The 125890-nt window shown below is 42.1% G+C and overlaps 3 protein-coding genes across 6 annotated transcripts; 2 read left to right on the top strand and 1 right to left on the bottom strand.

The window, feature by feature from the left end:
• The first annotated feature begins 2856 nt into the window (after positions 1-2856).
• Positions 2857-25258, top strand: LOC130158738 (cysteine-rich hydrophobic domain-containing protein 2-like). 2 transcript variants are annotated; one of them, XM_056359699.1, is made up of 6 exons: positions 2857-3047; positions 10192-10246; positions 16940-17095; positions 19864-19920; positions 20168-20227; positions 21051-25258. In XM_056359699.1, the coding sequence occupies exons 1-6, from the start codon at positions 2884-2886 to the stop codon at positions 21099-21101; spliced, it is 543 nt and encodes a 180-aa protein (XP_056215674.1). In that variant the 5' UTR covers positions 2857-2883; the 3' UTR covers positions 21102-25258. The 2 variants fall into 2 exon arrangements, with proteins under 2 accessions (XP_056215674.1, XP_056215675.1); XM_056359700.1 differs by lacking the exon at positions 19864-19920.
• A 4021-nt stretch (positions 25259-29279) lies between these two features.
• Positions 29280-57231, top strand: LOC130158734 (pre-mRNA 3'-end-processing factor FIP1-like). Of its 3 annotated transcripts, none has more exons than XM_056359689.1 (16): positions 29280-29764; positions 30423-30462; positions 33456-33540; positions 34803-34909; positions 35981-36039; positions 37127-37237; positions 39707-39837; positions 40559-40683; positions 42765-42870; positions 44269-44467; positions 46400-46426; positions 48875-48932; positions 49487-49542; positions 50855-51053; positions 52957-53115; positions 55887-57231. In XM_056359689.1, exons 1-16 carry the CDS (start codon positions 29671-29673, stop codon positions 56017-56019), a joined length of 1689 nt encoding a protein of 562 aa, XP_056215664.1. In that variant the 5' UTR covers positions 29280-29670; the 3' UTR covers positions 56020-57231. The 3 variants fall into 3 exon arrangements, with proteins under 3 accessions (XP_056215664.1, XP_056215663.1, XP_056215665.1); XM_056359688.1 differs by having other exon boundaries at positions 33456-33561; XM_056359690.1 differs by lacking the exon at positions 46400-46426 and having other exon boundaries at positions 33456-33561.
• Positions 57232-61368: 4137 nt separating this feature from the next.
• LOC130158733 (ligand of Numb protein X 2-like) lies at positions 61369-91298 on the bottom strand. The gene is made up of 10 exons (XM_056359687.1): positions 91093-91298; positions 77902-78363; positions 75065-75291; positions 73439-73635; positions 71754-72122; positions 69256-69438; positions 68008-68182; positions 67589-67799; positions 62922-63080; positions 61369-61777 (listed from the first exon to the last, which is right to left on the bottom strand). Exons 2-10 carry the CDS (start codon positions 78300-78302, stop codon positions 61642-61644), a joined length of 2058 nt encoding a protein of 685 aa, XP_056215662.1. The 5' UTR covers positions 78303-78363; positions 91093-91298; the 3' UTR covers positions 61369-61641.
• Positions 91299-125890: the final 34592 nt, after the last annotated feature.

Raw genomic sequence — 125890 nt, 5'->3', positions numbered from 1 at the left:
ACCATTTATAAATTATGTTGAACAGCACTTAGCACCTTTAGGATTTCATTAACAATCTTTCCCTGGTTTGAGGGCTGTCTTTATCACGATCTTTTGTTTTCTCTCATTTAACTGGCCATTAAGCTATCCTTCATCTCCAGCCAACTTAGTTCCAGCAGTGAGACATTTTTATGGAAAACTATTCCGAAATCCAAACACTTTATATCAATGGAATCACCACCAGTGTCATTTTAATTTGATAAAACCACAGATCCCTTAGCACACAGGGACAGGGACATCTCAATTCATAAGGTTACAGAAATGTTGTTACAAGTGGTCAAGAAATATTTACTATTCCTTTCAATGTCAAGAAATCCTTGCTTCTGATGTACTCACAATTCCATTAGTGGGAGTATTGCAAAGCCAGAGTCCCGAAGAAATAACAATGATAATCAAGAAGTACAGACACCAATAGTTAAAACACAGAAAAAGACAACAAATATCTTTAAACATGCCTTAATCTAATCATTTAAGACAATGCATTTCACATATATCAGGGTAAGAGTTAGAAACCCTAACCTGTGGCCCTCTATTCAAATTATTCCTTTGAGTATGGAAGCACCTGTAAAAACTCTTCAGCTTAAAATGTTCTAAGATATAGAAATAGACCAGCAAGGTTGATAAAAACCAGTGGTCATACCAAGCTTCTAGAAAACAAGAAGTGTTGTGGCATTGTGAAGAAGACAAAGTAATTAAGTTTTCATTAGTTTATTTAGCATTCCACCTGGACAGCGCTGGAAAATGCTTCTGTAATAAACTAAGAACAGCATTTTTAACTGTTTCATGGACTGCTCTGAAATACTAGAGCTGCCTGACTACTGCTCAACAACAACACACAGCCTTGAACCCAAAAGCTTGTGTTTAGCTCTCTCCCGTAGGAAATGCTGGCTGAAAGCACATCGTATCATGTACCCTGCAGTTACATTTTAAATGTAACTACTATTCTCACAGGCAGTTCACCAAAGCTGCCAAGAGCTAAGATAATCTTATCTAATCATTAAAGCCTGTAATATAAATGTACAGCATCAGTCCTATAATTTCTTGAAGTGTTCTCAGTTATGATTATAAATTTTAACTTTTCTACTTTCACATCAGTTAAAGCGGACATCTTGAATCTAAAAGTATAATATATAATAAAGACCAACACCTTATTAGTAACCCCGTATGTAACTTTTTCAGTGGTTTCCAGACTTTCTTTCTACAGGTTATGAATAGAAATCACGTATATACAAATGAAAATGAGTGGAAAAAAAATTAGATCCTTAACTAAGGAATTATTTTCACTTTTTTGACATGTTTCTAAATAGGACATCTTTTTAATATTTGGCCAATGACAATTAGATATATTCCACCCCACACGTATTTTCGCCACCATTTATCAAAAATATTCATCACTAAACAAGAAAAAAATTCAACAAAAATGTGAGAACATAGAACATGTATTTTAATTTCATTTTATGACAACATCTTGTCCCTTAGTTATGATATTTTTCTCAAGTCATTAGAGTATAATTTGCCTACAGTAAGAGTATATGGCACTGACAAAACCGTAGCACAGTTTTGCTTTTGGAAGCAGCAAAAATTATCACAACCAATTCATCTGCATTTTGCTGCAGTCTAGAAAGTCCTGAAAAACAGCAAAGATGATTTATGAGAGAAGCCTTTTCCTAAAAACAGCAGACAGAGATGGAGACCCATTCTTCCTCTTTTAGGAGGAGGTGAGCTCCCTTCTGTACAGTAGCTGTGGGTCAGGAATTCATTTTTGGTCACACAGCGGACCCAAAATGTCACTTTATGGTAGCTACACTAATACTAAAAATATATTAAAAACAAAACAAAAAACCAAAACCAAATAAAAAAACCCCACACCCAAAACCCCCACCACAAACAAAAAAACAAACCACACAACCCACCAGCCCTCTGCGAATTTTATTTGATTCCTATACTGCAATTACACCAACACCACTTTTTGGGCTTACTTTCCATTTGCAGTAGGCCACTAACAAAGTGCTTAAACATACCTCACTAACGGTTTACACCTGTGTGCCCAGAGGGGGCAGGGGGGCATTCCTCTGCTCTCAACTATTCTGAAAGATTTTTCTTCCTCAGTTTTGGTACTACTATGTGGATTGTCTTCCTTCTTCCCACCTTATTACCCTGCACGTAACTCAAATCTCCAACCCGACCGAGAAACCCGGTTAACCATCTCAAAGCTTCGGGAAAATGCAACAGCCACCAGCCTCACCGGGAAAATCACTCCCGCCCCCCCCCCCCTCACCTCAGTCGCCCCGGCGAGTAGCGGGAGCCAAAGCTAAGGTAGCAAACGATGAAAAATGAGAGGGGAAGAGAAGGAAATATCTAGTCGGCAGTTTTTACTAAAAACGCCACTGAAAAACACCTGAAAAAGGGGCGCAACCGAAAGGAGCACCACCTGCCGCGCCACAGGCGGGCTGGATACCCCCTCGTTCCCTCAGCAGCCGCGGCGCGGGGAGGGGGAGGACCCCCGCCGTGCGGCGGGAAAAGCCGCGCGCACCTGAGGCGGGCACTGCCTCCCCAGAGACCTCAGCAGCGGTGTGCGAGACCCGCGGTCCCTCAGCGGGCACCTCCCGCTGCGGGCAGCCCGGCGCTGACCCTCAGCCCCACCAGGCGACACTGGGGCAGCATCCCGCCACCCGGCGGAACACGCTCCCCTCAGCAGCCTCAGAAACCCCCCCACATGGGCGCGTACGGCGCGGCCTCCACTGCGCCTGCGCGCCGTCCTGCCGCCGCAGGGGGCGCACCGGGCCCCGCCCCAGCGCGCAGTGCGCAAGCGCGCGGGCAGGCGGCGCGGGGGGAGGGCTTGAGATGAGTGTACTACTCCCCAATATGGCGGACTTCGACACTATCTATGAGCTGGAGGAGGAGGAGGAGGAGGAGGAGTCCGAGCCTGTGGTGCGGAGTCAGGAGCTGCCCCGGCCCCGCGATGCGCCGGATCCCGTAGCGGTACGGGGCGCCGGGCACATCACTGTGTAAGGAGTTGGGGGGCAGGCGGCGAGCACGGGGCAGCGTGACAGGCCGGTGCGGCGTGGCGGGGCGGCCGAGGGGGGGCCGGGCGGGAGCGCCGAGCTGCCGGCGGCACCGTGCTGCCCGGGGCACGGCTTGCCGGTGCCGGGAGGGGTCAGGGGGACAGGAGGGTTGCGCCCCATCTTTTTTTTGTCCCGACAGGACGCGACCTGTCCACGGTACCGGCATCCGCAGCCCTGCTCCCCCTCTGCCCCCACCCCCACCCCCGTTACCGCTTTTGTGACAGGATTTTTCTTTTTAACGTGTTCGAACGGGAAGCTTCGTCTTTTCTACTCGTTCGAGGCAACCCACCGTCACGAACGAGCAGCTGAAGTTCGGCGGCTGGGCGCAGAGGCAGCAGCTAGCCACCCTGACAGCCCCGGGGCTCCTGCTGCCCCCCCAGAGCCCGTGAGCCAGCCCGCGGCGGCGCGGGGGTGGGCAGCCTGGGCCGGCGGGCCCACTGTGACCCTCTCCGGGCTCAGCGGAGCCCTGGAGCCCCCCACTGCACTGCAGAGGAGGCACATGGCAGTGCTGTGGTCTAGCTGCTCCAAACTTAGTTGGGAGTTTGGCATAGGTTGTGTTTATATCATTAGGACGCAACATGGCCCAGAATGTTTGCAACTCTTTTAAACAGTTGGAACAGAAGATGAGCAAGCTGCCTGACCTGACGTGTAAGTTACTCGTAGGGACTTTCCCAGTGTTCTTACTCCTGCCAGTGGAGGAATTAATATAACAAAGTACATCCGTAACAAGTTGTTGGTTGTTACATTCATTTTAATGGCAAGGAGGCAGGTATTGAATTTTTTGCATTGCGGAGGTCCACCAAGCTTGTGTTGCTTTGGGTCTGTCTTTGGATTACATAAAAGAATGCACATTTCTCTCTGTAAATAGGTGCAGTGTGATCTAGCTGTCTGCAGCAAAAACTCTGGGTGGGGAAGGCTCTCTCATCCTAAGAGAACTAATGTTGGATTTGATACTTGTCCGTCATGTAAGTCTAATTCAGGTTTGCGTTGAGCTAGTGCCAGTGGGTAGTTGCTCTGCTGCACGGCAGTGTACTTGCTTGTGTTGATGGAATTTCTTTGTCCTGTCCCCAAATAGCATGTGGCCTGCCTAAAGGAGGGGTGTAACACAAGCAAAACCATCAGGATACCTTATGCCCATCTTCTTAGTTACCTGGTTTTAAGCACTAAACTGGAAAAAAATGTTACACACTTGCTTTGTCTGCTGTTACGCTTTTGTATTAGTGATGTTCCTTAAAGTTCCTTCTTGGCTCCAGCATCTTTTAGGGATGGGAAGGAGTGTCTCCAAGAAATCTGTCAACTGGTGATGTCTACATCAAAAGAAAGCAATACTTGTAAGTGATGTGGAAATCATGAGCTAGCATATGTGCCCTTGTAACTACCTGAAGTGAATTCCCATCCACCTTATTCTCCCTTTCTTCCACTCTTCCCAGCTTTCTTCTTGTGACAAGTATACCTACCTGAATAGTAGAAGGCAACTTTCATCAGTTCATCACGTATTTGTAAATATCCTTAAGTTAATAAAACCAGTGAGTGGATGTTATCAGTAAAATACAAATAAACCCTGGACACTATAATATGTAAGCCCAACTTCCTTATTAAATGGGAAATGTTTTGCTTCCTGAACAGTTTCTGGTTAGTATGTATCGGCTCTGAAATTCTGTCACTTTTTGATAACACAGAAGCTGCTGCTTTTGAAATTACTTGGCTTCAGAAGCAGCCTGCTCTAGTTACTGAAATGAGATACATCATCGAGTAAAACTTGTGTTTGTTTTCTGAACCTCTCTACAATATTGCTGGTAAAAATTTCAGTCCTGACAAGGCAGATGCTCTATTAAAAAAAAAAAAAACCAAAACAAACAAAACCCAGTTACTTTTAAAAAGCCACTGTTTTCCTTGGATTTTTGTTTCAGGTGTCTTCTATTCGTCATCTGCTACTGGCCTTCTTGGATACTTTTGGTATATAGAGAAGGGATAAATCTCTAATTCCAGGGTCATCTTCTGGTCCCGCTTTTCATGTACAGTCCTCTTATAAAACTCCCAAGTTAGTAAATTCAAACTATGTGTAGTTTCTTGCATGAGAGTTTTTATTCTTATGACCTTGTCAGTGAGCTGCTGACCCTAACAAGAATTCTACTGCAGTATCCAGCAGTACTAAATACAAATTCCAAGAATCTTCTGAGGGTTTTTAGCAGGATCTTGCTTTTTTACTGTTTTGCTAACCCTTTTACCCCTGTGCATGGTAAGAGTGATCATGTAAAGTGTATTTGTTTTATTTTGCTTAAAGAGAGAGGGAGTGTATGTGAAAGTGGTTAACAAAATTTATGTTCATCTTGTTCAATGTTCTTTCGCTCTAGAAGAGCCTTCCTTTGAAAAAATTAACTATCAGTCATATTTATTGTTTTCAAAAAGCTTTTGAATTTTAGCACAGAGAAATTACTAGGACCTAGTAAGTACCTTTGCTTCTAAAATTCCATTGTAATGAGTTATAAACTCATTGTTCACTGCTTCTTGCATAGTCAGTGTGATTCTGGTTGGTATATCCAAATATCTCAACATAAACATTTTTAGTGAACTGAGTCATATGCCTGCCAAAGCAACAGCAATAACTTTCAAAAACAGAGCAGTAAACAAAGTCTAACTTGGTTTTCATTTATCTGATGTAATTTTTCCATATAATTAAGTCTATGTGGATGGATAATAATGAGGTAATGAAATAGTCATTAAGCATATTTTTGCCCTTAGTGTGCAGCTACTGATTCTTGCTTAAGTCTGCAAACCTCCTCGTTTTGGATACAAGTTAACTTTTGTTATTCCATTATGTTTTCTGTAGGAGTGCCCCAGGGATCCACAATCGAGGTGCTAATGAAAAGTATATTGTCACCAATTAGGGAAAGCAGGGAAGAGCCAGGTGCTCTCAATTGTGATAAAATGACATTTGATTATTGTCTGATACTACTCCACCTTCTGTGTATTTAAAATGGAAAATTCCACATATTTAAAATAGTAAATGACCTCAGTCTTCCATGAGTTATCAAAAACTTAGTTTTCCAAAATGTCCATGGGTAAGGATGCTCTTCAGTATTTTGGTTGGCTTCATAGTAAAAGGTCCTAGACTAGGAAGAGAAACATTAAGCATTCAAGGAGATTTCAGCTTCGGGATCTTGAATGTCTTCTTTATTTCCTAATGCTAGGCAAAGCTTAGATACTTCATAAAGATTAGTATGTAGGATCTGAGTTGGTCTGTTCAAGATAGGTTAAACATAACCTGGATTAGGTGTGGGGAAGGGAGTCATGCTGAAAAGGAGGTCGGAGAGCCTATTGTATGAGATTTGACTAAACAGGTTTAGCTTGTGTAGTCTAGTAAGACTGATTACTATCTATAAATACAGTAGTGGGATAAATGAGAATGAAGTGTTATTTAAGAAGAAAAAAAAAGTCAAGCACCTGTTAATGTGTCTGTTCTAGATCAAAAGATTTTTGGGAAACACTTTCTCATGTTTCAGTTCTGGGACAGGAATACTTATTTTCTTACACTTTGTAAACTAATAGAAGGAATTTTACTATGTGATATTTGTTGCAGGTAGGGTTTGCGACTGATGATTCAGGGTGTTTCAGTCTTTAATTTGAGGGATTTTTGGATATATCTTATTATGGCTCCTTACAAGAAGTTGCATTCTCTTCACTCTACCAATAGGGGAAAATGAGATCATGGGACTTCTCTGATGCCACACATTAAAACAGGGAAGGAGAGATGGAAGAACTAGAAAGTGAGGCCATCCTAGTTCTATTCCAGTGGTGTTCCCTATAGAAAACGTTGCCTTGCTTTTAGAGATACCTGTCATCCAGCCACAAAGTTGCTACAAAGTATATGGGTGACTTACCTAAACTTCATAACGTTAGGCTTTGGGCAGCTTTCACTGAGCAGCCAGAGAACTAGCCCAGAAATAAGTCACCACCAAATGATGTTTTAAATGAGTTAAAGGACAGACACTGGAATTTATTTTATGTAGCAGTTTTTAAATATACTGAATTTTAGAAGGCTTCACAGGCCAAATCATGCTGGATCATTGGTCTGTTGTAGAAGGTCTGTGAAGTTCCTTATCTCTTAATCAGGATTTTAGGTCTTAACTTTTTTACAATAAATATTCTAATAACACTTCAGTACTTCTACAAAGTTGCTTGCCAAGCTGTAGAACTGTGTAATGTTCTGCTTTAACATTTCTAAAAAAAATTAATAATTTATTTGGTTCTTGAATTATCCCCCACCCCATCTAATAGGAGTTTAATGTTTCTGAACTATGAGGTAAGTAATCACAAGGATAGTCTGTAAAACTTGTAAAGACGCTTTACTAAAACTGTGCTAAAGGCCCTTGGTGATGCTGACTAAACATATTTTAATGTAGCATAGCCGTATTTTCAGTATGGTCAAAATTTTTTACATTCTTTTAGCCTTTTGCACATGTCTGTATAAAAGAGATACATTGCTGTAACTGAGGTTTCTTGGATGTGTTATTACTGGAATGTTTTGGCAACTGATGTATAAGCTTTGTGTTTTAAATATGTTTCATAACATTATCAACCTTCAAATGTAATGTAATAAAATATATTATGGTCTTTATTCCTAATAGATCTAAATTAGAAAGCACTACTTTATGTTCTTCTTTACAGAAACTGGTGGTGCAATGGGAATTTTAATTAATATATGTGAGCAATGAGATAAAAGATGCTACCTATGGTTTAGGAATTTTTTGAACTACAAATTGTTGAAGGTCAGCAGAGTATTCTGGGGAAATGCTAGTACACGTTTGCATTTTCATTTTTTTTTTATTTTGCTGTTTCCTAGGCATCTGCTGCTGGGTACTGTAAGAGTCAGTGTTCTGGGCTAGGTGGACCTTTGGCATGGTTTAGTGGAATTAGTCTGTTATATGGCTAGAATGAATAATTCTGCAGTATTACCTGAACTTCTCTGTAGTTCATTTATTATGTTGTCTATGTTAGAACTTTGTGATTGTTTCAGGTGGTTTCATTGCTGATATACACAGTAATATACACAAGCCTAAAAACAAGCTTGTGTATGTGCTTCACATCCTTAATCTTCTCTGGATTTTTTTTGAAGATTGAAAAGGCTACCTCACTGCTCTTCAGGCTTCCTTAAAAAGAAATTTATAGTATGACAAAACTTGGAAGATTTCAGCTTGAAAAGAAAAGCTTTAAAATGTGGAGGCTAACTTGCCAGGTTACATTCACAGAGAATGGAAATGTGCTTATATTAACATTTGTGCTTGCCTAAAATCTTATTTTTACTGTTTATTTTCATAATGCAAGTTTAACATCATGGCTTTCCAGTTCACTTGAACACACAGTAGCCCATGCTAGGCTGATGTTCAGTTCATGCATGTTCACTTCTAGAAACTCTTTAGTGAAAATATGTTGAATGAAACAAACAGAAATAGGTAGCAATTGGTTATAGTTCTTGAGTAGCTTAAGAGGCAAAGGTTGAGAAACACTTCAATTAAGATCTGCTCCTTGGGTTCATTTTTTTAATGTTTTGCACAACTAGTGCTCCAGTATGCTGCTCTTTACAAGAGTCCAAGGCTCTGACTTAAATTAGACATTGAAGAACTTGATTGGACTTCACTAGCATTGATAAACATTTTAATAAGCTTACTGGATTTCTAAAGACAACACAGGTTCTTTTATTAAGCTTCTCTTTTCTTTGAGGTTTATTTTATGTTTGATGCTTCTAAACAAGTTACATTGCCAAATATGGATATCTGAATTACTACGCTGTGCAGCTGGGTGGGTATGTATGTCTGTCGTAGTGTGAGGGACTGGTGACGTTTCGGCCATACTAGCATTTGTACAAGTGACCAGTAAGGAGTACTTCAGGTGTCAGTTTGATTCAAAGCAAATACCCTTCTTTCCAGAAGGTTTGTTTCTACAATAAATATTACAATAGCAAATGTATTTGTGCTCCTCTTTTTGGCTGTGATCCTTTTGGGTTTTTTCTTTTTTTGAATGAATATACTCAGGAGATAGTTTAGCAGAGCTGACGGTGAACTTGATGTACAGTGTATTTAACTTTAGAAACTTACTAACCTCTGTTCAAACATAAAGGTTGTAGCTGAGAGCCAGCTGCTGTTGTGTTTTGTTAAATTACTGAATCACAAAGTTTAAAGATTTCAATTAAGGTAGAAGGGATGGAAGATCAGAGTTCTTGTTCTGTGTAAGCTAGCAGGTTTAGCATCACAGCTTAGTTAACTTCTTGACTACTTACATGCTTTAAATAAAATACAAGTCAAGTCAGCTTGCACTGTTGGTATCCTGCTAATCTACAACACTAGTTTTTTGGAAGTTTCAGTTGGTTCAGTACTTTGGAGGTAGTGGTAACACAGATTTACAAGCGAAGTCTAGCTCCTGGGGGGCTTCATGGGTTACAGTGAAGACCTACCTCTTGCTCAAAACTCAGAACATTTCAATGGAGAACAGGCACAGTGATATCAAAGACTTCATTTTCTTGAAGATCATAGTTGTTTTAAAACTTCTTTGTGTAGGCTTTTACGTGTTTTGCATGAAATAAACCAAAGCAATTTTTTTAAAAACTATATGGTTAAAAGTTAAATTTCTGAGATTATGATGAATGGGTTCCTTATAACTAGTTTTATCTGTTGCATGTGAATAAATTGCATGTGTAAGAAAAATAGCAGTAAAAGGATTATTGAAGCTAATAAAACTGGATTTTAATAGCTGGAGTTTTTTTTTAAAGCAAAGACTGAAACTTGCTGCCAACCAATTGTAAAAGAATTTTTGAGCTTTTAGCAACTTGAAGGTATTGAAGTATGGCAACAAGCTGTATTTCTCTGTCTTATATATAAATGATATATATATATGATATTTATATATATATAACATGACCTTATATAAACTTACATGGAAAACTCATGAAGTCACATAAATTTAAGGCCAGAAGACATTAATAGCTTTTTTGGGTTTTTTTAAAGTAAAAAATCTATTATTTTTTTTTTTTATTAAGGGAAACAAAATAAGTTAGGTGGAATATATTTTGTTTGTCTCTTTTGTTTTCAAGGTTTGGCTTGAGCAACAAGTTTGATACAGAATTTCCTTCTGTTCTGACAGGGAAGGTAAGTGTGAGATTAAACTGTTCTTTTAAATGGAAAGATCCAGTGGTTTCTGTGTTATAAATACATGCTCATGAATCCACCGTGCACGCTGCACTGAAGGTTGTTGAATTAACTGTCTGTGTGAACTAGCCGGTTGATTAGCGTTCCTATGGTGTACTTTGAAAGAAGATAAAATTATTTGCAGTGCTCACTATCATTGACATTCTAACCACAGGAAAGCTCAAGACGGCATCATATGCTGTTTTCATGCAGGCAAGCTGCATGAAAGCAAGACTCACTTAACCTTGTTTTATAGCTATCTGGAGTTTGTGCTGCCTCCTGTGTGAATTAAATTATTTCAAATACTAGACCTCTCATTTTAATATGTTTGTCAAGCCTTGAGTTCATATATAGGCAGATCTCTAGAAGAGAATCTGTTTTATCTGAAGCTTTAAGGAACAACATATTATAGTGTTAAATCTACAAATTGAGTAGGGTTTTAGTACATTTTCAGAATTATAATAATTGTCTAGTTTTAAAAATTAGTGGTGACAAGTCTCTTCCTTTCTCTGGAGTCCTGGCATCTTACGAAATGTAAGTTTAATAAATATTCATTTGTAGCTGTTAATTAATGAAATCTTTTAACAAAATTCTTAGTTATGGGTTTACATTCTTTTCATAACTGGTTTTGGAGGTATTTTTAGACTTTAAAATTTTGAATTCTTTTTATCTTGGATTTTTTTTCCTGCTGTTTAGTGCTTTTCTTTGTTTCATTTTATATCCCCCTAGTGTTTCTTTTCCAGAATTTGAGAGGAGAAGGTTTATTTGGCTCTTGCTACTTTCTCTAATGTCATGCCATACTTACTTACTACTACCACTTATACATACTACTCTGCAGCCTCCTACGGTAGCTGTTGAGCCTTATTAACACTATACTGAAATGCAGCTGGATGGTGTCTCTTGGTTCTACAAAATCCATCAGGAGTTTTTCCTCCTTCATTTTCACCACAGAGTATAATGAATTAAATACTCCTGTTGAATACGACCAGCTTTTCTTGACAGCAGAACAATTGAAAAGCAGGTAGCTTTTTTTTTTTAAGGTTTTGGTTGTTGAAAAACAGCCTGGGAACTCTGGCCTTGCCTCAGAATCTCAGAAGGAAAAGTTATACTGATTCCATAGTGTCTGATGGGAGGGCCAGGTGATAATGCTACTTGTATCTCACTACCTTGCATGTCCAGGGTTATTCTTTTCTGCAAAGCTCTTTCTGATCACCGAAAAGCCACAGCATGAATACTTTTTGGAAATAACATTTTTTATATTCTTTTTGTCAAGTTGTACTTTGTTACAAATAAGCCTACAGAAAATACCTAGCAGGAAATGTTAAAACTTGATTATATAATTTCATGTTTTTCTGTCTCTCTCAAATATGATTTTGTATATTAAAGAAAGAAAACAAACCCAACCCTCCAAACGTGTACTTTTTAATATGAACATCAATGACTGTCACATTTTCCACTTTCTTGTCCTCCTCTTGTTAAACAGAGTGAACAGAAGTTTAATTTAAAGTTCGGTTGACTGCTTGGACTTAATTTAGCAAAGAGAGGAACTTGGTATTTACCCTTCTTATTCTATAGATCTGATCAGTGACAAAATAAATCACATGAGCAAGGATTTACTGCATTAGGTATGCTGCTTCTGTTGAGAATCTTGATATCCTGTTGTCTTTTTCTTACATATGGGTTTGAGGGGCTTTCTGAGGAAGAGGACCTTGACAATAAATTAGTTTCCTTTTGTCAGGGGAAAATGCCACTCAAATAAGGTAGTAAATACATTTTTCTTACTGCTTGCCACATTCTGCCATGAAAGACATTAAAAACCACGGTTGTGGTTTAGGGTTGTCAGGTGGGTTTTTTTGAGTACTTCCATGAAATACAAGAAGTAAATAATCTGCTTCTTCCTCTGGTTGTGGCACTCAATCACCGTTACCCCTATTTAAAATGAAAACTCAGGTTTTTTCCAGTAAGGTTTCCTTCAAATATCCTCATAAATAATTCACAATTATAAGCATTGTAGTCAATTCATACACCACTTTAAGGTCTTTTACCTGTCTTAAAATACAAATTTTTACTTTTTATGAAATCACAATTTATGAATAACATAGTGACTGTTTATATTAACAATTTGTGATTAAAATGTTTACTCTGATCTTGCATTAGTACACAGCTAGTATAAGGCAATATCATAGTTCATTAAGACTGTCTGTGTAACATTGTTTAATGGCTTTGTTATCCACTGTGAATTGATATTAAGAATACATCTCATCCGCTAATGGAGTGTTAAAGATGAAGCCATTAGGTGGGGTTGATAGATTTCTCAATAGAATTGTTTTTCTTTTTAATAAATATAGATGAAGATCTAGATTTTTAAACATAGGATAAAAATCTGTCCAATGCACAATAAAAATCCTAAATAGATCAAACTATTTAGCTGCACCTTTCTCCCAGAAGTACTAGCATTCTGGATTTATGCTACTGTGTAGTCTTAGGAATTTACTTAAACTTCCTGACCCTCAATTTGCTCATCTACATAATGATGGTAGTAAATCCTCCACTAATTTTCTTTTCGGAAAATCTGAAATACACCTCCTCCTTCACCCGTCTTCCCTACCTCTTTGTCTCCTAGTTTTCACAGTACCTGGATAGTTACTGTAAATCAGCCTAGAACGAAGATGCATATAATTACATCTTAAATATTTAATTGAGACATGTTTGTTGCTGTGTTTGGGAGAGGTGAATGAGTATGTTTGAGGGTAAAACAGACAATAAAACAATAAAGGAAAGTACCAGTTAGGTCAGCTGTTGGGCCTAGCTAACTCAGATTGACTTAAATATTTATCTTACAGGATGAGATGCAAGCTTGAGCTGGTGTATAAACACTGAGGTAGGCTTTCAAACAGTGCATTTTTTTTTTGACAGAGTATTTTCAGGAAAGATTTGACTACACTTAATACAGAGGCAGTATTTAACTTTTAATAATGTGATTGGACTTTGGCCTAAATTGAAATTCTGGCTAAATTTGTGTGCGCTACAGTTTTATAGGATTATTAATTCTTTTAAAACAAGCATTTAAAAGCTTTTAACACAATACAGTTCGTGATGCACAGCACAGTAATACATACTGCTCCAGGTGACAAGAAAATGATGGAGGCAGTGAACCTTAAGGAAGAAAGTGGAGTTTCCTGCCCTGGTGTTAAACAGTGAGGGTCCTACACAGAGATTACTGTGCAATGCAGGGAAACGTAAGCCATAAAATGTGGTCTTGGTATTGTGATCCCATTGCAACATGTGATTGATAGGGTTTGTGATCATGATGATTGAAGGAGAAAGATCAGGCCTGCTGGGCTTTACTTGCTCTCTTCCTGTGTTTGTAGATTCTCTTGCATCCTGTTGTAAAATATTATGACACCCCCTCCTTTCCTTTTATGTTTTTTGGGTTTTTTCCCCCTCAAAGACCTAAAAGGAACTAATCTCTCTTTACAAGGTGTACTGCACAGCCAGGAGCTATGTACTTATTCTTTTCAAGACCCAAACAGAAACTCTCCAAAAGACCTTCCGAAATTACTCAAAACTAGACTTCTGTAGGGAGCTTGCTTTGCACAGGAGGTGCTTGTTAATGCTCTGTTTGAAATGCATTAGTCATTTCATATTAACCTTTAAATATCGCTACCTGCAAGAAAGGCAAGATTTAAAATTATGCCAGAAAATCAACACAATTCTTTGGTGACTGTTTCATTTGGATACCATTTTTTATTAAACTACTACAGTTATTTTATTTATTTGTCCTTTGTCGCTGTGTAACGATGCTTAACTGTTAATGAGCTGTAAACAGAGCAACTAAACGTGTCCTTTGCTTCTTTTTGTCACAGAATGAGGCTTACCTTGGTCACCAGTTCCTTTAATTTCAAATGAAGATGTGTCATTAACTGACAAATACTTATTGTGATTACATTTCCTAAAGGGAGAAATATATCCAGTAGTTTGGGTTAGCCAAGACCATCTTAAATGGCTAAGAGATCCACCTCCACATGAAAGTATTTGGTGCATTAGCAGGTAGTGGTGGTGCTGTTGTAATACTATATTAAAGTAAGCATCATACCAAAATTTCTGAAGTTGAAATTTTCTCATTTTCTTGGTGGCATCCAAAGTTGGTGTCTAGTTTAGCCATTTGCAGTACTCTACAGGAAGGAGAGCTCTTCAACATTGTTCTTACAAACTAGCTTCAAACTGTTAACCTGATGTGAACAGTGACTCCCTTAAAAGCAGCACAGAAATAGGGAACCTCACCACCCTAGTACTTCCTTACTAGGTCCCAAACTTTTCTGCCAGCTGTGATCTAAGAATCTGGTTGTCTTCTTTTCATGTTGGATGTTGTCACTGATGATAATGTTTATTCATGTTAAACCAAATGCTAGACTGTGCAATTCCATTGTCCTTGGTAGGTTTGTACAGCTGTAGTTTGGGATTGGGGTGTGTTGTCAAGTTTTGGTAAACTTTGTGTCTAATGGAAAAGGGAACATTCTCTTTTCTTAGTGGGGTTCATTCCAAAAGTACTAATGGAATCAAGAAAAAAAACTACTTATTTTTATCTTTAAAATAAATGATACAAGTACAAATGTACAAAAAACACTCGTCAAAGAAAGTGTTGTTTGTATATATCTAAACACCAGGAACATGTAAACTTCCTTAAGCATTGAGAATGCTCATTTGTTAACGTACACAGTCTCAGTTTACTTTGAAACAATTCTGACTGCAGAAGCTGTTCAGTGTTACTTCTACCACATACAACCAGCCCAGTTGTACTTTACTACAAAACGTTCTCCCACATTGAAGATGAAATGGTCTAGCTCATGTGCATCTGATATTTGTTATATCCCAAATACCAGAACTGGCGTTGGCAAAGAGACCTGTAAAACCTTCTGTTTCAGATACCTGCAAGTACAGGCTAGTTTTCTATATTATAATGTGATTTTTTTTTTTTCATTGAAAATGCCCTAGTATGTGGGATCTCTGTTTCTTTTTGCCATTTTCTTTCTATTTTTTTTACGTCTGTTGTGAAATATATTTAAATGTTGTTGTTCCAGTCAGTCTACAGAATTTATTTACTTGCTCCATTTATATATGTAAAAAGAATTACAAGACAGTCTATTTAATAAGGGGGGGAGAGCTTGTATAATTGCAAAATAAATACTTTCTGTGTACTTATAAATTCCTGCTATAAAATAATCACAATGTTAAATTATGTTCTTACATTACTAACTGTAGGCCTGGCTTGTGTACAAACCCAGATGACCTCTGACTCTATACTGCATGGTGATCTGAATGGGCAGGAAACAGATGTTGTATTTATTTACTCCCTTTTCCTGCAGTGTTTTAATGAATTTGGCTCTTGTGAATGGGTGGAGGTAGCAGAATCGGGTCCTCTCCATTTCCTGTCCCATAGTTTTGCTCCTTTGGTGAAAGGGGTCTTTGTCATTAAATTAATGCTTTTGTTGTTGTTGCCCTTGTTTGCAGAATCAAATGAAATTTGAGCTTCCTTGGTTGGAAGGATTATGTAGTAGTTGCACAGCTTTGTATACAGATTAATTCCAGGGGTTTTTTTCTTCAACATGGCAAGTAGTTGGGAAATGCTTTTTTTCTTTTCTTGAGTTGTGCCTACTGTTCAAGTCTATTGATGTTGGATCTGATTATTGTGCTGTCTGTTCAAATGCTGAATTGTGTTACAGTTAAGAGTGCCATGTTTGAGTCAATACCATGAATCCATATTTGACTTGTCAGATATAAGTTATTTAGATTCTGTAGAGAGATGAGGGATTTGGGGTAGGTAAATAGGTAAGTGCTCTCACTGTCTGTAAGAAACATGCTGCTATCAGAGAAGGGAGCTTATTTCGGATATAAAATGTGGTTTCCCACTGTGACTCTGCAGTGGCAATATATAGAAAATAGTATTTTGAGTAAGCTCTGCTGAATGTGCCTTGATTTAAATTAGTGTTTTTCAACAGCTAGGCTTTATTCGTAACCCTGTAAAAGATGCATTTCTTTGCCTTGAATGTAATCCAGTATGTGTCTTTCCGGGCTTCCCTATTTTAGGAAGCAGCCACAAGTGAAGTTGTGGCCTCGTATCAATAGGAATGTATTTGTGGACAGAGGTCCACCTTCACCCAGGCACAGTGTAGACTTGAATTAGTTTGAAGTTGAATTAGTTTGAAGTGAGTTTGGACAATATTATCCTTTCCCAAGTGATATGTTAAGTGTTTTTACTATGAAGCTGCGCCTCATTCCCTTAGAAACAGGTATCTGTCTTTTTGTCAGTGTAGCCAATCCATATGTTGCACACTGTTACCCCACTTCTAGTTTTGTTTGGGGCCACTATGTTATCGGGACAATTGATTTATTAATGGTGCAATAGATAAGGATAAGTCTGTTCTTCTAAGCAGTGCTTAGATTTTTAATGCAAGTTCTTGGGAGGCATGCACATAAATGAATTGTGTTACAAGAAAGTGACTTTTCATGTTCACTGGGTGACCAGTGTTTTAGAAGATGGGATCATATTGTGTAATGGTATTATGTTTCATTTACATTTTAACCTGTAGAGGCAATTGCTGAGAAAACACACCTGTAATTGCGTTCTACTGAAGTTCTGCACTTCTGTTGCAGGTTGCCCCAGAAGAATTCAAGACCAGCATCAGTCGTGTGAATGCCTGCTTAAGAAAAAATCTCCCTGTCAATGTAAAATGGCTGCTTTGCGGCTGTCTGTGCTGCTGCTGCACGCTGGGCTGTAGCCTGTGGCCTGTAGTCTGTCTTAACAAAAGAGTAAGTACATGTTTCATTCTTCTTACTCTCTTTATTTTGCAATTGCTGGTAACACTAAATAATGTTTAATAGTATAATCCCCATTTCAAAACCCTTTTTTTGTCTTACTTGTATTCAAAAGGTTATTCTGTTTTCCATTCCTTAGAAAATAGAAAAAATATGTTTGTTAATGGAGTAATTGATACCAAATTACCAGCTGAATTAATAGCTTTAGGAATAGGTAATCCCATCTCAGTTGAAAGAACACAATGGAGTATATGATAACCTAAATTCCCAGGATTTCTAAAGGCCAAAAATTTAATTAAATGAGTGCAGAACTGGACGTTGACCTTCAAAGACAGCCTGACCTGGAGTGAAAATTACTTTTCACACACACATGCCAGAATATTTTTTAAAATTAAAAATCACTTTTTTTGTATGCAATAGATACCCATAACATTTTAGAGCTGTGGTTTTTGACATATTTTACTGTGCTGTTGCTATTAAGAGCAAACACAAATTTGTTTTCTATTTGGGAAGTTTAAAGACACCCCCCTCCCCCCTCAAAAAAACCATTACAGAATGTTGACAGTTCTTGTAATCAGGTCCACAGTAATAAAACACTTTTTGAAAAGCACTTTAGCAATATCAGGTAAACATGATCCTAATTACCTCTATGGTTTACATTGAGAATTGATTTATCACAGCAGTAAATATTTAGGAGATGCATAAATAGGTATAATGTAATGATATTCTTTGTGGCTACACAGTTTGTAAGACTCGTAGCCATAAAATCTTACTATCCACAAATGTAAATAGTACGTAGGTGCACTAGGAAAAAACCCTCACACTTGTCAATTTAATTGTAGGAAAAGATCTTAACTAAAAATCTGTTAACAAGTAACTTCTGGCTTTTGAGAGTTTATGATCTTTAATAAAACAAACCAAAAGCAAAGTCAAGGCATAGGCATTGCTTTTTCAGAGAAAATAAAACAGAAGTGTTTTGCCAAACTTTCCAACTTGCTTAAGAAAATAAGTTACATTGACTGACACTGAGTTTTTTTGGTTTAAAAAAAAAATGTGCTGAAGGCATAATATGTTAACTTGTTTAACTGCTAATTGCTGAAGCTCATGTCACTAAAAAGTTACAGGACTTGTTTTAGCTCATTTTAACTGCCTTTACAAACATCCTGATTGCAGAGGAGTACGGTTGAGATATACAGAGGGAATATTTGCATTTTTAAATTATATTTAATGTTCCTGTGCTAGTGAAAATCTAAATAAATGCTCATTTATGATGATGTTGTAGTGTTGATGTAATTCTCAAGGCTACAAATAATGTGTACCAAGTAGGAGTAGGGAAGATCATGTTACTTCTGTGGGTATATGTGTGTCTATATATTAGAGCGATTTCATCACTTTAGCAATCACAAGCATAAGATAGTTCTTAATTTTCTTTTGTGGTGGATTGAACCCAGCCAGCTGCTGAGCACCCACCAGCCACTTGCTTACTTCCCCCCACCCCCCAAGGCAGGATGGGGAAGAGAATCACAAACACAGTAAGAAAAACTCACATGTTGAGATAAGGACAGTTTAATAAACAAAGGACAAAAAGGGAAGAAAACCCAAGTGATGCAAAGGCAAATCACTTGTCACTTCCCACCAGCAGAGTGATGCGCAGCCTGTCTCTGCGCAATGGACTACTTTGGAAAGAACAGCCCCCTGTTTTATTGCCAAGCATGACACTACATGGCATGGAATATCCCTTTGGTCAATGTTGTTCAGTAATAGCTAAAACACTGATGGGGTATCAATACTATTTTAGTCATAGATCTAAAACACGGCCCCATACAAGCTGCTGTGAAGAAAATTAACTCCAGCCCAGGCAGTCCCCGTACGCTCATCTCGCAACAGAAGGCATTGTGAGATCCAAAGGCTGCAATATGAAACTTAAGACAGCTGACATGGGAAACAACATGCACCTTTTAATTCTAGGGGTAGCTTTGTCACTGGAAGAACTTGCAAAGAAGTGTGGATTCTCCACTGTGAAGTCTGTGACTCAGGATTGGATAGCATTGTATCTTTTTTTTTTTAATGAGATGGTATAGCTCACCTACCATTATTAGCTTTAGCAAAGAAATGGGTGGGTGGAATTCTGTGGCACATCATGGAGAAACTAAGTAGACCATCACAGTGGTGGTCTTATGACCTTAAAAATTCACTGAAACTGCAAAAATCTTCTCCTCTCCCATGGTTGTGGAAGGAGCAGAATGTGAAGGTCATACACACTTTAGTATCCGAGAGTTGACAATATAGGCAGTGTTGTGAGCCAGAATTCTGTGGTGCTGAGATTTTTTCAGGATACAGATAACAATTACGTTACCAAAATCTGGAAATTACATGTATGTTAATTGTGTTGTCAGTAGACCACCTGTAGTGAGGGCAGTATTTGGCCAAGAGAATGTGGGACGTTCTGTTTTGTTGGCTTGGCTATGGGTAAAAATATGAAATTCAAAAGCCTCTCTTACTTAGCAAATGAATTCTGGGAAAGCTGCAGTCCTAAGTTAACAAAAAACCCATGGGTGGGTTTTTGGTTTTTTTTCTGAAGATGATCTGATGTTGAGGAGTGGGGAGTTGAAGTGGTAGGACTTCCATTTATAATTTCTCTTTTGCTTGGTTCTACTTTTTCTATTTTAAATTAATCTTAAGCCAGAAATGCAATAGTAAGATTCTTCTGGATGAGGCTGGCTGCTGAACTATTTATAATACAGTTTTGACTTACTTTTTAGACTAGAAGATCAATTCAGAAGTTATTAGAATGGGAAAATAACAGACTATATCATAAGGTAAGAAAAGTTAGTGTGCTCTTTTTTTCAGCTTTAAGAAGAGTAAGCTTTTTTGCATAATTGGCATGTAGGAATTTTACAGTCTTGTTATAATTCCGTACTTTTGTTATAATTCCGTACTTTATACTGATCTTAAACCTGTGTCTGAAGTATTCCAGATCATAATAATTTGATATTGCTAATGCTTGTTACGTTCATCAAAACGATGCTATGGTATGCATTAATCCTTTGATAATTATTTTTTTAGCTTGGTTTGCACTGGAAGCTGAGTAAAAGGAAATGCGAAACTAGCAATATGATGGAATATGTAAGTATTACTTCTGTTACTTATTTGACATTCAATGGAACTATGATTTTGTAGATAAAACACTTATTAGACTGTCACTTACCCGAAAAAATCTCTCAGAAAAACATGCAGTTCTGTTTGACGTACACCTGTCAAGGCCACTTTTAAGAAGAGCAGCCATGGCATATCTTGTGCCTTTGAAATTGTCACCACTAAATGTGTTTTTTCTTTGTAGCAATTCTACATTGGCACTGCAGTTACACTTGTTTTGGTCTGTAATTTGTGGTGAGGGAGACCCACTGGGACTTTGTGCATTGGTGTGATTCCTACAGCAGTCCATAGTTCCTTAAAGCTATCCACCTTTTCCATTGGTATTCATAATTACTCTGATTCTAGTTATTTCTGCTGAAATATTGCATTTTTGTAGTAGTGTGGGTTTTGTCTGGATCTTTTTTCTTCCCCCCCCCCCTTTTTTTTTTTTTCTAATTTTTTGCCAGCTCTGAATTTCATAAAGTTTTAACCAAGACAACAGTCCATTTAGGAGAGCAGAAGTTGAAATATTTCTGTGGTCCTACAGCCCCCCCACTCACTTTCAGGTATAGCCATGAAGATTGTGTAGGCTTGAAAAGAGATAGTTACCCCCAAAAAGTCAGGTGTCCAGAAGGCCTATATTTTGAAATTACTGAAATCTCTGCTTTGGTACTCAGGGAAACATTCCCTCCTTACAGAATATCCCAGATATGTTTTCTTTTATGTACTAGCTAATGTTGCATTGTAATTGTGCTGAAGGTTTTAACTTTTTGGTTACTGTGTTCTGTTCTTGTCTTTTTCCCTTCTTCAACAGGTAATATTAATAGAGTTCTTACCAAAATATCCCATATTTCGACCTGACTGAGGAACAGCATTTGGTCTTTCATGTTACCTGTCATTTTCTACCCTTAGTGCCTTGTAGATGATTTTGGAAAGAAGATGGTCTACTTTGCTGTGACTTAAATATGTTCTTCAGTAGAATATCTTCCTTGCTATGTTACTTTCTTTTGTTAAGAAGAGAACAATTTGCACATTTTTTTTATGTTAAATGAGGCTTCTGTGTTGCACTCTGAATTTTAACATTAACAATAACTGATATAGTTGCCACTAGGGATCTAACATCAGTGCTGCTTAAACTTGTTCTGAGCATGCTGCCTTATTAATTTCTATATTTGCTGTCTTCAAACATGCATCCTAATGCCATGTCATACTATATTTCATTCTAAATGTTGCAATCCTATAAACCCTCAGTAGAAATGTCCAGGTAAGCGTCTAGTAGTAATGATTTTAGTATAACTTGCTTGCATAGGACTTGAAATCAACAGCACTGGTTTTGTCCTGCACTTTGCAAAATCATCATTTATATTAGGGGGTTAATTATTTTACCCACTATGGATTTGTAAATATTGACTCTTTGCATAATGTAAAGTGTGGTATGCCAAGGTTTACAGAATGTAATATAGCTTTTATTCTATTGCCAACAGTCCGACATAGTTTTATTTGTTACATTTGCTAGTATTCCTCTGATTGTATAGACGCATTCACATGCTGGTTTTATGGTAAAGCCATAATAAGTTTGTACATACTATCAGACGTGTAGGGCTCAGTTGCACTTTGTTTAGTAAATGGATGAAAAATGCATAGCATTTGTCTTTTTTTTTTAAGTATTGCAGGTGTTGTTTGTAGCACCTGACATAGGAAGCTTAAATACTGTTCACCTTTGAAAAAGTTACATTTGTGGGGTAGATGGTGGCTGCTATTATTAAAATATCCTAAAGCCTTGTTTTAAGTTAGGGATATGTGGATGTCAAGTTTTGTTTTTAAGTAAGGAAAAAAATGTTTTGTAATTGGAGACCTTCATTACTGAGGGGAAAAATTTGGAACAGCCAAATCAAAGCTGAAGTAACCCTTGTGTTATTTTGCAGCGTGATAGCACTTCAACGTTTTAACAGTTAAGTGATGTGGCATCCTTTCCAGTGGAAAAAAAATTTATTCAAGTGAGAGTAGTGTTTCAAAATATGCTGATGGAAGGAAGTGGATAAGTTGAAAGGGTCCATGCATTTGTGTTGGCATTCCAGCACAGTCTGAAGAACCACAAATGCTACGTGGAATTCATCAGTATTTTTGGATTCTTCCCTGTTTGCCTGATCCCAGGAAGGGAGAGCATTGTAGAAAAAGTTCTTGTAATGGCTGGCCTGAGCAAGACCACTTGATAATAGCAAGCAAAGGAAAATTGATGCAAGTTCCCTCCCTTTCCTAACTAGAAATAAGAAATCAGGAAAAAAAGCAGCAGATGACTGAATATCTGCAAGGTGTGATGAATATAGTTGTAAGTGTCCAGCCATTTCTTTGCAGCAACTTGACTCCTTGTGACATAACATCATCTCAAGTTGCTTTTTAGTTTCAGGGTGACTTGGGAATTCCTCTGAATGTATTTGCATCTTTTCAGTATGCAATATTGTATTAAAATACAGTATTTGTAACACCATTGCATTCTAATAACTGTAGTAGGCCAGGTTTCTTGTATGCAGTGTTTACAGAAGGCCAGTTGTATGCAAGATGTTACTTCAAATCAAATTTCATGCTATTCTTACTGTACAGCTGAGAAGTGTCAGAATCCAGCACTTCCAGTAGTTCCAATCACAGACTGATGCTTCGGGTTCTGAAATCTGTATCCTTAGTGCAGATGTTTCATGTGACTGGTAGATTGGTGACAACTAACTGTGTAATTGCATTTGTAATGTAACGAATAAAAAACTGCTGTGGTGTTTGAATTTAACATTAGCTACCCTTGCAACTCAGATTTCTACCACAGAACCAAGCAAAGTGTTCTTTCCAATTTATTTTTTTAGGATGAGTGTTAACTGGAAGCAGAGACAATACTTAATGGCAGAAAGAGGCAGTGTAAACCAAAACTGAAACAGCACACGCAATTCTATATATTTCCCTTACAAATAAGTTTCTGGAGTAAATGAAGGGAGCTTAGCTTAATTAACAGAAAAATGGAAGTTTCTTTACTGTTACGCCAGAACTTTGTTAGTTTTCTTTTTTCATGTAAGAAACTTGAGAATTCTCAGCAGGTTCTTATTTTCTTCTTTATGTGACTATATTTTCAAAATGTTCTTTTCCAACTGAGAGAATAGGCAGTCTGAATGAGAATTCCAGTAACTGCCAGCAGTGAATGCTGAGCGGTCTTCAGTCTTGCTGCTAAAAGAAATCCTCTTCAGTCTGTGCTGACTTCATCGTATTCAGTTCAGAATTTCACAACCTGATTTGTTTTCTTTGTATGAAGTGCCGTGCCAAGCTGAGAGAACGCCCAGAGCTACAGGAGCCCCCAGTACCTCTGGGCTGCTCCCTGGCCACCCTGTGCTGCGGTATGAGCAGAGATCCAAGGCAGAACAAGCTGGCAGCTTTGTTTTCCCACCTTCATCTCATCCCTTTGTTCCCTTCCCGTTGGCCTGGCCACGTCCAGCGCCACAGGCTGCTCTGCCTGCTGCAGTTTAGCTGCCTCTGGGTCTTTCCCGGGCACTGTGCAGCACTGAAGCACAGAATATTTGTTCTCAAAGTTTACATTTTAAGTATGTAAATTCTATACAGTTTACTTTGTCCTTAATTAATAATTGTATAGTCTTCAAACCATGAAAGGGTCTCGCTTTGTGTTTTAATAGACATATGTGGCCATAAAGCAACTAGTAAAGAATGAGAGCCAAAACTGCCATTTACAGTAAGCGACATGCTTTAATAAGTAGATAAATTTGCATTAAAATGCAAACCCAACAGACAGTATTATATTTGCATCTGAAAGACACAGGTTCCGTAGGCAGCTCTGAGTACTGCTGTGAACCCTGTGCACTTCTGTGCTGCCTACAGGTTCTTTTTTGCCTAGGCTATCCTTTGCTTTAATATAAAAACATCCAGCAGGTAATTATACCTCACAAGACTGAAAATTTCATTTTTGACTAATAAGTCAGCATGAGTTGGTAAACCTATTTATGGAGGATACTTGTTAATTGGAGAAAGAATTTGTAGCAATATGATGGAGACTAATGTTAGCAAAGTATAGTGGAAGTGGTAAAGAAAGTGCCTTGACTGTTCCAACAAAAGAGAAGAGAGGGTAAGGAGAAAAGGGAACTAGTAACTGTGTGAGTTTGCAGCAGATATTAAAATGCAGTTACTGTCTACCAAATCAGTATTCAGTTTTTCATATAAACATGTTGACACTAACTTTCCTTTCTAGGTTTTATCTAGGAAATATTTGGGTTTGTATCTAGTAAGTTTTGTATCTAAGGAGTTATTGAAGTTTTAAAGAATACTGGCAGAACATCAAAGCTTTTGCCTACTGATTCCCCTCCCGCATCTGTGAAGTTGTCTTAACATAAGAGCAGGAAAAAAAAAAAAAAGGCGTTCCAAGACATGCACAGACAAGTCTAGGGAAGTGCGGATTCAGTTGTAGATACGTGACTTTGAAACAGAAAACATTTTTGTTAAACCTGGTGTGGTCTTGAGAAATAAAGTTCCTATGCTTTCCTTGATAGGTACAAAACTCCATATGCAAAACCATAAATATATGTTCATTATCGTCCCACTTTGACAGTTTACAGCATTCACTTGTCAACACACTACCATTGGAGCAATAAAAATGTCAAGCTATTAATATTCAGTGTAAATTATTTATCATTTTAGTAAGTAATGTTATGTGATTCTTCTGCCGTTTTTTGTTTTCTGCTTTTGGTGTTATGGTGTTGTAACATTACTTGTACTGCTTAAGAAAAGTGGTTTTGTTTAAGCTGTATGAAACTTCGTGTTCTTTATTCTGTTTACAAGTGAACAGCCACTTTTTAAATTGGACCTCACATCTTAAGAGTTTTCTCTTTTTTTTTAATTAAAATAAAATTCTAACTGAGCTCGCTTTCTAAAATTTACTGCACTGGTTTGTGCTGTTAAAAGAAGCTGGAAGTCAGACATGCTTGATCACTTTGACATGTTTTTCTTTAATTAAATTCAAAGATGAAAACCTCTGAATACTGCGGTGTGTTTATGGAAAAAAATATTTGGCGTCTCTCCCTGTAGCAGCGTGCTGATCAGTTGCAACTGGAATGGCAGTAGTGATGGATTTTCTAGAGGTGAGACACGTTTCTGATATGGCCAAATTAGGTGCTTGCATTGATTGGGACTTCAGGTATGGTTTGGCTTGTTTAAAGAGCAAGCCTTGGAAAGCTTAGGAAGGCTTTCTAAAACAGAAAATTGAAAAATGATCATCACATTTAGTCTTCCAGATAATTTGACTGGTTGTCTTACCTATGACCGAAGACCCTATGTTGTAAGGACTTCTTGTAGGAGTCTCTAGCTGCGGCATCCCTCTGCAAAAAGCAGAGGGTTTTCTCCAGTGCTGTTGTAGCTGCACCTCAAAGGGAGCCCACCTGAGTACAGATCGTGTGAGTGAAATAAATCGTTGGCTTCTATAAAGGATTGTGAACATAGGACAGTACAGCCTTTTGATTGTGTTAACAGGCTAGCTTTGTAGCTGTGAAAGCGGGACTTAAAGCCTTTGGCTCATCCCTGGGGGAAAAATGCTGCATTCCTGAAACAGGCACGTGCAATGCTTTTGTTGAAAGTTGGTGTCCTCAGTTGTTTTGGAAAAATTACAGGAGCATCTGGGTTGATATGCTGTGTAAGCATGCAACTGTTACTGAATATCGTTTGAGAAATTCAGAGAATGTTACTGGGGTGTTGGGCCAAATCTGGGAGCGTTGGGCTGAGTCACGAAGTTAATTCTGTTAGGCTTTATGAGATGCAATTGCCTAGACTCCTAGCAAAGATTCATTTCAAGAATATTTGGGATTTGGCCCTGACTTCTACTATTGGAAGGCAATTTTAGGACTGTTTGTTTGTGAAGCTTACTCTAATGTCTGTGCCAGTGTATTTATAATGCTATGTGTCTGTTATGTCAGTATTGTTCTTCAGCATAAATACTTGAAGTGTTCCAACTGAATTTATTTTTCTAGTTAAGCTTATAGAGACTTAAACCATTTAGTTTTCATTTGCTAGACAAAACGAAATGTTAGTCTCCTCTCAAGAGCAAAGTGCTCTGATTCTCATCATCCTACTTGCATCTGCTCCAGTTTGAATTAATTTTCCTTGAACAGGGGTGACCAGAAACAATCTGATATTCCAATTAATGGCTCATGACTAAGGCACCGTATTTTCCAATGCAGAGAGTTCCCTCTTCTGTGAAAAGAATGTGATCTATTGCATGTAAAGGATCACATTTGTCTCCTTAATGGCTGTATTGTATTTCTGATTCATAGCCATCCTGTGACAAATTTGGGACTTTTCAGCTTCAGTCACTCCTAGTTTATAGGAGCTTCCAACAGACACTCTTATTACTAGTCCCATCAGTCCAAACTCATCATGTGGCACGATGTCGAATTTCTCAGTATTTACATTACAGTGGTCCTCCCAGCCCTCCAGCTCTTCTTGTATATATCTTCTTGCTTCCATGCCTCCCATAAATAAATCTTTGTCACTGACTGATTCCATCTGCAAAGTTAACCAAAATGTTTTTATTAAAAAGATTAGTTTGAAGATTGGTGCCTGAATTCTGCTTGTAATTTTCTAAAAGCCTTTTTACTTAGTCCTGTACCCGATTTAAATTGTTTCTCCATCCAGCTGAACCAGCAATCTCCTTGTTGCAGTTTATCTGGTAGATCAAACCTATTTGGACTTTGTTGATTTACACCCGTTTATTTTGTAAACATGTGAACAGGGCAGATTTGGGTCTAGGCTGAACTATGGAACTTTCTGCATTTTCTGTAATTACTGTGTCTGTGTAGGGGATTGTCCTTTTAATATATGCACATTTTATTTCACATCCTTTATATAAACTGTATGATCCATAATAGCCTTCTTTTGAACAGCAAATTAAAATTTCTACAGGAAATAGATTTATATGTCTGTTCACTGAACAAATATGACCAGAGATTTCTGTTAGAAAAAAACCCACATTTTAAGAACACTCCAGGTCACATGGGCTATCCAAAATGTAATAAAATTGGGAGGAAGAATTACAGTAGCTCTCAGGCTAAAAATAATTTAAAGTTAAATTAAAAGGCATGTATTAAACGGTAATGACTGATCTGTATTTAGTGTAAATTGTGATGTGCAGATCTAAATGAGTAATTGGAAATTACTGCTTCTCCAGACAAACCCTACAGGAATATCCTTGGACACTGATGACAATGAAGTGTCTGAACAGGGCAACAGAAGTAAAACCAAGTTCTCATTTTGGCAGTATTGTAGACACCAACATGCCTGGTGGTTGCGATCTGAGGTGCTTTGAAGCTGTGTGACTTGCAGAATATGGTCTGTTACGACTTTCTGCAAACAATAGCCCTACAGTCGAGTGCATAAAATGGTTCAGTGCCCAAATAATAGTGGGAAGGGCTTCAGAGAAACCACAGCGATATGGTACAGCTCAGCAGCACAGGGCAGCTTGTGAACTTAATTTCATACTAGTTTCCTACATACCCGAATATTTCATCCTTCTTAGGATGACTTTATTAGACTTAGGATGACTAAATTAGACTTAATTTATTTTGATCTTAAAATGACAGTCTGTTGGACAGCAAAGCCCGTAGCCGCAGAGGGTCAGCCCACATGGTGATCTGAGCTAGATCATGAAGTACAAAGTTGTAAACTGGAAACCAAGAAGCCAGTTATCATATCTGCCATTTCAAAAAAAGTACAAATAAGTTCCTTTCAAATCTAATTTAATTTCTATTGGGTCTTTATTTTTTTTTAATCATACTCAAGTGTTAGTAAGGTTCAAGTGCCGTTTTCGGACCATCTAGAAAAAAACCCACCCCAACAACTATTGTACAATCTGGTTAAGAGGCAACAACAGTTGTTGGCCACTGCTGAGGTTCTTTGTACGAGTGGCAATTTTCCACCTCTGAGTTAATGCAAACCCAGTGGCAGTGTGTAAGGGGAGGATACCAGGAGCTGACTCGCAATACACTTTGGGGGTCCTGTGGAACAGTTGTCCAATTCCTATTGCAGTTGCTACAGTGGGTGTTTGTTCAGTGTTTTTCACCTGTAGCAGAAAGCAAGGGACAGCAAGGAGGAATGGATCATATCCACACCTGAACCTCAAAGAGGAGAGACACTTTGGAGGTAACTTTTTTGATAAAGTATTTTTTGTCACTTGTGCATCAGAAAGGTAATTTGCTTTATGTTTCTTTATAATTTTTGGTAGCATTGAGTAGTGCTGAAAATCACATTGCTGTAAGTTTCCACGTGGTACAGATGGAATTAAGAGCTTTGAAACTAAGGGGATGATGCTTACTGGTATAGCTATTCTGAAGCAGAGGCTACCAGACAGCTTTGAACTACTGAAGAATAAGCATCAGCTGCCACATCTTCAGTGTAAAATGTTAAATTTCAGTTATGAGCTGCAAAGCCAGAAAGGGGCTGTGTAAATCCCCCCCCCATCATGCTGACCTCCTTCACAGCTTTGCGAATACAGCTACAGTGGCAGAACAGCTGGGACTCTGAACGGCAGACAAATAGCTGCATTCTGGGCTTCCACTCGCCTCCAAAAACCTCTCTGGGAATTCCGCTGGGGTCCCCGAGCCCTCGGAGCTCCGGCCAGGCCCGTGCATGCTCTTCAGCCAGCTGCCTTCAGGAGCTGAAGCGCTCGGGAGCCCCAGTCCTACCGGACCTGTGGAAGGCTGCAAGATTCTGGCGTTTTAGAAACGCGTGCCCTCCAGTTCGCCGCCCGGCGCTTGGCTCGGGTCGGGGACAGCCGTGAGGCAAGCCCCGCACAGGTTGCAGCCGCGGAGCGCCACGCCGGCTCCCCCGGCGAGGGCCACGGCGCTGGCAGCCCGGCTGAGCCCGCCGGCCCGCCCGGGCCCAGCCCCAGCCCCAAGGCCAGCGGGGAGCCCGCCCGCCGCTGTGAGGGGGGCCGCGCGCCCGCCTTCCCGCCCGCCCGAGGCGCCGCCGCGCGTGCGCCCTCCCGCCCGTCGCGCGTGCGCCGCCGCTGTCCCGCCCTGCGCCGGGGCGGGGGCCGGGACCGGTGCGGGGCGCCTTTTGTAACGGCGGAGCGGGCGGCCCTGCGGCCCGGCGCGGCCTCCGCTCCTAGCCGGGGGCTCTCGCCCGCCTCCGCGCCTGCTCCCGCCGCCGCTCGGCCCCGGCCCCCTGCCCGCAGGAGCTACGGCAAGGGCGATGGCGGCGCGCTAAGCGAGGCGGCCTCGGCGCGGCCCGGCGGCTGCGGACTCCCCGCCCCGTGCCGACCGCGGCGGATGCGCGCCTCGCCTCAGGCGCCGGCGGGAGCCTAGCGCGGCCCCGGCCGCCACTCCTCCGCCTCCTGCCGCGGGCGCGGGGCAGCGCGGCAGCTCGGGGCGCCCCGCTCCCCTCGGCCCCGCGGCGGGGCGGCCATGGCCACCGAGCTGGAGCCGCCGGCGGCCGGTGCCGTGCCGAGCGCGGCGCCGCTGGAGGCGGAGGAGGACGAGGAGCACTGGCTCTACGGAGGTACGTACCGCCGCCCGGGCCGCGGGGCAGGGGGGCGCACCAAAGCACCCGGCCCCCTGCCCCCGGGCCGGCGGGGCTGTCCCGGCGTGCGGGGCCCGGGGTCCCGCCTCCGCGCGGGGGGAGGGGCGGGCGCCCCTGGGGCAGTAACGGCGCGGGGCCGGGGCGATTGCAGCGCCTCGTCCCGCCGGTGTTGCTGACCTGGGAGGGGCAGATGCCCCCCGGGCCGGCCAGGACTGGGGGCGACGGGGGCAGAGCCCGGGGCTTGGTTTAAACGTCTTTGTTCCCCTCGTAGACTTCCCAGCCGCGGGGCGCTCCTGCGTGCCTTCCCCCACGGTACCGGTACGGAGCCCCTCGCGGCTGCCCGCGGCGCCTTGCGCGGTGTTTCCTTCGCGCCTGCTCCCAGGCTTGGGATGTGCATTTCAGTTCGGTTCTGTGCCAGTGCTGTGAGACTTGACTTCTGCAGATAGGTTCTGCTCGTTGAGTTGGGTTTTTTTTAACTTGCTCCATTTCTACTGGAACTTCGTTGAAAAAAGAACGGTGGGGTTATAGCAACTTGGCACTGCTAGGGATTTCTGTAGCTGCGACGCGTTTTGTGCTTAAATTCAGCTTTTCTTTTCTTTCACTTGAATCATTTTTGTTATTATTACTGTTTTTGCAGATGACACCACTGGTAAGCAAGAAGACGGACCAATTTCTGGGTGAGTCCAGAGTGTTTATTCATTAAAACAATATAAGCTGCAAAGAAGATCAAGCCACATTAAGCGTAGCTTGATGAATGCTCTAGCCCAAAGCTGCTGCCAGGAAGGGCAGCCTATCCTCTTCCCATCCCATGGGGTCAGCCCCAGCCCCTGTGCTTGGGCTGGCACAGCATTTAAGATTTGGAAAGTGAACTGGATTGGTCAACTGATCTGACTTAAAACTAATTTTTAACCCTTTTTCCCTTCCCTGATTAGTTTTAAATCAGGTCTGTTTTCCAGTTTAATTCCCTGGGAAAAATGGTGCCTTGAAGATTGGCCTTTGTGCTGGCCTGGCCTTCATAAAACTGGCTTTGCTTTAGCCTGGAAAAGCTAAAAAGCTTGAGCCTGCGTTAAAATCTTGACATGATCAAATCAGCAAATTATACAAGATCTATGAAGTATGTGGTTTGGGTAAGACTTTCAGATAAAAGTGTTGGGGACAACACAGTGACCTTTTTTGCTTCCTATGTGTGGAAAGTGTTGTCTGTCCTGGATTTTAACTTCCATGTATTTGTAGCAGTGTGTTTTGCACCAGCAGAGTTTTCTCTCAGCAGAAATATTATCTGTTTGCCTTTTTACAGCGTGAGACAGTTTTCAGAAGACTTGATCTTCACTGGACTTCTGTGTGCTCAGCACCTTCAAAAGTTCAGTTGAATATCGTCCTTTAGGGTAATCTTGAATTCAGTATCTGGAATTTCTAGGACTGTTATGGGTACTGTCCTGTTTCTGTAGTAAGTATCCTGTGCTTAGGGAATATGAGAACTTGTTCAAAAACAAGTTTTAGGCAGACTTGATAAATCGTTACCTAAAAACATCAAATGAGCTTTGTGAGAAGGAACAACTTTTAGTGTATGTAGAGATTTACTGCTAACTTGCATAAATTTATTGTTTCTTGACACTTTCATCTCAATGTAATTTTACTTTACAAGCAGGATTAAAAATCTGAATTTCTAGCAACCATCTCCAATAACTGCAAGAAGCATGAAGGAAAAGCATTAGTGGTCATACTAGCTCTTTTTTTTTTTTTCCTCCCCCCCTTTTTTTTCTGCTTTGTTGCACAATGAGAATCTTCCTCAATGAAGAGCTGTGGGGTGTTTTAAGAAAAATGACTCTTTGTTTGTGATGTTGTCAATGGCTGCAGCTCCAGGGATACATTGCTGGCTTGCCTAGAGTATTTGTCTCTACCCGTGGAGCAGAAATTAGTGTAGTGCAGGATGCAGTATCCATGAACATTCCTTACCCTGAAGGATGCAGAATACCAGCAGCCTATGCAGGATGCTGTTAGGCCAGCAAAGCACAGGGTTATGTTGGCATTCTGGGGAAATCAAATAGCTGCAACTTTTTTTTGCATGCAAATGACTGCTTCAGACCTGTCGGATTGTTCATTCCTGGGAAGCAAATAGGTTAGGAACGAAAGACTGTCATTTAGCAAATATTTATTTGAACTCCAATTCATAAATTTTAATGCACACCCACAGATACTTCATGTGACTTGAAGCTGAAGGTAATACTTGTTGCTCTTCCCTAATTCAGTCATTTGGATTTTTAAGAAAATTCTGGGGTTGAGGTCAATGTTACAGGTTGCTTGGATTTGGCAAACAAAATGCAAAAGGTTTTGGAGCCACCTGTGAGATTTTCTCCAGTAGTGCATCTTTTGGTCCTTACGTTAATAGCCTATGTCTGCAAATCTGAAATACTTTGAGGCTGGTTTTCCCTTAGACATCTTGGCTGCTGTTTATAACTGAAGGTGTCTTCAGCTGTCACCTCAGGAACTTGGTGAAAATGGGACCTGTGCTTCCTTCGTTATCTGCTGAACCTCCATCCCTTCTTTTTGATCTTGGTTTGATTGTTGGATTTCTTTGTATACGGGGCTTTTCTAATATGGGAGCTTCAGTAACTGCTCAAATTGGTCTTGTTCATTTGTTCTGGTTTTTATGCTCAGTAACTGCTTGCTGAGTTGTGTTAGCGTGATCTTTTGGCTTGTTCGGTGTCTCCTTTCCTGCCACCTCTGAAATGGCTTTAATCTGACCAGTGTTTGGATTCTGTTAGGTGTTACGTGTGTTTCTTCTTGAAGATAATCTTATATAGGTTTATTATCCAACATGGGGTTTTAAATTAATAGCAACGTCTCCACAGAGTACCGGTGGAGAACTGGGTGGCCTGGGCCTGGGTTGTTTTAATTGTCTGTTTTAGAAAGCCAGAATTATTTTGAAATTCTACTAGGTTTTACCTGTGTCCTTAGAAAAAAATTATCTCTCTTTGTATTTTTGTTTTGTAACACTTAGCATACTCTTTTCTAGCATGTGTATACCAGTTTGACTTTCTTGCTTGGCTAATGCAATAAGTAATATAAACATTTTACAAACTCTTGAATTAGAGGGAAATTTGAACCTGACCATTGTTGCATTAGGACTAATTTGTAATGAATGAGAAGATAGGGCAGATATAATTATCTGTCTTGTCTTCTTTGAATTTGACCTACTCATTAATTGAAACTATTTATAGGAACACTAAAATAACTTTTTCCTTAATTTCTGTGGGACGGATACCCTTGCTGCTTACTTGGCATATGTATAATTATTAGCATCCCTAAGGACAAGGTGAAGTTTTGCTTATTATGGTCTTAACTTGTATCCATTGTGATTGTGCTGAACCAAAGCTGAAAGCTGTTAAGATGCCACCTGTATTAGCTGTTGAGTGGTGTTTGGCTAGGCAGCCGTGCTGTCTGTAAGGCGCTCCTGGGAAGTGCTGAACTAGTTCTTTCCAACAAAAGCAAAGCCAAGCAAGGATGATTAATTTTTTGTTGTGTAGGTGAGCTAACTGCCAGCAGAATAAACACACTACATGAATAAAGCCATTATATGAAAGTCACTTGGATGAATGCTTTAGAAATGTTGATAGGTGAGCCTCTAGACTGGGCTTGTCCACTTTCTTTTGTCTGTCATATTTACCAGACACGCAGAATCTTCTCACCCTTTGCAAGATGCTCCTCAGGAGAGCCGGCCTGTCAGCAATGAAGACCGAGAGATATCACAACATGTACGTGTTCCACGGCAAATGGTAGACATAGTTATTTTTGTTTTTCTCCATACTCGTGGGTAAAAAGATGTGAGTGTAAAGATGCTGGTACTGCCTAATATGTAACGTTTGTACTGTAGGTGTGTACTGACAGTTCCCAGTGCTACCTGCAGCAACAGGCTTCTCTTCTCAGCCTACCTTGTGCGGTGGGGAGTGAACCCTGATCTAAGTATTGCTTATGCCATTGTAGAGGCAGGTGAGGGCCTCTGATGCTGCGGTCTGGGAGAAGGAGCAGAGCATGATGCTACCATCCCTGCTCAGTATTTAGTCTTGACTTCTTGAGGGTCAGTAGAATATGGGAAACACTGGGATAGAAAGCCCGAAGTGCTGGGAGTCAGTTTTGACTCAGGCTCAGACCTCTTAGAATACAACCTAGTGGCTCAGCGCTGAAGGAGTAGGAGGAGGCTCGTTTCTCCACCCCCTCTTCCTCTAGTCTTTTTGATGGGTTTATTTTCTGCTGCTGTGGTATGTCAAGAGGGCTCACACAGAGTTCCGACAAACCCATGTGCTGTGGAAAAGGATGGAGGACGTTAGGAACACTTTCCTCATACTCTTTTGTAGTGGTGAGGTATTGATTCACCTCCTGCCTCTTGCAGAACTGTGCTGCTGGGTATCCAGAAGAGTTCCTTGGCTCTGGTGCCCCAGCAGTGGTGCTGCACTGGAGTCAGATCGGCAGCTTTGAAGTTCTTATGTAAAGTTAAGGCCTTGGGCACTGACTGTGCCCAGGGTCCTACCACAAAAGTCATGGTGAGAAAATATTTGCTCCGAGGTACTTGGGTGAAGCCTGGTGAATGTATTTTGGTGATTTTTATTTGTGACTGTATACTTCCGTGAAGGAGTTGTGTCGAAAAGCCCTAGCTCTTTCAAAAAGAGTAGGGGAGAAGAACTGTGGGGCTTGATGAAATTCTTAGAACCAAGCTAAACCTTCCCCACCTTCAGAAATGTTATCCTGGTTCTCATGTAGGGTCACTTCTTCCAAGGACATAGCAGTTTCTTTGTGGGCACTGTCCGTTCATGTTGAAGGCTGGTAACTTCCATGGTTTTTGCCTCCAGAGACAACTTTGTATGGCCGTGGGGTGTACTAGGAAGTTATGTCTTGATATCAGAATTGTTCTTTCTAATTGTTCTTCATCATACAAGCGTTGTACTATTTGGCTTGCTGTCCTGGGGAAGTTACCAGTTTCACATGTTGATGAGCTCCTGTGTGCTCTTATTGTTGCTAGGCCCTTCCAAGTGGTGAAGATGATGAAGATGACAGCGATAGCGACAGCGATGATGATGACGTGAAAGTTACTATTGGCAACATTAAAACGGGAGCACCATCGTACATGTATGTATTGCTGATTATGGTGTCGATTTTTGATCTGAGGTAGCTCTGGCGTGTTGATTGGCATTGAAAGTGGGGATGAGAGCTGACCTGTGTGTTCTGGGAGGCATGGGAGCAACACTTAGAACATGGGAATAGGATTAGAAGCTGATGGGCAGCACTGTCCTGCAACTGCTTGTTGGGAGAATCCATCTGTAAAATAGATTTGACAATTCACGGGTCTGCTGTTGGAAAATTAACCAAGTAATTACTATGCTGCATTGGGCAAAATCAAAGGTGGGAAGTTAAGTTTAACTCATCATCTGTGAAAAGTTCAAGAAAAATCTGCATTGATAAGAATTTGCATAAGCTGTGAACTTACTGATTTTCAGCTGTTGTGGGTTTTGGTTTTTTTTTTCATGATTCAGAATGGTGAGGCTGGATTTGCAAATCAGGAAATTACATCACTGACTTAAAATTCTACCTGATTTGCATTGAATAAAAATAAGACAGCATTCTTGCTTGCTGCTAGCAGCCTTCCTCTTAAGGAAATGACTTACATGTCCTTTGCAGCTTATTCTAATTTTTCCACTTTATGGATGATTTCCTTCTCTTGTTGCAGAGCTGGTTTCAGTCTGATGGATTACTCTGAACAGCAATGCTCTATCCATTAGTAACTCACTAGATTTTGCAGACATCCTTTTTGAAATCTTCTTCTTCTACCTTTCTCTCCCCATTCTGTGATATATGTGCAGCTGTGATTTCTATGTTGCTCCATTTAAATACTAACTACGTTCCTGGGCAGAATGGTAACTACCAGTCTTTGAAATAACCTTTCTCTTCACGTTCAAGACAATCCTCTTGTGTTCTGTTGTCGGTCAGGATTTTGCTGGGTTTCCGCAGGCTTAGAGAAACTTGCATGGCAAATGCATCTCACTTCTATGGTGTTGAGACGTAGTACTAAAAATCCTGGAGAGGCGTGAATAAACCCAAGTGAACTAAGCATCTTCTGAAGGATGTCAGGGCTTGAATATATTTTGCATGAAAAACTTTAACCTTGTTCAAATACCAATGTAGTGATTCTTTTCCATATAGGGGAACTCCTATGAATTTAAACTTAAAAACGGGTAGAGGCTATGGAGCATCTGCTTCAGGTATTGCTGTTATTTTTATCCTTTACCTTTTGCAATATTTCACTAATCTGGCGCTGACAGCTGGAGCAGCTGCAAATCTCGGTCTCTGTTTGGAAGGATATAAAATTATTGCATCTTATTTAGACTAGGAATAGTAAGTGCATTTCCTAAACGTGTCCTCCTAGGACAGCCTGAGGGTCCAGGATACAATCGAATTATTTAATTACCCATCACTGAAAAAGCTGATTATAATTTTATTTAAACTAAAAAAAGATAACTCGGTTATTTTTATAGTTAAAACCCCAGAATATTTCTAAACATCATTGTCGCACTGGGGCCAAACATTCTAAATTGCCTGGAGAAGCTTTAACTCTGCGGTCAGTATACTGAGCAGCTTGCAGTGTAAGATACTAAATGGAACAAACTGGCCTTGAGTATCAGATAAGCGTATTTCTGCATCTGAAATTATCCCCACCATTCCAGTTTGGTTTATACTGTCTATTGAAGACTTTGATTCTGTCCTTCCTCATTTATGATACTGTCCTTTCATGGGCTTCATATGCTTCCTTCCATTAATTTCTTTATACAAATGACTTGTCGTCTGATGGAGAAAATAAGAACAAATTCTCCTGGAAGGTTCTGTACCCAACAGATTTTTGCTGGCTGCAGTTAGTACATGGTCCACTTAAGGCTGATCCTGAAAGAATCTCTTGTTGTGAGAAAATATGTGTATCTTGGGAGGGAAAAATAAATATTTTTGCCTGGGGAGAAACATCTCTTTTTTTTTTTTTTTTTAATTCTTATTTTTATTTTTTTTATTTGGGGTAAATTTCATGCATGCTCTAGTAATTTACTCTGTTTGTCTGTGGTACCATTCTGGGTTGAATTTGCTTTTCTGCTGCTCAACTGCAAGTGCTGTATACCCTGGCTGTTTGTTTATAGAGTGACTGAAGCAATTTTTAATAAAAGTTGATTGTGGTGACCTACGTGCTATAAAGCCAGCAATGAATTCAGAGTAGTTTTATTTTTGACTGGAGTAATTTGCTCAGTAAATTAGTGGATTAAAGGCATTGCATTAATAGTAGTAACGGTTTCTCTCTCTCCAAAGCCAAGTTGCAGCCCAAAGGTATTGACTTAGATGCCGCGGGGAATATAAATGGATTGCCTGTTATAGAAGTGGATTTAGATTCATTTGAAGACAAACCGTGGAGGAAACCAGGTGGGGCCTCACAGTTTCTTGTGGTAAATATTTTCTGCAGTTTTAGTTCTGTCTCTTTAATTTTACGTGTAATTTCTGTCTGTTGCTGCCAAGGACCAGGGAAGTCAGAACAATGTGTATTGCTCAGCCTCTGATGCCTGTCTAGTCAGTGACATTTACTGATTGATCAAGCCGTGCTTCTGCCTAAAATTGGGCTGCATTTATGCTATTAATTGAATTTCCCTAGTTCCAGAAATACTACACTGATACCAACATGATGATGTTTGTTGGCCTTAAAGTCAGTGGAGCAGGATCACGCTTTGGCCGTTGGTGATATGTGGTCTCTTCTCACCATGGCCAAGCTCAGAGCCATCCCCTTCTTATTTGTGTCCTGGGGGTGTCCACACTTCTGCAGAGGGTGGCAGTGGTGGGAATTGCCACCTGAGCATGTCATGGTGGCAAAGCCATCTTTTTGTGTTGAATTCTCCTGCTGCAGGTGATTGAATAAAAAGAAGGAAAACACTGTCTACTCTGACAAGAAAGGCTAGGATTTTTTCTTTTAGAAAAGCTGCAGTGCCTAGTTCTTGGCTAGATTCTGCCCCTAGGTGCATAACTGTGAGTGAGCAGTCCCCGCTTATTTCTTCTGGACAATACTGTCTAGACTGTGTCCAGGCAAATAGTACTTTGCACAGCAGGTTTTAGTCTGTACATGGTCTCTTTTGTCTTCCTGATTAATATTAGGGAGATTTCTACTTGGAAGCGACTCTTGCATGGCAGCTGTAGGATGCTACAAATAAATTTCTGGTTTTCATCTGAATTTGATACAAATGTAAATGAAGAAACCAAAGAGGTGCAAATTTTTGCTGTGCTACTCTCATAAAGCATGCTATGATGAAGTGTTAAGTGAGGCAAAAAATCCACTTGCCTCTTCTCAGAAATAACTTCTCTCCGACAGCCACTGTACTTTGTCTTTCAGAGATATGCCAAGTAAGCCGTGCTTTTATGAGGTTGTCTGTGGTTGGGTTTGGTATCTCTTGCCCACCTGAAATGAAGGGCATCAGGGTACATAACAGTGCTAATTACTACATTGGTGCGTTGCGGTATCAAGCCAGCACTAAAGCGCTCTGTGACGAACAGCAGCTAGTACAGACGCAGCAGAAAGCGTAGCCTTTCTTCTGCAGGGCATGTCCCATGGGTTGTGAGGTGAGAAAGGGGGGGCTAGGAAGAAAATAAGTTAGAAGTTCAGAGAGAAAGCATGGAAGTCGGCGTGGTCCTGCTGACATCCCTGGACCAAAATGAAGCCGGCCTAGCCTTAAAACACTGTTGAAGTACAAATAGAGGGAAGATGTCTGCAAAGGAGTGTGGCCTCTTAAGTTTATTTTGGATGGCAAGTAGCTTCTTACTCAGCAGCCTCTCAGGTTTATATCCTTTACAGTTAATTGTTCAACAAGTTGGTATCTCTTTAAGAGAGGGAGAGGAAGACAAAATAGTGTGGAAGAACTGTTAGAGGGCTGATAGAACAGATATGTAGATGTCATGCTGCTGAGTCTGTGTCGGTGTAGTTTGCATATTTGTGTGGTACAACAGGAAGGGTGGCCTGCTTGAAAGATAAACTTCACCCTCGCTCTATAGATCCAGGCTCAGCACGGTCAGAGTGTTCCGCTTAGCCCTTTTATATCAGCTGCTTGTTTTAGAATTGGTCTGTCTGGGAGCGCCTTTGTGCGGGGGGTGTTTGTGGGACACCTCAGCAGGGCTAGGAGGGGCTTTGCAATGCTTCCTGTTGTGAGGTGTGCCTTACAGAGATAGCCGCAGCTGCGTTTGTCCCTCTGCAGCTAGGTTTTCTTGGCAAGCAGTTTGTGGCCACCTCTCTTACTCAGAAGTGCTCCTGCTGAATTGGCACATTTCACAGAAGACTGTCAAAGTAAGATAACAGTCTCGGAAGGCTGTAGTTATGATCGTGACTGAACTTGTGTACTATGTGCCTTAATAAAAAAACTTCCACTTTAGCCCTGTCACAAGATGGGTGAATCCCAAAATCTTTTCTCAAAACAGCAAAGGCAGCGATGGTCAGCAGCAGAACGTCTTAGCTTAGCTCTGCCAAGAAAAACCTGCTGTGGCACTTTCCCATTTTTGTGGTGGTAGCTGGAACTGTCATTCCTGTGCTCTCTCCAGCACTCAACTCATTTGAACAAATGCAAGAAACTGGTCTGAATAAAAACGGTTAGCAAATAAGTGGTTGCAAGCTTCTCTTCTAATAGCCTGCATACTTGCTGTATTTTGTGTCCCAAAGGGTCCCACTGCTGCTCAGGTTCTAGTCCTCCTCCCCCCAAAAGATGCAGCCGTCTCCGCTGTGGCATGCAGTGGCTTTCTGACAGAACAAATTGGAGAGTGAGCTGTGGTATCTAGAAGATTCTTTTCTTAAACAGTTAAAGGACAGTCTGAGAACGAAAATTTGCTAGAATCCCTGTTAACTTCTACTCCCCTTGTCAGGTGCTGATCTTTCTGATTACTTTAATTACGGATTTAATGAAGAAACATGGAAGGGTTATTGTGAAAAGCAGCGACGGCTTCAGCTTGGACTGGATCCTGCTCCTCCCATCAGCACTGAAAATAAGATCACGGTAGGTGACGTGTTACCCCTGCGTATGGCTACAGTAAAACTGGGGCTTGTTTTTGTAATTGCAGAGATGAGAGTGTAAGAACAGGAGATACCTTAAAACCTCACTCTTCTGTGTTCCTTTCACTGATGAGAAATAAAAAAGTGTATCTTGAAAGGTTAAATCTCCCTGCTGACAATCTTTCCTCTATGGAATGAACAGTGCTACCTGCCTGGCGTGTTTGAACTACTACAGTAGCAAGACTTGAGTGAATTTCCAGTTGACTTCGAGGCTACCCAGCTAAAGGGGGGTCTGGTTGGAAGACCCTGTGGATGTGAGAGATGTAGAGAGGGGAGCTGGGCATACACGGCTGTTTTGGTTGTTGCTGTTGACTGCAGCAGTTGTGTGGCCAACAACTGTTCATCAGAACTTCAGCCAAAGAGTCAATTCAACAAGTATTACTATTTCCAGTTTTGATTTAAGGATTGCATGAAGAAGGATTATCAGATTATTAAATTTTGGACTTCTAGCAGGAGGCAGTGGACAGCAGGCTGAGGCTGGAATATCCAGCTAGTTTACAGAAGTGTCCACTGCCTTGGCTGAATAATAGGCTACTGCTTTGCAAGAGCCCTGTGATTGTTCCTCAAGGGAGCCCTTTTCCTTTGCTAACAGTTAATCTCTACATTGCTACATTCAGCTGAAAGTAAGGGCATTACACCTACGTGTTATATTTTGTCTTCCATAGGTTCAGCAAGGAAGAACAGGAAATGCTGAAAAAGAAGTGGAAAACAACATCATCAAAACAGAATTCAAAACAGACTTCTTGGCTCTGGTGGGAGGACGCATGAAGGCTGGGCCTCCTCCTAATAGGTAAGAGACGATGCAGAAACAAAGCCTGGGTGCACTGTGTTCTTCACAGGGGTAGCAGGGATCCACCTGGGCCATATCTGAACCTCCTCAAGCCTGAACCAGAAGCAAATTTGGAACTTTACAGGAAGCTACTGTGGTCGCTCATTAACTGTTGTCTCCAGCAGTTGCTCCTCTACGGGTTGTGCAACCCTTACCTATCCATATACCTCTCCTTGGTAAATCCGTTCCATAAAGCTGCGCGGGGAGGGAAACCAATATCCCAGGTGAAGGGACTCATCTCTGGGAGTAGAAAAAGCCAAGGCAGATACCTCAGCTTTGAGGGCTGGCGTTGCTAGCTGCTTGTGCTTACTTGGCTTATTCTTACTCCCACGATATTAATCTTTGCCTTCTTAAGTGGAAGTGGATTACATGTTTGGCAGCTGATAAGAGGAGCTATTGGTTTCTGAACGTGTATGCTACGCTGCTTGATGCATGCTAATTAGTTATTTTCTCCAATGAGAGAGAGGATCCACAAGGCTGGACAAAGCAAAACAATTGAGTCATTTTGCTTGGCAGCCTCTGCTGGGAAAACCACTTTGACCTTATGAGGTGGTTGGGGTTTTTTATCAAAAGCTTCAGGAAAACAAAGCCATGTGAAACCAGAAGAGCCAGAGCTTTGGGACCTGGGTGTTTCTGTTGCTTTATTCACATTACATCTTTTGCACACCTGTCTTGCAGAAATCAGTCTCACATTCCAACTTTGCACTTTGTCTGAGAATAGAACCAACTATATGCTTCAAGTATAACCTTTAAAGTTCTGCTTAGTCTGTTTGCATTTAAGCACATTGGTGGCATTTCTGTCCCCCTTCGTAGTGCCACCAAATCAGTCAGGTTTGTTTCCAGCTGTTATGCGTATCTCATGAGATTTTTGGAAATCTACACCACTGCAAAATAAGCTGATGCTATTGTAGCTATACAGCGCTTTTGTCCATTTTAACTTTTATTAAAGTCTGGGTTTGAAAGTACTGACACACAAGATTCTGTTCCTGCAGCAGAGCTTTTGGTCAGAACCAGAATGACTAGCTTGGTATGCTGCAGCAACATCAAAGCCATGGGCTCAGCAATGAGGCATTTGGGGTTTGTGTTTTTTTTTAAACAAAGTGAATAGATTTCAGTGAGAAAACTTGCAGTTTTCTGAAATGAAGACATTTCAGTGAGAAAAAATCTCACCAACTAGCCAGCATTTTTATCTACTTTGTCTGAATTTCCCACAGAGATAGAAAATTCTGACTAGCTTGGAAAAGCGACTTTTTTTCTGTCCTAACTGCAGAAAACATGCCTAAGGCCATACTAATTACACAAATCAATTGCTGCATGCATATAGGATGAGGCATTCTTAAACTTCAGTTGCAGGTGCTTCCCCCTCTCACAAACCTTTACTTGTGATGAACTTACAGCAAGTCTTTATAAAAATGTTCTTCCCCTAAGAGTGTCCTGGGTACGGAGATAAAAGAATGTGGAAAACTGTACGTTCTGTGACTGATTTCCACTGGTGCATAGACAGCACTGCTTCTTGGCTACATTTCTTCAAGGATCTAGCCTTGATTTCATTGAAGGCAGTGGCAAAACTTGACTTTAATATAGATCACAGAGGGATGGGCTGGAAAGGGTCTGAGAATCCAATTTGTAAATAAATGCGCTGATATCAACAACACTTGGAATAATGGACAGAAAGTAGGAAAAATCTGGGCTGATAATATTAAAGGCTTCACAGAAATGTTCTCCACTTTCTCTGAGCCTTATCTGGGAATAAGGCTCACATCCGGAGAACGAGTAAAGGATTTCAGCAATCTGTGTATGTGGTGGTTCTTTGGATCATGTTTCTGGGTGTTCAGAGGGACCGAACTCACCCCTGCTGGCAGAGTTCAGATTGCTCAAAAGTGAAAAGGGACTTTTCTTTCACTGCTTGTCCAGTTTGAGTGCTGCCTCTAGAGATTCTTCTCTGGTGGGAAAGAATGTATAAGAGAAGTTTGTCTAATAGTGGGGGAAACTGCTCCTTCAGATGTCTTTGAGCCTAAAAAGATGCATCTGCTTTGTACCAGGAAGCTGGGTGGGACAATTGATGTGATCGGTGGCCAGGCAGGCACAATTAGGAGAGTAGAAGGAAGACGACGTGATAAGCATGCCTCTGAGGAAAACCCAATTCAGGTAAATGTTTTGCACCATCTTGAAAAATTTCTGACTTTATTGCGCTCCTGGTGAACCCTGAGCAGTCTGTCTGTGCATTCCTGACCTCCCATGTCACAGTGTCTGTCTGGAAAGCAGTAGGTCAACGCCATCGAGGTGTATGCATGTGTTCTTGCCTTCTGCAGGTTGAATTAGCCTCTGTGTTAAAAGCTTTGTCTTGTGAGGAATGAGGGATTGTCCTTTAAATACCAGCCTTGCCACCTGAATGGTAAAGGCCCAAGCTCCTTTTCTCATCAGCTCCCCCGAAGTATACCTCAGGGTGCGTAGCTGGGAGGCTCTTATGTGGACCCTCCACTGTCAGGCTGGAATCTCCAGTTCTGCAGTGGAGGACTTCTCCTTGGGGCTTGTGTTTCTTTTTAGTTTGAAGTAACATTTAGTCTAAGCATCACCGGACGCAGCCCACGCTTCAGACGTAGGGTGGGCCTGTGTTACAGGATCTTGGTCCTTACAAGCAATAAAAGCCTGGGGGTTAAAACTGGACTCTGCTCTGATCTTGCATGTTCACTGTATCATCATCATGTCCTGGTTGGCTTCTAGGGAGGAAGGTGCTAGGTAGGGTTTGAGGACCATCTGCTGAGAACTCCTCTTAATCACCTTCCTCCTGCCAACACTCCTAAGTCACCAAAAATCCCCAAATACAGAACCTTTCCCCTGTCTAGACTCAGTTCCTGGTTTTGTTTTTACATGTGTTTTGTTGTCTGGGTTGTGGGTTTTTTTTTTTTAGTGGTCAATTTCCCAAATTTTGCCAACAGTGCTCTAAAAAGTTTGCGGAAGAGAAAGAATGTGCTGGAAAACGTTCCTCCCACTTACAAGCATTGTCACCTGTATTTCCAGGGCTTCTCCATATGAATCATTCCTTCAGCAGTAGTACGTGACCTGCTTCTGTGAGACAGAAGTGAATCTGGTCTTCCTTTGACCTACGTGGGCACAATCTAGAGCAGAATTTGGCCTCTTGCTGCCCTCAGGAAAGATAAATAGGGTTAAAAAAGCAACACGACTGCATTGCCCTTAAATATGGCAGGTTTTAATCTGAAGCCTGTGTCGGTGGCAGTTCCTGTAAACAAAAGGTGTTTATAACACTAAAATGTCAGCCGTCTTGCACAGTTGGATGTACAGCTAGAATCTGGTCTCGCTGCTCTTCCACGTAAGCGAAGATACCTTGCTAAGCGTACTGATTGCTTTGATCAGCCTTCCTTCCTCCTCAAAAGATGCTGTCCCCTGGGTGTAGCACAGCCTGCTCTTCCCAGATCCTGCCGTGCTGCCCGTTTCGGTGATGCACTCCCTTTCTGCCAGCGTGAGGTCCTAGCTGCAGGAGCAAAGAGGTTACAATGCTCTCTTCTCATTCCTCTGCCTTCTAAGGTCCTTGGAGACCACGGAAGTAAGCCACAACCCCCACAGCAGCCCCAGCAGCCTTCACAGCCCCAACAGCCACCTCAGCAACAGCCGTTTGCGCCACCAGCAGGCCCACCGCCTCCCCCGCTCGCTGGGCCACCTCCACCACACTTTCTCCACCCTCCTCCACCAGTTACTTCTGTTCCACCTCCCTTGCATCCTCCAGGTAGGTGTTCACACAGCAATGCGTGGCAGTCGGAGGCTGCAGGTTAGGACGTCGCAAGCTTGGAGCAAATTAAAGGTTTAACTGTTAACTGCGGTGGGACAGTTGCGCGTTTGGGTAACAGGTCCTTAGAACTGGTTGATCTTTGTTTAGTGTCTCCATCAGCCTATTTCACATTTGCCCTTGAATACTTAAAAAATCACTGCTGTTCCTTGAAAAAAAAGCATAGGCTTTGTTTCCACGAGAGAGCCTTTGGGTGCTACACATCCATTTGCTTTATTGATAAATGTCAAGAAATGGGTTCCTGTTTATCTGTGGAGGAAGATACGGAGGTAGGAATTGCTCTCCTGCGTGAGATCAGCAGGCTGTTTAGTTCAGGATTGTGTCTGGCTGTGACCAGTTCCAGATGTTTCAAGGGTGATGCTGGAATTGGCAGTTCTGCAACAGCAGCTTAGACAATTGTCCTCCCAGTCCAGGCCAGTTCTTGGTTGGTTTGTGCCATAAAATACCAAGTTGTGTATCTTTCTGTGTCTGTTTCTGTGCATTTTATTGTACCAACAGCCACTGCAGGGTGATTCTTACTCTCCTAGAGTCTAGTGTCCAGTGCAGACATCAGAGCGGTGCTTCATGTTAAAAGCAAAATTTAACTAATGTAAATGAGGTCGTTACCGTGGGCTATAAACCCATTGGGCATGGTCAGGCCTCAGCACTGGCAAGTTTGTGTGTTCTTGCCAATGACCAGGTGGGTTTGTATTGTGCCAGGAGCACTTGGCACTTGGAGAGGCACGTGGAGGTAGGTTCTGTGTCTGCAGGAGCGCCCTTTGCCCTGCAGTTACAGACTGTGTCCTGAAACCTACTGAGATAGCAGAGGTAAAATGTCTTAATTTTTTATTCTGCTTTGTTGTCTCAAGCACCATGTTACAGAGCAGTTTCACTGTCCCTGCTACGCATGTAGGAACTCGGTTTCCACAGAGCACAGAGGCCAGTAGTACTCTATGGGGCACCAGGTAAAACAGGGCAGTACTGGTGGAGAGAATAAATTTTGCAGCCAAAAAGGGCACATACATGTGCGCTCCTGTAGCCTTTTCCAGGGGGCATAGGGTCGTTTTTCTGTTGACCCTTTTCAGTGCAATTTATGGACATACCAGCCGTGGCCTAAGACACTTTTTTGTCTTCACCTCCTGCTAAGCCTGCGCATCTTCTGATCCAACATGAGTCACGTGCATTGAAGCAGAAGCGAAGGCCACGCTCTGGGCTCCCCTGGTCCCTTCGGTAGCAGCCAGACTTCTGAGAAGCCACCAGGAGCACATCGTGCAGTAACTCCTGTATTTTGCACGTGCTCCACATGCAGATGATGAAGAATAAAAAAAATATGGTCAAGGCTTTTAATTGGAGGAGGATTATTACTGCAGTACTCGCTGGACCATGATAGTTTTTTGTACTGCCTTCCATTAATATGATTGGCAAAATCAAGATTAATTGTTCACTCTTGGTTGTTGACCAGGGTGTCTGATTTCTCTATGCAGTTATGACTGACTTTTTTTTTTTAAAAAAAATTAAAAAAAAAAAAACCCTAACCAACAACAAACAAGCAAAAGGACACACTGGCACCTGCAGCAGGTCCTCCTCTCCAGCTCCTTCAGTTGTTGTGAAGGCCAAATGAATTGTGTGTTGACACTTGGAACAAGGAATTCTCCAGTATAAGAAAGCAGCATGATCTAAAAATATAATATTAAGGTAAAGAGTTAATAATTTGAGAAAATTATACAGTTTGTAGGCTAGTTACTGCTTAGTAAGACCAATTTTTCTGCTGGTCTGTTTGCTCAAATATGTGAGATTGATTCAGAAGTATGCTTTTGGGTTAGCTTAATGTACAGAGATGACATGCTTTACCGGTTGTCCTCACTTGTTTTGCTTGCTTGTTTATTTCCATAGGTCTGCCACCGCCTGGTCCTATTCCAGGTAGGTGTTCACTTGCTCTTAATAACAGTGATTCTGAACACACCGATGGCCCTATCTGAGCGTTTGGGTTAAGTAACACAAGATAGGATGGCACCAAGACCCATTTTAGAGCACAGTTAATTTAAGGCTGATAAACTCCAATGCAGCATTGAACTCCAGCTGTTTATCTTATATTCTGGACCTAAATAATAATCTGTAGGGCTTCTTAATGCGATCTCGTTTTGTCTCTGAAGACCAATCTAGAAAGTGGAAAACTTCAGGCGGCAAAAGCCTGAAATGGTTTAGTTCTTGCTATGGCATTAGCACAGCAAAAGCCCGAGTGACAAATTAGTGCTTTGTGTAGGAATTTGGAGTGTGAGCCTGAGCAGAGCAAATGCCGTTTCCATCAGCAGCCTTTGCTCCCTGGTGTGCAGTAGAGGTGGTGAATACTAATAAAGAAAAGTAACAACAAATCTTGTGCGTAAGTTAAGAAGCCCACTGATTCAGAGCTACTATATGAGTTTCTTTTAGCTGTAATTTTCTTTTTTATTCTACTGGCAATTTTGCCTAGTATAGGGAAAACAAATTTAGCTGTTTGTATAGCAGACCATTTGGAGCAGTCGTTCTGACCAGGTGCCGTATGTCTGAAAAGCCAAGGCTGATGGTGACTGCGTATATGCAGTCAGGCCACTGCCTCCGCGTTACGCTGTGCACTGATTCATGTGCTTGCAAAAGCCCTGCACCCAAAGCACTTAGTACTGGATGTGCTTGTCCTCACTGTGTCAGACGCGTTGGGCTTGATTCGCAGCTTTTGCGTCCGTGCTTTTGTGTTCATGTTCTGCCCTGAGCTTCCCAAGTGGAGATACAGAAAACCTACCCTAGCTGGGCCGTCCCTCAGACTGAGAAAATGCCTGTACTTGTTAAAATGTCACTTTTTGTAGTTCTCTGTAAAATAATATTGTAGAGCTGGTTTTCGTTCTTGTAATAGAAGAAACCTGCTTGTAGTAAGCTTGGGTTTAGAAGAACTAGATTGTGGTGAAAGTGGATGCAAACTGGTCTTAATTGTAGACGTTGCAGCACCCAGTTGCTAGCCAAGTACATTTAGATTAAAGTTGTTTGGGAGGAGCAAGGTGGGCAAAACAGAACTTCCACTTCAGGTAACTGGGTTGGAAAGGGAGATGAGGGATAATACCTGCTAATTATGATAATGATGATGATCCACCACCATTAGAGTTAGGTGCTTTTAACAGTAGTACTTTGAAGTACTTGTGCTTGGTGAACAGGTGTGATTGAAATGCTCTAGGCATTGCATTTTATCGGAAGATCTTAGGAAAAGGAGGGGGGAAAAAGCATCTTAGGAGTGAGATGTGTCCTCCAACTTGTTTGCAGCATAGATCTTCACTAGCTGAGCCGGAGGCTTCAGGCTACCTCTTTTTGCAGTGAGACACTGCCAGGAAGGGGTTCCCCGACCCGTTTAGGTGTTCACGGTAAGAGGTGCTGAGCTGTCCCACGGGTCTTGACAACGCTGACTCAACCTCATTGCCTTGAAAAGGAACCAGCGTAAATGACTGCAGCTAGTTTGGGTGATTCCTAGCCTTTGTATTGGTACAGTTTGCTCATTTTTTTTATTTTTTTGTTTAGTAATAAACAGTCAAGCCAGTGGGTGGTTAACTTATTCTTGTAGGTATTGATAACTGCCTATAGAAATAATGGCTGCTTATAGTTACCGGTAGGAGTTTAGGAAGTTCTCTTAGGGGCAGTCAGTGCATCCTTTTCACATTCAGATTGGTCAAGGTTGAGGGCTTTGGTTTCCAATGCTTGCATCGCTTCTGGGAGTGGCCTTTGTGAACTTCTGCTTAATTTTGCTTTCTTGAAGATGCTGCCATTTTTAAAGCGTCAGACCTTTCAGACAGCCCTCTCTGCATCATTGATGCTGTGTTGTCTTACAATTTTTAAATGTATATGTCCTCAGAAAATTGGCTTTTGTTAAACAGAATCAGGTGAATTCCATGTTACGTGCTTTGTAAAAGACAAAGTTACTCATTTCAATCAATGGAGCAGTAAAACCTTTGCTGTAGTTGCAGTGTGTCTGCATCCCAAGAACCAGACTTTTTCTGTCTTCCACAGGACTGTTAATGATTAATCTTTACTCCTTAATGAATCTTATGTTTAAGATTAATAAGCCAAAATAGAATCATAGAGTTGTTTAGGTTGGAAAAGACCTTTAAGATCATCAAATCCAACCGAAGGTAGTTCTTCCTTTTATTTTTCATTCTGTACCCCTACAGAACTGTCATAGCTGTAGGGGTTTAATTTCGGTAGGAGACACACCCCTGAAGGGAAATTACTCAGGGCCTCGTTTAGAGTAAAAAGGTGCTTTAACTGCTTTTAACTGTAAACAGCAATGAAGTCTTGTTCCCTCATGGCAAGCTGTGAGATCTTTGTGATGACTTATGCTTCTGTGTCTAGGGTTGTTCCCGCCTCCTCTGGCACCGCCACCAGCTCTCCTCATTCCAACCTTGGATGGGTAAGACCACACCTGGGCTGCGCCATCGGCACTGCTCCTCCGTAGCGAGGAAGGGAGAGCAATAGGTCTAAAATTAGTGCTAGTAGTTCTTGGTCTGGTCTCGGATTGGGGTGGGGGGCGCAAGAACAGAGCTTGTAGGGAATCCTCTGTACATTTGCCTTGATTTGTTACATTCATGACACAGGAAGGAGTCAATAAAATGTAAGTGTGTGTTTAGGTTTAATGCAGAGTAGCTGATAGCATATATGTTGCTTCCTGTTTCTATAAAGGTTCCGCAGGTACTTCGTAAGCACTGCCTGATTTACAGAAGGGAGGGGTAACGCAGGGCAAGCAATTAAATTACAGCAGTTTCAGAAGCTGTGACAAAGCAACCGCACCTGTATGCATTTCCGATAGCTTTCACTGCAGAGTGAAAGAGATTCACTGGGTTTCCCATGAGGATGTTCCGCAGACCTTCAGAAAAAAATCGAATAGACTTGCAGCACAGATGTACCTGCATGGGTCTGCGTGGGGTCACTGATGTTCGTAACTTGCGTCCTTTTCTCTCCCCAAAGCCAGCCAGCCAGCTACAACAACAGGCAGCCGCCTCCCTTTGGCTACAACTCTGCAGGTGAGCACTGAAGATAACAGTCAAACTGCTTCTGTCTCCCTTTGCTGGGATATGGTAGTTCAGGCTTTTCTTAAGCTGACGGACATCGTGCTTGCTTGAGCTTTAGGGTCTGGCTTGTGCCCCAGACCATCCCAGTCACTAGAAACACGTGCTGAGTTTGAATACACCGTGAAGCATTTGGAAAGCTGACTGTTTTGCAGCGGTGGTGAATGCAGTTTTGTAGATGAGTGCTAAGCCTCAGATCGCTGTTTTCAGTGCAGATAACCCAGCAACAGGAAGCTTTCCCGTGTGCCTCAGCAGCAAGTTCTTGTGCTAGTTTACACACACACTTGCTCAAACTCACCCACACTTTCTTTTCCACCACCCTCAGGGACAAGTGCAACCTTCAGCTTCGCATCTCTTTTGAATGCCCTCCGCCCCCACTTTGTTATCTTCCTTGCCTACAGGCACCAGCAGGCATCTGTCGCCTTTTGTTTTGTAATGGAAGAGGCAGTGCCAGAATTTCAGCAAATTCCCTTCCCTGCTGCAGCCCTGCCAGCAACGCAGTGTTCTCTCCCATTTCCTTAGTGACCAGCACTTGGAGTGGCACCTCCTTGCTACAGGAGCAGCCAGGATAGAGGCAGCAGGAGAGGAGGTTGGAGGAGTGGGCAGCAGGAGGCCATCCTCAGCCAGAGGGACCTCAAGTGCTGCCTTTTCAGCAGCTGGTACTGCTCTGGGGTATGCCCTCACTGGTCCAGCTGAGCAGGCCCCGGCAGGCCAGCATCTGGATGGGGAAGTGCTGGTGGCTCTGGGCTCATCGGGCGGCATCCTTTGTTAGCTGGTGCCCCTGGCCCTCTCCAGGTGCCACCTTAGGCGAGAAAGTCCCTGGTGAGAAGTGAGACCTTGTAAAGGTGGCCAGGAGCCTAGGGCTGCTTAAACTCAGCTGGCTCAGCACCGCAGGCACCTTTGCCCTCTAAGCCAGGATGTCTGGGAGGGATGGATTGAAGCTTCCTTGGGTGGAGGCCTTATAGCATGCCCTGTGTAGCAGGACCTGTAGAGAGCAAGAGCTGGGGGAGCACGTAGCCCTTGCAGTAATGCCCTGTGTAAGGCACCGGGGGGATTTGGCAGCAACATCTGTAAATATCTGGTCTTGCTTGTCTTCCTCGGGGAAGAGGGGTTCACGTGTTTAGGAAACGGCTGAAAGCGAAAAGTGAGAGGACAGGGGGGAGCTGGGCCACTGTTGTCTCCTTGGACTCACCTGTATGTTAAGGAAGGGACGGAGAGGATGCTGTTAATACTCCAAATGAACAAGAATTCTGCTTTCTCGCTGCAGATTCAGGTTTCATCAGCTACCCGCCCATCTCCACATCCCACACACCCTGGGTGACGACGGTGGACAAAGGCACAAGCAGCTCCAGCAGCAGCCATTGGGAATACTCGGGCTCCAGGCGCGAGAGGGAGCGGGAGCGGGAGCGTGAGAGGGAGAGAGAGAGAGACAGAGACCGCACTCCGACCACTAGTGAATACAACAAGTGAGTGCTGGTTTCCAGCAGCTTCTGCTTGCAGCTGCCGTGTGGGGAACTCTGGCCTTGCCTTGGACTGCAAGAAGGTGTTTGGTCAAGGGATGGGATTATAGATCGTACCAGTATAATTTTCTGAAACGACTGGCAAAGAGATAATTTGGATCAATAACTAGAGGACGAACAAGGAGCCAGTGTCACTGGCTGATTTCCCGTGTCTGTTTTTTTGTTTTAATCCAGCAGAACCAGTTACACTTGCTCTCCCACCTGCAAGGTGAGGCCAGTGAATGACATAGCCCCTCTCTGTTCACTGGGCATTTCACAGCTCAGTGTGAGCCATTGGCCGGTGAAGCTGCTGCTTCTTGTCTTCTAAGTGTAACTGTCAGATCAAAGGACCAAGCACCCGTGCTTTGCTCGGCTCGGTAGAGGCTTGCAGGGCAAGAGGTGCCATTTACCAGGAGTCAGCCCTGACATGGAAAACCTGAACCAGGCAGACAGCCACCTTCCTGGGAACTGATGTGACCTCGGTGACAGCACTGCTGGGAGCACTTGGGAAGTGCTTCCAGCCTCCCAGTGTTGACCTAGGGAGATAAGGTGAAGGCTGGGCTGCAAGGGCTCCTTCTAAACCCATCACTTTTTGGTCCTGTCAAAGGCAGCGTCAGTGTTTTGCAGGCTTCAGGCTCAGACATACCAATAGTCATTCCAAACACGATCAGAACGCGCATTCGTGGGGAACTTCCCAGCCCAGGGGGTGAGCAAACAGGGCAACGTTTTCCTAACCTTTTCTTTTTTTTTTCTTTTTTTTCTTTTTTTTTTTCCTCCCCTCTGTTTTTTCCTTACAAGCTTGTGGGTGCTCTGGGTGGAAGGGGGAGGAACAGAACAGAAGACAAATTATTTACAGTTTGAAGAGCTGAGACTCCCCCACTTCCTGAGCAGGTTCTTGCTGCAGCCAAGCCCTGTGATCAGCACTCCGGAGCACACTGTTAGCATTTCTGAGTGATTTCGAGCACGCTGATCTCTGAGATCATGCTTGCCAAAGCAGGGCAAGCGGAGTCCTTTGGAGCACTCACAGACACTGGACATTTACTTGTCTAGCTTCTTTCCGTGGGTGTTAAGACAGTATTTCAGACTTACTTTTTCTGAGAGTCTGAATATGATTTCCGACAGTGGCTTGTTAACCCTTTAGATTTTGGCTTTTGGAAGTTGAATAGGGGCTATGAGATGTAGAGGGGAGTGTCAGATGGATCAGGATTTGGGGTACATCGTGCCCCCTCCTGTATGTGGATTAAATGAGGTGCCTTGAGCAGATAGTTAGATGTAGGCAGAAAGACTTTGTCAGCCTTACTCACAACTGGAGTTTTTGAACTTGGGGAAGAAAATAGTCCCATAGTCTGACTTGCTGACGAAAGAACTACAGGTAATCTGGGACAACAGTGTTGAGAGTTAAAATCCAGCACCAGGGGAGGCAGAATGATACAAGGAGCGTGTTTCTGTTGGTTTTGAACAAGGTAGGTGGATGTCTCGGACATGTTCCAGAAGGATTGTGAGGGCAAAAGCCCGGAGACACTGGCCACATGCCTGCTGCTAAGGTACTCCCTTGGTAAATCCAGAGAGTAAATTCTGTAAACCCTTTGTCTTGAGAGGCCAGGAGAAAGCCACGGCATTCAACTGCTTGGGCTCATGAGCCGTGTAACAGGCAAGTGGAGAAAGTTGTTTCGCTGTGGTTAGAAACTGGGATTGTGTTGCATCTGGGGTTCGATGAGCAGCAGCAGCTTATTGTTCCAGGCTTCTTCAGGAGCACCAGCCATACCTCAGCCTGTTGGGAGGATGGGGTTCTACGTCCTGTAAACGTGGCTCCTGACTTTCAGGTCCATGAGCAGTGTGTCCCTCTGCCTCACTTCTCCTTTCTTTTAAGTGATGATGAACGATACCGCTACTACAGCCGAGAGCGCAGCTACGACTTTGAGCGTGACTACCGCCGGAGTCGCGATCGCAGCAGGGAGCGAGAGGATCGTCACCGAGAGCGCAGGCACAGAGACAAAGAGGAGAGCAGCAAGCATAAGTCTTCAAGACGGTGAGAGCTGTGGGGGGTTGAATGGGGCTGTTGATGGGAACACACCTTGGCTGCAGACGAGACTGTCACCCCAGGACATACTGGCTTCCTGGGACCTGCTCATGTCCTGAGATGCGACGCGCTGGCAAGAGAAAGCACTCGGGCACGTACCCGGGCAGGAGGCAGAGCTGCCTGTGACAGGGAGGGCCGTCCTGGTCAGTTCTCAGGAAGGCAGCTGGCAGGATGTGGAATCACTGCCAACAGAGTTGCAGCACTGATCGACAAAGAGGTGGGCCTGTGCTAAACGCCACACCAGAACAGCACAGCTCCCACTGTTAAGGTACGCACAAGGTCCAGTGCCAGCCCGTAACGGAAGCAGCAGCCCTCAGTATTCCAGGCTCTTGTGCAGATGGGAAGCGCTCCCTTCAGCCTGTAAACAGAAATTTTTTCTTGGAGCCCGCGGCCGAGTGCTGCATGATCGGAGCTCTGCCCAGTGCTTCTGATAGTGAGGTTGATGATAACCTGGACAAAGGTGAAACGCTTTTGGAGCAGAGTAGGATGTCTTAAAATCCCAGCTTTTCTGGAGAAAATGTGTTTGCTCCAGATGATCCCCTGTGAGAACATTCTGCTAGCAAAGTAACAGCTCTGGTCTCTGGTCCGGGCAGTGCTCAGTTGCTGTGTCAGTTTACATCCTGGTAATGACTTAAGCAGATTTGCTCTTTTTTTGTGTGTTTCAACTTACTTCCTTCTTTTAGATGAAATTCATGTCAACTCTGTAGGTAATTACTCTTAATTTGAAATTAGTGTCAGAAAAACACCTACATAGTGACTGGAGGTAAAAGGCTGTTCCTGTCCTTAAGGAGATGAATAAATTTTCAAGAAAGGACTGGTTGCCGAAGGGTTGGACACAAAGTGATGGGAACAAAAGCCAGGACCATAATCAAAATTGAACACAAAACAAATGGGAGCTGAGCTGATACCAGACTAACAAGCCAGTAGCTTTAAGGATTATTTCTCAGCTTTCTTAGAATTAAAGATGAGTTTTAGATGCCTGACTGCATGAACAGGATGGAATTCACCGAAGCAGTGTCAGAATCTGCTTGAGAGCTTGATGTACCCAACTGGGCTAATGCATGAGGTGGGAATGAGGCGACTTTTCCTCCGCTCCTTAAACCACACACAGATGCCCTCTGTCTTGCTTAAAGTGGAAGGATGGGAAGTGTTTCGTTAGCTGAAGCAAATGGAGGAATACGTTTAGTTTAAGGCCACTCGAGTGCCTGTCGGAGTCCCTGCCTGAGGCACTTTGAGGTTTGAGCCTGTTTAAGGTATTTGCAGGAGGATGAAAGGGTTTCGTTGTAGTTTCCAGTTTACTGCAAATTGACCGGTCTGAAGGAAGTCACTGATGCTTGTTTAAATATTAAAGGACAGTTGCATTATTCAGTCATAAACCACCACGCGTTGCTGTCCACAAGGTGGCTGGAGGTGTGTTGAGGAAAGGCAGCAGCCTTTGTTTTTTCCTTCTTTCTTTTTTGTTTTTCCCTGTAATGACTGTGAAACCATTTATTAAGCAAGTCAGAAAATGACTTGAAGCCAGGAGCTTTTCGGCCCGGGCTTCAGTGGTTCAGCCAGTTAGGTGTCTCTGCTGCTAAACTGGTATTCTAGCCGTGGTAAAGATTTGTCTCTACACCTGACATCTGTCCCCACTTGTGGAGCTGCACATCTGCGCTGTGTGACCGTACGCCTTCCTGTGGTAAATGTTCCTGCTTTTTCCTGTACTCCGTGCTGGTTTAATTCTGCCACCTTCACACCACATGCAGATCTAGAGACCTCACTTGGGTTTCAGCCTGTGAGGAGAAATAATTGCATGTTTGGGAAGCAGCAGAAAATCTCCCAGGGGGGAGCCAAGAACCAGTGTGGAGGAACCCAGAGCTCCCACCTTTCCACTTTTCCCAGTGGGAGACAGAGGCTGGTGGGGGGCGCGTGCGTTGTGCAGGGGGGCTGCACGGACGCGCTGCAGCTGCGGTCAGCGGCGCAGAGCTCCGAGGGGCGCAAGCCTAGGCAGAGTGACTTCTGGCGGGGAGTTGGCCTGCACCACAGAAAGGCTGTACGAACACCCACAGCTGGCCAGCTGTGTCGGGAGAGCGCTTCTGGGTGAGGAGATAGGGGAGTCTTAAAGCTAGTGAAGTGCCAGGTCATTTATGAGTAAGCAGAAGTAGAGACAGGATCTGCCTCCCATTAGGCAATCCACGTTTCCCTAGCTGCGCTGATCCCTTTCTTGCCTCTAGTCTGGGGATTTCCCCAAGATAGTCAGAGTGAAAGTTTCACACACCTCGCAGGTTTAGGACTCTTCTTTCTCTCAGCAGCCTCAGTGCTTCACATTGAAGCTTGAGATGTGTCAAAATTGTGAGAGCTGCCTTAGGAGTGGCAAAGACACAAGAGACGTTGCTCATAAAAACTATCCAAAAAATTACTCTGGCAGCAGTCTGTCTGCTCTGCCGCCTGCCTGGACCGCGTACCGATGCAGCGCGTGGTGTAAAGCAGCCACCTCCAGCAGTTTGCATAACCAGCCCTGGGTTCAGCCACATGTGATATCAGATCGTCCCAAATAAACACGATGAAGCCTTTCAATGGCGCAGCGATGCCCTCGGCACTTCTGATCTGTCTGTCTATTCGAGACCAATGCGTCCCTCCCTGCGCGCGCCCCTGGAGTCGGCGTGTTTGGGTCTCTTTGGCAGAGCTGTGCTGGTGCAGCTCTGGGGTAACGTCCTTCTCCTCTTGCTTCCCCACCACAGCAAGCAACATGAGAGCGAGGAGGGGGAGAGTCATCGGCGTCACAAGCACAAAAAGAACAAGCGTAGCAAAGAGGAGAAGGAGACCAGTGAAGATGGTGCCCAGGAGGGAGAGGAGCAGGATGCCAAGGAGTAACCCAGGCCCCACCGTCAGCCCTCAGGGGGAACTCACTCCTTTTGAACCAGCGTGGCATTGGTGATGTTTTGTTTTGAGGGTTTGATTTTTTTTTTTTATTATTATTATTATTTTTTATTTCCAAGGGAGGCTGACTCTGGGTGAGCAGTGAAGCACGTTGCAGTGGTTTGAAAGCTGAGGCTGCACACAGAGTTAAAACTTTTTTTTTTTTTTTTTGATACGAGACAAAATACAGCAGTACTAGTACACAAAGCACTGAGCTATTCGACTCATAAACATCCCTAGGGAGAACTTTGTCATATCAGATCCTATGGTTTCTGATGGAAGATGGCTTCAGCTGAAACTAACTCATTTAGGTAGTAGCGTTTATTTTTTGTCATGATCATTCCTTTTTGAAAAATAGGACAGTAAGTGCGACTTGAAATTTATTGTCCAAAGAAAAGTGTGATTTAGATCCTCAGAGCCAGCTTAGAGTCTGGCTTCTAGTAGTGAAAAGTCTCATCCCCCAAATAAATTTCTTTATAGCTACAAAAATATCTACCGATTTTTCTGTGGCCAGCCGGGCAGCATGTGAGGAAGAACTGCTTTTACTGGTGGGTCGCAAGGTCTGCTTTGGTCTGACAGCTTTGAGAGGCTGTTGTGTGTTTACATAGGGTGTGAAAAGACTTCAAACACGGCGCTGCTTCTTTTTTTTATCCATTGCAAAAATAGTTCTATCATATAGTACACCTGTAAATGGGAAATCAACAGAAGACCCATAGTAAGAGCATGAGTTTAATTAAGTTTTGATTTAAATACTTTTTTTTTTTTTAACTAAGAGTTGAGCTGAATAATCTTAGCACAGTAGATAACATGAAATCCCATCCAGCAGTTTGCCCTCGTAGGGTTGGCTTACTTCTATTTGGTTATCACCAACACTCCTGTGCAATGCATTCCTTCCCCTTAGTTCTCAAAATAAATTCAGTCAGGTTCCAAAGTTTGTTTGAAGTAAGTGTTGTTTGGGGAGGGTGGCAACAGAGATGTTTCTGGGCAGGAAGAACAGGGGAAATAATGTTGAGGGGTTTTGTTATGTCTAGTACTTAGGATACTGCACTTCTGTTTGTGTGAGTCCACAAGTGTCTCATTTTTAAGTATCTTCTACTACTTTGACTTGTTATTTAAAACTGTCTTAAATCTTTGCTCTAAAATAATACAATTCTGAAATGTTACGTATTTTTTTGTATTGTAATCTTGCAAGTCTGTCATGTGAAGCTTTACAACCTTAGAGACTTGAGCCAGTATAGCACTATGATAACAGTTAATATGCTGTGACAGTGCACTTGATGAGTCATTAACTGCAACACCTATGGGGAGAAGAAAAAGAGCGGCATTTTTAGTTTGTTTTATTTGTTTTTCATGTAGCTTTTTCAACGTGCTTTGAGATTGTGGGAAATGTGTGTGCAGAGGGGAGGTGTGTGCATGGAACCACAGTTCTTTGACAGGGCCTGGAATCAGGCTTCAAAGTATCCCTCCCGCTGCAGCCGCGCCAGAGCTCCGGTAGAGCCCCTGTCGGGACATCAGACGGGGGCAGTGGTGCCTCGCTGCGGGAAGAGCTGCAGGAATCCCAGCTCCTGGCATGGAGCGGGTGGAGGGAGGGGAAACCTGGCGTGTTTTTCCTGGGGTCAGGGTGGTGGGTCTCGGCTCGGATTGCCTGCTGGCTTTCAGGAACTTGGGTTGAACTCAAGTTTTATCTCGTTGTGGCATGGCACGGGCGGAGGAGAGACCAAAACCGGTGGGAAGGAATCAAGAGTGCTTGGTACGTGCCCCTGGAAGTACACGTGCCTGCGGTGCGTTGCAGATGTGCCCACATGCCCTCTGGAGCGCAGGCTCCCTTGCACAACGCGGGAGTGTCCGGCGGGGGGGGGGCAGGTATCCTTGCCTGTGCCTCTGTGAAGAGCGTCTGTTCTGTAATGATGCAATCTGGTAATTTTTTTTCTCCCCCCCAGAACATGAACTCTGAAATTGCTAGGGCAGCTAGCACCAAAGGGAAGGCCAGGCAGTGCCCCCCAGACCAGTCTGAGCTGGTTTTCACCCATCTTGAATCTGGGGAAAATGCTGGCAGTAGTTTTACGCTAAGGTAAGGCCAGGGTTTGGCCCCAGTCAGCAGCATTTCTGCCATTTTTGCACGGTAAGGGGTACGTGCTGCTTCTCCAGGGGTGGGTAGAGCTGTTCCGTGTCCAGTCCCCCAGTCTCGTGCTGTTTGTGGCAGTGACAGAAGCGACTCGACCTGTGAGTTGGCATAATTAATGATGACCACATCCAGTCTGCACCCCTCTGCACCGGGGCTTACCGATGGCAGTGTGGGGGAGGGGACAGAGACTCCTGGGTGGATGAGTCGGTGCTGCGACTTCCTCTTGTGTGCTGAATGTTTTTACAGAGGCAGGGACTGCAGGCCTTCACTGGTGTTAGCAAGCCTACGCTGCCAGAAGCAGCTGTGAATTTAAGGGAAATGGTTTGAAATGGGTTTAGTTTAATGAAATAGAAATGTTTGCCTTTAATATATTAGTCTAAAGGTGGGGCTTTGGAAATAATCGTCACTTGCATCGGGTAACAACTGCAGGCTTCGTGGTTGTGTTCCACGGGGATACTGCGTGGTGGCTCTAATAATTCTCAGAAAAGAGGTCAGTTCTTGGGCCAGTAGCATCAGTCCTTGTACTGGAGCAAAATGAGATGAGAAATGGGCCTGTGTGTTCCTGAGCGCAGAACGCCTGAGGATTGCCGGGAGGGTGAACTTCACAGCCAGAGAAAACACTTGCACAACTCTTATTACACAAGTGCCAGCCAGCTTAACGCGGAGAGGAGGTGTGAGGTGTCCCGGGGAACCGCTGGCAGGCGGTTCAGCTCCTGACAGTATAAAATAGGCACAGCATTAAGGAGAAGGGAGGCTAACTGACTAACTTCGTTACAGTTGTGCAGCATAGAGTTAATGGTAGTGATGTCTTTCTCCCAGACCATGAGACGCTGCCTTTCCAGTCGGGGATGTTTGGCGCTATGGTAGGAGAAATCACAACACGACCTAACCCAGCCCCCACCCTGGCTCCTCTGGGAGCAACAGCAGCAGCCCCAGCATTGCCTCGCAGTTGCTGAGCTGTGCAGCACGCCGAACCAGGGAGTTAAGCCTCATTAAATAAAGCTTTATTTAGTCCCTGGGTTAGCTTTTCAGCCCAGGCACTTCTGAGCCCCACAGGCACTAGTGGGCTGCGGCCAGCCTTGCAGATGGGGAAGGGTACGTCAGATGGACTTCTGTTCAGGTTTTTTCCCAGTCACAGCCATGGTATACGTCAGGGTAATCCAGCTCCTTTCCGAGAGAAGCAGAAGACCGTTATATTATTTCCTGCCTCCCAAGCTCAGTTTCTTGGAGAAGTGTCTGTTGTTGAAGCAACCTGTTCTGGGGGTGTCAGCTGATACACTGGAGAGAAGGGTTGAAAAAAAACCACCACCTATAACACATGTTTTTCAGCAATATTACAATAATTTATAAAGGCATCAAAACAAATTCAACTTCTATTAACAAGCTGATCTTGGAAACAGTACTTAAATTACGAGGACATCGGTAAAGTTTGAAGGCACCTTGAAAGGAGATGGAGTCAATTATGCTGCTTCCTGCAGTATCCTCCTCACTGAAACCGGCTGCCCACCCGCTGCATGGCTTTTTCCTGCTGCACTTTATACAAGTGGCATTTGGCACTACTCGGTAGGCATCGCCCTCTCTCTATCTACATAAATATTTACTGTTCCATACCAGGCACAGATTCTGCACATCAGTTCAAAAGAGACAAAAACAGCTTCAGATTTTTCTCTTCCTTTGTGTTGGACAGAGGTCAAGTGATGAGTTTTCCACAGGTGCTCTTCCGACTTTTGAATCATTTTGCTCTCTGCATTCAGTAGGAACAACGAGGGGAAAAAAGGCCCCAGAGCCCAGCACTGCTGCTGCTGTCAAAGTCCACAGCAGTATGTATCAGCCAAACAAAGGCCACCCCGGGCACCAGGGACGCTTTTGTGACAACTGGATCCTGAGCTGTTTCTGTGGAGCAGGCTCCGATAACAGCCCCTGCTATACACGGCCTTAATCGAGCAGCCAAAGGAAGTGAAGTCACGCTGTGTGTAAACAGCAAAGTCATCTAGCAAGGAACAATTCTGCTCTGCAGTAACTGCTAATTACAATGTAGCCAGCCCTAAGAAAAGCACTGCTTAAGACAACGATGGGCACTTACCTGCAGTCAGTTGACTGCAACAGGGAATTAAACGTTCATTCCAGGTAGCATTTTTACAGGGGAGAGAAGCTCCTTTGATTCTTAAGATCTGAGCTGGCCCCAGAAAAGGTGCAGCGGAACCAGCAAGAGAGGAAAGATCTCTCAATGCAACCTGGTTTGAGAAAGATCTGTTGTTTCTACTGCTGGTTAACCGCTTTCTGTAACAGGAGGGAATTGCTTTATGTAGAGGGTGCAGGTGGAAACAGCAAGATGCCACAGGTCAGACCAACCTGCCTTGGCTTCAGGTTTTTTTATTCTAAACTTTAACTACACAGCAGATTTGAACTGAAGCCAATGGGGCACGCTGTCCTTCAGGAGGGAGCTTGTTTCATACAGTTGGTACAATGCGGCTGAGGCAGCCAACCACCCTCTGAGCTTACTGAGGTTTCTTGTAATGGCCTGTTTACTTAATCATCTACTTTCTGTGGGAAAAGCTGGTCATTTCATCAAGTCATAAAACCAGGGAAGCTTATATCCTTTGTGCAGTAAGAGTGAACCTTGCCCTTGGAACTTTGTTAAAGTTGCACTTTTACAACATCGTATTTCAGTGAAATCACTCCTGCCGCTACCTTTGACTGGTTTCTTTAAGCCAGCCGAATCGCCCGCTCGTGACTAGTTGGCAGGATCCTCCATCAGGACTCACACCTGCCTGGCGACGGGACCTTCATACAGGTAAACACAGCTCCACCACACTAGCCACTAACCTCGCGGCTCTTCAGCTGCCTGCTAGGGGAGTTACCTTTGGGGTTTTGATGTATAAATACATTTATTACATTTCAGTAACCTATAAATAGCAAGACTGGGGGCTATAGGAACTGCTTAATTGGGTCCCCATCCTTACAGTTTTATTAGTGGCTTTTTAAAAGCATGTATAAAATAACTCGTGTCCAAGAATGGCAGGCAGAGATCAGCAGCAGAACTGTATTAAACTAGCAGGGAAAACCAGACAGTCATATGTGGTTTAATCTGTTCAAAATATTAAATGGAAAGCAGAGCTCTGAAATTGAGGGAAGTGCCTCAAACACAATTTGTAGAGAAACACCACTGGGAAAAGAGCTTACTCTGCAACACCAGTCCTCGAGAGCTTTAATGAGCCCAGGAAGTTACAACAACTGTTCGGATCAACTGTTACTTTAAATCCAAGAATCAGATTTGTTGATAACCTCAGCACAGTGAAGAAATGTTTTCTGGAGGAAAGGAAGCTAGAAGTCTTCCATGGCAATACGCTATGTAGCAAGAGCTCAGCATTCCCTCGGTTTGTCTGTCACGTGCTCAGCTTTGTGTGGTGGCCCTCTGATACCTGAAACGGGCGTGGGCTTTGCTTGAGCTTTCACACGAGGCTTCCCGGCCAGGACACCACAGTCAGCGTGACTTTGTTCCTTTGCTCCTTCAGCATTGGGATTAGTTCCGAGTTGCTCATTCCGATCGCTGGCACTCCATTTACTGCCACTATTTCATCTCCACACCTAATCAGAAAGCAGGAAACACGCTTGTCAGGACTTGATCATCGTTAACACACACCCTAGGACCCCTAAGGTCTAGCCCACCCTGAGCCAAGATTGTCAACTCCTTGTTGAAGCAACTTTTTCCGTCCTGAGTCAGAGGGCAAGGGAAAGGGAGGACACTGCTGGTGCTTCGAGCGGTGGCAGTGAAGGTCACCAGCAGCGTGACCAGCTGGCCAGTCAGCAGAGGGAAAAGTTACAGGAAACAAATTTGCACTCATAAACGTACTTGTCATCAAGGTCACTCCTACAGCTAGCAGCCACTAAGGTGAGTGCTCACGAGGCCAAAGCATGCTGTCACGTTGTAGTTCAACACATAAAGGTTTTAAAGTCCCGCTTGATCTGCCCACCTCTATGGCCCACCAAGCCATCTTCTGAGTGGTTGTCCTGTTCTGCTGTGAGGTGTGAAACCAGGCAGCTACCTTCCTCACATCCGATGGGGAAAGCACACTGCCGTCCTGGCACCCGCACAGGAACCCGGCTGGCCCCAGTCCTCCCACCCAGGCTCTGCCCCAGCTAGAGGCCTACACACCATTTTCAGGGGAGCAAAGCCCAGCTCCCGATGCCCAAACTATGCCCCCTACTAGGACAGCAGCCTTGCTGTACAGCTCTCTTGGTTCCCAGAGATAACACTGTAAGAGAGCTCTGTGGGATTATCCAGGCCCGCTGTTTACTCTCACTCCTCCACTCGCTGTGATTACCAACCAACAGGTCAGCAAAACTGGATTTAAGTTTCCTGCACAGGAGGGCTTTTGTTGCTTTCATTGACATACTTTTCCTAATCCTAATTTTATACTCTGGCACCTCCAAGATTCATCTCAAATATCCCCTTTCTGCTTTTATCTAATCACTCAATTAAAAGCTTTACAGCCTTTTAAAATGTAACTGTTAATTCCTTTTAGCTGCACCTTTATAGAGAAACCAAAACACTCATTAATACAGGACTTAGCTTGTTACAGCTTTGGTAACAGTGTTAACTGCACAAATGAGTGTGTAAGAAGTCATTAACTTAGCCCAGCTAGTTAAAAGGGTAAGAGACCGTCAGTCCCTTGTACTGATAGCATTTCTGATACAAACACCAGTGACCGGCAGGGTAGCTCACACGTACTTCAGTTTCCTGTCTCGGAAGGCTGGAGTCCCAGGCACGATGGTTTTGATGAAGAATGGCTGGTTTCCTTTGCTTTCCTCAAAGCCTCCAACAATGCTGAAGCCCCAGCTTTCCAGGTTACCTTTACTAAGGACAATATCTTGACAGCAGTGAAGATAGCTGTGGAGACAGGCACAGTCAAAACCAGAGGAAGCTTATGAGTACGTTTCAAGGAAAACTGCCTGACCAGAAATTTATGTTTTCTCTTGTGAAAAGCACAGCTGTGTAACAGCCTTGTATCTTCTTTTTAAGGATCTGAGGCAACCTCTTCGCAGGGCACATTACAGGGATAATTCTCAAAGGTGAAGGTACCAGTCCTTTAGAAATCTTCTCTTGGTATTGTCAGTGCTAGTTTAAGAGTTAACAGAAAATTACTGTTCTCTAAAGGAGTTTGTGACCCGAAAGATTCGTGAGTAACTTCATGAATTCTACTAATGAACATGCACAGTACCGGTGACAAAGCCAAATTAATCATCAACAGCAGCTACACCCATGCAATTAATGAGAATCGAGCTATTTTTATTCCATCTGTATACTACATGCTTGATACAATGAAGGCATTCAGCAGCTGCGTATCACTGATGGAAAGCAAACGCACGAGGTATGGCAGCCCTTCTTCTACTGACTACCAAATCAGAATATGGAAGGTTTTTCCTGCAGGACCTACACCCGGGATTGCTATGCACAGGCAAGATACTGGATTCCTCAGAGCGAGTTCACAGACCACTGGTTTTGAATGCTGGTCACTGAGGTATGTCTTCCAAGTCAGCCTGGGGTATGCTGCAGCGCGAGGGCTGCCGTGGAGAATGGGGCCTGTAAGTGCTAAGAGCACTTGCTCCTTGAGTTTGTAGCACAAAGGCATGCAAAGCCTTTGCGAGGCGTCTGAAAAGGTGTGGCAGGAGCGCAGGCAAGCATCTCGTGTACTCTGGCTCACAGTCAGGTTACATTCTGGCACAGAGGCACTGCCAGAGCTACACTGTGTGAAACTGCCGCCGATCATCACCCCACTGAGGTATTCCAGCAGCTAAACTTTTCCTAATAAATGTTTTTGCCGTAAGGGCTTTACTGGAGCAGTTTGCAGATGAGTTTCAGATTTCAAAAGCCTCAGTTAACTTCTTACTAGGAGAAAGATCCAATTATCTACTTTCAAACTGTAATTTACTTTACTTTTGTACAAGTTCTTCATACATAAATGTGGGCAGACCCAGCTCCAGCTTACTGATGCCTCCATGTTTTTTTTCTACTGATACCACACAAGTGTAAAAAACACACCATGAGAAAGGTATGTGACAACTAGCGTAAATAAACAGCACAGAAAGCAAGAGTGGTAAGCAGCACTATGTCAGCATAGAACATAAACAAAAGCATTAGACATTCTCCAAGAGTTTAAAAAGGCTAGAAATCAGTTTTCCATATGAAAAAGGGTTTTTAGGAAGAGAAACAGTAATTTACTGTAATGGAAAATGACTGTGAAAAAAGAATTTTAGATTTTACAGAAAGTAAAGGTGCAAGTTTTATTCTGACAAACACCCTGCTGAGTTTGCAGTTCTGCATCCCTTTCAGAGTTTGTGGAGCGTGCCGCTCCAGCGGGGCCATGGCAGGGAACACCTAACAGTTGCTGCAGAGAGAGCTCAGACGTCATGGAGACTTGAGTTCAGATACACCTCAAGGAAAAGGGCAGGAGGAAAACTGCTTTGCCACCCTCTGAGAATTATCTCTAAGCCACATAGTGCACGGTTACTGTTTTCAAGAGTCATAGCTTTACCAGAGAAAAGATAAAGTAATCTGTAATTTTGGTATTTCTAGTATCTTTAGGATTCAGCATGCAATGAATTAGGGGACACACCCCCTCCAAACCAGCATTGAGATGGTATTTCATACTATCAGTAGCTGGTCTTGGTTTAACATAATGCTATAAAGAAATCAAGTAAAGTTCCTGTTCTGTCTCCTATGACATAGACAGTGATGATGATAAACATTCAGTAGCAATGAGTAGTAGCATACAATTAACTTGGAACACTCACTTGCCACCAATTAATAACACAGCAAAGAACAGAGACGGAGTAAGTTTACAAGGACAGCAGAGCTACCCGCAGTTGTATTACAAACCAAAAAATGCAAGAAATATAGCAGCCACCTGGTTCAGTACAGCCAGTACTAGTTGCCTGAGGTTAGATGGAAAAATATTACACCACCATCCCCCTTAGGGAGGTGTTTGTATCTTCACTGGGAGTGTGCAGCACTGGCCGTGGTCACAAGTGGAAGATGCTCCAAGCTTACACACCAAGCGCTGCAGTGTGCAGGTAGCCTTAGGAGCACAGAGTGGTTTTCTCTTAGGAAGAATGTGACCAAGGTGCTCATGTTATTCCCTCTGTTACCCAGGGCCCCAAGAAAGACACAGGACCAGGGCTGTCACCTCTCCTAAAATGCTTCTACAACAGTAGCCTGGCATATAACCCATGTTCTGCAGGGTGGGCTACAGGGGCTCCACATTTCAGAAAGAGCACATCACCAAGGGAGCAGTGATGACAGACAGTATTTGACATAAACAGAAAACCACAGATACAAGAATCACGGCCAGAATTAAACACTGTGGGCTCAAGTGTTGCAACGACTGAATACATTTCCCTAGCCTTGAGCTTTATGCTGAAAGCTTGGACTTGAAATTAAAGCTGGGCTTCAAACTAGAAAGGAATATTTGGGTTTCCTCTAAGGAGGAAAGGACGTTTCTGTTGGATAGAGTAGTAACTGGGAAAAAAAGCTGAACAAACCAAAATCGCACAAGCTATCAGCAATAATCTTTAAACTTCCACACCGTACTGCAAAATGTTTTAGCATACTGAGAGTACATCTGCTTTAGCAGGGCAGCCCAAAAGAAACCGACCTGGTGCTGAGGAGACAAGGTCTAGTTTTGGTACATTTCAGGGGATTTTCTGTAACCTATTGCTAGCGTGGTACACACAGGGTCTGTTCGTGCCAGAGCACAACAGACATTCCTCTGCAGCACTTCTGGTTGAGTCCCATCCAAACAGAACGCAGTTTGCGGGGGGCCAAAAACCCCTCAGCAATGTCAGCCAAAATACAGGAGAGGAGGACAACTGGGATCCTCGCTTCAAGTGCGCATTCCCAAGCCAAACGAAAATGCTAGCGCAGAGGCAACCTAAACAGGTGACAAACAAGGCTGCCACTTCAATTTACAGATTCTCAGATTCTCAAGCAATAATTAAGAATAACTTGATTGTGCCAGCCACAATGTCAAATAGAAATACCTTGCCTAGCCGCAAGGCAGATTCTTGGTGGCTTTAGGGAAATTGTTCATCCTACGGACAACCAGCTAGCTGGTACCAGGTCTTACTGTGAGCGGATGGGAAAACGAGTGAGGAAGCACAACAATTACAGCCATTTTTATTACTGGAAACAAGAAGGGAGATTTTGTCAGATCCTGAAATGAAATAACCTTGCTTTGTGCCTCCTAACCACCCTCACACCCACAGAAGAATGGCAGACAAATTCAAATGCCGGAATTCAGGCTGGAGCAAGAAAGACTGAAGGGTTTGCACTCAGGTTTGGGCTATCCAGGGGCAGCTCAGGGCTAGTTCATACTAGGCCTGCACAGAACAAACAGGCTGCTTCCCTGGGAGAGCAGAGGAAACCAGCAGGATGGTGCTGAATACAAGCCAAGTTAGTCACCCAAGACACAAAAGCTACCTTCCTTGGGCTGTTTTGTTTAGCATTTACAGGCTGCTAAGTAACACAAGGGTAACGTAACAGAGGCTTTGCTAGTATTTCTTCTTTTAGCTGCCTCAAGAAACAAGGCTGTAAATAATCTGGGCTTCCCACAGAAGGGTTTGGCTTTACTGTTCCACATGCATTTCCTACATGATCCTCCTCCAGTCAGCTGGAACTACAACAGGCTCGACCTTTCACAGCTGAATGTATTTTGATGAAACTGCAGAAATGAGCAAACCAGAGGTTCACCTCTCCAGGAAGGAGAAAGAAAACCCCGTTACCTGGAACTTACCGTGTTGCTTCTAAAATCTGTGCTAAGTCTATGGTCCAAAGCTCCACAGTGAGAAAACTCAACTATTCAGAATCATTTCTGCTTCATGCTAAAGATAATACAATTATGACAACCAAAAAGCCTTAGACTGAAAGAATGCCTGCCCACAGCTGAGGTGATCAGATTAGAAACAAAACAGCACAAGTATCTGTTGGTTTCTGTAATGCCACCCAGAAAGAGCCACAGAGCGATTTCATTAATGATATTTTAGCAGGGACTATATCTGTGTTGATTATACGTCAATTTAGTGCCTCAAATGCTAGCACCTATACTTCTGATTTTTTGTGTTAGTTCTCTTAGGAAAAAAAGGCTTTCAGGAACTTCTGATATACAGTTACTGTCCAACAGAAGCGGGGGGACGATGGGTCACACCATAAAAAGCAGTGGAAATTTCTTATGCATTCATTATACTGTGAGCTTGTTGACAAATAAGGCTTTCTGCTGCCTTAGTGCTAAATGAAAATACCAGTAATGCTTCTAAGTCAACCAACAAAGCAATTAATTTCTAGTATTTTAGTGAAAGTCAACTCTGTGATTGAACAAATCTCTGTACAGTCACCTAACATACCTAGGCAATCCAAGCCATGTGATCCAGAGGGGAGACCAACTGAATCCTTGCTCCTTGATGTCCAGAGGTGGCTCTGACGAGTTCAGTGAGAGGACTTCCAAGGCTTTCAGTACAACTGAGTGGGAAGCTGCATTAGATTTCAGTGCCGAGACAGCTTCATAGTAGTTCAAATGAGTCAAATCAATGCCATTTATGCTCAAAAGTACATCTCCTGTTGATTAAAGACAGGATTATTACAGACCTTTCGCTATGAAGCCCATTTCTGACTCAAGGTCTCATATGGAACCAAGCTTCCAGTCTCACTTTAGTGCCCAAGTCCAACTTTCACTGAATCACCAACATATACCCCGCCCCCCCAAAAAAACACCAAAAAACCCAACCCAGTTCTTCAAGGATAAAGGGTCTGAGATCCTCCTTACCTCGCTTGATTCTCCCATCCCTGAAGAGGCATCCAATGGGCTGCACACTTGTTACATATATAGGGAGTTTGTTTTTGTTATCCCTTCCACCTCCAATCGTTATTCCTAAGGATTCCTTTGGTTCTTTTTTTATTGCAACTGTCTTTTCATGACTTACATATCCCTGAGGTAAATCCTACAAAGGAATCACAGTATAAAATGCATCTTCATTAATGCAATTAAATGAGAAGTCCAGATCTGGAAGAAAATAACAGAACATATTGTATCTTCAATCCAGAACATTTCAGCAGTGTTGCCAGATGGCGAAGTCAGCTTCTCACGTACTTGCTCTGGGTAGAAATACTACCCTGTATTTCCAACAACCACAACCAAGGCACTGCTCGGCTAATGATCCCACATTCTTTTGCTGTAGAGAGATGCTTACTCCGAGGAGAACAATTTTGCACTGAAGAACAAGCTACAAACGCATTCCAAAGCCATTCATATCAAGCAATCAACCTCTCTCTGACTACTACTAAATGTTTAGGTTGCAGTGAAAGCACATGTTATAGTGCGTGCTGTAGAAACAATACATCAATGATATTCAAGCATTTAAATCAAGGAACCACACTCCAGCCATTTCTGACAGCTACTTACTAAACTCCAGAGACATTTAAACACAGAGGTCTAAACAGTTGTAGCAAGTTTTCTCACTCAAACAGAAGTTCTAAACACAGAGCAAGTCTCTCTTGGTACAACAAGCTGGTGATTCTCCTCTTGTTCATACTGTTTCTTATAATATGCAAACGGATGGCAGATGAACACTGAAAGTCACAGGAGCATTACTGTGTAATTTGTGTAGTTTCTACTTCTGCCCCATAAAGCCCTCTAGCTCCAAACCAGAAGCATAACTTAGTGTCCTTGTGCAATACCCTGAACCTGTTGTGCTTGAAGGACGTCAAGAGGCAAGTCCCAAGAGTCTCATGGATGGTAAATTTCCCATTGCACTTTCCAGACAAGAAGGGATTAAACACTGGTTCTGCATAAGCATTAGAGACATTTTGACATGTTTTTCCCCTAAAAACTGTGTTTCCCAGTAATGTTCCATTCTCCAGTGACAAAAGCCACAAACCTGCTGCTTTTCGATAGCCCAAGAAGAAATGGGGCTACTGATCCATCTTACATGATAAATTACCATCACAGAACAAACAGAATAAATCTGCTAGACCAAGAATAACGAGTACTTTTGCCATTAATTACAAAACTTACCTTCTGGTAGTTAGATTTTCGTCTATAGTGATTCTGTTCTAGTCGTCTTCGGTGGTGCACCGGGCTTCCTCCATTGCTACTGCTGCTGCTGCTATTATTTGATGTGCTGCCATCTTCTACTGGGTCTGACAGCTGTACACCTGGCTGCCTCAAGATCACAAAGTTCACTCTTGATTCAGTGGTCTTCCAGGAGAAACAAGAAGAGTGTAAATAAAACAGATAGAAAAATAAATTAGAAATTACAGAAGGCCCCTGCCATTTTCTTAGGGAGACAGAAGGGTTGGCATCGCTGTCTGCAAAGGGTCTGAAACAGGGCTACGCAATGCGATGGAATGGTTTTTTGTGAAGAGCCACAGAATCCCATGGTAAAAAGAAAAAAGGAATTAGCAAATGTCAAAAAGAACAGGAGCAGAGGCAGGCTTCACTCATGCCTCTCTCCTCCACAAATGCCAAACAAGAGAAAGTGGAAAGGGATGATTAATTCCTCCACTTCAGTAGAAAAAACTAAAATAGCATATTGTGTTGTGATACAACAGAACTAGAACACTGACTGGTCCACACAATGGATGACCATGATACCAAGCACTGGATGCTTTTTCTTTTATCATAAAGAAACTTGTTAAAGCTCTTCCCCTCCTAGCTTATGTACCACGTCTATTGTTCAACATCTCCCACCCATTTTTTTCCCAGAATACCTGAAGGCATGACCTTTTGTCTAAGACTGCTGCCAATTAAACACTTAACCAGCTGTATGTTTGGCCTTGGCAGAACTACAGGGAAAGTAGTCACTATTGTTACTGCTCTTCTAATTTGGTTTGTTCTTCCAGATAATTGGACAAAACCTTATTGTGAAGGACTCCACTGGGGTAAGGCGTATGTGCTTACTTGGGACATTTCCTGCAGTAGATGAGAGAAGTACAGTTGCCACTCTCACTTCTCAACATGGGATCCTGTTTCCCTGGTGCCACAGCACCCTGGCAGCAGTGAATTCCCTGTCCTCAGAAGAGGGACTGCATCAACTGTTTTGCAGTTAGTTTCTTTTCTTTTTTCTCTTTTCTCTCCTAGTACAGGAGAGTTTTGTTTTCTGAAACAGAAAGCCTCTTGCCTCCAAAGTCACTTCAGATAGAGCAATTTTTTTCCAGACATGTCAGCACCCATCCATGTCTTCAGAAAATACATTGTAAATATCACGTCCTAAGATGGGGATTTGCTCTTTACTTCAGCCAGGAGTACCAGACTACATACAGATATAGATATATATATATGCACAGCCACATGTACTGTAAGTGGTATTTAACAGGTAGAAGGACTCTTTTTCTGCAAATGGTTTGCAAGCAAAATTAAAATTACATTTAAGCAACAATTTTAATTAGTCCTCAGATGAGATAATGTTTGGAAGGCTCTCAGAGTTTTACACAAATGTCGCTTCAAAAGGAATTCAATACCAAACCTAATGAAGCCAGTTCTGAGACTTTGGTTACTGGTTGCAGTGGGATCAAGAAAGAGTTCCTCCTATGGGAGTTGTATTTGCATTTGTGGAATGCAAACAAGATTCTAAGAGGCCACAGAATGGAATCACATCTATAACATAAAAAAGGATCTTGCTACTGGAAATTTCGCTCTTTTCTCCCATGCTACTCTACTCCTCTGCTGATTACCAGGAAAAGAACTGGCTCTCCCCCACTGCTGACCTCAGATCCTTTCCAGGATATAAACAGTATGTGATGAGATTTATTGTGTCATGATCTTTAGATAAAAACAGAAACTGAAGGTCATTGCCTAGAGAGATAAAGAATTGAAACTGATCTACATGATATCTGCTGCACATGTAGTAATCCTTAACCAAAATTCCTTGCCCGCTCCTTTCACCAAAACATTTGGCATGCTGCAACAGGAGTGCATTCCTATTGCGCAGGAAAAGACCACCTCTCATCTACCCATTTAATGTTTTAAATATTTTTAGCCTGAGGTGCCTCATGTTGTTTTCTAGACTCCTTTCCCAAACACAGGTAAAATGGGGAGAGGGCTTCAAATCAGTCAAAAGGGTTCTGTTCTGTGCTGCCAGCCTATCACATCTCCCAACAAACACCACCAGTTTGACTGTCTGAAGCATGAGAGGCTGTTCTAATCTCTCCTTGCCTCTGTTACGTGCATCTACACAGTGCATACAAATATTCACTCTGCAAGAAAATCTCCACACACCACACCACAAAGGAGATCCAAGTGCCTTAACTGATCTAAAGTGCCATAAGCAACTGACTCGCTTTATATTTGTCAGAAAAGACCCACAGTGGGTTCCAACTCTTCATGTTTGTCTTCGTTTGGAAGCAGTGCTTCCCACACATCTGCAGGGAAGTCACTTTCCCAAAGAGGTATTTCAGGGAATGCAGTTTGCTCTAGCGCATTCTGTTAGTCCTTGGGTCAGAACAGGAGCCCTGCCATCAACACAGACAGCTGCGGAGTCATTAGCCATACAACCTCAACACATCATAAATTACCTGGATTATCTGCGCAGCAGCCTCAGGTGTTCCTTGCCTCAAATCCTGGCCATTTATTGACAGGACTCTGTCATTCCGACTCAGCTTTCCATTTTTGGCAGCCAAACCTCCCTCTAACAGATCTAGAATAAAAATCCCTGCCTCATCTGTCTTCCTGATCAGTTTGATTCCCAAAGGTTCAGATCGGTCTCTCTTTATCAAGGTAACGTGGATCACTTCCCTATTTGCAGCAGAAGTAGAATCCTGCTGCACAGTCTTATTGGAAAAACCCTTCTCCTGCAGGACCATGAGGTGAAGAACAGGACCTGGGTGGCGCAGGAAGGAGACAGCTTGACAGTGAGTCACACTGCTGATGTTGACGCCATTCACCTAGAGAGACAAACAAAACAGAGTCACTAATCAGAACCTACATAATTTAGGCACTGTCCACAATGCGGATCATCACAAACTTGGATACAGGATGTACAACTCCCTGTGCAATGTTGTGACTGAAGCAGCTGCTTCTGATGCATGTAAGAGAGCAGAGTTTCCTAAGGAATGCAGAAGAAAGCAGATTAAATCAGATCATAATTGACGGTGAATAGGTGAGGACAGGGAAAACGCAGGACAACTCACATAACTAACAAATCTGAAACTGCAAAATATTAAATCATTACATCCATCCCGTGGCAATGCAGAACTGCTTTCCCTTAACCTCCAGCATTCAATACACACTTGGAGAAGAAGACTCAGACTGAGACTACCCATCCTCACTTTTAAGTTGAAGAGTGGTCCATAGTCTACAAGCTCCTGGAATCATCAGTCTAATCATGCTTTTACCAGGATAACGGAGAAACTACTTTTCACTTTGTCTGCTGTCACTTAAGACTCTGAGCAGTCTTTTTTCGGATGTTAATAGGGCTAGTAAGTGTGGGGCCTGTCCTATTTACAGCCCAGCCAAGACTGAGATATGTACAATTCAACTGGATAAAACAGAAGTTACTCTATTGGTCTAAGAAACCAACGTGGGGATTGTATCAGCTGCTTGTGCACGTGGGGCTGCCAGTCCTTACTGAAGTCCACGGTCCAACGGATAATTAGGTCTCTATGGCTTGTCAAATGATTGGGAAGCTATAGCCGGGAGGTGCTAACAGTTCTCGCTGCATGTAGGCTTTACTGCTGCATACAAGCTTGTCGCCTTGAGTATCCCACTGCTATCCAGTATGCTTAACCTGGAAACTACATCTGGCCGTGGGTCAGCACAGCATGAGGTTGGTACTCTTTCTTACTCACATTACATATCTGATGCTTACTTCAAGTCGTAAGGTCTTAAACTTTGGACCTGCCCATTGAGAACATGCAGCTTAAGCAACACAGCAGAGCAAGCAATTATAAGACTTCCTAACTAGAGCAGAGTCCTTTGGAGAGAAATGGTGCTACTGGGTGAAATTTATCAGATTGAAATCTTTTTACTTTGCCCAAAATGGTCTAAATTTCAAAAAGCTACCAAATATACGAAGTAACGATGAGTATGACTGGAAGGAACCTCAAAAGTCTGCTTCTCAGACCCAGCAGACACACAATGTCTGATCAGTGCTTTAAAACCCCCAGCTGTAGAGATTTCAGTTTTTCTAGGCAACTCTCCCCCCCCAGCCCTCACCTCAAGTCAAGAGAAGCAATGGGACTACCAGTGGGGTTTTACGTACCTCGAGAATATGGTCCCCAGGTGCTATTCTTCCATCTGCAGCAACAACAGAATCCCGCAAGACTTCCTGAACAACAATGTTTCCTAGTGGGGTGTCTTTACCTCCAACTATCCTCATCCCCAGCTCTTCCTCCGGGTCTTCTCGGTGAATTTCAATTGTGGTTGTTTCAGCCACAAGACTAGTTCTCTGGGGGAGGTCTGATTGTGGAAATTGAAGAGGAAAAACAACATATTAATATAATTTTCCTTTACATAGCACCACAAGATTTGTAATGCTGGCAGGTTGTGTTCAAAGTAGCATCTGGAGGGAAAGCAGCTATCAGGAGAGGAAAGAATAGGTCAGATTTAAAGCTTTTAAAGTCTCTGTTTCTTTATAGTTTCTTCAGAACGTTTCCCATCTTCTCCTAGCTTATAGCAGATTTAAACTCTTGCATTATTATGTCTGGAGTTTTATTAAAGGGCACTCGGTATGTTTCACTTACCTTTTAGAGATTTCTTTTTCTACTGTGACAGCTGGCCTACTAGAAGCACACACATAACAAATGCCAATTTCCACAATGCTCATTAGAGAAGGGGACTACTGAGCTGTAATTACTGGTCTGCCACTGGGGTGACTTTACCACAGGCAGCTCACTGCAACTTCCCTCCTCTAATTTCCTTTCCTCCTTTTTTCCCATCCCCCCTGTAAACAGGAGTAATGTTTACCTATTTCACAGCATCCTGAAGACTAAGCAACGCTTCTCAGACACTTTGAAGATGAAAGTTCTTAGCAAGTCATATTAAATCTACCAGCACTGCAACATTTAGGCAGGCCAACACTAATGAAGCCAAGCACACTGCATGTTAGGGTGAAAGGCAACTGTCACACAAGAGATGCAAAACCAGCCCCAACTGTACTTCAGGAAAAAGTCAGCAGAGAAGTAAACTGACCCGTGTATTAACTCTGGCACAGGAGCAGCAGTTGCCAGCTCCAGCACCTGCACACTGGAAACTGAGACTCACTTTGAAACAAGGCACAGAGATTTCCATGCCACTGCCTTCTAACAGGGGTTGAGACAAGCAGTCCTCTGCTGAAGTGGAGATGGCTACTTTTATCTGCAAGGCTTTCATAACTGACTATTAATCCAAAAACTAAGTTATGCTATAAAAACACACTTGCAGCACATCATTAGGGAGGTACTGACCACTCCAGGAAACTGACTGCATATTTAACTTTAACTTCTTAACAAGATTAAGAAGAAGCTGGAACATTTCCTAATTACTAATTATTTGGCTTCTGCAAGTGCTTTACATGCTCCATGTTCACATTGACAGGGACTGCTTTTGTTTCTGCAAAGAATACTGCAGATATTCACTGCAGTCTAACAGATTCTCTGAATTGTCTGTACAGACAATTTTGCGTTTGTGAGCAGACCCTGCCACACCTGATGCACATTAACGCATCTCGCTTCTGCTCAAGGACAAGCTGAGGAAAGAGATTGCTCTGATGGCTGCTAATGGCTGAATAGGGTTGAGGATATCTAAGAATGTTGGGGACACTTTAAAAATGGAACTGTCCAAGATAATTACCTCATTTTTATATTATAAAAAGTAATTACATAATTACATTTCTGTATCAAACTCTCACCTTCTTCAGTCTCCTCAAAAGCTGGATTAACCAGTCCAGGCTCTGCAGTCCCTAGTGATACCACGGCAGCTGCAGAGCTTTCTGCCACAAGTGACGATCCTCCACTTGGTACCTCTGGATCCTTGGGCGTGTTTGTCTCCACCTTGGTAGAGAGATCTTCCTTTCCTTTGGAAATGGAATTCTTTTTCTGCTGTAGTTCAGATTTGTATTTCTTGAAACCAGGACACCTAGAGAGAGATTGTCAGTCACTGTAAGTGGCTTGTCTCTGCCTGCGCAGTTAACTCAGCACATGCAAGCTCTGACTGACAAAAGTATGTGAAGAAGCATATTCAAGATGTTACCAGCTGCAAAGCTCGTATCACAGATGCTAAAATTTATTCTCATTTGACCTTCAGTTTCTACTAGTATCAACTTAAGAATGGGCTTGTTACTTTATTACTTTCAAAATTATTAAGCAAATTATTTTAAAAAGGAGAATGTAATAGGAATGGGAGTCTCCCTTGCTAAATATTTACTTGGCAAACACTCAATGAAGAAAACAATACCTCTTGAAATATAAGCAAATACTTAGCTCTGACCTTTTAGGGATGACTATGAACTTATCTTTATGCAAAGCAAGCGTCTCAAGTTTCAAACTCAGCCTTGAATTAGGCTTTGTTTTTAACAAACGAGTAACAGCAAGAGCAGCAAGCCAGGCTTGAGCTTTTTTGTTGTTTTTGTTGCTAAATGAGACCTGATCCTCAGACAGCACTCCACACAGGTGAGGGCTCTACCAAGTCAGGAGCAATATGGAGGTTATAATCCCAGTGACTGCTCCTCACAGGAAGGTTCAGGAAGTAATCCTGTATTCAACAAAATGCGCTCTGTATGCAGCTACACCACAGCCAGCCTATCTCAGCAAAAACGAGTGAGGAAAACCAAGCTCTTTTACCCAGAGCACTTATAAAAAAGGTGGCAGGTGAGAAGGGTCATGCATGCAAAAGCATCACTTGCAGAGACATAAGTAGTATTGGGTGTTTACCAGAGTCACTTTTCAAATTAAACTCAACTATTTACATTCTGGCTGAACAAGTCTCATCGCAGTATTACTTCCTGTGTATTACTCCTAGTCAGTAAGATGACCCTGAAACTTAAAGACAGAAGCTGACTGATCCACCAATGCACATGTCCCTCTTAAGATGTCAAGAAACAAATTCATTTTGCAGAGGGCAGAGAAGTCCTCCAAGAAAACAAGTTTCTAGATGCTTCTTATTTCCTTAAGTCTCCTGCTCTCAGTTAATCTCAGTTAAAACTAAAAAACAGGAACACTCAAATCCCAGTGTAAATTTTTTCTTTTTATTTTCCATTTTTCTGTCTAACTGTGCTCAGAGCCGAGGTAAAATAGCCTCAATTTTTAGAACACACCTTCTCCAAGAAAGATACAAAGAACTATGAAATATATAAGAGAACGATACCATTTCCAGAATGCCTCTAACATAAACATTCAAGGGTGCCTCCCTCTGTTGTGTTTAACTCCTGTGCCAGAGGGATTAGCAAGTGACATAAGTTTACTGATACCAGAGTAGATTTGTCACAGAGCAGAGAGGAAGGCCCAGCCCTGCTATGGGCCATGGCCCCAGCTACACACCAGCCCCACAGCTGTGCAGCCCTCTCCCTGCAGTCTAAGCGTTCAACCCTGCCTGGGAACAAGCAAGCAGTACAAAGAACTAGATGAAGAAAAACAAGATTATAAACTTTCACAGTTTAAGGGGCACACAAGCATCTTCCATCGCTTCCCCCGTCTCTAAAACAAGCTCTCAGCTCATGAGTACCAAAGACACGCAAGAACTGCATGGATACACCCCTGGCTGGAACTGCAAAGGTATCCTAAATGGAACCGTTCCCTGCACGCTGGCTGACCTATTTTTAAAACATGTCATTGCCATAAAAAGCTACAACATGGCTGAAGGGAAACAAGTCTGTTGCATTTCTCATTGCCCACTGACAAAATACACACTGCCAACGAAGGTCTACTTCTGCCTGCAGTAGGACTTGTACTTAGCTCCCTTTCCTGCAATCATTAACTAGGTAGGAACAAGTGTTTTTCAAGCGCCATGGCAAGAGCTCTTTGTCACCTGCATTTCTTTTGAAGCTACAATATTCTGCCTGCCAACAACACAACCAGCAGTGGAGGCACCAAAACAAATCTCTGCTGACAAGTGCAAGGGAAAAAAAAAAGTCTCCCTTCCTCTGCACAAGGGGGAAAAAAAGGAAAAAAAATAGTATTTTTCAATTGCTTCTCCTTCTCAGCAGGAGAATGAGAGAAGATAATGGAATTATAAGTAGGTGATTCAGCAACTGCATAATGTGCAGCTTGGAGGGACTTACATTATTTGGATCAAAGACTTAGGTATTGCTCATCTTAATTGGACCAATTAAACTGGCAACCCTGCACAATCCCTTGCTTCCAGAGTGTTGACTTTGTGCCCGTCTGTTTTCGCTGCACAAGTGAAACAAGAATAAGCATGTTTGTAATAATTTTCAGAGTCAGGTGCCCCAGATCACAGCACACAAATTTATATACATTCAATAGGTTTTGTGTCTGTGGACAACTTGCATGCAAGCAGGCAAGCACCTCACCCTTCGCCTCTGTGGCACATGTGAGCTGGCTTCCCTAACACACACACAATTAAACTGTCTTCACCCACCCACCTTGCTGGCCTCACCCTCTGTCATTTCTGGTGTCCCATCTTGCCCCAGTTTAAGAACTGTTCTCAGAATGGATCTTTCTGGTCAGAAGCACAACAGACAGATGTCATTATACAAGCAGCAATAATAGCATGTAAAAGGAAATGCACCTGTTCTGCAGATGAGCTTCTAGTTCACAGCGCTGCATTGTCTGCTGACACTCTGCCTTGAAAGGACAGAAGACAATCAGCTTATCCAACAGGTTTCGAACTAGAAGGCTGGACTTGTGGCACTGCTGGAAAGAGAGCTTTTTCCGATCCATGGGACAAAAGTTATACTCCTGCATGAAGTTTTCAAGGCACTTGAAACAGTATGTATGTCCACAGGGAGTGTCCATAGGTTGGAGCAGAGGCTGAAGGCAGATATGGCAGATGAGTTCATCGTCCACTTCATCCTGGAAGTTGTAGAGATGATTGTCCAACAAGAGGTGGAACTGACCACACTCACAGCAGAGTTCACTGACTTGGGACACATGTTCCTCTCCTACGGGATCAGCCATGATAGCCAGCATCAGGCACTTTCAGCCCAGTGCAAGGGAACTTGTCACGTAGTCACTGTCTGGCTGAGAACCTCTAACGAAAGGGAGAAAAAGAGATTTTCAGCCAAATGTCCACTCTAGATATAGCCAATTAAAAATTAAATTGTATTCCTGCCTTAAGTCCTCCCCCACAAATCTTCACCCCCACCTACCCCGCCCTTAGGGCTCTTCCTTCCAGAGAAACCCTGTGAATGATCAACCCGGGGATCAGAGAATGCAAGGACCTCATTCAGCAAAACCTTTTAAGCACATGGATGTACTGAAGCTTACATTACTTTACACACAGCAGTGACACAGACTGAATAAAACCCTGCCAAATATATGAACTAGAAAAGCTTAGACAAAAGCTGTGTGTTCTTGAGGGAGAATAATCCAGAGAGGGAAGGGAAGGAAAAGAAAAGATAACCACGACAGTGATTTTTAAACTGACAATTTTTCTCTCTGGCTTTCCAGGTTATACCGAATACTTGAATGATACGTATGGTGAAACATCAGTTTGGGGACTTCTGGTTGTTTGGATTTTTAGTTTGTTTTGAGGAGGGATGAGGAAAAAGAAGAGGAAGAAATTTCAAAAGAAACTTAAGTCTAAACCACATTTCCTTCCTTTTAAGCCCAATCCCTTCAAAAAAGTTTGTTTTAACAAACAATGCCTTGCTCCCCACTCATCCATGCCTAAGTTCACCCATGGAAACAAATTTCCTATAAAAAGACTAAAGCTTCCTAAGTAGAAAAAAAGGTAAAGAATTGTCACATTTCGTTGTAACATTACAGGAAATCTTGAGCTTCTTACAGTTAGGGAGAATAAGATAAGGGACAAACTTGAGTTCTTTGCAGCTGCCACTCTACTGATTTTAATACAGATATCTTCAGTCATTCCATTTTTAATCTTGCCTTTTGTAATTAAATATAAAATTCACTTGAGTTTGCTAGCACATTACTCCACAGGTACAGAGACTACTGCAGGAAGGATTTTTTAATCTGGCAGTTATTTTAATGAAGAAGGAAATGTGGTACTAGATGAAGTTCATGCTGTATTATGCAGTGGGGGAGAGGTTGTTGTGGTGGTGGTGAGGCTTTCTTGGGGAATTTTGGGGTTTATTTTAAAAAGTTTATGTAAAAATCCCAGAATCTTTTACAATAAAAAAATTGCAGAACTATGATGAAATGGAAAATTTCTGAGAGACGGCTTGGAAAACATCTGAAAACAATTGCTTTATCTGGAACAGGTAAAAGCCTAAGCAAGAGTGAACACTGGTCTGCACCAGTGCCTGGAGGACATGGCTGGCACACAGCAGCAACTTTGGAGGAGGGTAGGCAAGAACAATAAGATAGCAAGAAAGGCAAGAAAAAATTAGTCATGGGTTTCTAATAAAAATCATACATCACTCCAATTAATTGTCAAGCGTAAGTCAGCTATTTAATTAAAAGGATAACATATCACAAACAGAATCAAGCCATTTTACAGGCGAATTTTTACCTAGCCATAGAAACTTCAAAAAGACTAAAATATTACTGTCACAGTTCCAGGTGGGTACAGGGCATGAGTTGTTTGCTTCTCCTGCTGCTGCAGTGCCAGAAAGCATCTTCCCCTTGAGGAAAGCACTTAGGTTGGATGTATATACCTAGCTCTTCTGTTTGCATTTACTTCTTAACTCTTGCGTGACTGACTTGGAGCTCCCCAAAAGTGAGAAGCACAGTTCACAGACAGCAGACAAGCAAACCAAAGCAGATTTATTCATGCCTGCTTTCTTAGAAATACCCCTATTCTTTGGTGCTTACCTCCATCTGAAACAGGCATCCCTACTGTTTGCCTCACAAAAAGTCTTCATTTGATCTTGAATTATCTTACCAGCAAAAAGGAAACATTTCAACATCAGACAATCACTTGACGTCACCTACCAATTCTAATCAATCAGCTCAGCACCAGCAGTTAACAAAGCATCAAGCTTCCAAGGCAAACATCTACAAATAAGCGATACTTGTGCTTCAGGTTGTATTTGCATAAAACTTTGGCAGGTGATTAAACAAATCTACTTTCTCAGCAAAAACAAACCCCACGGTAATTTTGCTGATAAATGGCTTTTATATGGGGGTTTTTCAGATTATTTACCAAATTCATTCTCTGCTCTCTGTGATTAAAGGTTATACAAGATGAATCCCATTTATGAGTAATTTCTAAACTTGTGGAAGATAAAAGTATCACTACAATCTTGCTGCTTTTTTCTTCCCTGTAACTCAAAGCTGTTATGCCCCCTCACTTCTAGATCCTCGAAAACAAGGGAGAAGATTTCATTCAAAAGTGCCAAGGTAAAGTTTACTTTTACGCTGCTGTCCTTTCAATAAGGATGACGCTCCTGCAGACACCAGGGAACCTAAGCCTGACACCTCCGAGATGAAACCCAGCCCACACCCTGAGGCAAGGCAGGAGTTCGTGAGCAGCAGGGAGGACAGCAGGCTCCAACAAGCCTGCCGCTTCTTCAGTGATTCAGTCAGAAAGCAGATGTTCTGTAAGAGGAAAATTGCTAACATCTTATTCAGCAAAGACTACTACTTCAGTGCAACAAGATGGATTTTAAGTGTCTAGAAAATGCACTGTTTCAACAAAACAGGCATGGTTCCTCTCAGCTTGCTTAGACCAATTTCACAGAGTCCATTTAGAGACCCTAGGATTCTGGCTTTGGAGGTGAAGTTTGACCTATACTCAATCTTTTGCAGTTTCTATCAAATCTGTTACTCGTTCTAACCTCTGAAGGTCTGAGCAAGCACAACCACCCCTTTCGTTCTTGTGTTGCTCTTGTCATAGCGATCCTCCTCTCTAGCCTCCTTCCAGCTAAGTGGCACGTTCCCTGCTCCTGCCCTTCTCCATAGCACTGGGATCTCTCCCTAGGCCTCATAAGTGTCTTAGCTTCCACATAATACACGATAGGAGGGAATCATAAAATAAGGATCTAGCTTGGTCCCAAGGTACTACTTACTGACTACATCAAAATATTAAAGACTGATGTATACATATGTTGCTGCTCTAATGAACTCTGCTGTTCTAAAAGTACAATGCAAGGAATGCCTCTGGAGTCTGAATTATTTAGAAAGTAATACACCCCATTCCTATACATGACAAAGAACTGAAAAAAATAAACTAGCAAAAATATCTTTATATCTCCCCATTTCGTACCCTGTGTGGGCTAGAGAAAAAAAATTCATTGGGATCACCTTTATCTTTACTGTATCTAAAAATAAAAATAAAAATACTCTTGGCTTTTTTTTAAAGTAGGATTTGTTGTACTGTAACACCGACTCAAAGAATAGACTTTTTATTTTTAAAGGAAGACTTATCAGGTAGTCTAATCTATTTTCCTGCCAAAGCAAGACTATTCCTGACAATATTAGCACATTGCCTATTCTTGTTTTAACTCTGCTAGGGCACAGAGCCTCAGATATACACCCACCCTGCACACCTACAACACTGTTAATAGCTCTAGTAGGGAGTATGCCAAGAAACATACCGACAGCAAACCACCCAACACCATTCCTGATGGACAAACTCTGTTCAGTTCTCTAAAGCACCATAGACTCATAAACAGAGCTGATGAGATACTTCTATAGCTTTTTTAAAAATTCCTTTAAAAAAAAGCATAATTATTATCTAAGAAATCTTTTCAACATTGTGCCTCCACTTGCGCTACAGCGACTGAAAAGGAACTGTAGCTGTGGTACCTGGCTACCCCAAGAGCAACATCCCTCCTTCCAATCTTACCTTGTGAAGTCTCAGCATTTCTAAACACAACGCTTGCTCCTTGTTTTTAAGGCATTTCACTCTGCCACTGTTAGTGTGGAGCACAATTTATGGCACAATTCAGTCCAGCCCTGTGCTTATACATTTCTAACATTTGATACAAGTCACTTTCAGTCATGCACATATTTACCTTAATGACATCTCTTTGAGGTATATAAAATTGTTGCTACTCCCATTTAAAGGCTGAGAAATTACATCACCAGAGGCTAAAACACAGACCCACAAAGGCTGGGTCTGGGAATTTACCACTTTAGTATGTCTCTGAATATGATCTCAAGTGGCCTACCTAAGATCACATAGGAAGATCCTGGGGAAAAAAAAAAAAAGAAAAAAAAAAAAAAATCAAACCCAAACCAAACCGAAAATCAAGACTGTTACTATTAACTAACTGATTTATAAAACCACAAATATGGCAAGTGAGCCAGAGCACATTCCATATTGCAAAATAAAGAAACATGCAGCCAGTCTGCAGTAAGAACACAAAACAGAAGGGTAAATTTTTTTCTAACAGATTAGGTTGACTAGAGGAATGTTTCATACTGCTTTAGTTAAAAGATAATTAACAAAAAAATATCTGCCGAATAATTAGTTCTTAATAATAAAAAAATACTTGTACTTTGGAAAATATTTTGGAAATACAACAGGTTTATGCTTTTATGCACCTGTAGGTTAGCACTTATATGTTGATATAGACTGTGTTACCCAAAACCCCAATATGAAAGTTGGCTTTGAGATGGCAGAGCGCGTGCCCCACATATACTGCTATGTAATAGTTCACTGCAATAATTAAGCCAGTTATTATATTTATAACTACATTTCCCTGGGAGACTGGAAATGCAACATTCCAACTAAAGGCTAAACAATTAATTAATTTTTTTGGGGTGGACAAAACAAAGCCAGCACATTCTGGATTAAGATGACTGAGGGCACACACCAGCAGGCTACTAACCCCAAAGCCATCTGCTTACAGAAAAGCAGGTCCCAGATGGATTCTAACACAGCAAAGCCGGTGCTCTAGCAATAAAGTTATGAAAAAGTGGCAGAACTTTTGCTAAACTTTCTTCAAATAGTTTTCACTCAGTTAAGAAGTTTTGTGTTTCATAGAATGGCAATTTCTTTTTCATTCCAGTGACAGAGAGAAGTGTTCTGTAACATGTTTTTTTTCTGAATTTCATCACCACTTTGACTGAGGATTTCAGGTACATGAAATGGCACAGGTTTTATACGAAATGCACTACTGCCCTGGTTGAACACTGCCAGTGTGCGCTGCTGCAGTGTTTCACAACCATGAGTAAACTATCCTTAGTTTACACTAGTGCCACAGAAAATAGTGTTGAAATATCAGGGGATTTTTATAAGCAATACTTAAAGTAGGTCAACTTTTACAAAAACCACAATACCAAACCCAAGAATAGTTTCAGGTGGTGATACAATGTCCTATTACCTATCTCTATTATTTTCTGATATTGCTGAAGATCAGGCCACTGAACGTGAAAGTAAGAAGTCAAAGCTTCTGTAAATGGTATATTTATACAGGTAAATAAGAAGTAACCCTTTCACTAATTAACCTAGCCTTCAAGCCAAAGGGTTTTTAAAAAGCCACCTGCAAAAGCCCATATATGAACACCTCAACTGAGAAATTCTAAAGCAAAGCTGATTTACTGTACTCAATATAAAGGAAGATAAACAATTTAAAAAGTTTCTATTGTCCCCATCATTTATGCCCATTCTTTAACCATAAATTCGAAATTAAATTGTATTCTAACTCCCTGGTGTTTCTGTGCTCATTGGACAGTTTTTTATTTAATCTGCTTGAACTTCAGGGCAAGTATCTGTTTTCCAAGCCAGAAAACAGAAAACCAATTGTATTTTCATTAATTATAATCAGAATCATTAACCTGTAAACTAGAAAAGACTTATTATTCCAGGAAACTAAATTCTGAGAGATGTACTAAAAGGTTGGGTTCACTGGAACAAGACTATCCCAAGGAGTTTTCTCCTGAGCAACATTTGCAATATCAGCTCTCCAGTATGGTAAACCAATTTCCATTTTTAGCATAACACACTTCAAGATAGACTTTTTTAAAAAAAAAAATGTTTTGTTGGTATATTTGCAAGTTCAACATAAGAAAAGACCTCTTAGCTTTCTGTTACTTATTTTAAAAATCTTACTGGCAATCAACAGCTTAAATTGCAAACATACACCTAATTTTAGGAGGAAGCAAAAATGACATGAAAAATTAAGAAGCTGGCACTTCCAATTAATTTCTCTCACTACCATATGCTCTTAACATTTGCTTCTCAGCTCAGTTAATGACACCACAGAACAGTAACTGTCTCACCAGGGACACAGCATGCTAAAGTAGCAGGACTACGCAAATCTAATTTCAACAATCCCAATTCTTTCTACAGAGCAGGAGATTCTGGTGTTATCATGCAATTAATATTATCTGGGTAACAAGAACCAATAAATTTCCTCCATTCTTCTTCAGGAATTAAGTAGTGGTATAAAATGTTTTCCACCTACACATTTCTTCCAAGGGGATTAAACAGTCACTATTTTAACATACTGCTCTGAAAAATGGATAAATGAAATGCCATCAAATAGAAGTGAAGACAAGTACTGCAGAAAAAGATGTTTTATTTACATTGCTTCCTGCTTTCTCACCTCTGCTAGATGCTTTCGCTATATCCACCATCCTTTCTACAACCTGCCTTCCATATAAACATGCAAGCTACTTGCTTTACACTTGCATGAATTCTTCTGTTGTACCACTCAATCTGCTGCTTTGCAGAATTTGACTCAAAGACTCCTATGGAAGTTCCACCACTGGCAGCACATGTGGATTTTCTTTGTGTGTTCTTTATTTTTTTCTATTGTGTCTAATCATCACTCTCTAGGAAATTAAATACCCCTACCTCCACCCTTACCTCACCTACATTTTTAATTCAGCAGCTATCTGCAATTCCATGCCTAAAAATCAGTTTGAAGTTTGTGGGAGAAGTTTTCTATAGACAAAGAAAGAAGGAATCCAATGCTATAATTTAAGGATAAAAGGCCTAATCTATAATTAATAACCAAAGCTTCTCTTGCAATTAAAACAAAAAGCCAAAAATGAAAACAAAGAGGGATTAGGAGATTTGATGTTAAGATTTAGGTTCATCTAAATATCTGGTAGCGCACTTACTTTACAAAGTAACTTGGGTTTGCTTTTGAGGACAGGAGGTAAAGATCATCTATCTATTGACTATATATGAATATCACGAGCTCTTACCACATCTTTTTCTGTGTGTCTGCCTGTAAATTCCTTGTTTACAGAAAGAAAACAGCACCATGGTTTACAGAATCTGAAATAAGCATATAATGTGCAGAGGCTTGTCTTGGGTATAAGCCTTCACAACCAGCCAGCCCTGACGGTTATTACTCTTGCAGTAGCCTGACAAAAGAAAACCTGTACATCATTGTCCATTTGTGATCTAGGTGTTATATTTGCGATACAGGTCAGAAAAAAGCAGATGATTTCTTATCTGAAAATTTCTGAATTTCTGAAGCATACAAGGGAAGAAGTAGACTGTGCATTATATAACTGTATGTTTTTAAAAGTTATTGTTTGAATATCCTTACCATGGCAGCCATCATCATATACATTTAAAAGTAAAGTAAAAAGGGGGAAAGAAAGAGACACTTTTTGGTAGACGTATGGTATTTCTACAGCTCTAAGCCTTGCCTGTATCATGAAAAATGTCCTACAGAGCTTTAATCTCTATCACACTCTATCAAGTGTTACTTTAAATGAAACGCATTTCAGTTTAAAGAAATTAATTTTGGCTATTCTCAACCTTAAGAATGAAATCTTTGTTTTCCTGGTTAGTTAAAAAAAAAACCACCCAACAAACCAAACAATGTTTCTGCAAATACTGTTTTCTACATAACTTTACCATAAGCAATCCAGCAGCATGAAAACAGAATTTTGCATGTGGTGATGAAATATTTCCTGTCAACAGACCGTTACAGTTGTTAACATCAGAAACATCAGATTAGGGCTTTACTGCAGGATAAAGTAGCACAGAACTTTTTAGCATGCACACCAAGTCAAATTTTGGTCTCAGGTACAGTAGCACTCTCTTTTTCTTTATGCTGCTCTGTTAAGTTAAATAATTTGGCACAATCTATGACAGCATCCCTTTGTATCAATAAGCACATGCAATCTAAACTCTGCAAAATAAACCCAATGATCAGCAACAAAGGTGACATTGCTGAAAGTACTATTCTAGTGGGACCACCAAATTCCCCCCAGTCCTGGTTCTTTTTTCTCAACAGTTCCAACTGCCCCTGCCTGAGCTTTATGCCATCAGCAACAGCAGGGCACATTGCCCTGCTCGGCACACAACACCCCAGACTTCCTTTCATGGGGTAAGAGGGCATTTTATTAAAACCAGTGCAAAGTTATTTTCTAGCCCAAGCTTGTTCCCACAAACTAAAAAGGCTGAATCAAAAGATAATTAAGAAAATTCCCCTTTACATTCCATCCTACCATCAGATCATGGTAAAGGGGAAAGAAAGAAAACAGGTTATCTTAATTTAAACTGAAAAAACACTTAATTCCCTAGACCACATCTTCTCAAACTGCAGCTCCTTAGGGTGGCATGCAGCAAAGTTTGAAGACAGCTTAAACTCCCGCCAGTGCCTGTGGGCAGGCAGAGCTGCTGCTGCAACCAGTAGCTGAAATGCCTTTTACCACAAATGGCAGCTTGTAAGTAAATAAGCACTACAGTAGAATTAAAAATATATTTTTTTTTTTTTTAAACTCCAGATTAAGAATTACATTCCCCTAGAGATTTGCAGAACAGTATTATGGTTCAATTTTTAAAAAAACTTGAGACACATTCTGCTGCTTAGGACATCTGTACTCCTGGTTCATAAGCTTAAATACAGTTGCACGTGTAATTAATTTAAGATGCCTTTTCATCCTACAATTTCTGCTGGTGTATCTTGTTGACTTTAAACCACCTTTACAGCTAGGTAGAAAGAAAAGGCTTCCCCCTCCACCCCTTACCCTGATCTAAAGCTGTGTCCAAGCTGGTATCAGAAACACATTTTTTAGAATCATTGTTATCTTATTGGACACATATTTAAAGTGTACATAAATTGATAATTATATTTTCCCTTGTTCTAAAAATAGTTTTAAAATAGGCGTGGCTGTCTCACCAGTTAAAAGAGCTGTAACAACAGACCAAAGTCCTTCCACTATCACAAATCACTGCAGCAGCCACATTCTTCCTTGGCCACCCGTGAACGAGTTTAAGTCCCAGAACAGGTGGGAATGGGGAGGCAATCTCCTTCCTCCGTTCAGTTTTCAGCCTGTTGAGATTACAAGTAAAGTAGTCAAGTAGCCCCAGGTGTTAACCTCACAGGGAACTTTTTTTTTTATCCCAAGTACAAAAAGGCCCAGAAGACCCATTATGTTTATTTTTATATATCCTACTTGAAATAATCATGCAGCAATTTTTGTTCATTACCAATTGAGATCACGTAAAAGAGGATATCCTCAGATCTAAGGCTCACAGGGCAGGGACTGCTTTATCTATGTATTTTCTATTTAGAGTCCTGCAATAGCACTTACAAGGTGAGAAGAATTTATCTATTATTTATTAGTCTAGGCATGGAAGGTTAAGTCTGAGAACTTTACAAATAGGGCTGATCATGACTTACTGGACTTTCAACAACTGCAGCACAACTAGTGTCACAGGTGAGCCCCTTGAACTCTCCGAGCAGCAGGTCAAGTTTTATCTCAACCCCTTTTTAACTGTCAGAAAATCAGCTTTTAAAGAGTGTGCTGCAGCTGTCTACAAAACTTGCATGAGTTACGGCCCAGGCAAAGAGTAGTCAAAGCTAGACAACACTGTTTTTTTAAATGCATAATCCCTTCCAGAATATTCCAAATAAGGAACACTATAGTCTGCAAATAAAATTTGCACAGAGACCCTCTAAACTCAGGGAACCATGGTATATACATAAAACCAGTCTTTGCCTGTAAGCTGCTGATTTTCTCTCTAAATTCCTCCAGCTTTATTCCATTTCCCGCCTTCCAGCCTTGAGTGCTTTTTCCTGGACCAGCATGGTAATTCCTACTACTTGTGTTCATCTAAATCCCCTCTAACGCTTTAGATGGTTCCTGAGATACTGGCTTATGGGCAATGTCTTATCCAAAGTATCAAAAAAATTGCCAAATACTTTTATATCTTCTAACTCAATTCGTGTCAAGAAATTTCTAAGCCAAGAGCAACATTTTATGTGTTATAAAGCAGGGAGCATAAACTGATGAAGGACTGTCAAATACAATTCCTAACAACTGTATGAACAGCACCACTAAAGTAAGCTGAGAAGAAAAAGACAAACAAGAGGGTTTTGTATTAAACCAGGAAAACATACTCAGGCCTGTGAGTAAGACAACAGCTGCAACTACTCTGGTAAGATATACGCGATCAGAATGAAATGATGCAGCTTAATTTTCAAAGTGTAATCAATGCAGCAGTTGCAGCAGGATTATTTTTTTAATGCAGAAAACAAGAAATATATGGTAATGCATAAGGAAGAGTAACAAAATACGGCAGGGGTGCTTTGTGAACTACAGATATTTTATTCTGCAGTTATATTTATTCTTTTAAGTTTACTGTTATTATACTATTAAGTCTAAGACTTGACATTCTCATAAACATGTGTAAATTTGTCTATTAACCATACTTAGGGAAGTACAGCATTACCACGGTTTACAAAACCATTAATTACAATTTCTAATGGAAGTTACTGGAATCACCATTCAGGTAGCACTAACGTCACCCAGAATAATCTTCAGCTGGTTTCATCAGTATCTTTGAACCTCACGGCTTTTTTTTGGAGGTCATTTAGCTGTCAGGTCCCTTCTGGCTGGTGCTGTTTCTTCCAACTTTTACAGCTCTCATTCCCCAGGCCATATGGCTGGGTTTGTTTCTTAACTCTTACTCATTTCCCTCACTATTCATTTGGTTAGAAACTTTAAAAGAAACTTGTCTTTCAACAGACGAGGTTGCTTTTTGCTGCACACCGCAGGTCCTTCTCTCCTTTTCACCGGGGTTTTATGCTAGTGCATCTCCGTTATTTAAATGAGTTACATATACATATGTATATGTATATACATATACATAAAGCTTGCCTACTAGAGCAGATAAATAAGGTGAAGGAGGGTGTGGATTTACAGCACAGTGGAGTTTTCCAACAGCTAGTGAACTCCAGAAAAGGTTGGCCTCCTGTTTATCATTTTTCTGCTCCATCCTCAGCCATATGACCCCTTTGTTCTTCCCTGCACAAGCACTGGTGCTGTTCTGACTTCATGAGCTGGTTTAGGGAGCAAATCTCTTTGGGGGAGGGGCCTTAGTCCTTTTCAGCAGCAGACACACTACATCTGCTTAGTTACAAATATAAGAGAAGAGTTTGAGTGTGTAACTTATGAGAAAGAAGTTTTGTTCTGAAGGAGCCATGTGCACAGTCTGCTTTCTCTTTGCTGGAGAACTGCCAAAAGAGCTCTAGGGTTCAGGCATCAAGGACAAACGTCAGCGCCGTCCCTCAAAGGCACAGTACACAACTGGCATTGCTGCAGGAGGATAACTACAGTCCTTTAAACTACACCACACCACCCAAACCTAGGGCTGCTCTAGAGTCTCTGGAGGCTAAAGGATTAGACAGGACATCTCTGGAGCTGTGTGACAGTGACAGAAACTTCCCTGGGCTGCCTATTATCTCCATAGGCTTGTATGCTATGACCCTGCCCCAACATAACCTTCACACAGCAGAGACCTTCCCTACCCCTTACTATCTGCACTTGAGCTGGAATAGCTTTTTCTATGGAGCCTTTACAGAGTCCTGGTCCTTTCACCTTGGTTAAAAAATTGGAGCAGAAAGTGAAAACATGACCCTTTTTGGTTTGGTAAGCAACAGAGAAATACTCATTCTGCTTTTCTTACTTTACCAAGGTAACGTAGGACCAAAGAAATCGCTCAAGGGATGGAAAAGTGTTGTTTCAAGCATGGCTTAAAGCAAACTAAGCCTGCACTGCCACCGAAAGGGGCAGTCCCGCTCTCCCTGCCACCTCCTATGCTGGCATCAGCTGGCTGCTACCCGTTCTGGTCGCTCTCAATCAGATAACGAGGCCAACGTCAGAAGCAGGGAGATGTCAAGTGCACACAACCAAGCCGCAAACAGTGGGATTGTCCCTTTACCAGCACGCAGCTTCATCCTACTTCAAACCCCTCAAGAAAAACTTCTAAATTAAATAAAAAGTATTCTGGTTATATAGTATCCCTTAAACACGTCTTTCCAAGCCTCTCACAGACATCTCCAGAGCATTACCTCCTATTTAACGTCACCTGTATTTCTTACCTTTAAGGCATTTCCAAAACGTCCACGCTGTCATGTTGCTCTCCTTTGCCTGTTATCTCAACTGCTATTTATAGGCTTTTCCTGCATTAATGACCAGCGCAGCACCAGAAACTTGCCTGCTTAGTACCTTTCCCATCTCCTAGCAAAGAAACCGTGCCCTGCAAGCTCCCTCCGACCCACGCCAGTGGCCAAAACGCCGAGTTGGGGGTGTCTTGCCCAGGCCGAGCGCTGCTCGCCCGCCAGACCGACCTTTGAGGAGCGAAACCCGTGGGGCGGGCGGGCAGGCAGCCATCACCTGCGCTGCCCAGCCCCAGCCCAGCCGGCTGCCCAGCGCGAACGAAACGCTCCCCGGCCCCGCTCGGTTATGGCTGAGCAACCCTCAGCTGAGGGAGCCGGGCGCCGGGGCAGCAGCAGCTGCCGCCCTCGGCCGCTGCCACAGCTGATCCGCGACCCCCCGCGGCCTCCCGCCCCTCAGCCCGGCGGCGGGCGCCTCAGCCGCGGCGGGAACCTGGCGGCGGGAACCCGGCGCCCCCCGCGCCCCCCGCGCCGCTCACCTGGAGGGCGGGAAGAGGGCTCGCTCGCCCCCGAGAAGGGGAGGGAGAGACCGAGGGAAGCCCAGCGCCAACTCGGCCTGCGACGGCGGCAAGCGCGGCTCCTCCACCAAGTTTCCGGGCGGGGAAGAAAGTCGAAACCTACGTGAGAGGAGGAGGCAGCGCAGCCGCCCAGGTGTCGCCCGCCCGCCCGGCTCGGCTCGGCCCTGCCCTCCCCTCACCGCCGCCGCGTTCCCCTCCTCCTCCCCGGGCCGCCCACACGCCCAGCAGCTCTGCTCCCGCCCTGCCAGAGGGCGCCGCGGCGGCCCGGGGCACGTCCCCGTCCTCGGCCGCCTGCGCCGGGGCCTCCCGCTCGCCCCAGGGGCCTGCCCGCCCCCGAGACCGGCGGAGCGCTGGCGGGGTACCCTCAGCGAGCGGCGGGCGGCCGGGGCGGCTGTGCCCCGCTGCCGGGGTCGCGGTGCGCGGGTGAGGCAGCCGCGGAGGGCGGGTGGTGCTGGGGGTCACCTCCGGGAAAGGCCCCGGCAGCTCATCCCGGGTACCTCGGCCCTGTGGGGAGCGGTCTCCCCTTTCAAGGGCGATCCCCGGTGGCTTTCTGAGGTGATTCGGCTCACCCCCGGGGATGTTTCCTCTCCTACCAGTGTCCTTAAGCATCTGCCTTACCAAAAAAACCCCTGTAAAATAGAATAAAGAGCAAAACCTGTTGCTGTCCTGAGTGCAAACAGCAAACCGTGCTTTACCCAGCTGAAAAAAAAGAGAATTTGAGGGGAAATTATTTTTTTGCATTTGCATTCTGCCCGCTCTTCTGAGCAATAAACAGAAATACTGCAATTCAAAAGTATTCAACTTGCATTTAATTTGTTGGCAAGGCAAATCGTAAAAGCCTAGGAAATGAGTGAGCGGGCTGTGAGGTGCCGTGGCGGGGTGGAAGCCCTGGTGCTGCGGGGCACTTGGTGCTGCCCCATGGCTGGTAGGAGCCAGGGAGGGATGGCGCTGGAAGCAGCAGAGCTCTAGTTTCATCTCTGTGCTGTTACTATGACCTGGAAGCAGGTCCAGCTTCCACTGTTGGTATTTAGGCAGCTCCCTGTAACTCTAGTGCTTCAAACCAGGTGGGGTCTAAAAGTTGTCAAGCTATGTTAGCACTACATCCAAGCTAGGAATTCCTCCCGAAGGAACAGAGACTTTCCTCAATTGTGCCTTTCTTTGTGCCAGATCATGTTCTGGTCCGTGAAGTGAACTAGAACTGTTTCAGGCCACAAAACCTAACTCCCCAAAACTCAGCCCATAGTATTTTCTGGGTTATAATTTCTGTCTCTGGTTCATCACGCAGCCTTGGAAATACTCTTACTGCAGTCAAGAGGGTCATGAAGTAATAAATGACAGTTCTGCCAACAACGAAAATAAACCCCATTACACCATAGTTTTACAGGAGGATCTGTTAGGAAGGATCTTTGTACATTAACACAGGTAATATGCAGTGCAGGTGGAGCTAGCACACACCTGTCTGCATTTGACCATTTAGGCATGTCCCATAGTTGCTGAAGTAGACCTCAGTGGAGAGAGGAGTAAGTGCTTTCAATGCCCTGAAAACACCTCTGCTTTAGCAGGGCTAGGGTTCTGTGTTGTTCAAGTAAGACTATTCAAGAAATGTTGGTATGGAGAGAAGAGATCATCTTTTATTTCAGACGTGGACTGATTTGGCTCAATTTACCAATCCTGTGTTAAATTTCCTATGTAATCTTTTTGGGTTTTTGCTACTTCACTAAATCTTTCTGTTTCCTATTTTTGTCTATTGAAGTCTTTCAGTGAGGGGCTGTGAGCTATATAAGTGTGTGAGAAGACCTTTGTGTTGTCAAGGTGAGACCATAGGAGATGCATCATGCACAGAAAATGCAACAAGGCCCTTTCTTCCTTTCATTTAGATCATTGTTGGAAATGTAATGGAACCAAGGCACGCCAGCGATGCATCTTTGCTCAACGAGATCCGTGTTAGCAGAGGATATGAAGTGTAAGGTATTTTTGTAGGGCTTGGATGAGATCTAGATTTACAAAACCATCTATTTTTGTTAGACTAAATTAACTGTTTCATAGGATTTCCTATGAAGCACCAAGGCTGAGATGGCTGAGAAGGATGGATAGCATCCTCACATTGTTATGAACAAAAAATATTTTAGCAATAAAGCGGTTGACTGGTCTGAGATTCTGTGCAATTAAGCTCGCATTTAGGGAAGGAACAGCAGTTAGCAGCAGGCCGGAGCTGTGCAATGGCTGGAAGTGCATTGCCAGCTCAGACATGAACGCTAGTGTCTGCACTGTCAGCCAACCTCACACCAGAGCCTGTACTCATTAAGCCAGAGCTCATTTATATTGAACACTGGTTTATATATAAACAGGCAAAGGCTTAAGCTAAGCTCTATGGAGCTGGAGCACTCCTGAGAGGAGAGGTTTACACCTTAGCACAGAAGCAATCTCTCCTTTGCACAGCCTGCAGCTCAGTCGGTGAGGACAGGAAATGTGTGGGTGAACTTGGGGTATTAGGAAGACAACCCCCAGGGAAATTTCAAATGGATGCAAATCTTTAGGAATTCTGTCTAGTTAGCACTCGCTGGAGATTTTTATCATGTACGATGACCTGTTTTTCTGAGTGGACAGTGTGCCCATATATAATTAAGATATGGTGAAAGTTTATTGTATAAGTGTGCTGGAATTTTGGTTTGGCTTTGCAATAAAGGAATCACATTGAGTCATGGTTACTAAATGGACTTTGTGGATATAGGTCTTTTCTGCAGAGCAAACACAAATGTGAGGAATTGAAATTCATTTCTTTCCTAGTCCAGGCAAAAGCAGCCACATCATAAACAAAGCTGTGGCTTGATGACATGAAGCCTTTGCTGTATTACTGGTTCCTACCTGCTCCTTGTTTGTGCCCTTGCAATGCAGTACACCAACCCTTAGCTGTGTCTGCAGCTGTTTGTGTGGCTGACCTGTGAACCAGATCAGGATACTGATCCATCTGGAAAATAAAACAGGTGAAAATCTCTACAAATATATTTTATTTAAAATATATAAACTCATTTAGAATAGATGCATGTATTTTTTAAGTCAGATAGATCAGTTCCCCAATCTAGTTTATACTTTGGATGTTATGGCTGATTATATTCTTCCTTACTAGTACAGAAGCAAACAGTTAAAAGAGCAAAGTGGCTAAATATGAAACTGATTCTGGTAAAGAAGGATCCCAAACCACAGCTGAATGTTCAGTCTGCAAAGCATAAATGGATTGCTCCACTGGATTGTTGTGCTACCAGTAAATGTGCTGTGTCAATCTGAATAGCAGCTCATGCAGTTTCAGATGTAAACTTTTTGCCTGAAAAACATTGCAACATTTATGAGAGAAACAGTTTCTTGAGTAACACTCAAATTATAACTTCAGTTAACCTTATGTTGATGAGAATCTCAGTCTGCTGTCTCCACTGGCACCTCTTGCAAAGCCCACAATCTGTTGGTCTTCACTCTATTGATTTTGAAACATACAAGTTCTGCAGAAATCAAGGACTTTTATTTACTAGCGGTTCTGCTAACTTACTTGTCTAGCTTTTGATAACTGAGAAGACTCTGACAAAATATGGCAATCTCAGTTCAAGCTTTTATCTGCTCAAACTGCTGATAATTTCCTGCATGTGATGGTGTAATTTATACACATTGTATAAATTATAATTGTAAATACAGTAACTGCTGTGATGCTATGTGGAGAACCTGTGCAAGGCATGTCAGGATTAAAGTGCCACTTTCTGACAAACAGAATTAGGTATATCAACTAAATATACTTGCATGTTTACAGAATATGAGTATATATTTTTTTATTTCACATGAATATTTTAGAAAGCTTTTTTTTATATATAATCTGGAAAAGAAAATAGAAAATCAATAAGCAAATGACAGGGAAAATAACACCAGGAAAATTGAATGGAGAAGCAAAACATCACACAAAGGTTTACAGATTAATTTAATCCCATTAATGTTACATAAAACTTGGTAACTGTGTGTGTTTCTATCATCCTCTTGTGGGAAGGTGCAAAGAATATATGACTGCACAGTATTAATTTGGGACTCAACTTTGATGTTTCATCACAAACAAACCTAAATTCCCAACCCACACACAAGAATGTAAACACAATTAAAAAACAAATCCCACAAACAAGGAGAGAGAGTCATCCCAGGAATTTATGATTAAATGGCCTGGAATCTCCCTTTTGTGCAAAGCAGAGCAATGGAAGTCCGCATGCATGAAGACAGTGGATTCTGGTAAAGCCAAGGCCCTATGCACTTTTTTTGTGTTCATTCTGCCAGATTTTATAGTACTTTTGTTCCTTTAGCAGGATTTTGTTATGTTTGCTGCAAATTATTGCTACATAGGCATTGCATACTGTATATTTTTAGGAAGTAGTCAGAGTCCCACTGTTTGAAATTTATAAATGGGAGCAAACATAATATTAAGAAATATAGCATAAGAATCTTGTATGTGTTAGTACAGATTTAAGACTATTTTACATTATCTTTCCTTGTGGTGTTTTGTTAACAATGGTCAGTTATTAACAAAGTTGCAGTACTTTATTTGATGGATCTGTAGAACATTTTCATTAGAGGTAAACAGATTGATTCTCTGCTTATAGAAAAGTGTGTATTGGCAGATACAAAGAGGGCATCTGGCTTTTCTTAGGAGGGCAATAACCCGTCTGGCTTTTTACAGTGGAACAGATGTGATAATACAAGATAAAAACCCCAAGGTACATGAAACAAATTGCTTTCCTGATTTACTGTTGTGAATAATATTGATGGTTATTTAATAATTTTGAAATTGTACTGTTGAAATGCTGCCTTTGCTTTGTAACCAGCACAGATTTCTTTTTATCATAATGCTTCTGTTGCAGTATTTTAAATGAGACATCAGAAATATAACACCTATCAAGAAAGATATTGTAGCAATAGATAAAATAACATTTAATCAGGTCAATTTCAGGTCCCAATGAATTTTCCATTATTATTTTACAGGATTGGATTTGATCTTTTGTGATCCTTAGCCCAGATGCCTTGACTCCCTTGTTAACTTCTTGAAGAAAAGAGGTAAGGTACCATCAAGTTTCTAGCAACTATTTTTATAAAGTATGATGGTCAATTTACTTTATAGCCCATAATTGCAACACTGTTCTCTTAGTTAAAACTGATAGCAGATACTAAGTAGACTTGATCCAATTCAGGAATACTACCTGTATAATTTTGTGCCTTGGAGGTACTGCTGCTCTCTGATACAGAGTATTAACTAAATAATGTGTTTCTGCAGGGCTTAGAACCTAACCTCTAGCCACTTTTGTTCTGTTGACCGTTGAAAAGCAAATGCTGACTTTCTGCTGTCTCTGTTTATGAACACTGCTTCTTGGACGGTTGGGTCAGAGGAAAAGGCTGCGTATGTCAAGGGGTATTATCCTGTCCCTAACAGGAAACTCTTCCCCTTAAAATCCCAAGTGAGACTGCAGCAGCTTGCCACAGTCTTCCTGGAGAAGCAGGAGTCACAGGAAGTCTGCAGCACTATTTCTTGTGTACATAAACTCCCTGCCACAAGGGTTTAGTAGCAGCAGCAATGAGTACGTCTGGGTTATGGAATATACAGCACAGTGTGGTATTGCTGGAGTACATTCAGGTCTTGTTCATTATTTCAAGGTAATAGACAGAGCACCTTTATTTCTCCAGCATAAATGTAAAATACTCAGTAGATATGAATTTGGGGATTTTAATCACCTTGCATTTTGAACTGTCTGCTAGCGAGTGCTCTTTGGGTAACTATAAGGCCAGTCCCCTCTCAGCCTTCTAAGGTGTACTGTCTGCTTCAGTAAATTACTTGTAGGACAAAGGCTGTTTGTATTCTGCTTAGCCATACAATGTTCTTTGCTAGGAGACATCTACATTTGGAGAACTATACCAGAGATCCCCTCGGTTCATGACACCACAACATCTTTCAAATACTTCTCAAGAGCACTGTCTTTCAAAGTGTCTATTTTCATTTGTATTTCATCCAGCTGTACAGGTGCAACCTACACCTGGATTCAAGAAATTACTGCATCAAATTCTATGTGTCAAACTAGCCATCATCAGTGGGACAATATACTTCGATAGCTATGCAAAGAATGTTAAAGAATAAAAATGAAGATCCTAAAGCTCATAAAAACTGGCAGGTTACATTCATTAGTTCTCTACCAAGAGCTTGCTGCAAGCCGTTCAGTATGGCAGGTGCCAAAGCAATTTAAATATGCACGTAGAAAATATCTCCATAGGGATTCCTGTATTGTTGCCTGATTTGCACCCACTTCTAGAATGGAAGAAAAGATTCAGTGTCAATTTATTTGATAGCCTATAGCACCATCCTACAAGAGAGTGAAGAGGCATCTCAACATCAGAATGTTAGCAAAGCAAAATGTACCGAGACACCTTGGAATTTCTTTTCCCCCTGGAGCTTTTAGTTACTAAAATTGCCCTAGAATACCTTTGATATTTACAGCAATCAATTTTTAATAACAGCAATATACACCCAAAAAGACTGCAAAGAAGAATGTGGGATGGCTGCAAGTCTCATCAAGATCTAACACAGATCTGGACCCATATAGTTAAACACGCTTGTTCTTCAAAACTCTGTTCAGGCAAAGTGACATATTTCTAGTGAGACTGTTCAGTCTACACCAAGAAAAAGACATGTCCTGAGGAAAAACAAGATCCATCCAAAGTAATTGCTACGTGCTGCAGCTGGAGCTCAGTTTCCAGAAAATAGCTAAATATAAACATTCCTAACTGAATGGGTGGGAAGCCAAGACTGCCTTGCAGCAAAGATACCCACTAAATAGGATTACCTGTTAACAAGCTAATCCACAAGAATTCATTCTGCTACAGCACTGAGAAAAAGATCAGAGAAATAAGCAACATAGCTGCTTAAAGTACAATTATACCATTAATCGGACTTTTCTGAAAATACCATTGTGGCATCTGGTATGAATTATTTCTCACATTCCTAGACCAAGCTACTCTGTACCCAAATCATGAGGTTACATTTTTTTAGCTGACAGTTAGGAACTCTGCAGACCATCCCAGGGGACCTGCAACTCTAGCTGTTTTTTTCTGCTTGTTGCAGTGCCACTGGAGGTAATGTGAGAAGGAGAGCTTATGGTCAGCACACACAGTTTCAGTGGTTATGTCCCAGATGCTAGCTTGGGAAAGCCACTGCAACCCTGACTGTGGAGCTTTCCATAATCTTTGTACTTGTAGATCACTTCTCCTTTTTAGATGAACTCTAGAGTAGAAACCTAAGATGTCACAAAACAATAATACAGCTGTGAAAATAGAATAAACCTTTCCTAGGAATACTTTATTTTTAAAAATAATTCTGCCACAACTTGCAGCTGTTACCAGGCTGGTTTTGGCAGACCTAGTTGTTAAGACCTACATGCTTCTGTAATGTGTACTTTAGGAATTTTTCTGGCAAAATGTAATTCTGCAGACTTGCCACTTGTTTGAAATCTGGAGCCCTGCTCTGAATTCATAAGACATGCGATAGCTACACTGTTGGTTCTCCTCAGAGGTGTATTTAAGAACCACCTGCTCTGAGAATACCATCTAATATATGTTCTAGTGTGTTTTCTGACATATAGGGAACTGATATTAAATCTATTCAACTATCAAGACCAGAAGTCAGTGCTCATTTCTAGTACTATCCTTTTTACATTTTTCAGAAATTCAATGGTCACAGTAATGATCCTTGTATACCCCCCCCCAAAAAAAAGGCCAAACCCATAAGTGCTGCATCCCTGCTTGAGTGAGAAACATCCAAATTATTTATCTGTATACTAGAGTTTAGCTAGTTAAGAAGAATTTCTTCAACTGTAGGCCTGAAATATATCTCAAAAATCAGATTACCAGGAACAATATTTTCAACTGGCTGTTCCACCTCACTGATACAGCAATTCCATCCTGTGGTTGAAGATGCCTTCCTTTCAGTTTTGCAGCTCGCATGACATTTTTTGTTTTCTGGTCTTACTGCATTCTTCATCTGCCATGGAAGTTCCCCTCTGCGGATGAGTCCACTAGCAAGTTTGCCTTCTTTACTCATAATACTTGGTCCTTCTTAATTTCTTTCTACCTAATCATCAAAAAGTAGTTTGCAGATATTAATTTGCAGATTTGCCTCCTGACAGTCCCCCAGTTTACAATTCATATTGCCAGTTTAGAAACTGAGGCGCTTAGAAGTTTAGTCACTATAGCACTACAAAGGAAGTTTGTGTTCAATAGAACTCATGGTGCTGCCTTTATTCTTACTTACATCAGATTGTATATTTCCTTATTCTTTTGATAATTGTGAAAATTGGTCCAGCAGTTTTCTTGCTTTCTACAAAAAAGGAAGTTTTCTGAATCATTTAATTTGCTGCTGGGGAGAGGAAGGCTTATGTGTGGAATTTCTTAGAGTTTGCCAGATAAGGCCCCAAGTCAAAGGCAGGCATGCTATATTTATCTCTGATACGATTCTAAGTTGCAGTAGTGATGTTACAGTAGAAGTTAATTTGGTGCTTAGGGTTCAACACTAGGTAAAAGGCAACTTGGTATTCAGTGATTTTGTATTATTAAATATTGATTATGAAATTGCACTTCTTAAAAGGCTATCTTGTGAACACATCTTAAGGAAACTCATTTTTCTGGGGATTTTTGGTGTCAAGATGTTGCTTCTGTGTATCTAAGCACAGAGCAGTGTGCACCTATCATGATTTACAATCCAAAGGGAAAGCAATGTTGGAGAGGAGGAATCTAAGTAGTATTTTGGTTCAAATAAGATAATAATAAAATAAAAAGAAGGGACGGCTGTATTAATTATGCTTAGTTGTCTATACACAATCAAAAATGCTGATACCAATATACTTTCCTGCTCTTCTTTCCAGTACTGGATGTTCAGCAAGGTTCTGCTATTTTTATGTTAGAATTTGCTAAACTGTTCAGTACAGCAGTACATCTGCAACTGGTATGTTCTCTGCTTGACTAAAACAACATTGCAAGGAAGTCAGGGTAGTAAGTTAAGGAGCAGGTTAGATACCTGTTCTTATATAACAGCAAGCTAAGTTAGAAAAAGAGTCCTCAAGCTCTTACCATGTATGGTCAGACTACAGAAATTAAGGTGAGATTACTCTAGATGAGATAACTAAAGTCAAATTTGGTCTTAAATGTGTAGATCGTCTGATGGTTGAAGCATGATCTTTTCTTTTTGTTCTCTGCTCTCAAGCTGCCTGTATAATAACAAAGAAAAAAAATTCTCAGTGCTTTATTTCCCTTTTCCCTGCAGAATGGCTGTCTTTTTTTGGCTGTCTTTTTGCTGAATATCCTGGCTACTCTTAGCTCAGTGTCTGCCCTTGTAGTGGAAGCTATGGTCTCACGGAGAATGAGCCCTACTCAAACCCCAGGTTTCATAGTGGTGTCACTGCTTCAGCAAAGGGATTTTTTGGGTTTTTCATACCAGTTAATGCATGCAAGCATATGCAGGTAAAGCATGCTTATATTCTGTTATTTATTTTCCAAGCCTGTATTGGTATGAGCACATATACTGATATTGGTTATTCTTGGTCTTGTACTCCCTTAGCGGTAACATTTTAACTACAGAAGCCTAACAAATACTTTTATGATAGTTTCTTCAGTCTAGCTGTTTTGTAATAGTTATGACCTTCTGCTTGTCCTAGAAGACCAAGGGTTAAAGAGCAGCTTTTTGGACACAACCTATAAATCACTGTCTGTGGCAACTTTTTCAAAGTTTGATTTATGTTCTTTTTCTTAGTGCATTACTCACAGCTGCTCCTAATGAAGCAACAAGAGAGTGGTAAGCAGCTACGGGCATTTTTTCATTCATTTCAGTACTTCGCTTATTCTTGAAGGTCCCCTGCTGTTCAGTGCTATCTAACCAGCCCGCAGGAGCATTACAGTGCACACCGGCGCTGGGATGTTCGAAGTGTGAGTTCCCTCTGCTGGCATGTTTTTGTACTGGGCTCTGTCCCGTAGCTCTTCAGTCTGGTTCTATCAATGCACAGTACATTACCCAGTTACCCTTATCTCCATATATTACTTTTGGAAATGTATTTCAGTAACAAAATTTTGTCTTTACTTAAGAGTATACATGAGGAAAATCTACTTACTTTCTTCATTTCTCCTCATTATTTTAAAAAAAAGTGGTTTTTTGCATTAGTTCCAAAGTTTGGTGACGTGAAAGATGCTGTTCAAAGTAACACCAGTGTTCAGACAAAGAACACTGTTAGGGATAGATGTCCCTTCAGAGGCATTTATGTTCTTAAAGTTTTACTATTCTACCTAATTATATATTTTTTTCATCATAGTGTGATGCATATAGGCCATTGCAAATAATTTCTTTTCTTGCTTGGTGTTTAGATCCTTGACATAAATATTTTCCCCAGCAATCAGCACTTGAGAAAAACATATTAACATTTGTTTTTAAGTACTGATACACTTGATACCATGCAGGTTACATGCAATGCTGATAATCTGCAGGGATCATAGATCAACAATGTGAGTCTTTAGGAAGACTCTGGCAACAGAAATATTAGCAGGGGGGATAAGCACTGTCATACTTTCTATCAAGAATGTAAATAGTGAAGAAGAATTGCTGTACTGGAGAAAAGACTGAGAAGAAAAAAATTTCATGGGCTAGAGGTAATATTTGTCTGGTGGATACAGGCCCTATTTAGTCACTCTAAGCTGGAATTCAGAGGAAAGACACCCTGGGCTCTGAGCCCTTTGGTGAGTCTTGGATACAGGGGAAAGCTAGCATAGCTGGAAGAAAGGAGTAGCTGCAAGTGACAAGTGGAAATCTCCTGCAGAGCAAATGAGAAGGAGACGTTGTGCTGACTGTAGTTTGCCTCATATCTGGTTCTGACCGTTCCATCTCAGAAACGGTTCACTACATCTTTAGGAAAGAAAAGCCCCTGTTCCCTTGGACCCCTAATTGTCCTGCTGTGTTTAACTTGGCTGCCGTGTACGCACCTCTGGTATATAGGAACCAAACTGCCTTCTCTGGGGCCTCTCACAGATGTTTTGTAGGCTGGTTTATAACTGGACAACTGCTGTAGGTTCATGGAAACCCACATAAAACCATGACAGTTGCTTTGAAAGCTACTTTAGTGACAATTGTCTAAAGCAAAACCTGGTACATCTGGTTTCTGTAAGACATCAGACCCATCTAGAACAATAAAGCTATCACTGAGCAAGCAACACAGAAGAAATTCTGAAATAACAATTTTGGCTGGACACATAATAGTAAATTAATGTGTTTATTTTCTGTGTTTATCTCGAATAGTCCTTTGGAAGGCTGAAAAAAAAGTAAGGCGGTGCTTGATAGGTGCCAGTCCTCTGGGACTCATTCCATAGCTTCACCACTGCACCCATCAATTAGGTAACAACTGAAGTGAGGAAAAAAACAACACAACTTGATTTCCTTTCCTGTCCTTGCCACCCGGGGGATCTCTAATGACTAGCATGGCCCTGCTTGGATGTGTCACCTTATGAGACAGCAGTTCTTAACTACAGCACCCTCCAGAGGGACTTGCATCAAAGAGGAATGCAGTTCTGAATGTCTGTATTTCTGCTGGCTACTGTTGGCTACGAACACTAAGCCATAGCTTTGCAACTTACACTGCAGCTCAAAATTCCATTGTATTCCCAATTCTGAGAATAATAACCATTTCGAAATGCTTTGACAACCACTTTTCTGGAGAAATGAGTTCTGCTTTCTTTTCTTGATAGGTTTTTCAAAGCGTGAAATGTAGTTGTGAAACACCTGGTGGTTTACAAATCTGACACAGTAGTAAGAGTTTGCAAGTCTGCAGCTGTGTGATTATTGCAGATAAAGAAGTCTGTTAACCTAATAGATTTGTATTTTCATTTCTCTTTCTTGGATGGAAGTTGTACTGTTTGGTTTGCTTTGCCTTGCTGCTCTGATTCATATTTAGAGCTAGACATCAAGTATAGCTTGCCTCAATCCCTTTCTTCTTTCTGGGGTGATCTTGGATTCAAAATCCTAGTCATTAAAATTGCAGGCTTTTGACTTAAGATCATTGGGCTTCTTTTCTAGGGTCTTCTGATTTGAGTGATTTGTTTTCAAGAGGCTTTATCTGTCTTTAATTGTACTTTGTAAACTGAGTGGTCAGAGCCAGCTGAGATCAAAAGGTTCCCATCAGATTAAGGGAGGTAGGTAAATAGCTATTCTGAAACCCCTTTCAAAATTCAGAGACACAGACAAAGCTGTGTCATTAGCAAAGCAGACAGTTGGTAGGATTTCTCTTCTCCAGCCCTATTGCCCCTTTCACACTTGCTTGTGGTTATCAAACAGGGGCCTTGTACCATATTATGATGCTAATATCTGATCCAGTATCCTGCTGTCATTTATGTTGGACAATTGCAGACTACATGGAGTATGTTCATCTGAAATACAGAAAATAGAAATGGGAAACATCTGTTAAGGTATGGGTCCAATAATGCATTTGTTAGTGGTTTGTCAGAAGAGGGTAGAAAAAAAAAATTGGTGCATCTTGGTTTGATGCTTTCTAAAGCCTTCTTTCATCTCCCTCTTTGTTCTCAGCCTCCCAAAGATAACCCTCACATCGAAGTGCTTTGACTGCAAAAATTTGCAGACTTGAAATACAGTTCCATGTTTTTCACATCTCCATCTCCAGAAGTCTCACCCAGATCACTTAGCTGTTTCCTAAGCATATGCAGCCCCTCTTAAAGTAAACGAACACTGCAGATCTTCAGCAAATTTAGAGATAAGGATCGACCTGCACTTTCCTGTTCTTGTTCACAATGTAGTGTCAGCACTACATGCAATACTCATAATTCATTTTCAGCTATCAAAAGGCAGTCACAATATTTGCCCAACTTTTTAAAGTGACTGGAAATCTTTCAATGCTATGTATTAAACAGCTTATTTTGCTGGGTATGTGATCACTGAAAAACTGTGCTGCATATTGTCCAAGATATTCGCGTGATCACCCTTACATTAAACAAGTGTTCAACTTGTTCAAGTGTTCAAGCTTCAGCCAGGAGACAGAAAGCGTGTGTGTGTCTGGAATAGGTGGGGTGGAATATTCATGCCATTGAAAAGACTCATGTTGTTACTTAACAACTACATTAACCTCATGTCACAAGTCATGACCTTGTGCTGACCCTGGCTAGCAAAGCAGCACAGCTCTGAAGTACAAAACATGAAAGTGGGAGAAGTAAGTAGCAGAGGAGGAGAAAAGATCAGCTCTTCATGGAAGTGGCTTCCCAACCTATTCAGACAAAATGCCAAACAATAGCTGCAGCGGGGCTGTGCATAGGCCATCTCCACCCAGTCACTCACTCACTGCTGAAGTATTTCCATGGTGAGCCTTTCGTAGCCAGCTGCAGACTGACACGACCTTTAAATTGCGAGATTCCTTTTAATGTAAGGCGCCCTGGTAAAGCAAAGGGAAGAAGCCTGAGAGCATACAGACAGGAGCCTTTAGATCTCTTGCTTCTGTCCTTTGCTTTCGCAGTAGAGCCCTGTTTGCACAAGAGCTGCATTCAGAGATGAGCCTGGAAACTCATCCTGCCTGAATTTCAAAGATTTGTGGAAAAACTTTACTAACCAAAGATGCTTTTTCCTTAGCTTTTTGGTCCCTGGAGTCTTTCTAATAGCAGTGATGGGTGTTACAAACCCTGCCCTGCTCTGCAATGTCAGTATCAGGAAATGGGCAAAGCGACCTCAATTTTAAGCAAGAAGGAAGGAGGTGGGATCTGATTGGAGAGCAGAGCAAGGGCGGGAGGGCAACAGGAATGGTTTTGCGGAGCAAGAACTGTTGCAAAAGTTCTGTGGGACCTGTAAAAAAGTACTTTAAAGGCAGGTTGGCAGGCTGAGTGAGGGCTGCAGAGAGAGTCGGTGGCATGATAAGACATTTCTCTTGGTGAAGGGCTCCAGGGAGAAATATCAACTCACAGAAGCTCAAGCAAAGTGGTTTCCCCCCCCCCCCCTTATTTTCTAACAGAGTAACAGCAAAAGTGGTGACACCACAGGATTGACAGGGGTGGCTTCAGTGAGCCTCTTGAGGAATTATTCACATGTTTTTCTGACCACATGTTTTGTTCAGCAGGCACCTTACTGCTCGAGGAACTGCTAACCCATCTGACCGGTGGCTCATCTATTCCTGTTTGCCATGTCCAGCAGACGTCAGGATAGGGTGTTTCAGAGGAATTTCCATAAAGAGCCTTTCTAAAATAACCTACTTCAAAAAGAGGCTCTTGGTGCAAGCAGAGATTGGCTTTTGTTCTGAAGCTTGAGGTTTATGGAAATTGGTGTTTCTCTTTGATTTTCCAGTAGTAAATAATTATACGTTTGACATCCTCAGGCTTTTAAGTATCGTGAGTCAGGCACCCAACTATGAGATGGTTCATAAAATTCTTGCTAATATAAAAATAATAAACACCAGGTTATTTTTTCTTTCTTCCTGGATTTGCATCCTTTAGGGTTACAGGTTTTGGTTTTCCTTCTTTGGCTGTTTAAAGCATACTCCGTATTATGAAGGCTGAGGACTGTATACAAGCACAGCAGATTCCAGGAGTGGGGTCATTCAGAGAAGCTGGGTGACTCTCAAGAATTGCAACAAAATCCTGACAGCTAGCAGAGGAGGTCTGGCATGAAATCCTATACAGTAACCTTGTGCGAGGCCAGGAAGTTCCCCAATGTATATAGTCATATATTCTCAAAGGACCTGTATCTTTTGTTTGATCTACAGGGGCCAGCACCAGACAGGCCTTCCCGTTTGACAACAGCCAGGCCGGGCCAGCTGTGCCCCGGACCCCTCCCACTTCCCTCTGCAGATCCTGCATTCAGCTCAAGGCTGCTGGCCCAGCTCTCTGTTTACATGTTTCCAAATTCAAGGAGGAAAAGTGAATATCAAACAGACCTGCAGTCTTTTGAAGTGGCTGAAGGATGCTATCGGGTCTGGGGGTGTGTGTTGTGCCTTTGAGGCTTGTTTGTCTTTCCCTGGTCCTTCTGTGCGGGCCTTTAACCAGCCATTCGAATCTTCAAAGCCGCCCTAACCCCAACGGTGCAGCTTCTCTGGAGCTGGCACCATTACCAGGGCTAGGGCGTTTTGTGTTGAGCCACTTTTCTATGTGGTTTTTGGACATGGAAGTTTCTTTATTCTTTTGAAATAAATCATTGGACTGAAATTAGTTACTGTCTGACAGGAAGAAAATAAGGGATTTGTTTACTTTTTCAAGTAGGAAGTTTTGTCCCTCAGCAGTGAGCTTCCTTCTTTTATGTCAGCTGCAACGATTGCCGTTTGGAGAGCTTTTATCATACCCACACATGAGTGAGTGATGGTCTTAGAACGCACCCTACTCCTTTTCTCAGCTTTAGCACTTTAATTAGCCAAAAGCTCTCCGTGCCTCCAGGGCTGTGTCCTCAAATTATTGTCAGCGTCTGCCCTCTACTGGTAACAGTTTGGAATTGCCACCTGAACACATTGAATCGCGTTGAAAGGAGAAACTCCAAACACCTGGGATTTTTTGTGTTTTATTTTAGGACCATCTCACTTTGCCAAATCTCTTTTAAGGTAAAAAATCTTTCCTTTTATAAACTAAAGACGTGTTTTTTTCTAATTAGAAAGTAGCAAGGAAAATCAAATTTTGAAAGTCCAAATTCTTGAAGTAGTTATAGTTGCGTGTATCAATATTAGAAAAAACAATGGTAAAAATATCTTCAACTCATTACTAAGAGCTTTTTTAAAAAAAAATCCAGCATTTCATTCATCTAGTCTGTTTATAGGTTTTCCAAGAACTGGGCTAAAAGCAGCTCAGACATAGAGTCATGGAATCTTTTAGGTTGGAAAAGACTCTTAAGATCATCAAGTCCAACTGTTAAGTCAGCACTGCTAAGCCCACCACTAAACTGTGCCCCTAAGTGCCAAATTACACATCTTTTAAATATCTTCAGGAATGGTGATTCTACCACTTCCCTGGGTGGCCTGTGCCAGTGCATGTAACACAAAGCTAAGTTATGCTCTGGCTATATGGAACCAGCAAAAGGTGGAAATACCTTTACTTTGATTCCATGTACTGCTGTGTTGTGCTATCTGCAAAACAGGAAAAAAAAAGCTTAAAGGAATTTTTAAAAATAGTCTGAAAGCCAAAATAATCAACAACATTTTTCTAAGTTTTATTTTCCTCCATTTGTTTTTCACTTTAAAAATATCACAAATATCAATTCAGTTTATAGGAATCATCTTAGGTATGTTTGTTTTCTAGACAGCTGCAGAACTTCTATTTTTGTTTGTAGGTCAATTAGTTATGCCCTAAATGGAAAGCAGCAGAAATTTTGCATTCTTTAGTACTAGTCAGTGCGTCCAGGTAACCATGAAAGGCAGCTAGGTTGAAGTCTTAGGAAGAGATAGACTTTTTAGCATCTGTGCTTTAATCGTACTGTGATCAGCCTTTTGATTCTTATATCTGATAGGCCTGTGAAGGCAAAGCTGGTTTCAGCTCTCTTTGTCCTCTGACTTCTGGAGCTTGCCTGATTTGTGGAGTAGCAGAAATTTGCTTTAGATCTGGCAACTCAAAATGACCCCCTGAAAGCTATTCTCAGCCCAAACGATGTATTGATCTAAGTTACTGCGGCAAGACAAAAATTTTCATGCCTGGCAGAATTCCTCTGCTTTGGAAGTTGCATGTGAACACAGTTCCTTCACAGAAGTGGAATCACTCTCTTTGAGAAAATGCCCCTTTAATGAATCCTCCTGCATTTGGCTCTTTAGAGCTAGCAGGGCAGCATATACAGCCTAGAATATAGCATGGAACAACAGGTCTCTGCCTTCTAGAAGACCTTTCTTCTTGTTTACCAAATGCCTTGGACACCCCTGCAAAGTTTATGTTACAGCAACAGGGGGGAAAGCATTTTTCTCTCCTCTGCTAAAATCAGTTTCTACATCCCTTCCCTTAGGTAGCAAGGGTTTCCCCTGTTGTTAAAAATCTGTGTTGGGTACCATTCAGATGATTTTCATGTAGGAACAATTTTATAAAGGTTTAGAGACCTGGTGAATGCACAGGGTATCTATTGCAGACATAGTCTGCAAGATTCAGACATTAAAATATCACAAACCATTAATGAGATTTTTATGTTCTGATCTGCTTTGTTCTTAGATTTTGGTGTGATGCTTAGGATGAATGGTTGGAAGCAGTCTCAGATGGTGTGGCCAGTCTTCCCTGGACTGCATGGGCTGCTCTGTATTGAATACAAAAAAATATCTTCTGGAGATTGCTAGATTTTGTACTTGCCTAGTTTTAAAGAATGGGCAGGGATTAGAGAGTAATCTTTAATTGGATGCCTTTTAAGGGTGCAAAAATGTTGTGTGAATTTTTTTTCCTTGTAAGTATTGTCTTATGCCAAAATATTCTCCTTCCCTATCTCCTGTAATTTGTCATAAAATTGTTATCCTAGTCTTAGGGACATGGTGATAATTTCCATGACAACCCAGAAAGATTCCAGAAACAAAGATTTCTGACTAAATATATGAAGGCTGTCAAAAAGCACAACTGCAAGAATTCTGCCTACCCACTGTAAATAACAGACAGAAAAGTTAAGGTTACATGATCTTATCCTTTGGAATTAAAATTTTCTGAACTCTATGTTGATTTACTTCATGTTGGATTTTTTTTAAATTGGGTGAACAAGGAATTCTCCAAGCAATAGCAATATGTCCTTAATATGCAGATCCACAAAGCTAGCTATGTGTCATAATCTTAAATTGGTCCTGATTCCACATAAAAATACACAGCAAAAATACCCACAGAACAGATGGCTAGAAATAATTGAAACACTTCTAATCCAACAGTTTGTTCCAAACGTAAAACTGTGCTTCAGTCTTAGCCTGCAGTTTAAATCTGTCCATAATAAGCTAAGTCCTAATGCATCACATTTGGAAATGTTCAAAAGTAAAGAGATTTTGACCCTGAGCTGTCATTTCCTGTATTGGCTGACCTACCTTTGACAGAGTAGCCAGTTGTGACGATATCAGATGGGGTTTCCTCCATATTTATAGTTGTTTTCTGGGATTTTAACCATCATTTTCTATTATATGAACACCAACACTGTTTGATGTGTCCTGAGACAGGGATCAAGACAAATCCTGGCTTCAGCAGGTAGCAGCTTAAAAGGAGAATAAATCACCGTGTCTTGCCCAGGGGTGGTATCAGTCAATTACACACAAAGCAGTTATTCTTTGCACTGTAGTTCCAGTGTTGGGTAAGGAGCAAACTTTTTAATAAATTTGTTTATGGATTTAGAAAAGCTCTCACTGACAGTGATCTTGATTATTCGCTGTGTCCTGCACCCACACATTGGGGTGACTAACAATTTCTAATTCATACTAATAGCTTCTCAGAGTAAAATGGAAATGGTTAGCCCTTCGGACTGCATTGCTCTTTTATTGTGGTTCTTCTTTATATATCAACAAGCAATGCAATTCAACCTGCCATGCATTGTTCCTTGGAGAGAATTCACTGTTCCTACCTTTCTGCTGGCTTGATAAACACTCCATGTGCATGGAACATAATGCAAATTGGTTGTTGAATTTTTGCTTTAGTTAATTGCAAAGCTGGTTACTGTCTGTATAAAAAAGCTGATGGTGTTTTGTTTGCTGACAGAAGAAAGAGTTGGGACAGTTTATATTTGGCAATGCTTATTTTTGTGGGTGGCTTATGGCCTAATCCTGATGGAGACATTTGGTTTCTATTGTATGCCTGAAAATAACAAGATTTTAGAAAAAAAATCTGAATCTTCTTGGTGTGAAGTGTTTGATTCAGGTCTGATCCCCTGAACTTCTTCTGTTATATTAATAAAACCAGAAGTAGCAAATGAAAACATATTAGTTGCATATTGGCATCCAGCAGCTTTGATTCTGTTTTCCCAATCTTTGTGTTGCTACTTACATCACTAAAAGGCTGTAAAATGCCACAGTGCTGTATTGGTGAATTTTCCTTTGTTTTGCCTTTCTTTATAGAGGTATAAATAATTACAAAAGGTGGAGGAAAGGGGACTTTTGCATGTTAGGTTTCTCTGCGTCAAGTCTTGCACTCTGCAAAAGTCCAGAAACTGTATATCTTTGTATATGGCAGCATCCAGGAGCATCGTCCTTCTGTCTATAACAAAAGAAAAGAATAATGCTTGGGTTTGGGACTTCAGGGGACAAAATACCTGGAAAAAGTTGGAGGCACATGCTGCCATCTGTGAAGTACTGGCCTTTGCCAAGTAATGTCCAATTGTCCTGAATCACTTCCCAGGCTTTCCTTGTTTGTTCTCATGGTGTGCCTCAGGATGCTTTGCTGTATTGCCTCTAATAAGACTTCTGCAGAGTTTCTTTGGATGTTCCAGGGCACATTCCAGGGCATTGTGCAATAAGAAACATACTCATTTTCTCTGCAGCCTTTGTGTATGTGTAAGAATGCTGGTACCGTGTGTAAATTCATGAGATTGCATCTCCTGGTTATCCCAGTCATGCACAGGGATGGTAACTGGGCATCCCCCAGCTTACATGCTTCAGGAACCGATCCAAAGAGAAACACCTCTGCAGCAGTTTTATAAATAACCAAGCTTCTTCCTCACCCAGTTGCTTTCACTCTTTGACAGCATTTGTCCTGATGAGTTTTGTGTGAAAGATATTTGTCTCCTAAACCCCAAGAACACTAAATTCACATCTAGGAGATCTCTGGAAAAACCCTTTCAAGATCTTCAACTCTCATTGAAATGGCATGAGGACTAAACTGACTATCTTTTCAGCCCCCTGACACAGCTAGCTCCCTGTCATGCTCTGCTGTCATGCACATTTATCCAGCAATCCCTGAAGTGACAGTAGTGGCTTGTGCAGGTACCTGAGTTGGCTGTAATACTAACCCACACCCTGTCCCCACATTAAGCTGTAGTCCGAATTGGCTGGTCCTTTAAGCTCGCACCTGCTAGGCTATTGGAGAGGGGAATTCAAGCTCGAGTGCTACACACGGTGGGGATGCAACAGCCCCAGCTGTAATAGCTCATCAGCTGCTAATTCAGTAGGGCTGCTAATCCAGTCTTTATGTACAGCTAATCAAATCACGCTGTGTATCTTGAGTGTTTTTTGATGGTGACCGCTCATTTTCAGCTAACTGTTGCTGTGAAAACAAGCATTTGAATTCTGGCAATTCATGCAGGTGAGGTAACAGGTAGCTTTATTTTTTTCACCCATCAGGCTATTGTCTTATGTGGCTAGGCAAGTTCTAATGATAATGTGATTTTGGGGAAAAAAATGCATCTTTTCTTAGGACAGGCTCTTAAATTGGATCGGCTTCTCGGATTTTCAATGATCCAGAGGACATTGGCTTAGCCTCGTGACTCCTTTTCATTCCATAATAGCTTGGGGTTTTTTAGTGATAGGGAACTGTGGGGAGCTACATAAGCCTTGTCATTCTGAGCCAAAAATATTTTCACAAGAAGTGACTCCTGCCAAAGAACTGGTTCTCTTAAGTTGCAGGCTTTGGCCTCAAAGTGTTGTGGAATGCCATGAGCTCTAAATGCAGGAGGAAAAACATATTTGCAGGCAGAGTTCTCATTTGATTATTTCAGTGGGGACACCAAGTAGTATAAATAAATGAATTTCAAGAACAGACTGTATTTAGCTCTAATTAAAGGAAGATTTCAAAATTTGCTAAATTAAGTAAATACTATATTAGGTCTCTGATATAACCATGGACAAACAAGTCACTTGGAAGCTAAATTGTTTCCTGGAGACACATAAAAAGATAGTGTGTTCTGCATGTTATTTTTCCATAGAAAGATTTGGATGAGAAAAATGCTACTTATGCCCAAATTAAGGACTCAATTGATGCTTTGCAGTCTGAGATGGCTTTCTGTGCTGAGTAGGAATTGCCTCTGAGTGACTGCAGTTACATAGCCCCCAGGAGCACTATGCTTAATGCAAGGGAAAATCTGTAGGAGCTGCTGTAGGAAGTTACACCTGCAGCTGACTTTGCTCCTGATGTCTCAAACCAGAGAGACCCTTAACTATGGGGTGATTTGATAGAAGAAAAAAAAAAGACAAATAGGATGTAAATAAAATGGGCTCCAGTAGTTGTTTCCCTCATCAGGCACTGGCACTGCCACCGACAACTCATTGGTACGGTACACCGTTGGCTGAGCAGTTTTGTGCCACCGTAAGAGATACTGGGGGCTTTGGGTGCACAGTCTTGAATCATCTGTTACTATGGGTGCTATTTGTCCCACTTGTGTTAATCAAAGAGGTAAGGGTAAGCCTTAAAATATGTGTGCTAATGTGAACATAAGATACCACAATGTAATACCCACTTCCATTGAAAATTTAACTAAAAAATTGTACCCCTTCATAAAAGGAATTAACAAGGCCTCTTATTATACCTTCGCAGCAGAAATTCATGCTATGTACAGCAAAGGCTGTTCAGGAATGTCTCTCTTTTAACATGAGGGGAAATATTTCATCTCTCCACACTAGATACTTGCCAGGTATTTGCCACACCAAATAGTTGTCCAGACTCTCCTTATAGGATCTTTTATACAAGGTTTTAATATGTATTTTATAAGGTTGATATATATGATGTCTCCATATAAGGGAAAAATAGGTTCTTCTCTGAGGCACAATTCATCTCACCCTGGCAAAGATATTTCCAGATGTCTAGGGTGAGATGAAATGCGCCCTTCAAAGCACTCATTTTTCTTAGTTGTAGAGAGAAGTTGGAAAACTAACCCTCAGATATTTTTGTCTAGTCTGTAGATATCCAAAGTTAATGAGATTAATGTAGGCTGTGTACACTTCAGGGATGCCAACAGATAGTCCGTCTGTCCAACACTTTACCTATTTACAAATACAGAACATTCTCACTGTGGATTTTCTTTAATGCAAATGAATAATTTCAATCAACTGTTACAGTCTCAGAATAATTTAGGGTACTTTCACTATTTATGCATGGCTGTAGTGTCACCCGGAAATATGTTAGAAAAAGACAAAGTAGACAAATTAAAATTTGGGACAAATCCGAGGAATTCAGTAAGAAAATCTCATACGGGATTCCTGAGTCTAATTACTTTGCTTGTATTTTTCCTGAAATTTATGGCACCCTGTACAAGCATTAATCATTCTGCGGTACTCCAGTAAACTGACAGAATACATATTAAAACCCATCCAGCTTTCAGAATATATGCAGTTTCTCCCTCCCCACTGTTGCCTTTCTCTCCATGTTATTTCTTCAAACTTAGAAAGCCTAATGCTAGCTCTGAGCTGAGGATTGAGACTTTCCACAGTTTGGTCACATCTCCTGCCCTCCTTTGGTTTGTGAAGTGCTCAGCATACCCTCAGTCCTCTACGGATTTGTTGGATGTATTTTGTCAAAGTCTTCATTTTAAGGTGAAGAAACAAAGGTTTTTAAAGGAAATGTACTATCACTGGCTCTGAAACTTTCCAGTGTGAGGTTCTAAAACAAGACTAAACCAAATGCTGTTGGTTTCCCTTGCTGTCTGCAGTGGGACTGTTTTATTTGAAGTGGTGCTTGCTTCCTGTCACAAGTTTGTGGGTGATCTTCTAGGTGTTATCGCTGACAACTGCAGATAAAGAGGGTCGCCTTCTAAGGCCTTCAGAGAGCGGTTAATTAGGTGCTGGGTGCCAAGGACTGCACTTTAAGGGCAACCTCTGTCCTGTAGACTAAGAGAATTGCTAGTGTGGAAGTATAGGAGTGGCCCATGAGAGGTCTATGCCATACATACCTGGCTGACCTGGCCCGAGGTGACAGGCAGTCCCAATGCCCGCACACGTTAGGCGCACGCAGTGATGTGTTCCAGCATGGGTTGCTCAGCTCACAACAGAAGGCAGACATGGTAAATGAGTCGTTTGCAAATAAGCCAGGATGAACAGAGCCCTGCTTCCTGCGCTAGGATGTACAAAACCACTGTGGGGAACCTTAATGATGGAAAGCTGGGATAAAAAAATAAATGTCTCCTAAGTTTGGAAGCAAGCAGGTTCACGGTTTGTGAGCAGGAACATCTTTGACTGGTTACCAGTAGGTGTCATTGCAGGTTTGCAGACAGTGGGACCCCCGTACTTGTGACATGCACCCAGGCCATGCTGTGCTTCTTAGATAGGCACGCACTAAAGGAAACCTCTCCATCATCCCAACTTTATGCTGCAGCTTCAGGGTGGTGCAGAAGAAAAGCTTGTTTTATTCCTCATTTATAATTTTGAGTTGATTTTTGCTCTGTTTAGGATCAGCCATCCTTATTACAACCATTTCTTTTTAGCCATAATGGCCAGCCCCTCTTTTCTGTGTATTTAAAACCCTTGCAGTCAATCCGCCCAGGATGGAAAACTTTAATATTAAAGTGAAGAATGCTATGGGAATTAATGCAGTGCAACAGTTCAGCATGAAAGCTTAGGATATGCCCTTCTCCCCCTTACTTTAGGACTTGTTCCTTCCAAGAAGAAAGGAAATCTCTCAAGCCTTGTTCTCTTGTCTTGCACATTGTATGGTTCATCTGTCTTGAGATATTTGAATGAAAAGTGCTGATAAAGGACAGTGGCAAAAATTTCTGTATTGCAAAGATAGAAAGTGGAGAGAAATGGCCAAAATTTTTTATTTGTGTAGAGAAATACGGTGTGCTTTGCCACACATTTACTGTATTCTGTGACAGAGATTGTTGTAGGAGGATATTTAACTTTTGGTTCAGCATGTGCCAGGTCACTGGAAGGGACCTTCCTGGACACTTCCAATGATTGCAAATCTGTCTTGTACAGTCCCTAAGGGGCAAACCTCCTTTTAAAACCAGTTAAATTGTTCCCCACTGGAAGGCTCTTCCAGAACTTCGCCTGCCTCCACAGATAGAAACCAGCTTCTAATTCCCTGACTGCTGGGAATCCATGGCCACTGTTTTCATTAATTCCTGCTCAGTCTTGCTCCTTAGGTAATAAATTTTTCTTCACAGCACTAACGGTGTGTAGTGAGTAACTTTGTCTCTTCTCAGCATTCTTCCTGCAACCCCGTTGAGGGCACCTTTGTGAAGGCTGGCCTCTACAATGAACGTGCAATTTCACCAAGATTCCAAAGTCCCCATTGACTAAGTAAATCTCAGATTTTGAAGAAGTCCAGTTGTATTTCTCTGTCTAGAGACTTGATCTTGAAAAATGACCTTTTTATTGTTTGCTGCATTGCTCTTCTGGTGGATCTATTTTCTGACTCTGTTCCCAGGTTCCCAGGTGACTGCAGAAATGTTTGTGTCAGCGTGATGGAGAGAAGCAGCCTGGGGGGAAGAACAAGAAGGTGGAGGCTCCAGAGGGTGGACAGGAACTCTGTGTGTAGCCCTACTACCAATCACATCTGAACTAATATTTCTGTGTGCAGTGTGCTATGCCATGTGGGCATAAAAACACATTTGTAGCCTGCTCCAGGATCTTTGGAGGTCAAAGGTATAAAAATATAACCACAGCTTCAGCCTCCTCTGCTATGACAGGTTTCCTACCCTCAGTAATTCCTCTGCCTGCACCTGTTCTATAATGAATATGGGTGACCAGGGCTGCATGCAGTACCCAGGGGAGGGTCTCAGGCAGCCGTGTAGAGTGCCACTCATACACCCAGCCTTTGCTGTAATTCTTTTGCCCAACACATCCTGAGCTCACATTTCCTGTTTCGTAGCTGCAACACATTGATATCCATACATGCTACTGTAATATACTTTGGCCTTTCTCTTCCTGTGTTTCTTCTAACTGATTAGAGGAGAAATTCTTGTTCTCGGTCCCTAGGCACTTGCTCTTGCATCCTATTACTATGATTCAAGTCCCCAGAGGAATGCCATTCCTCCTGTAGGGCACTCGGTTCCTCCTGTATATTGATGGTGCCTCCCAGCTTTACATCATCAGCAAGTTTTACTTGCATGTTCTGACAGTTCGTGCCAGAGTCATTCATAGAAATATTTAACAAGATTGGTTCCAAGTCTGATTCTTCAGAAATTCTAGTATTTGGGCTTTACCAGTCTAATCCTTTTCAGTCCATTCTGTTATAATTTCTCTTTTAAATAGTTTTCTATCTACAGAGAAATCCTTATACCAAGCCTCATTTTCTGCGGTTTAACTACTAATTTCCCAGTTGATGTTTTGCCAAATTCTACAATGATATCCATATAGCCTAGGTCAATTATATGTCCATGGACATCTGGTGAGCAGCCACCCTCTTTCATTAAATCCCCAGATGCTTGTTTGGATGCCTGAGTGGGGGCAGCTAAAGCACATAGTCTGGGACTTCAGCAGTGGAAAATGTTGGCCCTAAAGTCTGGTGTAAAGCATACCCCTTCACACAGCCCTTCTGTCACTCAAAAGCAGCACAATATAAAACTGACTTTTCAGTCACACATAACTGCCTTCATAGAGTATGTAGAGAGGATGTTAAAGAAATGAGGTACAAATGAATAACCAAAATTAATAATTTATTATATAGTATATTAACTGGCTTAGTAGAATGCAAAAATAAATTGTCATTATCTTTCCTTTAAAATCTTATCTAGCCTAGACTACCAGTTCCCAGGCTTGTGGGGCAATAGAGCGCTGTCAGCCATGAAGAAATGGCTGCAGAATGCCATGCATTTTCAGCTGAAAATTTGAGAAAGACAATGTGGTTCTGCAGGGCAGCTGCAGGTCTTTAATGGCTTTGCAAACCAATAGTGATCCAGGAACCACAGCTATAGTGCTAGACAGTGCTTAAGCTCCTTTTCCCTGCTTCTTAGAATTGAGGTTAAAGTATCTTCCTTAAAAGAGTCTAGAATTTCAAGGCAAAAAAAGTTATCCAACAAGCTGATCCACTGAAATCAAACAAAAAATCTTATGCACACAGATGTACTAGTAATAGAAAAACAGGTTTGCAATGGCAAGGCTCTTTTTTTTGTTTTATATTTGCTTGAAATATGCTGGCACTAAATTTATGTTTTGTTTTTTAAATTTTTGGACTTTATAGAACTCGTGTAATGGACCTAGGCTGAGTGGCTCCTTATAGTTCATTTTATTTCTTGCTGCTTACTTTACAGGTAGTGATGATATCTTTATTGGGGCATCTGGATTTACTGGAACATTGAAAGGTAAATTGGGCATTGACATTCAGAAGAGCACTCACAAGACCTTGATGCTTGTGTAGCTGCCATCACCATTGGAAACAACAGTAAAGCATAGGGCAAGAAACACACTAAAGAAGGAACATAACCATAAAACTGAATTTAAATAGCATGACCTAAATTTTCCATGACTGGTTTCCTCAGTATCTCTTTAATTGCTTTTATTCCCTGCTAAATAACTAGATGAAAGTCCTGTTTATTTTTATGTGGTAGCTCTTTCTTAGACCTGGATTTCTGGGCCTGCACCACAGTGGCATAGCTACTGCCACCACTGATGTTACAATAAATGAACATGCTTTGGTGAGTTTAGACCTTTACAGAACACTGTGTCTGTCACATCTCCAATTCACAGCACAGTGAGCGTGCAGCAATTGAAAAGGCTGCTCATACCATAAAGCATTTCTTAAACAGTACTTGAACTTTAAAGGCAGGGAGGTGATGCTGTTGATGAATTTAGGCTTTGTTTTGTTCACTGAATTCTTGTGGTAAGATTATTTACTTTTTTGTGCTATTCAAAAGCAGTAGAGCGGTAATTCTTTTCCTGTGTATTTCTCCAATGATGTTGAGCAGTGCTGTATGATTATATGGGTTATTCTTTGTTAATTATGACCACTTAGAAAAAAATCACATTGCATTGTTTGTGTGCCGAGTGGGTGAGCGTACAAGCATTTCCAGAACAAATACCCAGCTGTATAACTCTAAAGGCTTGTTCACATCACACAATAGTGTGTGGGGCAGTGAGTCCTCAGATAATGCCAACGAAACCAGCTCCAAAACTGGAAGCAGCAGAGCTGTGTTAGCATAGTGCTACATTTTTGTAGTTAAGCAGGGATTATTAGCTAGAATGCAGCTCTGTGTGAACAGTTACGCTGCTTTCAGGCCTGGGTCTTTCATGGCAGGGGAGGCGATTGCCGTGCTATCTGGATGTACCAGCATGGCCAGTGGTAGCTCATGACCTTCTGTACCATGCTAGAAGGCACTGGTGCATCTATAATTAATCTATTTGGTTGTTGCTGTAATATCATATTTGGTTTATGATAGTCTGGTAGCTCACAGGTGGATCAGGACTCCCGCATGCCTTGATGCTGCACAACTGGGTAGCTGACCCTAATGACATCAATCCTAGCCACTAGGAACCCTTGTGCCAGGATGAATCTCACTGGGCTATTCTGGAAAATGAATGCAAAATTTCTATGAGGAGTTTAAAGCAAATCAGAGGGCCACTAAACATGCAGAGCTTTTGTTTACACAACTCAAAACTTTTTCCATGTGACTTCATGGAGACAACCAGTAGACACAAAGGCTACCTCTGCAAAGCTTTCTGTGCAATTGCAGAGGTAATCTGGGCTTTGAAAAGACGGCTGTCCTATTTTGTCTGCATATGTGAAACTACCTTCCTAGCCTCAGAAATGGTTTCTGCTCTGAGTGATTTTTAGGCAGGGTTGAATCCTCAGCTAATAAAAACTGACAGCTGGATTTCTTTTGATCCAGAAGACTCTCATAGTGCTGTGGCAATTTACACCACTTGGAGATGTGGCTTAGGCACATATAAAAAAAAATCCCAGTTGCTTGATGTGGAGCCTGCACAGAGCATTTGCAACAGGAAACCCTGTGTCAAAACAGTTATGTTCCAGATCCATCCCTTGGAGAATACTCACAAGGTGAAGAGGAGGCAGGCTGCCAAGCCTGACCTTGTTTTAATTCAGCTCCCTGTGAGACATCAATCTGGGTTTCTACTTCTGGGATTCACTTTCCTTAGAAACAGTTGTTCATTCCTAGGTTTACCCAGAAGCTACAGAGCTCTTGTAGCTTTTGTTTGTAATTAGAGAGCAAAGTTTAATCCCCACTTCCTGCTCTATTAATAACAAACCGTCAGCTCTTCTCCACAGAAGGGAGCAGCAATAGAATTTGAAAACAGTATGACACCTGGCTTACACTTAGGAGTTTTAATCAATAAATCTCAAAACACTTTACAAAGGAAGGAAGTATCATTTAAATTTTATTGGAACTGAAGCATGGGGGTGGGACAACCTGAGCAACACCCTACAAGGTTTTTGGTCCCTTAGATTACAGTATGTCTTGCACTAGCAGGAAAACATGCCTGATGGGCAGGGAGTGTGAAGGTATGGGACTAGAGGAACTGGTAGTGTCCCACAAAGGATGTTCCAAAATACATATATTAGCATTAAAAGAGAGACTTAAATTAGGATCTTTTAGTTCAGTTTGAAGGCTGAAACAGCATGCTGAAAACTGGCAGGTCTGACCTAGGGAATTTTCATGTGGCCAATTTTAGAAATTAAATGTTTGGAACTGTGGGCAGGAGTTTGACCTTTTCCTAAATCATAAGAAATTGTTTTAATGTAGAACTCCTAAAAAGAGTTCTAGAGTCCTCCTCCTTGGAAGAGCCTGCATCTTTAGCCTGAAAGCATTAGAACCCACGTTTGCCTGATAACCTTAAAATAGGGTTTGCATCTATCAGCCCACAGAAATGCTCACTGACCAGCTTTTCTGGCTGTATCATTCACCACTCAAAATCTACTGTTAGCAGCTCTGTTATTTAAATCTTTCTGAATCCTGGTGACAAACTGTCCTGAGGATTTCCTGCCATGAAAGGAGTTTGTTTTTTTCATGCAGCTTAGGGGCCAGTGGTGTTGAGCAAGAGGATTTGTCAGCTGATTTCCTTCAGACGTTTGTTATCATTTGGTGGGAAGATGCAGAATTCACTATTCTCAGCAGCAGTCTGATCTACCAAATCTCTTTGTGTTACTGCCATCATTTGGGGAGGGGGGTGTCCTTACCTTTGCTACTTGGGAGGACTGTGTTGGGTATAAATTGTAGAGTTTATGGCATTGATGTGTAAGCACCCAGTTAGTGCATGCCTGGGACTGCAGAGGCGACCCATGAGGGAGAAGACAGTGAAGTGCCATGGGCCTATCACCGGCAGCTCTGACACCCACACAACACCCCACTGCATGGCAAAAAAACAGCCCACCAAAGGAGCACGTGGTGCCCTTGCTCAGATGTGTTTAAGGAACAGAAGCAAGGAATTGGGGTGGTCTGAGTGTTACCCAGGGGAAAACAGGGAGGTCAAGACTGTTGTGTTTGGCTTAAGGGAGAGAGGTAACGAAAAGTGTTTACTTAAGTGTTTGTGTAATTGTTTATGTTTTCTTTTTTTCTTAATCCCTGTATCAGTTTATGTTAATTGGCAAGAAATTAAATAAGTAAAAATTCCCCAAATAGGAATTTTTGCCTGTGGCAGATGAGGGGAAAACTACAAGTGAAACAGACAAACATGTGACACACTGATGTGTAGAAATATATTTTGACATTGTGATAGTCATAAATGAGTGATTACTTTGTCCTTGTAGGAAAGCCTGCAAATTAAATCAAACCAGGCCAGTCTCTCTTTGTGTAAGAAGGGATCTGAGATGAGGTTGGTCCGAAAAATCAGATTAATTTGAAATCTGATGAGGTTTTAAATTGAAGTTTGCCATATTGGGTAGAGCCCTTTGGTGTACAGAACAAATCTGATAGTATAGGAAAAGATCCACACAGGCTGGAAAAATAAATATAGCAAGCAGTACCCCCAAAGGAGTCCCACCTCTTGAATTTGCAGGGTGCAGGAAGGACTGAAGCTGCAGTTTGTGTCTGGGCAGAGATACTGTGAGAAACTCAAGGCGCATTTTGCAATGTAGCGTGGGAACTGTGCCCAGAGCAGAAGCACGCACACATGGGAGAAGCAGAGACAGCCTGGAGCAGGAAGTCCTTAAAGTCATACACACTTTGCCTATGGCTCCACCACAGCCATTCCTGCTGGGTTGAGGCTGACTGAGAAACCATCCTTATTCTTTCTCTGGGTGTCTGTGTGTTTCTCTGGGTTTATTCGCTCACCACTCCAAGCTCCCCCTCTTTCCTCCCCATCTCTCCCAGACTTTGACCTCACACCATGAAACTGTCAGAGTGAGGAAGCAGTTTGAGCTGAAACATTCATTCCACATTACGTGATTCTAGATTAAAGGCAGGAAACATTTAACCCTTTGACAGCCTTCTCCCCTCATCCCGTGAAGCCTTGGCTTTAAAGCTCCTTGTAAACCATGTGTAAATAGGTGGTGAGCACTGATGCTTTTTAGATTTGTGTTCTTGTCTTACCAGTGGCTCTTACCAGTAGCCACAGCAACGGGGATTGAGGGGTGTCTGGGCTTTGCAAACTGAAGTTATTCTCTCAGCACTATTCATGATTCTTGGTTCTTCCAGTGTGGAGACGCATTTGCAGTGTGAGGAAAATGTGCATTGCCAAATGTATAAAGAGATGAACCTTTGGCTCCATTTGTTTCCCTTCATTCCCCAGTGCGAGGTTCATAAGTACAAATAGCTAAAATTAAAAATACAAAAATAGATAAAATGGGGAATCTCAATGATTAACACTTGGGATTTAGAAACGAAACCTCTTGCTTTCTTTAAAGCTGTCTAATATATTAATGATAGCAGAATAGCACTTACATATAAAATGTATCATTTCACAGTCCTGACACACATATGTATTTCTGAGGTTTAAAAGCTGGTCTTTTGGCAGATTATGGCTCTCCTGAGAGGCAGTTACTGCTCTCCAGTACAGACTGATGAACACTACTCAGATATATTTGGTATTTGGTACTAGCTCATGGACTCTGGACATCATAGGTGGTCTTGGCAGTTAAAAGAGTGGATAAGAATGGTAACTCAAACCCTCCGTTCATTGCTGGAGCTGTACCAGTATCTACACTGGGACCAGCAGTACTACTGTCATCTTTTAGAAGAAGTGACTTTGACATAAGCATAATGTGACCACGTGGGCTGGAATGTGACAAAGACGTGAGGCTTTCACCACTGCTCTGAACAGATGTAGAGGGGAAATGCTAATGGCTCTCCAAGGCCTGGATTCTGGTTTTCCATTCCAGCAGAGCCCCTCCAGATGTGTAGTTCACAGAAACGTCGTTTTGGTTCTGCCTCATAGAACCCATGGTTTCCCAGTAACCCCCTTTGGTGCGCTTGGGAGGTGCTTCTCACAAATGTTGACCTGCCCCACCATCCCCAAATGGAGGGACTGGAGCACAGACTGTTCAGCCAGAATTGCCATCACCACTTTCCCTATACTCAGCACTGCCACCAGCCTATTACCTTTCCCAGTGCTTGAAGGAGATTCAGTCTCTCTTATTGAAAGTCAAATGCAAACAGCAGCTTAATTTAAAGATTTCACACCTCTCATCTCCCTGTCTCACCAGTCTTTACTGACAGTCACAGAACTGCTGAGGTGTACAATAGTATACATTGTTCTGCTAGTTAAGAAGAGTCTTGTCCATTTTGAAATGATTAATACCTTTGCTTACAGAGCATGAGTATGAGTTCTAGTGCCCAACAAATGTAAAACCAGCTCAGACACCCATGATCTTCATCAAAAATAGGGAGGCAAGAGAACAGGCTGTTGCATTTCAGTGTGAAATTCCAAAGTTGTTTCACTGTTTCATCATGGCATAAGAAAATACTGAGTTTTGAAGTGAAATACAATGCAGAACACTGCGAAAAGTGGTGGCTCCTGCAAGCATCTGGAAACCTGGATCACAGTCAAAAAGTGACATAATTCAACGCTCTTTGTGAGAGTTCAAAGGCTACATCAGAAAAAGCCCAACCCCTGCTTATCTGGTGAGCTTTCCAACCAGCAGAGAAGGTACGGTGTGTCTCCAGACTCAGCAGAGAAAACTAATGTCTTTTCAAAATGACCAGTTACTGATTGCTAGTGTTCTGCATTAATGCCCAGAAAGAGGAAAAACATTATCCTTAGGAACAGTTTCCACAATCATCCATAATAACAGCACAAGGCATGCATACTTTCACCCATCATATTTAGAAAATGTGCAGCTTCCCCTCGACCTGCCACAGAGGAGATGGTAAGTGTCTGTGTGATGAGATCCAGAGGCTGTGTCTTGAAACCCATTTGGATAAAAAGGAAAATGTAAAAAATGTATCTTCTAAGGAAAAGAAGATTGGTATGACAGCTCCTGAATGAATTGGATCCTGGGGTTTACAGAGCCTATCAACTCGTCTCTCTGCTTCATATCTGGTGTTTTTTCCATCTGTAGGAACCCGTGCTGATACACTATAATTTAGGATAAACTTTGTCCCCTTTGTGATGGTTAAAATTACTGTCGCCAAAGGAGGTTGACAGATGAAGGGAGACTAGAACTGGGTTTGCTGTATTGCTCACTTTGCTACTGTTTATTCCAAAATCTTCAATAATGGGCAAAAATCTGACAGAGCAGAAAATTACCAGCTGTTCTGAGCTCATCTACCACTTGCACAGCTGCTTAGAGAAGAGAACTTGCTTGATTAAACCAAAGAAGTTTGAGAGAAGAGCAGCAAAACTTTACAAGAACTTTGCAAGACAGGTTTAAGCAAGCAATGACTACACTGCACAAGTGAGCTCAACACTGTAAGCACAAAGCAAGGGAAGGAAATATTGGGCTAAGCCAGTGAGAGCACTTGGGAAGAAATGGCATGAATTCAAAAGTTTGTCTAAATACAGAGTTGTACTGACTTCATTTAGACATGCTTTAAAATGCTTTAGGTAAATAAGGTCAAAAGGATAAGTAGACACTTCTTTTGCTATAAACCATGTCTGGAGTTGAAATACTTGGAAATACATTTTAAACTAAACAGCAAAAAATGTATTTCTAAGCCTAAGGAAGAACAATTGCAGGTTTTGCTTGCTACATAAAACAAGAACAAAGGCATGAATGGAGAGGGACAAGAAAGGGAAGAGACAGTGAGAATGGATGAAAAATAAGCAAAAGAAGAGTCTTGCTTTGTCTCCAGAGGTAATAGATTGGATCATCTTTTCTAGCACCATTGTCCCTGCTTTTGAGGTTTTTAGAGTGAAACTGGAGTTCTCTTCTAACTTTTAATTGCATGGTTTTCCTGTGCTAGCCCCAAACAATACGGTGACAGCTCATAAGAACTCTGAAAATACATGAACAACTAAAGACCAGCAAATATGTCATCATGTTCTGCTGCTTCAGGGTCATGTGCTGGTTCTGCAAATGCAAACATAGCTGCAGCTCTAGCAGCATCAGTATGACTTTTTGGGTCAAAGTCTTCTAGCTTGCCAGTGGGCAGAGGGAAATCCAGCAGTAACAATAAGCTGGCAGCCTTCCAGTTTGCCTTGTGAAACAATTAGAAAACCATTTTCTGGTACAGACTAAGTTTCTTTTGATGTCTCACAAAGTTACTCTTTCGTCTTCTTTTGTACACCTGACATAAATCCTGTGAGTAGCTGAGTACCCTGGATACAAATATTTCTGTCTAAGCTGTTCCTTCAAATCCGGATCTGAATTTTCCATTTTGTTCCTATGTGTCAAGTATAAATGTGAGATTCAAACAACTCTGAGTTTAAGGAATCTGGAATCAAGATCTGAATTCAGATGTTAAGATTTAAGCCATCCCTACTGCATATGCGGGTGATTCTTTTATTTCTCATTGATGATTCTCTCCTGTGGATGCTGAAGTACATGGCAGATACCTTGGCAGTACATGTTGATATCCTTCCTCTTACTTGTAGACACAGTAACTTCAATTAAGAGATCTGGCCAAGATCATCAAGCAAGTCACAGGAAAAGTTAAAAACGGAACCTGATTTTCCCATCTCCCAAGTCACACTGTATTTCAATGCGGAACCACTGGAAATGTGTGAGAAATGCAACTGACAGAAATACTGCAGAAAATAAACATTTACAAATATCTTCAATAACTCATAAGCCAGTCTTGGTATTACTATAATTCTGCACAGTGCCAGCATGTCAGTAATACTTTGCTCAGTCAGTTCCTAACATAGCTTGTAATTTAAGTAACTTTTTCCAACTTTTAATTACATTCTGGTGTAATACAACTCACTGTGCTTTGTGCATACCTTGAGGGAGGTGGTATGGTCTGGTAGCTGTTGTAAAGAGTTAGGAATTAATTACAAAGGACACAATTTTTGAGCTCCTCTCAAGTACTTGCTCAGCTGTGTAACCTTGGGGCAAATCACTCAACTGCTTTGTGCCCAAGTAAACCCAGCTGTAAACCATCTTGAAAACCAGATGGTGCACAAGATTTAAATGCTTTAGAGAATGAAAAAGGATGGGGGTAGGGAAGTGAATTTTACAGGTTGTTGGTGCTGCTTCTAGTGGAGTTAACCTGGATTTAACCAGTACAACTGAGAAGAGAATTTGCCTTGACATTCAAAAAAACCCCCACTCTCAGAACTTTTTTTCCTTTTTGCTTTTAACTTAATGTCAAGTACCTTCTCTCTAGAGGTTTAATTTTAAACCTTCAGTAGAATACATGTTTTTCCCTGGCAGCCTGAAGATTCTAATTCAGGATCAGGTTTTACATGACTAATCTTTGATTTTTACATGATTATTTTTAGGCACTTAATTCTATAGCATTCTCTTCTCCCTGCTTTTCATGCTACCATTCTCCTTCCTCAGCCTTGCTTAGCTTCAGCGGTGCAGTGGATTGTTCTGGTGCTTGAGTACTGCA

Source organism: Falco biarmicus, chromosome 14 (assembly GCF_023638135.1).
Source record: "Falco biarmicus isolate bFalBia1 chromosome 14, bFalBia1.pri, whole genome shotgun sequence".
Taxonomy (NCBI): Eukaryota; Metazoa; Chordata; class Aves; order Falconiformes; family Falconidae; genus Falco; species Falco biarmicus.
This window is presented reverse-complemented; position numbering and strand designations above follow the sequence as displayed.

Excerpts from the sequence above, each read along its gene's own strand:
- LOC130158733 (XM_056359687.1), bottom strand. The coding sequence starts at position 78,302 with ATGCTGGCTATCATGGCTGATCCCGTAGGAGAGGAACATGTGTCCCAA. Across the intron at positions 72,123-73,438 it reads CTGGGGACCATATTCTCGAG|GTGAATGGCGTCAACATCAG; the intron begins GTACGTAAAACC and ends TTGTCTCTCTAG. Across the intron at positions 67,800-68,007 it reads GGATGGGAGAATCAAGCGAG|GAGATGTACTTTTGAGCATA; the intron begins GTAAGGAGGATC and ends TTTAATCAACAG.
- LOC130158738 (XM_056359699.1), top strand. The coding sequence starts at position 2,884 with ATGAGTGTACTACTCCCCAATATGGCGGACTTCGACACTATCTATGAG. Across the intron at positions 3,048-10,191 it reads GGCGCCGGGCACATCACTGT|GTTTGGCTTGAGCAACAAGT; the intron begins GTAAGGAGTTGG and ends TTTGTTTTCAAG. Across the intron at positions 10,247-16,939 it reads CTTCTGTTCTGACAGGGAAG|GTTGCCCCAGAAGAATTCAA; the intron begins GTAAGTGTGAGA and ends CTTCTGTTGCAG.
- LOC130158734 (XM_056359688.1), top strand. The coding sequence starts at position 29,671 with ATGGCCACCGAGCTGGAGCCGCCGGCGGCCGGTGCCGTGCCGAGCGCG. Across the intron at positions 36,040-37,126 it reads CTATGGAGCATCTGCTTCAG|CCAAGTTGCAGCCCAAAGGT; the intron begins GTATTGCTGTTA and ends CTCTCTCCAAAG. Across the intron at positions 37,238-39,706 it reads CAAACCGTGGAGGAAACCAG|GTGCTGATCTTTCTGATTAC; the intron begins GTGGGGCCTCAC and ends TCCCCTTGTCAG.